The sequence below is a fragment of the Schistocerca serialis genome, chromosome 5, assembly GCF_023864345.2.
Source record: "Schistocerca serialis cubense isolate TAMUIC-IGC-003099 chromosome 5, iqSchSeri2.2, whole genome shotgun sequence".
In the NCBI taxonomy this organism is placed as follows: domain Eukaryota; kingdom Metazoa; phylum Arthropoda; class Insecta; order Orthoptera; family Acrididae; genus Schistocerca; species Schistocerca serialis.
This window is the reverse complement of record NC_064642.1, coordinates 235,124,541-235,268,719: the sequence shown is the minus strand read 5'-3', so window position 1 is coordinate 235,268,719 and position 144,179 is coordinate 235,124,541. Positions and strand designations below refer to the sequence as shown.

The 144,179-nt window shown below is 39.1% G+C and overlaps 2 protein-coding genes across 2 annotated transcripts; both read right to left on the bottom strand.

Annotated features, from left to right (window-relative positions):
* Positions 1–25,057: 25,057 nt before the first annotated feature.
* LOC126480790 (solute carrier family 35 member C2) lies at positions 25,058–112,195 on the bottom strand. The gene is made up of 7 exons (XM_050104101.1): positions 111,393–112,195; positions 105,131–105,345; positions 84,434–84,506; positions 61,959–62,077; positions 56,342–56,475; positions 43,825–44,000; positions 25,058–25,706 (listed from the first exon to the last, which is right to left on the bottom strand). The coding sequence occupies exons 1-7, from the start codon at positions 111,537–111,539 to the stop codon at positions 25,392–25,394; spliced, it is 1,179 nt and encodes a 392-aa protein (XP_049960058.1). The 5' UTR covers positions 111,540–112,195; the 3' UTR covers positions 25,058–25,391.
* Positions 112,196–112,346: 151 nt separating this feature from the next.
* On the bottom strand, positions 112,347–113,634 carry LOC126480791 (SOSS complex subunit B homolog). The gene is made up of 2 exons (XM_050104102.1): positions 113,523–113,634; positions 112,347–113,328 (listed from the first exon to the last, which is right to left on the bottom strand). The coding sequence occupies exon 2, from the start codon at positions 113,158–113,160 to the stop codon at positions 112,543–112,545; it is 618 nt and encodes a 205-aa protein (XP_049960059.1). The 5' UTR covers positions 113,161–113,328; positions 113,523–113,634; the 3' UTR covers positions 112,347–112,542.
* Positions 113,635–144,179: the final 30,545 nt, after the last annotated feature.

The following is a 144,179-nucleotide window of genomic DNA, read 5'->3' as shown; positions in this document are numbered from 1 at the left end:
CACCGCCAAACAAGACACCACAGGATTTACGCCATTTTTCCTGGTGCATGGGCGTAAGGAGACTACGACGATGGGCACTGTGTTTCCCTTACATCCTGATGACGTGGACGATGACTACATCGGCCAGAAGTTAACCAGAGCTGAGGAAGCTCAGCAGTTAGCTCAGCTCCGCACGCGGCAGGCTCAAGAAAACGATCGCCGAAGGTATGACGCGAGCCACTGCCCTGTTTTCTACCACCCTGGTGATCTTCTCCAGATATTCACTCCTGTTCGGGAGGTTGGTCTCTCTGAGAAGCTCCTCAGGTGATACTTTGGACCTTATAAGGTTGTAAGGCAGTTGTGGGATGTTACTTATGAAGTTGAAGATTTTGACCTCGACACAAGACAATGAAAGATCAGAGATACGGTCTATGTCCTTCGAATGAATCCCTATAAGGATCTTGCAACCCAGAGTAAATTTAAAGCTCCAGCGACAGGCAATAAGTGGAAAGGTGACAAAGAGTGTAGCGGCAAAAGAAGATCGAAGAAGATCACCGCCAGGGCAAGAATCAGTCATCAGGAGTCGGAGTGTGCATGACCGATGACTCGTTCCCGGACTAGGAGGACATATCATCAAGACGCTGTTCTCTTAAGGAGAGAGCAATGTTGCAGAAGAAGCTGAGTAGCACCATGGTGTAGTGGTTATGATACTAATGTGTTGCCTGGAGGGTCGTGAGTTCAAAACTCACCTGGACTATCCAATTTTAATTTCTATATTCGGTTCGAGTACATTCTAGAAGTATCCACAAATGTCAAGAATCATTGTACTGGAATGTTCTGTAGCTGTATATATACTGAATGTGTTCTGGCCAGAGGCAGTTCGCTCTGCGCTCTTGTATGTGCAAGTGCTGAATAAACCTTTGTTACGTGAAGTTAGTGTTCGTCATTCATCTAATTACACCTTCTTCTACATGACAATATGAATGTTTTCTACAATAGAATAATAGATTAAATAAGGTGCAGTACACTACTGAATGTAGTATTAGAAGTTCTGAATTTTTTTAAATTCTTGGAAAAATTCTTGCATTATTGAACAGTGGAAAATCCAGGATGAAATGTAAACAATGTTATGAAAAGGGTACTTGCTACTCACCACATAGTGGAGATGCTGATCACAGATAGGCACAACAAAAAGACTGTCACAAAATGAGCTTTCAGTCAAAAAAGCCTTTGTCGAAAGTAGACAACAGACACACACACACACACACACACACAAACAAACAAACGCAATTCACACACACTTGACCACAGTCTCTGGTAGCTAAAGCCAGACTCATGCATTATTTGAGATTTTTGTTTTATGGGCATTAGAGAATGGTCCAAGGCATATTTCTTTTCCTAATGTTCTCTCCTTCAATGCAGTAGACATCATCAGAGGCTATAATGATACAGAAAGCAAGTTATGTCAAACAAGCTCAGCAAGCCAAACTGTTTATACATATCCAGGCATTGGTCAGTTCATGACTTCATCTGATGGCTGCCTAATGAACTTGGAGTCACACTAACATGTACTATGGAGCTTGTAGCAGGGAAGAACTAGTGCTGTTTGTTTTATTTAGCATAAAGGCCAGCAATTTGTCTAATTTCAGTCTTTCAGTTACAGTTGTGTTTGTTCTTTTGAATTTATTTACTATTCCAAAAGGAATCACCATAGCTGTTAACACAGTTATCCCATTGTGAAACAAGAGGGTCAGTCCGTTCTGGGAAAAATGTTTATGGTTGACTATGAAACACTGATTGTGCTGAAGAGTGCACCTTTTTGCTAGAACAAAACAGATGGCCATAAATATCTCTCTTCAGTATATCAAAGATATGGAAATCATATGGAGACAGATCAAGACTGTGTGGACGATATGTAAGGGCTTCCCAGCAAAACTTCTGCAGTGTAATCAAAACAACATTGCCAGCATGTGGGTCCTGTCTTGTTTTCATTTGACTGCCACCTTACATAATTGAGTAAATGTGTCATTTATTAATGTTTTGTTAAAAGATATGTTTTAAATACAGCTCAGGTCTGGATTTTGGCATATGATGATGTTGCCGTTGTTGTTGTTGTTGTTGTTGTTGTGGTCTTCAGTACTGTGACTGGTTTGATGCAGCTCTCCATGCTACTCTATCCTGTGCAAGCTTCTTCATCTCCCAGTACTTACTGCAAACCACATTCTCCTGAATCTGTTTAGTGTACTCATCTCTTGGTCTCCCTCTACGATTTTTACCCTACACACTGCCCTGTAATGCTAAATTTGTGATCCCCTGATGCCTCAGAACATGTCCTACCAATCGGTCTCTTCTTCTTGTCAAGTTGTGCCACAAACTCCTCTTCTCCCCAATTCTATTCAATACCTCCTCATTAGTTATGTGATATACCCATCTAATCTTCAGCATTCTTCTGTAGCACCACATTTCAAAAGCTTCTATTCTCTTCTTGTCCAAACTATTTATCGTCCATGTTTCACTTCCATACATGGCCACACTCTGTACAAATACTTTCAGAAATGACTTCCTGACACTTAATTTATACTCGATGTTAGCAAATTTCTCTTCTTCAGAAATGCTTTCCTTGGCATTGCCAGACTACATTTTATACCCTCTCTACTTCGACCATCATCAGTCATTTTGCTCCCCAAATAGCAAAAATCCTTCACTACTTCAAGTGTCTCATTTCCTAATCTAATTCCCTCAGCATCACCCGACTTAATTTGACTACATTCCATTATCCTCATTTTGCTTTTGTTGATGTTCATCTTATATCCTCCTTTCAAGACACTGTCCATTCCGTTCAACTGCTCTACCAAGTCCTTTGCTGTCTCTGACAGAATTACAATGTCATCAGCGAACCTCAAAGTTTTTATTTCTTCTCCATGGATTTTAATTCCTACTCCGAATTTTTCTTTTGTTTCCTTTACTGCTTGCTCAATATACAGATTGAATAACATCGGGGAGAGGCTACAACCCTGTCTCACTCCCTTCCCAACCACTGCTTCCCTTTCGTGCCCCTCAACTATTATAACTGCCATCTGGTTTCTGTACAAATTGTAAATAGCCTTTCACTCCCTGTATTTTACCCCTGCCACCTTTAGAATGTGAAAGAGAGTATTCCAGGCAACATTGTCAAAAGTTTTCTCTAAGTCTACAAATGTTAGAAACGTAGGTTTGCCTTTCCTTAATCTTTCTTCTAAGATAAGTCATAAGGTCAGTATTGCCTCACGTGTTCCAACATTTCTATGGAATCCAAACTGATCTTCCCCAAGGTCGGCTTCTACCAGTTTTTCCATTCGTGTGTAAAGAATTCGTGTTAGTATTTTGCAGCTGTGAGTTATTAAACTGATAGTTTGGTAATTTTCACATCTGTCAACACCTGCTTTCTTTGGGATTGGAATTATTATATTCTTCTTGAAATCTGAGGGTATTTCGTCTGTCTCATACATCTTGCTCACCAGATGGTAGAGTTTTGTCAGGATTGGCTCTCCCAAGGCTGTCAGTACATCTAATGGAATGTTGTCTACTCCTGGGGCCTTGTTTCGACTCACGTCTTTCAATGCTCTGTCAAACACTTCACGCAGTATCATATCTCCCATTTCATCTTCATCTACATCCTCTTGCATTTCCATAATATTGTCCTCAAGTACATCACCCTTGTATTGACCCTCTATATACTCCTTCCACCTTTCTGCTTTCCCTTCTTTGCTTAGAGCTGGGTTTCCATCAAAGCTCTTGATATTCATGCACGTGGTTCTCCTTTCTCCAAAGGTCTCTTTAATTTTCCTGTAGGCAGTCTCTATCTTACCCCTAGTGAGATAAGCCTCTACATCCTTACATTTGTCCTCTAGCCATCCCTGCTTAGCCATTTTGCACTTCCTGTCGATCTCATTTTTGAGACGTTTGTATTCCTTTTTGCCTGCTTCATTTACTGCATTTTTATATTTTCTCCTTTCATCAATTAAATTCAATATTTCTTCTGTTACCCAAGGATTTCTACTAGCCCTCGATGAGATGTGTTAGTAAAAACATTTGTACTGAATTATCGTTTTGTTTGAGGTACTTATTGAGCGGCACACAGCAGTTGGCGTTCGTTAGCAGATGCCTTTAGTGACTTAGTTTCATGTTCCACAAATCATTTGTACGGTGTATCATAATGATGTAGAATGAGTCTTTTATATTCACATTGCAAATTATTTTGTAAATATGAATACTTGCTGAGCATTTACAAGTGTTTTATTTATCTTCTTCTTCTTTTCTCTCTCTCTCTTTTTTACATGATTTAGTAATTCCTACCCACTACCTTTTACACATTATAATAACAGAAATTCTTCTATGGATTAGAAGGAATTCTCAAGGAGAAACATTTTCAGTTTATTTTCGAATTTTATTCTGCTATCTCTCAGACACTTTACATCACAGGGTAAGTGATAAAAAATTTTGGTTGCAGGATTGTGCATTCCTTTTTGTGTTAAAGACAACCTTAATGTGGAGTAATGAATATCAAGTTTTCTTCTGGTATTGTAATTATGTACATCATTGTTCCATTTGAACTGTAGTCGATTATTTGCAACAAACTTCATGAGGGGATAAATATTCTGTGACGCAGTATTCGAAATGCCTAACTCCTTAAACAGATATCTAAAAGATGACAATGGGTGAGCATCACATATTATTCTTACAGTGTGTTTTCGAGCAATGAAGACTTTCTTGCTTAAAAATGAGTTACCCCAGAACATTATTCCATATGACATTATTGAATGAAAATATGTAAAACATGTCAACTTATGATTTGTCTTTCCCCTAGGTTTGCAACGATTGTAAGTGCCAATGTCACTTAACCAAGTTGTTTTATGAGTTCCAAAATGTGCTTTTCCTGTTTAAACTCTCATCAATATGAATACCTAAGAATTTTGAGATTTCCGCCATATTTATTATTTCCTCATGATGTACCACATTTATCTCCTGTTATAGTACTTCTCTATGTGCAGAACCGAATATGTCATGTCTTTTTAAAATTGAAAATGAGATCATTCACAGCAAACCAGGCAATGATACATTTAAGAACACTGTTTCCCATTTCTTCAGTTGCTGCAAGTAGACTTGGACTGATTACAATACTAGAGTCATTCACAAAAAGAACTAATTTAGCTTGTTGTATATTAGGTGGAAGATCATTCACATATATGAGGAATAACAGCAGACCAAAGATGGAGCTTTTGGGGAACCCCACAAGTCATTTCCCCCCAAAGTCAGAACAACAAGTATGTCAAGAAGCTTCCGACACCACACAAACTGCTGAAGGGACCTCCTGGAACAGGCGACATCGAGAATCATGATGAAAGATTGTATATTCATGAACGGATGGATCAAATCACATAGCTGTAGCTGTTATTTCATTTCAGTTGAATTCTGATATTATCCACACTGATAACATATTGCATATGTTCACATAATAAATGTACATGGACCTACAGTCCAATGATGAATTTGCCACCCAGAACCCATTCAGTACTCTGTTGATGCAATCTGTAACAGTTTTTATGAACGGGAGGCAAACTTTACCATTAGTTGGTTCTTTTTTTGTTATACACTCCAGATCTTTTAGGGTGCAGTGCCCTATCTATCTCTCTGTCAGAGTAGCCGTTTTCCCTGAAGACAAAATGTTAGGCAGCAAAATATGTCTTGGACTGGGGCATTATGACCATAAAATAAAAATCACCAATAATGCAAATATGAACTGCGAAAGCCTGTATTATATAACTGAATTTCCTGCATGTTTTCAACGAAACTTTCCCTCTTATTTACTGCCATAGATTGTGCTTAAATATCACAACTGTGAAATAAAGCCTTAATAACTGTAAATAAATCAAACACTGATGTGGAAAATTACCAGCTAAGGTAAATTTTTTAGCACTAAGCAATTTGAAGGTAATCCTTTCAACAAATTCAACAAAACTACAGCAAAAGATATAGAAAATGCAACACTGTCACTGAATTATTATATAAAACCAGCACCATGGGATGGAATACCAACAAAAATATTAAAAGCAGTCTAAATAATTGTGCAGCAACTATTCACAATAGTTAATCAGACCTTTGAAGAAGTTTGTTTTCTGGATACCCTTAAATATGCAGTAGTTTAAACCATTACTCAAAAAAGGCAAAAAACTTCTTATGGGAAACTGTTTCCAATCTTACATCACTCTCAAAAACATCTTGCGAGGTTTTCGCAATACAAATTCAAAATTTCATTCCCTGCAACCTGCAAGAATTTTTTGTGGCCTATTATGGGCATTTGATGATAGTGTGAACTACTGCTTACTGCTTTCTAAGCTGAAAAAAATGTGGAATTAGGGGCACTATATTAGAATGGTTTGTGTCCTATGAAACCACCTGAAAGCAAAGAGTGATTATAACATCAGCTACAAGGAATTATCTACATCTATACTCTGAAAACCACTGTGAGGTGCATGGCAGAGGGTATGTCCCATTGTATCAGGGTTTCATCCTGTTCCATTCACATATGGAGCATGGGAAGAATGGCTGTTTGAATGCCTCTGTGCGTGCAGTTATTATTCCATCTTATTGTCATGATCCTCGTATGAGTGATATATAGGGGGCTGTAGTGCATCTCTACAGTAATCATTTAAAGCTGGTTCTTGAAACTTTGTTAACAGACTTTCTCAGGATAGTTTCTGTCTCCAAGAGTCTGCCATTTAAGTCCCTTCAGTATCTCTGTGACACTCTCCCATGGATTAAACAAATCTGTGATCATTTGTGCTGCCCTTCTCTGTACATGTTCAATATCGCCCGCTAGTCCTGTCTGGTACAGGTCCCACACACTTGAGCAATATTCTACGATGGACGCATGAGTGATTTGTAAGCAATCTCTTTTGTAGACTGATTGCACTTCCCCAGTATTCTACCAATAAACCAAAGTCTACCATCTGCTTTTCCCACAACTGTGATCATTCCATTTCATATCCCTACAAAGCATTACAGCCGGATATTTGTGTGAGCTGGCCGATTCCAACAATGACTCACTGATGTTATACTCATAGGATACTATGTTTTTTCATTTTGTGGAGTGAAAATTTTTACATTTCTGAACATTTAGAGCAAGTTGCCAGTCTCTGCACCATGTTGAAATCTTATCAACATCTGACTAAATATTTATGCAGCTTCTCTCAGATAATACTTCATTACAGATAACTGCATCATCTGCAAAAAGTCTGATTTTACTATTAATATTGTCTGTGAGGTCATTAATATACAACATGAGCAGCAAGAGTTCCAAAACATTTCCCTGGGGCACACTCAAAGTTACTTCTACCTTTGATTATGACTCTCCATCCAAGGTAACATGTTGTGTCCTCCCTACCAAAGAGTTCTCAGTCTAGTCTAAATTTCATTTGATACCCCACATGCTCATACTTTTGACAATAGGTGCAGGTGCAGTGCTGAGTCAAATGGTTCTCAAAAATCAAGAATTATGCTTCAGAAAGGATAACCATTTCACAATGAGTCCACTAAGGTTCAAGTCTTAGACCCCAACATAAACGATCTATCACTAAATATTGAGTGTCACTCAGTTTTATTTGCATATGACACAACTGTCATCACTGAAACCAACAGCACTGACTACATTCCTCAATCTATCATAAATACCCTAGAAAATTGGATAACTGATTCACTCCAAATAGGCTGAAATTACACATGGAAATAGCTCCATTACTGCAGTTTAAAACAAAGCAAGCAAAGTTAAATGATGTTCAAATCTGTCGCAAAAATCAAGATTTGCAAGGAGTTATCTGCTTGAAATTCCTAGGCATGTATTTGGATAAAAATTCACCATCGGCCTCACATACACCATGCCTTACAAATAAACTAAATAGTCTGCCATTTGCAACATTGATATTATACAATGCAACCAACGTGGACACAAGGAGAGTACTATACCACAGACACTTAAAATGAATAGTAAGATATGGAATTATATTTTGGGGCAACTCAAATAACATATCATGAATATTAATACTCCAAAGTACCATCATTACAAACATGCTCAATGCAAATGGAGCACAATGTCATCCACCTCTAATACACAAGTATACCAAGCGTTCCTTCATTGTACATCTATGAACTGGTTACCTTTGCCCACAGCCATCCTGATTTATTTACAACAAAGTCATTTCAACATGATTACAATGACAAGAATCAAAATAATCTTACGCCTCCTATCCACTGATTGAAACTTCATGCCCAAACTCTGCAATGTATAAGTATGAACATTTATAACAAAATAAAAGGAAAAGATTTGCTGAATATTAATCCAGAAACATTGAAAACAAACTGAAATGACAAACTGGCGCAGAAAAGTTATTATTCAGTTTCATGTGATAAACAGAATATTAACTTTAACACCACACATTTGTTTCCATAATTTGTTACCAATTAACAAAGGTAAGATGTTGACAGGGGATACTTCTAAAAAGCAACTCAAGGATGGCTTATCCAAAAATGCTCACATAACTTGGATTTAACAAGAATAATACTGTAAGAAACATTCCTATTCTAGAAATAAGTATATTAATTGTGGCATATCGTAAAATATTTGTAATTGTAAAACATTTATATGTTCTTAACAATACCATGTACGTAAGATTATGGGTTACGAGCAGGTGTTAAAGAAATAATTGATTACATTTATTTTCAGAAAAGGTGTAAAATAATTTTTGTGTTTTTTTCTCTCCTGAACATTAATTCAGTTATTCAAAATTGCATGTCGTGAAACAATAAATTTCTAATCGACTGTAGAGCTAAGGACCATAATGGAGAAGTCAGATATGGCCTTTACTTTATACAGCAGTGGATGTCGAATGGCTGCAGCTGATGCTTCTTTATTTGGTTGGTCCAGTGCATAATTTTTAAATCACTGTTCGTACGTATGAGATAGGACGAATCACAGGCACCATAGTTAATTTATAATTACAGTAGTTAATAGCTGAAACCACGAGCTCAACACAAATAAAGTAAATACTAATATAAAATTCCGTAACAATTAATGATACAATTAATATTGGTATATCAGATTAACTTCTTGTGATCATTCACAAATTCAAACACGCAGTAGAAGTAGTGGTGAAGCAAATACACAAACAAGGTAGTGGCAGTACGTTCAGACTTTTAAAAAGTGGTCTACAGGAATTCCTGCATTTAGCTTGATTTATCATTCCGATGATCTTTTGCCTTTATTTTAATTTTTGGTTTTAATTATGAATTCCCCTCAAAATATTTCCTTACATCAGTAATGACTGTATATTGCCATGATACATTGTCAACACTGATGAACAGCTTGTATTTTGAGCGATAATTACAACAGCATAATAAATGTATTCAACTTTTCATTTAGATTTTTCAGGTGTGTTTTCCACTTCAAATCCTCCTGGATACATGTACCTAAAATTTTTTAAATTTCATTTGAGACTTTTTTCCCGCAATGTTGAGAACAAGGTTTGTGGGATGAACATTCTGTATGATGTAGAAGTTAACTTATATAGTTTTCTCCGCAATTTATGATGAACCTGCCAGTTTTGAACCATTGAGCTAAACTTTGGATTACTGATGTTGCAGTTTCCTACATATTTTCTTTACTGTGGTTCCATTATTCAACTTTTTGAGCAAAGTCATTTACATACAGCAGAAATACGATGGGTCCAAGATCCCAGACTTCACACTTTATATTTTGGTCATTCCTGTAAAAAACCAGAAATTGTGTGTGTTTCATGGTCTTTCTATTTTATTTCTGCACTCCGATTGTGATAATGAACAAGAAGAAGAAGAAGAAGAAGAGAAACTGATTAACATTTCTGGATCTGCAAACAAGAGCTCTATGCTGTGAATACACTGGCTACCAGTAGAATTTTCTTGGGGTAACGTCTCTTCATATTATTACAAAATGTGAAATATTTGGACTGTTTTTCTCCAAACCTTTGGCAAAGATCACTGCAGATTTGTTTGTTACAAGGGCGTAATACTGCTTATTTTCTCAGACACTTCATATTGGTATTCTCATTCAAAAAGCATACAAAATAATATACAATTAGGATGTCTTTAATAAAATAGGCACTTGTAATTTTGTTTATAAAAATTGACATGTCTTCCCAATAAGCTTTCCAAACAGGTTCATGTAACTCCCTTTTTCTTTTCCTTTGTGAAAAAGTTTCCTGTGTCTTAAATTTGTTGTCTGTGCACAAACTATCCATACACAGTACAGGAAAATGAACAGAAGTTCCATAGTTGAATTCTCTCTTTCAGTGGCAATGACTCCTTATATTTTTGTCAGATCTTTTTTGTGTCTTCCGATTTTAAAGTTGACAAAGTCAAAGCATATTACCCAAGCAAAGATTTCCTCATCTCTTTATTTACTTTCCGAATTTATTTTCACTAACTTTATTTTTATTATATAATGCTGACTCAGAACACTTCAGGGACCTGGCATACATATACAGTATCTTCAATATAAAAGTGACCTTGTAACAATAAAATGCACATTCGGCCATTGAAAATCATCATTTTATTTAAAATCAGGAAATAATTTTAAGAATTACAGCATACACTCAGGACAGAAGAAAACGACATACCACAAACAAAATGTCTGAATGGGAAAGATATCAGTATATGTGATGTACACGTACAAACAAAGAAACCATTACAATTTCAGAAAAATTAGATGATTTATTCAAGAGAAATACCTTCACAAACTGAGAAAGTCAATAACACATTGGCCACCTCTGGCCCTTATGCAGGCAGTTATTCAGCTTCGAACTGATTGACAGAGCTGTTTGATATCCTTCAAAGGGATATCGAGCCAAATTCTGTCCAATTGGAGTGTTAGAACTGCAAAATCCCAAGCTGGTTGAAGGCCTCTACTCATAGTGCTCCAAAGTTCTCAGTTGTGAAGAGATCTGGCCGCCTTGCTGGCCAAGATACGGTTTGGCAAGCATGACGACAAGCAGTACAAACTCTTTTCGTGTGCTGGTGGACATTATCTTGCTGAAATATAAGCCCATGATGGCTTGCCTTGAAGGGCAATAACACAGAGTGTAGAATATCATTGACATAGCACTGTGCTGTAAGGTTCCTGCGGTTGACAACCAAAGGGGTCCGGCTTTGAAATGAAATGGCATCCCAGACCATCGTTCCTGGTTGTGGGACCGTATGGCGAATGACTATCAGGTTGGTATCTCGCCACTGTCCAGGTTATCTCCATAGACGTCTCCATTGGTCATCGGGGCTCATTTAAAGCAGGTCTCATGACTGCAGACAATTCTACTCCAGTCAGTAAGATTTCAGGGGAAAGACATGTCTGGAGATGCCTGCCACCACTGTGGCATACCAACCTGACAGTTGCCTCCCATGTGGCCTGACAACCAGTAGTGATGGTGTGCAGTACCATTTTATTTCCCTCTGAAAGCCATCTGTGGCACCCACACAGCACAGTGTTACATCAACGATATTTTATGCTCCATTTTGTTGCCCTTCATGGCAAGCCAACCTGGGCTTACGCTTCAGCAACACAATGCCCACCTGCACATGACAGGGGTTTCTATTGCTTGTCTTCAGGCTTATCAAACTCTGCCTTAGCCAGTAAGGTCACTGTATGTCTACCCAGTTGAGAACATTTGGAGCATTATGGCCAGGCATCTCCAACCGTCTCTTGATTTTGACAACCTATCGTGCCAACTGGAGAGAATTCGGTACGATATCCCTCAGAACATCCAACAACTCAATCAAAGTCAACCCGAATAACTGGTTGCATAAGGGCCAGAGATGGACCAACACATTAATGACTTTCTTAATTTGTGAAGTTCTTTTTCTTGACTAAGTCATCCTTTTTTTCTGAAGCTGTAATCATTTGTTTGTCTGTACAGCTATTGATATCCATCCCATTTGGATAATTCCTTCATGTTGCATCTTTTTTTTTTTTTTTTTTTTTTTTGCCTTAGAGTTTATATTCAAAATGGTCATCCTGTACTTCTATAAATTTTTGTGCTCGAGAAATCACATTCAAACATATTTTATGCACACCTGTACCACTTTTTACACATCTCCATGGATAAATTTAACATGTAGGCAGGTCCAGCGAATGAAGCAAACAAATCTTTTCTTATTGTATGTTCTTTTATAAAGGCTTCATGAATGTGAGACAGCATTTGATGTGCGGCATGTTGCTCCACCTTGCTGGAAAAGCAGTACTGCCTTTCACATTCCTTTAAATGGGGGTAGAGGTCGTCAAAAATTTGAAGACAAATGTATTGACAGTGGTTTCAAAGAACATTTTGCTAATAAAAAAGTACCAGAACCTTTGTACCAGACGACAATATTTTATTCATGAAGTGGAGTTTGATGCACAGTGTAAAGGCTTCTGGTGGATCAGTAGTGATTAATTTCAAAGTTTTATCACTCACAGGTCAACTTGATCATCCACAACCTTTCTAAGCAACCACCTGCAATACTTCGTCCTATTTTCTTTGTAAGCTGGAGGTAATGCCTTAACATATGAAACATGGTAACATTTCAGGTGTAAGGACTTATGAGCAGAATGACAACAGATGTATTTCAACTTGCCTGATGTGAAAGCTCTCGCGTCCGTCGGCCGTCGTAATTTAATAAATTATTATTGGTATTATTATTTTTTGATTGTTGCCGACTTACGTGGCGGGCCTTCATAAAAATGATATTTAAGTTGAACAATGTAATAAACTTTTCATATAAATTTCCTCGGCTAGTCAGTTGACGTTAAAGCAAAAGATCTTTAGTTATTAATTACAATTGCGGCCCACACACGCGCGAGAGTATTTTTCTTACCTCCGTTGACCATTGTATTGTAGTCGGAGTCCTGGCTCTGGCTCTCAGCTATGGTACTGAAAATAAGAATCTTAAAGCTAAGTATTTCTGCAACTTCGTGCGGCTGTGGAGAAAAATTAATATTATGCTAATAGCGGGCGAGTTTTCCGCTTCCGCTAATTTTTCATAAGTTAATATCGCCACGTAATGGCGTCGTTGGCTGCATCGGCCGCTGCGATTGTTGAGCTGTAAATTACTTGAATGCAGGTTAATTCAAGGAAGGCGGACATGAAATCGGGATCACCTCTTACAAATTAAAAGTGCACAATAATATTGAATAGTTATATTATATGTTTAACTCATACAAATATGCTTACATTTGTCAGCACACGCAAGATGTCCCTCTAGACACATTCAAGACAAGCGAAGAAGTAAGGTCGACTAAAAAATTAACAAAAAAGTGTAACTGGGCGTCTCTTTAGATCATTCTGTCATAAATTATTTCTTTGCAATCTAAACCTACACAGAGAAATTATTATTTTACGGCTACATGAAAAAAAAAAAAATCTCTTACAAATTATGAATGTCTTCTTTATAAATATTGTCTTTTCGTAATATGGCACTGGGGACGCTATATTGCCCCCCGAAATGTTTATGTCATAAAAAATGTTCGTGTTTTTTTGACATAAATATTTCCACTTTCATGTCCACAGTGTCCACACGCAGAGTTTTCTTTCATAGTCTATATATGTCACATCGTATGTTGTAATTACTGAGGTGTGTTGCACACAAAGTGTAATACAGATGAAGTTATCTACATAACAATATAATATACAATTGGTTACGTATGCAGTCATGTACAAAAGGACATAGAATACAACTAGTTTTATTTTGGTTGCTTCTTCTTAGGGTTGCAACTTTTGCAGTGTTCAAAGGTATACAATCACGAGTTAGTCCATAAACTTGAAGTCCCAGGGGTGTCAACTATTCGCTCCCCATTTGGCGCGGCCGTAGGGAAACCTGGGGAAAACCTCGGCGGAGCGACAGACTAACTGCTTTGGTCACTTTCACTTAATTGTTTCTGGAATGTCATTGGAGTACAGGATGTGCATACAAATATTTTTGTTGCACTATGCAAAAAATGAGGTCATTATAACAATTGATTGCGGTGTCGTTGATGATCTACGCCTCGACGTCTGGCTCGCGACGGCGTCGGTTGGTGTGTTCGGTGCTCGGCGTTCGCGGCGGCTGCGGAGAGGTCAACGCCCGCTCGACGTCAGCGTGTGTCTCGCCGTCGCGGAACGTCAGAATCAGCTGATCGGCTGCACCGTTGGCGATGCGCTTCTGTCTCGGCCGGGCGTGGCGGAGTGGGATGATATCCGCCCCCCGCTCTTGTTGGCAGGAGTCAGCTCTGCTACGCATCTCCGACGTAGTACATGAAACACACACACAACCAACGTAATATTTGTTTCCCGCTTCAGATGGTTACGCTAGTGGGAAAGGAGCATTTATTAGTGCGGCAGTTGTTGTTAAGTTTTCGCCAGTTTCCGAGTGTCAAGCTAGCACTGTCTTGCAGAAAACATGACATGGACCTTCTCCCGTGAATGCAGTTTTGATGCAATACTGTTTCCATTACACGTCAGTTTTTGTCTTGATAAAATTATTTATGTTTTCGCCGCACTCGCAGGCACTGGTGAGTGTCCCAATACGAGCTTAGCACAAACATTCGCCGTTTCTGCGGTCGCTGTTTTGCAACAGTCCACGCATCGCATTCCAATCTCGCATTATTGTGCTCACTGAAACTACAGTCTGTCCCAAAAATATTGACTGTGGGTTCACTTCACGCTAACAGTTCACATTTATAGTAAATTCACAGTTTTTCGTGCGTAATATTGGCGTTTGGCGTCCTCACCGCTGTTGAACGTTCAATACTAGCACTTCACTGTCCATATCACAGTTTTTCACACTGCTTAAAGTAACTGTTTCGATTAGTTCACAAACACTAATGTATTTCATTCAGTCTGAACTGGATTTTGGCTAGTGCTGGATTTTACCAGTCTCTCGCACTAATTATCTCTTTTTATTTTCCACTTAGAGTCGTACTTGCCTTCAGATTTTTTGACTATACAATTGTATTTCCGTCTCATCTGAGGTAAGTCCCCATGTCATGTCTGCCCACTCATTGCGTACTTGCTCTCCAGAGCCAGGCTCGACTTTACAAAACTTTGCCTCTCGCATTATTGTACACATTTTATAATCTAGGCCTAGCGTGCAAGTTCCTAGATTAGTGTTTGATTCGTGTAAATCTCTGCCTTAGCAGATGGCAATATATTTTAACAGTGCTTAGCGGTAGTCGCGTTTACTGATTTGCTTTGTACTTTGTCCACAACACATGAGGTACCTTGGGTGATGTACACCCTGCACTCAAGGTGTTTAGTAAATTATGATTGAGCATATTTCAAGATCGGTATAGACATAAATACATGGAACAACATATACACTATAATATTAAATTTCATAAGTTGCGTTACTACTACAGTTCAAAAATATTCATGACACACTAATGAAAAATTCTTTCATCATTACATGTTATTGATTTTTTTTTTTAAATATTTTTAAAGCATTTTTCAACATAAAATTTTTAACATATTCTTAGACCTACGTTCATTTTTTTTTTCTTCAAAATGCAATTGCTTAAAAATACTATTATTCCTTAACATCTACAAAATTGAATCGCACTAATCTTGTGTGCCTCATTGTCTTTAAATATTACACTAAAATCGGAACATTTACACACAGAAAAAATACACTATAAACTTAACCTACTACACACAAATGTAAACGTTGCTCTACTGAGCGAACTCCTTTAAGTCTTTGTAAGTATTTTTCTTATTTCCCTCGTAATTGCCTCCTCCTTTGACCACGGGATGGTGTAGTTTGCGTGACAGAAAGTATCGTGAGGTACCACTTCGATGTTATAGGTGTAGCCCTCGATAACACCGGGTTTTTCCGAAAACACATTCTCATAATCTGTAAGTAGCTGAGTCAATTCGTTTTGTTGTGCTTCAGTCAAATGTTCTGACTCCCTAACTTTCATGGCTATCAGTTTCCTTTTTTCCTCTCTGTCTTCAGTAATAAACTCCTTATAACATGCTTGTCTTGTACTTAAGTCAGAATATAAATTCATTACCTGTATTCCTTCGAATCTCGACTGAAAGCTCCGGCAATATTTACCGTGCACTTCCCGTGTCCTCAACAACGGCAAAACTACACGTCTATCCTCATTCATAAGGCTTACTTCCCCGCACAAGAGGTCGATTTTTGCGTCCCTCTGGCGTAAAAATTCCATCCCCAGGATGCAAGCAACACCTAATCCCTTAACTACTAGGAACGAGCTTTTCATTGCTTCATTCCCTACCGTAAACTCGACTTGCACCTGGTGCTTTATGATATGAGATTGTGCACCTATTGCACCTGTAACACGACAATTCTTCACTGGCAATACTGGTATTCTATTATTTTGACTCAAGTACTTGTAAAAATTTGCGCTCATGACACTGGTTGACGCACCGGTATCGACTATTATGTGTATGGGTGCTCCATACATATCTGCTTGCAATATAGCCTGCACAACACTTTTGTCGGTTCGGTTACATGTCTGCGGTATGTCTACAAGTTCCTTTTCTATTTTTGTTCCTTCATTGTATCTCAGCATACAAAGTTTATGGCTGTCATCCGTGAATGTGCCCTCACTACACCATCCTGCAGCCAACAACGGAGAGCGTATTGTGGCTGTCTTTAGTTTAACGGATGAGCATTAGTGGGTTGACAGTTGTCTGTCACTTCCACTAACCTCACATTGTGGTTCTGGTTGTTGTTGTTGCTACTGTTGGGTTGGCCGCCCTGCCTCCCCGATGGTGTATTTTGATATTGTGTATGGCTCTGGTTTTGCGGTGGTCGGTTGTAACTTCCTGACATGTTCTGTGACGGACCTGGGTTGGCGTTCCATTGTGGCGCTGTGTTTTGTTGCCACTGTGGTGTCGGTTCGTTACGACCACGCCACTGGTTTCGGTTTTTCCGCCATTGCGGATTGCCGTTACCATTATATCCATTACTCATGCGCCCATCATGATGTCTCTTTCGATTTTGACGATTATAACCGTTGCCGTTATAACCATTGCCATTGTTTGTGCCTTGATTCTGTTGCCGGTGCTCTTGCCTACTCCCGTTACCATTTGGTACTAAGTTACTACTGTTACTGTGGCTGCTATTGTAATCGGCTTTGTGTTGATTATAGCCTGCATGGTTCCACTTGTTTTCGGTTTTCATATCTTCGATCAATAGGTCAACAGAATCCACTATTTCCATGAATTGTTCTATATCGTATTCCGGCACATTGATGAAATATCTTTTAATTTCACTGGGCAACTTCATTTTTATTAATCTGATTATGTCACGATCGGACATTGGCTCGTCCCAGTACCTGGTTTTGTTTATATACTTTTCGAAATATTTGCGTAACGTTCCCATCTTAGGATTGTACATTTCTGGACTGTACAACTCCTTTCGTAGTCTTTCTTGGACGCTATCGGACCAGAATTTTTGCAAAAATGCACCTTCAAACTGTTGCATCGTTAGACATTTTTCGGACACGTCGGTGGCCCACAGTGCCGCGTCACCTTGAATAAAGGAGACCACGAACTGTATTCTTTGTCTTTCCGTCCATGTCCTGGGAAACACATTCCTGAAGCTCTTAATAAATACAACAGGGTGGACATTTCGTTTTTCGCTATTGAAGGGTTGGAATGTCCTGTGTTTTATTACATTGTCCTCTTTTTTGCACATCTGATTGCTACATTCTGGGACATTCATCACTTCGTGATGTGCGCTGCACGGTATCGCGTGTTGTTCGTGCTCATAATTCGCATTAGGTTGCGGTTGCGCACTCGCACCCTGCCCACCATCAGCGGTATTATAGAAATCAGTACGCGGAGTCGGATTCATGATCTGTCCGCCACTGTTTACATTGCTTTCCGACGCAGACAGTCTCCGCGCGACCTCCTGTTGCCAATTTGGCAACTCCGCAGTCACACGGGACTTAATCTGTGTTAATTCGGCATGTAGTGCGGCAGCGCTGGCGTCAATATTTACACTCGCGGCCGCAGTCGCTTGTTCTACAGCTGTTTTTACGTCGCTTTCAATCTTTGCAGATATCTCGCGATCCTTTACTTCTAGCCATTCATTTAATTCTTTTTCTACTTTTTGAGCTTGCACTTCCAAATATGCGTCAATACTTTTCCGTGCATCTATCTCCACATTATCCACGCGGTTGGTTAAAGCCTGGACATTATCTTCAAGCCTAGCCTGCGATATCTGTAATTTTTGCATTTCGCCGGCTAAGCTTTGCAAAAGATCGGGTATTTCTTTGCACGCGTCCCGCATCTCGGCTAGTTCGCTTTGGATACTATCTAGCTTTGCTTCACTGCGCTGCTCTTGCTCAATGAGCTTTTGCGTTAATTTTTTCTCCTGCTCATGCAGCATCTGAGCCAGTTTTTCGTCTCTTTCCCTATCTCTTTCTTCTAACCTGCGCAGAAATTCAGCAAAAGGGTCTGCAATCGGTGAGCATACTGGTGCCCCGCTTAATCTAGCACTCGATTGGCCCCCCTGCCCAGGCAGTGGAGTTGTTACTCTATTCCCATTCTGCTGTGGAGCGTCATTCACCGTCCACAGATCCTCGCCCCCCGCTCCGGAAATTATGTTATCCGAGGCGGTGGCTTGGGACTCGTTTACATATTGCAAATGATCCTCACTTTCCATATTAACAGAATTTTGTTCTTCTGGTACGGATGCTTTAGGTTGTCCTATCTTACCCATACTAAATTCACTTTAAGCCACTGACGAATCTTTAACACTGATACACACACGATTAATTATCCCCTCCAAAAATAAACACATAAATACACAAAACGAATAATTATCCCCTCCAAAAATAAACACATAAATACACAAAACACCGAAGGTATCTCATGTGCACCTGGGTTCGATATTCCGCACAGAGCTACACAGGATACTTGCACAATAGGCCTTACCTTACTTATTTTTCTTTCTCGCAATCCTCTTTCTTTTCTACACTTTTTCCTCTCCAGATCTCCTCAGGGTGTGGTTTTGTTGTTGTACATGTAAAAGAATTCATACAAGCATTAATATTTTACAACAATTATACACATACATAATTACATTCATTACAATAGAATCATATTAATCGGGCCCCACGTTGGGCGCCAATCTCGCGTCCGTCGGCCGTCGTAATTTAATAAATTATTATTGGTATTATTATTTTTTGATTGTTGCCGACTTACGTGGCGGGCCTTCATAAAAATGATATTTAAGTTGAACAATGTAATAAACTTTTCATATAAATTTCCTCGGCTAGTCAGTTGACGTTAAAGCAAAAGATCTTTAGTTATTAATTACAATTGCGGCCCACACACGCGCGAGAGTATTTTTCTTACCTCCGTTGACCATTGTATTGTAGTCGGAGTCCTGGCTCTGGCTCTCAGCTATGGTACTGAAAATAAGAATCTTAAAGCTAAGTATTTCTGCAACTTCGTGCGGCTGTGGAGAAAAATTAATATTATGCTAATAGCGGGCGAGTTTTCCGCTTCCGCTAATTTTTCATAAGTTAATATCGCCACGTAATGGCGTCGTTGGCTGCATCGGCCGCTGCGATTGTTGAGCTGTAAATTACTTGAATGCAGGTTAATTCAAGGAAGGCGGACATGAAATCGGGATCACCTCTTACAAATTAAAAGTGCACAATAATATTGAATAGTTATATTATATGTTTAACTCATACAAATATGCTTACATTTGTCAGCACACGCAAGATGTCCCTCTAGACACATTCAAGACAAGCGAAGAAGTAAGGTCGACTAAAAAATTAACAAAAAAGTGTAACTGGGCGTCTCTTTAGATCATTCTGTCATAAATTATTTCTTTGCAATCTAAACCTACACAGAGAAATTATTATTTTACGGCTACATGAAAAAAAAAAAAAATCTCTTACAAATTATGAATGTCTTCTTTATAAATATTGTCTTTTCGTAATATGGCACTGGGGACGCTATAAAGCCACCTAACAGACTTTTTGGGCTAATGTAAATTTTCTGGAAAATGTTTGCAATTGTCTCTGCAGTTTGATCTTAAGGCTTACGGTTACACTTAGACACATTGCCACTGGACTGCCATTTTGTTATCACATTCTGAACGACAGTTTTTGCACAAATACTGGAGTTCAGGAACTGTTCATGAAAAATTTCATAAGACTTCTAAACGAACCAGAATGGAAGTAAACTTTAACTACACATCCACTTTCATCCACAGAATACAATATATTTTACTTGAATAAGTGAGAGGAAGACACCAAGTGAGGTCGTGCAGGTTAGCATATTGGTCTTGCATTCGGGAGAATGTTGTTTCGAATCTACATCCAACCATCCTGATTTAGGTTTGATGCGATTTCCCTAAATCACTCCAGGCAAATGCCAGGATGGTTTCTTTGAAAGGGAGTGACCGATTTCCTTCCCCACCCTTGAAACAATCTGAGCTTCTGCCCTGTCTCTAATGACATAGATGATGACAGAACATTAAACCCTAATCTTCCTTTTTCACAGAATGACAAACAGATGCCAAGACCACTTTCAAGCAACAAGTAACAACTATAGTTGTGAATTTAATGAGATACGTCATGTGATCAGAAGATTTGGTGCTGTGTTTTTTACAGAATGGGACTGCTTTTATCTATTACATACTGCACTTAAGTAATGAATCATTTACTCCCTAAGGGTATTTGTGGTTAATAACAGATTATATATCCAAGTCTATGGATCAAATAGGAGTTTTATATAGAAGTGCAAAGATTTTTAAAAGAATCATGAATACTTTACTCCCTGACAAATTCTTCATATCAGCATCATCATTATCAAACAGTTCTAGTTCCCCAGGAGTTGTGAAAAGGCCTCTTCTGTATCTTCCTAAAACGCAGAAACTGATTTACTGGTATTTATCAACAGATGTAGCCCTCATAATGTCATCCCTTATGGATGAAATATTCACTCAAGATAAATCTACATCTACATCTACATTGATACTCTGAAAATCACATTTAAGTGCCTCCTGGCAGAGGGTTCATCAAACCACCTTCACAACAACTCTCTATTATTCCAATCTCATACAGCGTGTGGAAAAAACAAACAGCTGTATCTTTCTGTGCAAGCTCTGATTCCCTTATTTTATTACAATGATCGTTTCTCTCTATGTAGGTCAGTATCAACGAAATATTTTTACATTCGGAGGAGAAAGGTGATGACACAAATTTCGTGAGAATATTCCGCCACAATGAAAAATGCCTTTTCTTTTTTTTTTTTTTTTTTCTTTTTTCTTTTTTTTTTTTTAACAATGTCCACCCCAAATCATGTATCATTTCAGTGACACACTCTCCCCTATTTCGCGATAATACAAAATGTGCTGCCCTTCTTTGAGCTTTTTCAATGTACTCCATCGGTCCTATCTGGTAAAGATCCCACATTGAGCAGCAGTATTCTAAAAGAGGGCGGACAAGCATAGTGTAGGCAGTCTCTTTGGTAGATCTTCTACATTTACTAAGTATTCTGCCAACAGAACGCAACCTTTGGTTAGTGTCCCCCCACAACATTTTCTGATGTTCCTTCCAATTTAAGTTGTTCGTAATTGTAATTCCGAGGTATTTAGTTGAATTTACTGCCTTTAGATTTGACAGATTTTTCATGTAATTGAGGTTTACCAATTTCTTTTGGCACTCATGTGGATGACCTCACACTTTTCAATTTTTAGGGTCAATTGCCTTTTTTTGCACCATACAGATATCTTTTCTAAATCATTTTGCAATTTATTTTGATCTTCTGATGACTTTACTAGTTGATATGTGACAGCATCACCTGCAAACAACTTAAGCTCAGATTGTCTCCTAAATCGTTTATGAAGATGAGGAACAGCAAAGGGCCAATAACACTACCTTGGGGAAGCCAGAAATCACTTCTGTTTTACTCTATGACTTTTTGTCAATTATTACGAAATGTGACCTCTCTGACAGGAAATCACGAATCTAGCCACATAACTGAGATGATATTCCATAAGCATGCAATTTCACTACAAGCCGCTTGTGTGATACAGTGTCAAAAGCCTTCTGGAAATCTAGAAATATGGAATCAATTTGAAATCCCTTGTCAATAGCACAAAACATTTCGTGTGAGTAAAGAGCTAGTTGTGTTTCATAAGAACGATGTTTTCTAAATCCATGCTGACTGTGTGTCAATAGACCATTCTCTTCAAGGTAATGCATAATGTTCGAATACATGTTAAAAAATCCTGCTGCATATTGATGTTAATGATATGGGTCTGTAATTTAGTGGAATACTACTAACTTCCTTGAATACTGGTGTGACCTGTGAAACTTTCCAGTCGTTGGGTACAGATCTTTAGTCGAGCGAATGGTTGCATATGATTGTCAAGTATGGAGCTATTGTATCAGCATACTCTGGTGTAGAGTCTGGACCAAAAGACTTGCTTTTGTTAAGTTAGTTAAGTTGCTTCACAACTCTGGGGATACCTATTTCTATGTTACTCATGTTCGCAGCTGTTCTCGATTCAAATTCTGGAATATTTACTTCATCTTCTTTTGTGAAGGCATTTCGGAAGGCTGTGTTTAGTAACTCTGCTTTGGCAGCACTGTCTTCGATAGTATCTCCATTGCTATCACACAGAGAAGGTATTGATTGTTTCTTGTCACTAACATACTTCACATACAACCAGAATCACTTTGGATTTTCAACCAGGTTTTGAGACAAAGTTTTGTTGTGGAAACTATTTCAAGCATCTCGCTTTGAAGTCCTTGCTAAATTTTGAGCTTCTGTAAAAGAGTGCCAATCTTGTAAATTTTGCGTCTGTTTAAATTTGGCATGTTTTTTTCATTGTTTCTGCAAGAGTGTTCTGACCTGTTTTGTGTACCAAGGAGGATCAGCTCCGTTGTTTATTAATTTATTTGGTATAAATCTCTCAATTGCTCCCAATACTTTTTGTTTGAATTCAAGCCACATCTGGTATAAACTTACAATGTTAATTTGGAAGGAGTGTAGATTCTCTCTAAGGAAGGCATTAAGTGAACTTCTGTCCGCTTTTTGAATAGGTATATTTTTTATTTACTTTTGGAGGATTGGAGGTTTCAGTATTCAATCTCGCTACTAAAACCCTGTGTTCACTAATCCCTGTATTCATTTTGATGCTTATTATTGGCTCAGAGTTAGTTTTTGTTACGAGGTCAAGTGCGTTTTCACTACCATTTGTGTGGGCTCATGAACAAACTGCTTGAAATAATTTTCAGAGAATGCATTTATCACAATTTCGGATGAAGTTTTATGCATACCTTCGGATTTAGACACGTATTTTCGCTAACATATCAAGGGTAAATTAAAGTCACTACCAACTACAATTGTATGAGTTGGGTGCTGGTTTGAGATTAAACTCAAGTTTTCTTTGAACCTTTCAGCAACTGTATCATCTGAATTGGGAGGTCATTAAAAGGACCCAATTATTATTTTATTCCAGTTGCCACGAATGACCTCTACCCATATCTCACAGGAACTATCTACTTCAATTCTGCGACAAGATAAATTATTTCTAACAGCAACAAACACGCCACCGCCAACTGTGTTTAGCCTATCCGTTCGGAACACTGTTAGGTTTCTCGCAAAAATTACAGCTGAACTTATCTCCGGCTTTAGACAGCTTTCAGTGTCATCAACACGGTTCACATCTGCAACAACAGTCACAGTCACTATCCATACTAAAGACAAGACAAACGGACTACTGACATGTGCTACGGAACTCTACTGTAGACCTTGACGAAAATGCAAGAACTGTATGTAATAAATTAGATTAATATGCAGAGATTCAAAAACCGAACTACCAAAGCATTCAGATGAAATTAAATAATTCATCCGATTAGAAACTTGTAACATGTCACAAAATCAGTTTACTTTCTGATGCAAACGAAAATGTGAGAACTGTGTCTATCAGATATTAAATTAACACACAGAAACTCAAGAAACTAAACTATCAAAGCACACAGACAAAATTATACAATTCACTCCTGGTTAGGAACTCATAAAAGTCACAAAAATCTACTGTTCATGACATCGTCCAGCATTCTTTTTCTAAATGCAGTGTCCATTTCATGCTGTCCACCCAGCATGTACTTGGACTTCTTACATGCCGAGTTCCTTCAACTTCTATCACCAATTTTACTCCAGCTTTCCGTGTTCGTTCCACCCTGGACATGTACCCCAGCCATTCAAGTTTTGATATTCTGACTTGCTCTAGTAGTGTTGTCTTAATCCCAACCATATCTCTGACCTCCCCACTTCTTTATTTGTCCACTTTGGTTAAGACCAGCTGGTGCTCTTAAGCGCCAAAATACAGGGTGGTTATAATTAAATTTTCACTATTTGAGTGAATGAAGAAGAAAAACTATTTACCACATTTTGTAGGAATGGGACTGTGTGCTGCAGGATTCACATTGTTAGTTGTGTTAGTGTCATGACTTGCTTTTAGGTGCCAGTACTGGTCCAGTGACATAGAGTTGAAACACGAGTATAAGTGTGTGTTACAGTTGCAGGTAGTCAACATGGGTGCGGACAAGAGGAGGAGGGCTTTATTCATAAAGCTGTTTTATCAAAACTACACTAATAGTGCTGCTGATCTTTGCAAGTATCGATGTATTAAAGGTATACAGAGAGGTCCTCTTCCTGCACCAGGATTGAAGAACATTATTCGGAAGTTCGAGTTGAGAATTGTTCCTGTAAGAGGCTGAGGGCCAATCACATCACAAACTGTTGAAGAAATTACTGTTGCCATGGCTGAGAATGCTAGATGCAACATGCGATCTTCATGCATTTCACAAGCTGAGTCATGACAACTAAACATTCCATGGTCCACTGTCTGAAAAATACTTTGAACAATTTTGAAGTGGTATTTCTAGTGAGGTTACAGGTAGTTGTGGATGGTCATCATATTGGGCAACATTTGTAACCTGGAATGTAAACAAGGTACACAATTAACAATTGCCACCCTCTCATTTGAAAAGTAAAATGTGTTTGTTTCAATGGTTTATTTATTATTTCTCTTTCATATGTCCTTACAAATGTTTCCACAAAGTTTCATTGTCCTATGATCGTTGATTTTTCACGAGCGCCCTCTCAAGTAGCAAAATTTGTTACATGCCCTGTATATAACAGATGTAAGCCCAAGTTCAGTAAAGTAGAAATTTGTTTACTTACTTTGTATATAAACTCTTTATTCCAACTAAAAAGAATGTACACTTGGTATAAAAGAGAGATCATGTCTTTTTAAATGCAAACAATACTCATATAAAATCACATGTCTGTAAAATACAGACAGACGTACTGCTGCACCAGCAGCAGAAATGGTTATCTCACAGGGTTGTCCCTCCTCTGCTTTATACTGAAGAGCACTTGGTTTGAGTCATCACCACTCTCATCTTCACTGCTACTGGTTTCATGGACCAGGAATTTTACATGGGTCTCACCCTCTGCAGACAGCAGGGGCAGCTTGTCAGTAAGTTGGTATTCATCCTGCCTGTTACCACTGGAGTGTAGAGCCGCCGAGGTGCGGCCCAAAGTGTGGACCATTATACCTGCCATGCACAACAGCAGGCCGACAAAGTTCACAGGACTCATGCGGTCACCAACCAACAATATGGCCAGCAACAGCGTCATCGCTTCCTGAAAAGTGTGAAATGAGTTGTAGACAAATAAAAAATATGAAAAACCAACCACTTTGCATGAAAGCATGACACCATCTTAAATCCCATATCATAACAAGTGCTACTTTTTCACAGTAAAGTCTGTATACTTAAAATGTGCAAAGCAATTACAAAACCAGCTTTTCTGGGAGCAGAGGTTTCATGGGAACATGTATCTTGTGTAATAAAATGTCACTTTTAGGTCTGGAGTTATTTCAGAAAACTCTTATTATTTTTGACTAATACAGAATATTAAGTCTTGGAAAGTCACTTCTAAAAAAAAGAAATGTGTGTGAAATCTTACAGGACTTAACTGCTAAGGTCATCAGTCCCTAAGCTTACACACTACTTAACCTAAATTATCCTAAGGACAAACACACACACCCATGCCCGAGGGAGGACTCGAACCTCACTACCGAAAGTGTTTGGAGTGTTGCCTTGCCTGCAAGTGACATGTGGAGAGTGTCGTTCAACAAATAATGTGCCACAATTTTTTTCTCCGAATATATTTACTCTTAGGAGTTAGAATTTGGTGACAATATCAGTCAACATTCCTTTTACATGTACTGTTTGTCAACATATTCACCATCACGTTTTATAGCATTCTGCAAGCATTGTGTAAGAGCATGTATTCCCTGGCAGTAAAAGCTTGTCCTGTGTCCTTACCCATTGTTTCACTTCATGAATAATGGCCTCACCACCTTGAAAGAGAAAGCATAAGTAGCCCAAACAGATGGAAGCCTGAGGGTCTGGGCTACCATGTAGATGAGATAATGTCTGACCCAATCTGGCGATATGTGCCTGGCCGGCCGGGGTGGCTGAGCGGTTCCAGGCGCTACAGTCTGGAACCGCGCGACCGCTACGGTCGCAGGTTCAAATCCTGCCTCGGGCATGGCTGTGTGTGATGTCCTTAGGTTACTTAGGTTTAAGTAGTTCTAAGTTCTAGGGGACTGGTGACCTCAGATGTTAAGTCCCATAGTGCTCAGAGCCATTTGATATGTGCCTGGATTGTGAGAGTTGCATGTGGACATGCATTGTCATGTTGAAACACAATTTCTTTTTGATTCTTGTCAGATCAAACATGGAAACATGTTCCAATGCTCACAAACAGCTGTAGAGCCAACTGTCAAGTTGTGATTTGCCAGTCTACACAAATAATGGCATTCTTGTAATTCACCAAGTCGTGAGAGCTGGATGTGAGGCTGTGACAAGCCGTCCTTAACATGGCTGATCATGCAGCTCAGTTTCTGCATTTCATGATACATGAGATCTCTGTACCCATCATTCATCAGTACTCCTACAACTACATCATTATCATACACCACATTCAAATATTTCATACACTACATGCAAATGTTTACAGATGCTCCCCAGGCTTCTTTTTTTGCAACTAACTGTTCAATTACATCATATTTGCTTGTAAAGAGTGTCTCGAGTAGATGACATTTTGACAGTACAGCTCTGACACTGATTGTAACTGAAAAAGGTGCAGAAATTTGCAGCATCTCAAAAGATGTTTCCCTATGTATGCTAATGGGTGTAATTTTTTTTTTTTTTTTTTTTTTTTTTTTTTTTTTTTTTTTTTTTTTCAAAATCACTATTTATTGGACGACCCTTGTAGGACAACCAAGAAGAGTACAAATGCTTTTGAAATGTGGTGTTGCAGAGGAATGGTGAAGAATAGATGATTAGAACTGATAACCAATGAAAAAGGTAAGAAACTGAGTTGAGTAGGGTAGGTCTTTATGGCACATCCTGACTAAATGAGGAGATACATGGTGTGTTCAAAAAGAAACTGAACTTTTGCTGTATATGATTTATTGTTTATTGTACAACATTTTAAGAACAAAATAGTACCCTCTATTTTGGCAATATTCCATTCCCATCATTTCTTCCAGTTTTGGAACACCTCTTGGAACACATTTTGTGGGATGGCGCACAAGTTTCCCATCTCATTGTCCTGTATCTCCTCTATGGTTTGGAAACAATGTCCTTTCAATGTGTTTTTCAGTTTGGGAAACAGGAAAAAGCCTGCTAGGGCTAGATCTGGAGAATACGGTGGATGGGGCACTACGGAATGTGGTACTTTTCTACATAGCTGCAGACAAGGAGTGATGCGTGAGTGGGCACATTGTCATGATGCAACATCCAACTCTGGTCTTCCCACAAGTCACGCCTCTTCCTGGGCACAGGATTCCCTGGTAGACTTCCTTGTTTAGCATCTGACCATGTGGCTCAAATTCATGATGGATAATGTCTTTGTAGTCAAAAAACACAGCCAACATCACTTTGCTCTCTGACCGACTCGTGTGCTTTTTTTGGACGAGGTGACCCCTTGTCCACCCACTGTGACGACTACATCTTTGTTTCAGCATCATAGCCATACATCCACGTCTGATCGCCTTTTATGATGTTCTTAAGAAAGTTTTCATTTACACTAACAGTGGCAAGCAGTTCCTCACACATTTCAACATGGGTCTGGTTCTGATCTTCAGTCAACATTGCATTCAAGTTTTTCACTCAAACTTTGATGGCATGACCCTACACTGATGCCCACCTCCTCAGCAACTTCCCAGACACTTAAACGACAATTTCTGCGAGTCACAGCACAAATGAAATATACATGGCCATCATTTATTGATGTGCTAGGACATTCAGACTTAGAATCGTCACAGGCCGACATTCTGCCTGGTTCAAAACGTTTAAACCACTCATAGCACTGTGTGCGAATCGTACAGTCCTTCCAATATGTCTTGGCTAAGCATTTGAAATGTCTCTGCGAAAGTTTTGCCAAGTTTGTAGCAGAATTTCACACATACATGTTGTTCTTCAAGCTCCTTCACTGAAATAATCCAATAAGCAGACTGTACAATTGCTTACTTCAGCGGCTGTGGTTAGCTTGCTAACTGCCCGAGAGACATGAGGCAAATGACAGGCTGTTGTCTAAGCCTGTTGCTTGCTGCCCTCAGTACCCACACCGCACTCTCTCTGCTGGTTGGTGCGCTATTTCAAAATGTCAATTTCTTTTTGAACACACCCCTTATGTTGATGGGACACATACATTGGCACAAAGGAATAGTGTGAAGCGAGACCATGGCTCAACAACAGTATGCAGGTTGAAATGGATGTAGGTTGGAGTAGTTACACAGAGGTGAAGAGGCTTGCACAGGACAGATTGGCATTATGACCTTTATCACACTGAAGACCATCACCCACAACAACAACATAAAATATCTATGCATGTTGGTTCAACTAAGAGTTGTGAAGCTTGTCCCAGATCTTCAGATGCAGCAGTTAACTATAGTAAAGCTTGATGCTAACCTGCAATGTTAACCTCCTAAACCATAACACAGTTCTAATTTGGGAAATTTAATCTGAAGATCAGGTATACCACGCCAACATTATTCGCCAAACAACACTAATGGATAGCTAAGCTAATGGTGAACACTTTCACATGCTTATTTACAGTCAAAACAAGAATGGGGCCTGTTCATTATTGTGAGTTTACCTTCACTCAAAATGTTTCTATGGGCAAACAGACAACAACATTAGTTTGTCCAAGTCTGCAAAATTCTGTAAGTATTTATAATTACAAAGACTATTTGGAAGCATAATGATATTGTTCATTACAAGTTACAATTTCACCAAATGAATGACTCATTAAGGACAATAAATTTCAGACTTAAGTCCATCTTCAAGCAGGAGCCTACATTTCCTTTCAAACTGCATTTTGTTTCAGGTGAGGAAGTATGTTATTTTCCTAAAATAAAACATAATCAGTCTGTATTTAGTTTGAACATGAAATGTAAATTACTGACTGAAGATGGAGTCAAGCTTAAAAATAGTTGTGGTTATTTAGTTGGTTAGTCACTTATTTGCATGTTCCATGGAGCCAATTGCGATTATTGTTGTTTTATCGAATGTGTTAGTTACTTTCCAATTACAGTGTGAGCAGGAAGGATACAGTTTTAATTATCACCTCCAAAATAGTTATGTAAGTAATTTCTTTGTTTGTTTCTTTGCAGGTACACTTTACATGTCTGTAGTCATGGTACACATTGAAATCCCTGTGCTACAGAAACAGTACACTTCCAGATAAGTTAAAACATGGAGCAGACTACTGATACAGTGGAGTATTGTGCGGCAATTAGTGTCCAGTATTTTAAGGTGGGCAACATAGCAACAGGTCATGCTGAGTTGGTGGAAGTGTATGGCAGCAATGCATCATCACATGACACAGTGGTTAACAGGTGCAGGCATTTCCAGTGTAGAAACTAAGCCTGAATGAAGAAAAACAAAGTGGCAGACCATTTCACTGTGGAGGACCAGGTTTCACAAGAGATGTGGAGGCCCTGGTGGCCAAAGACTGGCAATAGAAGAAAAAGTTAAAATCAGCCATGGACCAGTTTTCAACATCTTGCATGACATTATGAATATGGAAAAAATCACCAGCTAGTGGGTTTCGTGATTGCACAGATCCATCCAGAAAGCCCAACAAATCCAAGCAGCAGCAGAAATATTGCAGCTGTATGGGCCAATCCATATGTCTTAATTTTTCTGCCAGCTCACTAAAGGTGAGTGCTGGGTGTATTACTGTTCCAAGACAAAGGAGCAAAGCAGTCAGTGGAAACTTGAATTTACCACCACTAGAAAAGACGAAGTCCAACCACTGTTACAGTAGGAGATGCTGAGTGGTTTTTTTTTTTTTTTGGGTGGGTGGGGCTTATAGTGTGGTGGCAACAGATTATGCTCTTAAGGGGGCTAACTGTCACTGGAACCTCCTGGTGAGATTACAAGACGCTGTCATGGCAAAGAAGTGTCACAGGAAGCTGTCCCATGTGACATTTTCCTCCGTATCAGTGCAACTCGTTCTGCACGGGACACAGTCACACACACTGCTTCTTTGGACTATAAATTTTGCTTAATTTCCTATTCTCCTGACACGGAGCCCAGTGACTTCTACCTCACTGCTCAGCTGAAGAAACCATCATGTAGCAGGCATTTGCAGAATGATGACGAGGTGACTTTCAATTTGGAATGTTTCCCAAACAGTCAAAATGCAGGTTTCCACAATGAAGGTCTCTGCCAAGTCATCCATTGTCAGGGAAAATGTGTTGTGCTGAATGGTGGATGTGTAGAGGAGGATCAGCAGGCATCACCAAGTTTAATGTTCACAACTTTATTTTTTTCAGAATGGTTATTGAAACTTTCTGACTACCACTTGTACTGACTCTCAGTGAAAAATATGGTAAATGTCTTTTATAAATATCTTAAGCTACCTGATTTCAGATTGTGTTTGAAGTTGAGTTTATTACATGGGGGTGAACATTAATAAAACCAACAAACTGCAGGGTTGCACTCCTCAATAGAAACAGAGGAAAAAGGGTCCAATGAACACATGTCCGGAAATGCATCGTTGCCACGGTAGATCACACTGAAGGATGAAAGTTTCTCTGATCATGTGCCATTTGTTCCTTGTGTGTTGCAAGTTGTGTGATTGAGGCAGCGCACTGTAAGCAGCAGAATGGTCCAGTACTTATGTCGAGAACAAACCGAGATGTTGTTTGTATATGGCCAGGCAGATGGAAACAGTTGAAAGGCCGCACAGCTACACCAAAACAAGTACCCTCACAAATACCAACCACATCACACAACATTTCAAGCACTTTTTGGACATTTGTATGATCATGGTTCCTTTCAGGCAGACGAACAGGCAGAGGGGTGGTGGACTGAGAGTACACCAGTTCTGAAGGACTGGGTTCTACAGGATATTGAGACAAACCCTAGTACAAGCTCCAGGCAAGTGGTCTACCAACAAGGTGCAAGCTGAAGTACAATTATGTGTATCTTGCATGACAACTGCTCTTATCCCATCACCTGCAATGAGAACAAGGATTATCAGCAGTGGACTTCCATCTATGGAAAGGTTTTTGTCGATGGTATTGGGACCAGACCATTATGATTATGGAATTTCTGTCATCTGTCCTCTTTATCGACAAAGCAGCCTTTACCAGAACTGGCACTATCAATCTGCATAATCATCTTCTGTGGGCTACAGACAATCTTCATGAGGTATCTCATAAGTACCAGTTCAGAATCAATGTGTGGGCAAGGATTCTTGGTGACCACATACCTGGACTGGTTTATTATTCCACAACCCCATGACGGAGGAATGTGCCTGAACTTTCTGCAGAATACTCTACCTGAGCTGCTTGAGTACATTCCTTTGGCATTGCGACAGGTTATACATGATGGAGCACCACCCTACTTCTGGATTATAGTTTGCCGACATCTCAACAACATTTTCCCCAGACGTTGGATAGGACACAGAGACCCTGTAGCAAGGCCTGCTAGAAAACCGGACTTAAACTTCCTGTATTTTTACCTCTACGGGCATCTGATGTGCAGACCCTTCAACGACATGTTCATGACACTTGTGATTCTATTCGGAGAGAGGTTGGAACGAGCGAAAGAGTGCAGCAATCCACGATGCAATATGTGAATGCACGCACTGCATCCCTTGGAGGCCACATTGAAGACCTGTTGTGATGTGGTTCGATGCACCTCTGTACTATGTTCTGGGATGACTTGGTGTCATTGCACGTTCACCCTCCATTTCTGGACCCATGTTCATAGGATCTCTTTTCCTCCATTTCTGGTTGGAATCCATCACTGCAGTTTGTCAGTTTTTTTAATGTTCACCCTATGTATTAGACTCTTCCCATCACTGGGTAAATGGACAAGATTTTTTTAGCTGAATACCTCACCCTCCTTTATTTTTGGTCACACTACAGATGAGTCATTTCTTGGTCTAGTATAACAATTATGAATGTTAAAGTTGTTTTCAGACTGCAACTGACTGTTGGTAACGAACTTCACAATGGAATAAACATACTGTGAGGCCACTGTCCGTAAGTCAAACTGTTTAAAGAACTGTCTGCAAGAGGATCTTGAGGGCACACATAATCCTTATTATATGCTTTGGTGCAACAAATGTGTTCTTCCTCAATGAAAAGTTGTCCCAGGATATGATGCAATTAGACATTCGTTCAACAAAATAGGATCATTTAAGATCTATAAAATGTTACTTTCAGTTCAGCTCCTTATCAACATAAAAAGGTCAAGAATTCACACTATTCTGTTTCATTTGTCATTTGCCTTCATACTAAATAAATCACTCTTTTGAGGGAACAGTGACAGGTTGCAGTTTCTATATAAAATAGTAACGTAACGCTGAAGAAAGTCATGGGAGAATTACACTGATGAACCAAAACATTATGACCACTTGTTTGTCCATCTTTAGAATGAAATACATCATTGATTCTGCGTACCAGGGTCCAACAGTTTGTTGGTAGGTTTGTGGAGGTATGTGGCATTAGATGTCTACGCACAGGTCATGTAATTGGCTTACATAACTGGCTGCCGATTTGTGTATGCGGTAATGGAGCCTTAAGCCATCGGCACACAGACCGTGCTATTGAACGTCAACATTGAGCATACAGAGTTCAATGTGCTGCTGAACACTCAGGAACGATGCGACTTGTGCATACGGTACATGGGCCCAAACGTGCCATACCCGATAACAACGCACTCCAGCGGCACTTGCAGGATGTTTCTAACTCGTAAATCACACTGTTTACTAAACGGGTGCATGTAAAATTCCCACATTAACTCTATCAAAATGCACATTTCCTCCATTGCCCATAGGCTAGTCACTTTGTTCTATATGTAATATACACAAATAAAAACTTCAATTACCCACGTACATGTTTCAAGATGGAAAGAAATGTACCATGTCCAATAAGTAAGGACACAGGCTTATAAAAGTTATATTACAAACAGTGCGATATAAATTTTTCAATAGTTCCCCACATAAGATAAGCATTATTTCACCATTCCCACATTTTAGTAAAACCCTAAGGCCATTCTTACTTGATCAATGTTCCTACCCAGTAGCAGAATTTTTGCAACATGTGAATTATGAAACGTAAAAGAAAAGGAAGCAAAATATCGTTATACAAGTAGCGCAAGCTGTCCTGTAGATCAAGCCAATCAAACAAACTCACAACTCAAAAAAGGGTAAACTCACATTTACATAACATCAAATACTATAGTATGTGTCAGAACCTATTACGTGCATGTCAGGGAAAAAAAAAAAAAAATGTTTTAGACGTGAACAATCGGCACTTCATGCATTTTGATAAAAGTCTGTAACGCTACTCGCTATGCTAAACTGACAACAAATCTCATAAAGCCAATTCTAATATATTGCCACTTGCTAAAAGCTTTAATTGTAGCTATGTTACTAATTGAAATTTAATTATAGCAAATTGTAGCAAGAAAAATGCATTTTTGGTGGGTCCTCAGTGTGTCATTGCCTTCAAATGGCATACTCTCATAACACGCAAGTTACAATAATACTTTTGCCACGAATAACATGTTTCTCATTTTTTTTTTCCCAACGAATCACACAGTTAACAATGGGTTTTTGAGTGATTCGGTGGCGTTCAGAAACGTCATATATATGTGTAGGCTTGAAATGAATGCCAATATGGCACCTCAAAACTCTGTGCTGAAGGGAGATGGCATGCATGTGACGTAGGTGGTGTTGTGCCAACTCATTGGTCAACGCTCAGACGCACGCTCTGAATATCTGACCTGCCAGATATTGCCCTGCACGTTCGGGAAGACTCCCAAACATGCTATTCTATGCTATGACTTCAGAAACTGGGCACTCTCAATGCTCAACATTCTGCTGTACAGTCCGTTTGTCAACAGCTTTATAGCGACCCATATGGGCTCCATAAGCTTTACATCAGGTGAATTTGGTAGTCGAGACATCAACGTGAGTTCACTATAATGCTCCTCCAGCCACAGTTTTGGCTCAGAGACACGGAAAATTATACTGCTGAAAGATGGCAGCACTGTCAGGGATGACATCAGGAATGAAGGGATGCAGTTGGTTCGCAGCTGTCAGTGTGTCTTTGACTACTACCACAGGTCCCATGCTAGCACAGGAGAATGTCTCCCATAGCATAGTACTGCTCCCAGCAGCCTGCGTCCTTGGCACACTGCACATTTCACGCTGCTGTTCATCTTGATGATGGCATTTCTGGAGATGACCAGTGACCTAATGTAGCAAAAGTGTGATTCACTCAAGGAGTCAACACATTTCCATTGATCAATGGTCAAATCTCGATAGTTCCATGCCCACTGCAATTATAAATGATAATGTCGTCGTGTCAACGTGTGAACTCACAGGTGTGGTCTGCTGCGGAGCTCCATATTCACAATGTACGATGAACAGTGTACTCCAAAAACACTTGTGTGTGCATCGGCATTGTGCTTTTTTGGCAGACATGCCTCAGATCACTATTATCCTACTTTACAGAGCAGATGAGCCTGCAAACTCCACGTTCTGTGAAGAGTCGTAGATGTCCAGCCATTCAGTGCCTAGTGGTAGTTTCACTGTCCTACTTATTTCTGTAGATGCTCATGACAGGAGCACATGAATATTCAATCAGCTTCACTGCTTTCAAGATACTCATTCGCAGGCTGTGCATAATAATAATAATAATAATAATAATAATAATAATCAAACCTTTGTCAAAGCCATTTATTTCAAAAGATTTCCCCATTTGCACCCCATACCATCACTAGGGTGACTCCCCCATCTGTCTCTGCTCTGCTTACATACTTTTGTTACCACATCTTGTGCCCACAACGCCACCAGACAGCATCCAACGTTGCAGTGGACAGTGTCATGATGTTGTGGCTGATCAGTGTAATATTTACTATGAGGATTATCTGTTGTTGTTGTGGTCTTCAGTCCTGAGACTGGCTTGATGCAGCTCTCCATGCTACTCTATCCTGTGCAAGCTTCTTCTACTCCCAGTACCTACTGCAGCCTACATCCTTCTGAATCTGCTTAGTGTATTCATCTCTTGGTCTCCTTCTACAATTTTTACCCTCCACGCTGCCCTCCAATACTAAATTGGTGATCCCTTGATGTCTCAGAACATGTCCTACCAACCGATCCCTTCTTCTAGTCAAGTTGTGCCACAAGCTCCTCTTCTCCCAAATTCTATTCAATACCTCCTTATTAGTTATGTGATCTACCCATCTAATCTTCAGCACTCTTCTGTAGCACCACATTTGGAAAGCTTCTATTCTCTTCTTGTCCAAACTATTTATCGTCCACGTTTCACTTCCATACATGGCTACACACCATACAAATACTTTCAGAAACGACTTCCTAACATTTATATCTATACTTGAAGTTAACATATTTTCCTTCTTCAGAAATGCTTTCTTTGCCATTGCCAGTATACATTTTATATCCTCTCTACTTAGACCATCATCAGTTATTTTGCTCCCCAAATAGCAAAACTCCTTCACTACTATAAGTGTCTCATTTCCTAATCTAATTCCCTCAGCATCACCCAACTTAATTCGACTACATTCCATTATCCTCGTTTTGCTTTTGTTGATGTTCATCTTATACCCTCCATTCAAGACACTATCCATTCCGTTCAACTGCTCTTCCAAGTCCTTTGCTGTCTCTGACAGAATTACAATGTCATCGGCGAACCTCAAAGTTTTTATTTCTTCTTCATGGATTTTAATACCTACTCAGAACTTTTCTTTTGTTTCCTTTACTGCTTACTCAATATACAGATTGAATAACATTGGGGAGAGGCTACAACCCTGTATCACTCCCTTCCCAACCACTGCTTCCCTTTCATACCCCTTGACTCTTTATAACTGCCATCTGGTTTCTGTACAAATTGTAAATACCCTTTCGCTCCCTGTATTTTACCCCTGCCACCTTCATAATTTGAAAGAGAGTATTCCAATCAACGTTGTCAAAAGCTTTCTCTAAATCTACAAATGCTAGAAACATAGGTTTGCCTTTCCTTAATCTTTCTTCTAAGATAAGTCTTAGGGTCAGTATTGCCTCACGTGTTTCAACATTTCTACGGAATCCAAACTGATCTTCCCCAAGGTCGGCTTCTATCAGTTTTTCCATTTGTCTGTAAAGAATTTGCGTTAGTATTTTGCAGCTGTGAGTTATTAAACTGATAGTTAGATAATTTTCACATCTGTCAACACCTGCTTTCTTTGGGATTGGAATTATTATATTCTTCTTGAAGTCTGAGGGTATTTCGCCTGTCTCATACATCTTGCTCACCAGATGGTTAAGTTTTGTTAGGACTGGCTGTCCCAAGGCTGTCAGTAGTTCTAATGGAATGTTGTCTATTCTGGGGGCCTTGTTTCGACTCAGGTCTTTCAGTGCTCTGTCAAACTCTACACGCAGTATCATATCTCCCATTGCATCTTCATCTACATCCACTTCCATTTCCTTAATATTGTCTTCAAGTACATCGCCCTTGTATAGACCCTCTATATACTCCTTCCACCTTTCTGCTTTCCCTTCTTTGCTTAGCACTGGATTTCCATCAAAGCTCTTGATATTCATGCAAGTGGTTCTCCTTTATCCAAAGGTCTCTTTAACTTTCCTGTAGGCAGTATCTATCTTACCCCTAGTGAGATAAGCCTCTACATCCTTGCATCTGTCCTCTAGCCATCCCTGCTTAGCCATTTTGCACTTCCTGTCGATCTCATTTTTGAGACGTTTGTATTCCTTTTTGCCTGCTTCATTTACTGCATTTTTATATTTCCTCCTTTCATCAATTAAATTCAATATTTCTTCAGTTACCCAAGGGTTTCTACTAGCCGTCGTCTTTTTACCTATCTGATCCTCTGCTGCCTTCACTATTTCATCCCTCAAAAGCTACCCATTCTTCTTCTACTGTATTTCTTTCCCCCATTCCTGTCAATTGTTCCCTTATGCTCTCCCTGAAACCCTGTACAACCTCTGGTTCTTTCAGTTTATCCAGGTGCCATCTCTTTAAATTCCCACCTTTTTGCAGTTTCTTCAGTTTTAATCTACAGTTCATAACCAATAGATTGTAGTCAGAGTCCACATCTGCCCCTGGAAATGTCTTACAATTTAGAACCTGGTTCCTAAATCTCTGTCTTTCCATTATATAATCTATCTGATATCTTCTAGTATCTCCAGGGTTCTTCCATGTATACAACCTTCTTTCGTGATTCTTGAACCAAATGTTAGCTATGATTAAGTTGTGCTCTGCGCAAAATTCTACCAGGCGGCTTCCTCTTTCATTTTCTTAGCCCAGTCCATATTCACCTACTATGTTTCCTTTTCTCCCTTTTCCTACTGTCGCATTCCAGTAACCCATGACTATTAAATTTTTGTCTCCCTTCACTACCGAATAATTTCTTTTATCTCATCATACATTTCATCAATTTCTTCGTCATCTGCAGATCTAGTTGGCATACAAACTTGTACTACTGTAGTAGGCATGGGCTTCGTGTCTATCTTGGCCACAATAATGCGTTCACTACGCTGTTTATAGTAGCTTACCCATACTCCTATTTCTTTATTCATTATTAAATCTACTCCTGCATTACCCCTATTTGATTTTGTATTTATAACCCTGTATTCACCTGACCAAAAGTCTTGTTCCTCCTGCCACTGAACTTCACTAATTCCCACTATATCTAACTTTAACCTATCCATTTCCCTTTTTAAATTTTCTAACCTACCTGCCCGATTAAGCAATCTGACATTCCACGCTCCGATCCATAAAACGCCAGTTTTCTTTCTCCTGATAACGACGTCCTCTTGAGTAGACCCCACCCGGAGATCCGAATGGGGGACTATTTTACCTCCAGAATATTTTACCCAAGAGGATGCCATCATCATTTAATCATACAGTAAAGCTGCATGCCCTCGGGAAAAATTACGGCTGTAGTTTCCCCTTGCTTTCAGCTGTTTACAGTACCAGAACAGCAAGAGCATTCTGGTTAGTGTTACAAGGCAAGATCAGTCAATCATCCAGACTGTTGCCCCTGCAACTACTGAAAAGGCTGCTGCCCCTCTTCAAGACCCACACGTTTGTCTGGCCTCTCAATAGATACCCCTCCGCTGTGGTTGCACCTACGGTACAGCTATCTGTATCGTTGAGGCACGCAAGCCTCCCCACCAATGGCAAGGTCCATGGTTCATGGGGGGGGAGGATTATCTATAACATGTAAATACAAATCTGAAAGAAGGTAACACTATTAAGATAGAAAAAAGTTAGTATAAAACTGTTGCATTCATTCCACACCCTCTTTGAGTATGAACTTTATGTTGCGATTCCTTTCCTGCACATAACATGTTCCCATGTCCTGTGGAAAGCAACTGGTATCTCATTCAGTTTATGGTAAAAATATAACTAACACGCGTGCTCAATTGAGTGCGCATGTGCGTGCCAGCCCCCCCCCCCCCACCCCCCCCACACACACACACACACAATTTACATGGAACTCAGCAACGCAGCTGCTGCAATAGCCAGTATGATCTTCAAAATGTGTGGTATCACTGCATACATAACACTTAAGGGAGAATGCAAATCAAATAGAAAAATGCCTCAAAAATAAATGAGCAGAGCCGATGAATTGTACGAATCAGCTTATGGAATACTGCCATTCACAAACTCGTAAAGCTGTTTTGTGTGTATGTGGCTTGTGATATCAAGAATGCAGTGCAATTACAACCTTTGCAAGAGTAGGCATTGCCTGCAAGGCGAGCGACTGTTAAAACTAAGCTTGTGCGACTTGTGGCTGTTTTCAAAAAATTTCAATTACAACAGAACTGAGGAGGCGGGAGGGTTGCAGTGTGTTGAGAGGTTTATTCCTATCGAAGTTGATAGTCAGTTGCAATGGACCTTCCTAATTGGCCGTCAATACGCCAGTGGTACATCAATTTCATGCCTACAAGTTTAGTGAATGTGAAGGATCACTCTGGCCACCCCACCACAAGAGAAAATGGCATAGAATGCATGCAGGTAGTGGAATCAGTAGAAACCGAAATGCAACGACTATTATTGAACAGATTCTGGTCATTACCCCTCTGGCTAGCAGGTGACAGAGTGTGTAATGCTTCTAAAATGTGCCAACCTGATGTGCGCTACATTTCAGTGATTGTTAATTGTGCATGTTACTTCAGGTTTTGTAGAAATAAACACCACAAAAACAGTGTTCGTCTGCCAGCTAACATTGGCAGCAACCAGAAAACAATCAATACCACTCAGTATCATCTAATTTCTATTGATTCAGCTACTCCTAGCAGTCGTTACATCAGGAGCTTCCTACAAATGTGCAAACAATCTACACAACTTACTGCAAGTGTTGAAACTTGATGACAAGCCACAATTAATCCAACTTTCCATGGGTATTCCTGAGTGTTCAACTAAAGCTGCACAACAGTTAGTAATGTACAAATGGGACTCTATGTTTACACATGTAGGCAATTATTTTTTTAAAACATTCGAATGTAATCAAGAAAATATTAAGTTACCATTAGAGTAAAACATCAGCTACACACTATCTGACCAAAAGTATACAGATGCCCCACATAATGCAAAATTAACCACAATATGTCATGAGAGGTGGACCCACGTCAGAATGGATCAGCCAGGAGAGCTCATTAACTTCAAATGTGGATTGGTCTTAAAATGTCACCTGAGTAACAGATCCACCAGTGATGTTTCAACCATTATAATGCAGCCCACATCGTCTGTTGGTGATGTGACTGTTAAGTGAAAATGTGAAGGAACAACCACAGCTAAGCCAAGACTGGGCAGACCTCATGCACGATGGACATGGACCATCATGCACAGCGAAGGTGGAATGCCAATAGTGAATTATAGAGGGTGTGGTGTACGGTATGGGGATGTTTTTTGTGGTTAAGGTGCGATTCCCTAACTGCGTTCAAGAAAATACTACATGCAGAAGGATATGAACACATTATACAGCAATGAGTACTGTGTACAGTACAAGAACAGTTCAGAGGCAATGCTTGTTTGCATTAATGTGACAATGCATTCTGTCATAAAGCAACATCTGTGACACACCACTTGATGGATATTAATATTCCTGAAATGAACTTGTCCACTCACAGTCCCACCGTGAACCCCATGGAACACCTTTGGGGTAAGTTAGAACAGTGTCTTGAACCCAGGCTCCAGTGTCTGACATCACTGCTTCTCTAGTTTCAGCTCTTGAGGAAGCATGGGCTGCCATTCCTCCCTGGACATTCAAGACACCTCACTGGAAGTGCTCCCTGGCAGAGTTCAAGCCATCATGAGGGCAAAGGATTGAGACACACACTACACTGATATCCACTAATGAGTGCCTGGAATTTTGATCATACAGTGTAAGTCAGGAAGCAGCAGATCACTTTACTTACAATTTAGCTACAATTGCAGAAGTCATTCCAAATTTTCATCAAACTTTGCTGGGCTCTTGGACTGACTCAGAGTGACCACATAAGAAAAGAGGATGTTTGACAAAGATTTGGTGCTACTCTAATTAGGGATGAAGTTAGGGAAGGTTTGCTTTCCTGTCACAATTACGTAATGAGAAGGCAAGACAACTTTGTAGAAAACTTACTAATCAAATGTGCCTGGTGTCTTTACAGTAGCGCTTTTACTATGCCAATACATATTTTGAAACACAGCTTCATCATCAAAGCTTCAGTTTTTATTGAACAACTTTTATTGTGAAGTCAACACAAGAAATGAATACCTGAACAGTTTGTTGTTTTCTGTTGTATCACAATGAAGTAACCTTCACATGTTGCTTCACTGCAGAAGCCATTTCACTGTGATGGCACATACAATAGGAATCAGAAAAATTTGCAGATATGCATTCTTGATATGTCGACATTGCAACGAATGTCCTTAGGTAATAACTGAAAACCTGATGATGAAATTGCTTGGAAATACACAATGGCGAATTAAAAATGTTATTGGAAAGAAACTAGATGGATTTCATTGTTAAGATTTCAATTCATTTCACAGTATTGGTTTCGCTAACAAAAGCCTCTATGGTTATCATGAAACAAGACAATTCTGTTGCAAAAACAGCTCTCCTGTTTGAATCAGGTGACATATGACCACATTAAAGACCAACTAAGCAGTGGACCAACAAGTCTTACATGCACAACAGTCAACTTAGTCAATAGTAGAGGAATATAGAGGAGATGCAGTAAGAGAGACAGAGAGAGAGTATTAAGGAGAATAATGATTGTTTATTGTTAATACAAAGTACATATTAAGTTTCTACGATTTGCATGTTTTTTGTTGCTGTGTACCATGACTCAAGTGTGTTATAAGAATTGTGACTGGTGTTAGTTCTACAGCATCTCGTAGACGCCTCTTCAAAAACTTGTATTTTGGCAGCAGGTTTCAGAATACATATATTTATTTATGTCATTTGTAACTAACAATATTTCTAATAAATGAAAAGCATCAGTTTGCTTTTGTTCTACAGTATTACTTTTATTGTGTTAACCAGTTTTTGGCTTACAAGACCATCTTCAGACATTTACTAAGTATTTTCACCAAAGAAGTTACAATGTTTGTAAACAACATTGGAATAGAAGTTACACGTCTAGATTGAAGCAGAGACATACAGTAAGTAACATCTTTGACTGTGGTGGCAATGCATTCAAAAAGTAAAAAATTGAACAGTAAATAAATAAAAATGGAGTAGACAGGAAAAATCTTTAACACAAAATAGGAACAGCATGCCTTCATAACAGTTTCTATTAATAAACAAAAATAATAAAATAAAATGAAATTAGTGCTTGGCAAGGCTGCTTCAGGAGGTATAAAACATGGAGAGTGATACATAAACCAATTAAAACAAGAAACAATTATCAATGTAACTACAGAATACATAAGGAACTTAAGCAATATCAATAAGATAAACAGAAACATAAATAAATAAATGCAGGAAAATGGAGTTTGAGGGAACATACAGTAAATGCAATCTTTGAGAGTGTGGCGCTACTGCACTTTTAAAAGGTAAAAAGGCTGAACAATATACAAATACAAAAGGATCAAACAGGAAACACTGACATTATATTCAAAACTGTGGCTATGTAACAGTTTGCATTAAATAAATGAACAAAGTAAAATAAAATAAAAAAAACAATATTTGATGAGACAACTACAAGAGGTATTAAACATGGGCAGTAATACAAGTACCGGTTAAAAGAAAGCCTTAACAATTGAAACTAGTCTATATGGAGTAAATAGACAACTTCAATAAATCAAAAGAACTTAATGAATACAGGAAAATGGGAATATGTAGGAACAGGCAGTGTGGGAAGTAATGAACAATAGAGATGATTATATGAAGTTTAGGAGAGGGGAAATGGTGAGCTGTGCCTGGTCATTTAGGACCAAACAACAATCTAAACAATGGGTTACCAAGGGAGAACCTGCGCCAAAAAAGGCGAAGACCGTTCCTTCGGCCGAAAAGGTTATGGCGACTGTCTTTTGGGATTCGCAAGGGATAATCCTCATCGACTATCTGGAAAAGGGTAAAACTATTACATGTGCATATTATTCATCATTATTGGACCATTTGAAAACCAATCTGCAAGAAAAACTCCAGCGATTGGACCTCAAAAAAGTCTTTTTCTATCACCACAATGCAACAGCACACACCTCAGCAGTTGTTGCAATATTAATGGAAATAGTATTCCAACTCGTTTCACATTCCCCCTATTCTCCAGACTTGGCTCCCTCGGACTACTATTTGTTCCCAAATTTGAAGAAATGGCTGGCAGGACAAAGATTTTATTCAAATGAGGAGGCGATTGCAGCAACTAATATCTGTTTCGCAGACTTGGACATTTCCTGTTATTCGGAAGGGATCAACAAATTATTAGAACAGTGTTGGATGAAGCGTATAAGTCTAAAAGGAGACTACGTCGAAAAATAAAAAAGGTTTACCCCAAAAACGTAAGTAGTTTTTATTTTTGCACAGACTTTTCAAACACCCCTCATATTTCACTCTTCAAAAATTTGGAGAACTTAATTTAGTTTTACATCCAATTTGCCCAACTCTGAGGTGTAATTTAAGTACATGCTTGGTAAAAACAGTACACAGATATACAGTAAACTTTCACACAGCCATCACTGAAACAAGCAGAACAGAAAAAGGGGCCAACTTACCTTGACAATCCCAGCAATAGATAAAGTAAGACTTGATGTTTGGCAAACTACTAAAAATTCTGCAATTTCCATCAGATACCCAAGGATTGCTCCAAACAGAACAACACCTGCAGAATGAAGAATTTGGCTGGCACTATGATATCGGAATGTGTGACAGCTGCTTGCTATGCTATGACCTGCAGAAAATAAAAACACTACATAATAAGCTAATAAAGAATGTAAAATGCAAGATCACATCTGATATCACTGCACCAGCTTCATAACCAAATAAGAAGTACTGTTTATAAAATATAATGTTTTTCTAGGTTTTAGTGCGAATATTCATAGTAAAGTTTCAAACAAGCAAAAATAAATTATGAGTACAATATCAAGGCAGTTGAGTATGCATCGAATAGATATAAAAGATTTGTTACCTCAAAAGTAGTTCACACAATCATCAAAACATTTATGCTTTGGAAGCAGAACAATTAAGCTTCTCCTTGAAAAAATTCTTGAAGCACTAACAAAAGTCACAAACCCAGTCACACACATCTTTGCACATTCGAAGCTCTGTGTGTGTGTGTGTGTGTGTGTGTGTGTGTGTGTGTTTTATGGGGGAGGGGGGGGGGTGTTATTTGAAAGTTGTAAAATAATAGACCTGGATTGTAAAGAGGATGCAGTAGTCAGGATGATCTGTAATGCTACTAAATAGCGACATGCTTGAAACTGGCCTTGGCAAGAAGTTTTTGTCAGGTATTCAGTTGGAAAATATTTCAGCATCAGCCCTCCAGTTTTAAATTTTTCAGATTTTATGCTGTATGAAATACATTAAAATAATTTTGCAAACAGTAAGATGAACAATGCGTGCAACTGCCTATACATGTGGATTTGTTAATGGTGTAAGACTAAAGTCCATATTTACCCCAACTTTTCAGGGACATATAACTCCTGTGAATTTAAACACAAATAGTATTGATGTTCTTGTGTTCTGGCACTGTGTCATTATTTCAGTATGTAGGTATCCAACATTTCAGACTTTTTTCTGAGGCCTTCCTCCAAAAACTGAGTGCATACTACGACGCAAATTTAAGAATAGGAAGATGAGATAGATGAAGATGAGGTGGCAGATGTGAGAAGAATTGGACAGAACACTGAAAGACCTAAGTGGTAACAATGCCCCTGGAACTATCAGTTTAACAAAACATAGTTGCAAAATCCTTACACAAATGTTTACAGAATAATGGAAATGATAAAACCCAACCTTGGTGAAGGGCAGTCTGGGTTCTGGAGAAATATAGGAACATGTGACACAATTCTCACCTTTTGACTTACCTTAGAACATAGGTTACAAAAGATCCAAACCCGTATTTATAGCATTTGTAGACTTACAACAAGCTTCTGGCACTGTTGACTGGAATACATTCTTTCAAATTCTGTAGGTAGCAGGGTTAATTGTACAGAAACCAGACGGCAGTTATAAGAGTTGACGGACATGAAAGGAAAGCAGTGGTTGAGAAGAGTGTGAGGTAGGGTTGTAATCTTTCCCTGATGTTATTCAACCTGCACACTTGATCAAGCAGTAAAGGGAACCAAGGAAGGATTTGGAAAGAGAATTAAAGATCAGAGAGAAGAAATAATTGTGTCAAAGATGGCAAAAGATTTGGATGAACAGTTGAATGGTACGGATAGTGCCTCAAAAAGAGATTATAAGGTGAATATCAAGAAAAGTAAAACACAGGTAATGGAGTACATGCAAATTATATCAGGTGATGCTGAGGGAAACCAAAAGTAGTAGATGAGGTTTGTTATTTGGGCAGTAAAATAACAAAGGATGCCCAAAGTAGAGAGGATATAAAATGCAGACTGACTACAGCATGGAAAGCATTCCTGAAAAAGAGGAATTTGTTAACAGTGGATAAAAACATAAGTGTTAGGAAGTCTTTTCTAAAGGTATTTGTCAGGAATGTAGATTTGTCTGGAATGTAGCCTTTTACGGAACTGAAACATGAACGATAAGCAGTCTAGAAAAGAAGAGAATAGAAGCATTCGAAATGTGGTGGTCCAGAAGATCAGATGGGTAGATTGCATAACTAATAAAGAGGTGCTGAATAGAATTGGGGAGAAAAGAAATCTGTGGTACAGTTTTTCTAATAGAAGGGATTGTTTGACAGGAGACATTCTGAGACATCAAGAAATCGTCAACTTAGTATTAGAGCAAAGTTTGGTAGGAAAAAATGACAGAGACAAATACAGTAAGCAGGTTCAAATTGGTGTGGTTTGCAGCAGTTATTTGGAGATGAAGAGGCTTGCACAGGATAGAGTAGTGTGGAGAGCTGCAACAAACTAGTCTTTCAACAGAAGAGCTAACTAAAACGTTTACCATATGTATCACAGTAAATGTTAATCATAGGCTGTTCACTCAAATTAGAGAGTGAAGAAGTAAGTGGTGGGGTGTGAGTGGCACTTTGTTTGTGTTTGAGTAAGCAAGCATAAACATATGCAAGGTGCCATTTACACCCCATCTTTTAGCACTTGTATCCATGAGAACACTTTCTCCAATCATGGCAATGATATCGAACAGCCAATAATGCCCTTAAATTTGCAAACATTTGACACTGGGCCCTTGTGTGTAGCCAGTTCATGGATTTTAACTGGGCCCTGGATGTTTTCCTCTATTTGTCTTTCAGATGATCTGCCTACATACAACTGTCACATTTTTGGATGATCTGGACTGACTGGATTCACTTCACCTTCAATCTTCCATACAAGTTTCTCTGTAACATTTTCCCATTAGGGAAATCCAGTTTAAACAGCAGTAAACATATTTTCTGTTGCATACTTGAAGTACTCATTACCAGTCTTCCATACTGTTAATACACTATGTGATCAAAAGTATCTGGACAGCTGGCTGAAAATGACTTACAAGTTCATCACGCCCTCCATCAGCAATGCTGAAATTCAATATGGTGCTGGCCCACCTTTTGCCTTCATGACAGCCTCCACTCTCACAGGCATATGTTCAATCAGGTGATGGAAGGTTTCTTGGGGAATGGCAGCCCATTCTTCATGGAGTGCTGCACTGAGAAGAGGTACCAATGTCGGTTGGTGAGGCCTGGCCTAAAGCTGACGTTCCAAAACATCCCAAAGGTGTCCTATAGGATTCAGGTCAGGACTCTGTGCAGGCCACTCCATTACAGGAATGTTACTGTCATGTAACCACTCCACCACAAGCCGTGCATTATGAATAGGTGCTTGATTGTGTTGAAAGATGCAATCACCACCCGCGAATTGTTCTTCAATAGTGGGAAGCAAGAAGGTGCTTAAAACATCAATGTAGGACTGTGCTGTGATAGTGTCACGCAAAACAACAAGGGGTGCAAGCCCCCTCCATGAAAAACACGACCACACCATAACACCACCGCCTCCGAATTTTACTGTTGGCACTACACACGCTGGCAGATGACATTCACCGGGCATTCGCCGTACACACACCCTGCCACTGGATCGCCACATTGTGTACCGTGATTTGTCACTCCACACAATGTTTTCCCACTGTTCAATCATCCAATCTTTACACTAACAGCAAGCGAGGCGTCATTTGGCATTTACCGGCATGACGTCTGGCTTATGAGCAGCCACTTGACCATGAAAACCAAGTTTTCTCACCTTCCACCAAACTGTCATAGTACTTGCCATCAATCCTGATGCAGTTTGGAATTCCTGTGTGACGGTCTGGTTAGATGTGTGCCTATTACACATTATGACCCCCTTCAACTGTCGGCGGTCTCTGTGAGTCAACACACAAGGTCAGCCTGTACGCTTTTGTGCTGTACGTGTCCCTTCGCATTTCCACTTCACTATCACATCGGAAACGGTGGACCTAGGGATGTTTAGGAGTGTGGAAATCTTGCGTACAGACGTATGACACAAGTGACACCCAATCATCTGACCACGTTAGAAGTCCTTGAGTTCTGCGGAGCTCTCTCACAATGTCTAATGACTACTGAGGTTGCTGATATGGAGTACGTGGCAGTAGGTGGCAGCGCAATGCACCTAATATGAAAAACGTATGTTTTTGGGGGTGTCCGGGTACTTTTGATGACATAGTGTATGTTGTTTCAGGACTCACCAACGATAACTTAATAGTGAGCGTTGGACAATAGATTTGAAAGTTACAAGGTTGAATTCTCAGTCAACCCTGCAATTTTTTTTTGCCTGTTATTGGTTCTGATGATGATTTGTTAAAATGAAAAATGACGAATTTCATCCTGGCTCAGAGTCCATCTTAAACTCTGTGTTACCTTACAACTGGCTGGAGAAGATGGTTCTCAAATTCTGAAAGAAGGTATGAGTAGACATCGGATAGTGACATTGTGATGAAATCTCAAATAAACCACTGGAAGCAATTTCCGTTTCTCCTTATATCTGGGACATTTTGAATGGCTCTTCCTGACCAACACCTTCTATAACTTTCCGGTATCTTGACCATACTTTTTATTATTTCCAAAATCGCCTTACATGTTTTGACATTCCATCATTTTCACAAGCTATAAGTACAACACACAAGATATGAAAATAGGTCACATTTCATCAAGGCATCATACACTGTTATATTTTGACTAAAGTTCAGTCTTGATCACGTCATGTATGTTTTAATGATACAGGTGACCGGTTTCGGTTCTTTCTACAAAACCATCATCAGACCTGTGGATAAATTTTAAGAAATACTAGATACCAATCTTTAAATAAGATGAAAGTGTCTAATGATGTCAAACTTTAACAAGATAAAATAAAATTAATTATACCCTGGCTCCTTTATGATGGTACGTTTCTTTTGCCATGGGTATAACTAGTCTTATATTTTAAAAAACAAAAGAGTAGATGCTTTTATTATAAAATTTCGTCAAAAAGGTCGTAATAATATTTTTCACGAAAATCTAATTGTTCATTGAGCAGCTTTGATGATTTGGTTTTCAAATGAGCATATATCTCGATTTCTTCTAGGATATTCATAAGTAAGCCTTTATTTGCATAATGAAGAACTTGTAAATTCTGTTGTACTGTCCCCTCAGCATGATTATTGAATGCTACATGATGACCAAATACGGACTTTGTTCGTGAGGTACCCGACGTATGTTCTTTGTACCTTACTGCAAAATTTCGACCTGTTTGGCCGATATATATTTTCTCACAGTCTCTACATTGGATCTTGTACACTCCTGATCTGGTAGATTTTCCATTATCTTTACTTACAGTATGTCTTAATTTTTGTTGTAAAGTATTGTTAGTTGTAAATGCTATTGTTATTCCAGAATTTTTGAATAAATTAGTAATTCTATCTGATATGTTTGTTTCCCATATATGTCATCTTCATATATTTTGGAATACCTATTAGTGGAGTACTTTGTGATTGTTGTACTTTATTAAAAATGATATCTACCTGTCGTGTGTCAAAAGAGTTTGTTTTTGCAATTTGTTTTAAGATGGTCATTTCCTTTTTGATTTCATTAGTTTCTAGTGGTAATTTTAGTATTCGGTGTATCACAGACTTAAAAAATCCGTTCCGTGATCCGAGGCATGTTCCCTTTTTGAAAGCAGTTGATTTATCCACTACTGGCTTGCTAGGCCTATCGCAGCTTCACCAGAGCCCCGTTAGCCGTCACGTTTCAGGGTTCCCATAGGGCCTTCTCAGCTACCGTAGCGGTCCTGGGGCACATGAAGTCCCCGCTGTACATCGCCCCTAAAGGCAATCCCCTACTTTGTGCCGTTGCCCATCTCCCACGACTTGGACGAGGGGTTGGACTTATGGGTGAACTTCAAGTACCTGGGAAGCGTGATTGAAAGTAAGGGGGGAAACGCAATGGAAATAAATGAAAGGTGCAGAAAAGCAGGGCAGTTCTACAAATGCATTAGGGGGCTTATTTGGAGCAAGGAGGTGCCACAGAAATCCAAGGGAATTATATACCGAACCTACTTTGTCCCCATATTGACATACGGAAGTGAGACATGGGTAATGCACAAAAGCGACAAAAGTAGAATACAGGCTAGTGAAATGAAGTTCCAGAGGAGCAGGTTGGGTGTAACAAGACGAGACAGATTGCGAAATTTGTATGTGAGGGAAAGACTAAAGGAGGAACCAGTACAGGACAGGATAGAAAAATCAAGACTGCAGTGGTATGGACACATGAAGAGAATGGATGAGGGAAGAATTCCAAAGAGGATGTTTGATCTGCAACTGGAGGGGAAGAGGCCCAGAGGAAGACCAAGAGATAGATGGGTGAAGGGAGTGAAGGAATGTGTGATGAGAAGAGGAGAGAACTGGACGAAGGTGGAAGAGGGGGAATGGTGGAAAGACAGAACACGATGGAGAGGCTTGTGTTCCCGACAGACCCAGCCAGTGGCTGGAAACTGTCCAAGATGATGATGATGACAGACTTAAAAAATGCTTTTTTATACTTGTCAGGATGACATGATGTGGCATTAATAATAACATCAGTGGTTGTAGGTTTCCTGTATATGGTGAATAAATGTTTCCCATTGTTATTAGTTATAGTGAGATCTAGGTAGTTAATAGATTTTCGATTTTCATGCTCAGCTGTAAATTGTAACTTTGGATGCATAGAGTTTAATTTTATAACAAGTTTCTCAATTTCATCTTTTGAACCATTATAAAGCAATAATGTATCGTCTACATATCGCTTGTAATATATGATTTTATTTGCGATATCAGGGTTATTTTTCAGGAATTGCATCTCAATGTGGTTCACGAAAATGTCTGCAACTGTCCCAGCTAAAGAATTACCCATTGCTAAGCCATCTTTCTGACAATAGATTTTAGTATTAAAAGAGAAATAATTGTAATCTAAAGTGCATTCAAGCAGTTCTATAAATTCGATTATTTCTTCTTTAGTCATATTTTTGTATTGTATTAAGTTATCCCTAATTATATTAATCGTCTCATTAATGGGTATATTTGTATATAAATTTTTAATATCTAATGAGGCGAAACTTGCACTAGTTGGAATGTCTATGTTGTGGATTTGTTGTGCTAGTTCATAACTGTTTTTGATACTGAAATTGCTGTCATATGTATAGAATGCTTTCAAAATTTTATTAAGTTTCATATTTAGTTTATATGAAGGACTTCTTTTGTAGTTGACAATAGGTCGTATAGATTTCTCTTTTTTATGCACTTTAATCTGTGATCTTAATTTAGGTATTTGGGGATTCATATTTTTCATCATATTCTTTTCTTCAGGGGTCAAGAGGTGATTATTTTCATCGATCAATTTCTTGATCTTTAGCTGGAACTTTGGAGTGGGATCTTTAGTTACTTCAACGATCCCATTTTCATTAAAAAATGAGAGTGTTTTAAATATATAATCGTCTTCTTTAATAATAACAAGGGTATTTCCTTTATCGGCCTTTACCACAATTGCTTTCTCTGCTAGTAGTTTATTATTGATATTTTTAAGTGTTTTATGTTCAGTTTTTTTATGCAGTTTATTTTTCTCTTTTAAAATTAAATCCTTCGTTTTTAGGGCTATCTTGCATGCTTTGGGTTTATTTACTTTCGATATTTTGCTTGTTGCTATAACATCAGCAATTATGTGTTTAACATTCGTATTATTTAGTGGGGGAGTTAAGTTATATTTTAAGCCTTTGTCAAGAAGTGATATTTCGGACTTTGTGAACTGAATATCTGTAAGATTCATTGTCCTCGGATAAAATTGATGTATATTGTTGACCTTTTCTAAAAGCTCATTGAACAATTAAATTTTCGCGAAAAATATTATTACGACCTTTTTGACGAAATTTTATAATAAAAGCATCTACTCTTTTGTTTTTTAAAATATAAGACTAGTTATACCCATGGAAAAAAAAACGTATCATCATAAAGGAGCCAGGGTATGATTAATTTTATTTTATCTTATTAAAGTTTGACATCATTAGACACTTTCATCTTATTTAAAGATTGGTATCTAGTATTTCTTAAAATTTATCCACAGGTCTGATGATGGTTTTGTAGAAAGAACTGAAACTGGTCACCTGTATCATTAAAATATACATGACGTGATCAAGACTGAACTTTAGTCAAAATATAACAATTTATTGATCACTGCTTTCCAAAAATGTCTACCAAAATTGTACAAAATTTGTCTAGTCAGGCAATTGGAAATTACAAAAGGTTTAGAAATATTAGAACCAAAATTATGAAACTTGGTATGAAAATCAAATTTAATAAAACTTGCCTCATGGAACATATCATACCAAAATATGCTAGAATCAATATCCAATCCAAATCTAGTAATGTAACATATGTACAACAAAAGAGTAGTATTTTATGGATTAAATCTGAAATTAGAGAAGCTTTTAAGATAAAAGATCTTTTAAGTAATGAACTCTCACCCTTGATTTTTTCTATTTTACTAAGCAGCATTGATGAGAAAATAGACTTTTTACGTAAAGCGATTACCCAAAGACATAAGAGAAAAACTGATTTACTCGTAGCTAAACAACAAAATAAGCTTTTAGAAAAGGTCAACAATATACATCAATTTTATCCAAGGACAATGAATCTTACAGACATTCAGTTCACAAAGTCCGAAATATCACTACTTGACAAAGGCTTAAAATATAACTTAACTCCCCCACTAAATAATACGAATGTTAAACACATAATTGCTGATGTTATAGCAACAAGCAAAATATCGAAAGTAAATAAACCCAAAGCATGCAAGATAGCCCTAAAAACGAAGGATTTAATTTTAAAAGAGAAAAATAAACTGCATAAAAAAACTGAACATAAAACACTTAAAAATATCAATAATAAACTACTAGCAGAGAAAGCAATTGTGGTAAAGGCCGATAAAGGAAATACCCTTGTTATTATTAAAGAAGACGATTATATATTTAAAACACTCTCATTTTTTAATGAAAATGGGATCGTTGAAGTAACTAAAGATCCCACTCCAAAGTTCCAGCTAAAGATCAAGAAATTGATCGATGAAAATAATCACCTCTTGACCCCTGAAGAAAAGAATATGATGAAAAATATGAATCCCCAAATACCTAAATTATGATCACAGATTAAACTGCATAAAAAAGAGAAATCTATACGACCTATTGTCAACTACAAAAGAAGTCCTTCATATAAACTAAATATGAAACTTAATAAAATTTTGAAAGCATTCTATACATATGACAGCAATTTCAGTATCAAAAACAGTTATGAACTAGCACAACAAATCCACAATATAGACATTCCAACTAGTGCAAGTTTCGCCTCATTAGATATTAAAAATTTATATACAAATATACCCATTAATGAGACGATTAATATAATTAGGGATAACTTAATACAATACAAAAATATGACTAAAGAAGAAATAATCGAATTTATAGAACTGCTTGAATGCACTTTAGATTACAATTATTTCTCTTTTAATACTAAAATCTATTGTCAGAAAGATGGCTTAGCAATGGGTAATTCTTTAGCTGGGACAGTTGCAGACATTTTCGTGAACCACATTGAGATGCAATTCCTGAAAAATAACCCTGATATCGCAAATAAAATCATATATTACAAGCGATATGTAGACGATACATTATTGCTTTATAATGGTTCAAAAGATGAAATTGAGAAACTTGCTATAAAATTAAACTCTATGCATCCAAAGTTACAATTTACAGTTGAGCATGAAAATCGAAAATCTATTAACTACCTAGATCTCACTATAACTAATAACAATGGGAAACATTTATTCACCATATACAGGAAACCTACAACCACTGATGTTATTATTAATGCCACATCATGTCATCCTGACAAGTATAAAAAAGCATTTTTTAAGTCTGTGATACACCGAATACTAAAATTACCACTAGAAACTAATGAAATCAAAAAGGAAATGACCATCTTAAAACAAATTGCAAAAACAAACTCTTTTGACACACGACAGGTAGATATCATTTATAATAAAGTACAACAATCACAAAGTACTCCACTAATAGGTAATCCAAAATATATGAAGATGACATATATGGGAAACATATCAGATAGAATTACTAATTTATTCAAAAATTCTGGAATAACAATAGCATTTACAACTAACAATACTTTACAACAAAAATTAAGACATACTGTAAGTAAAGATAATGGAAAATCTACCAGATCAGGAGTGTACAAGATCCAATGTAGAGACTGTGAGAAAATATATATCGGCCAAACAGGTCGAAATTTTGCAGTAAGGTACAAAGAACATACGTCGGGTACCTCACGAACAAAGTCCGTATTTGGTCATCATGTAGCATTCAATAATCAGGCGGAGGGGACAGTACAACAGAATTTACAAGTTCTTCATTATGCAAATAAAGGCTTAGTTATGAATATCCTAGAAGAAATCGAGATATATGCTCATTTGAAAACCAAATCATCAATGCTGCTCAATGAACAATTAGATTTTCGTGAAAAATATTATTACGACCTTTTTGACGAAATTTTATAATACAAGCATCTACTCTTTTGTTTTTTAAAATATAAGACTAGTTATACCCATGGCAAAAGAAATGTACCATCATAAAGGAGCCAGGGTATAATTAATTTTATTTTATCTTGTTAAAGTTTGACATCATTAGACACTTTCATCTTATTTAAAGATTGGTATCTAGTATTTCTTAAAATTTATCCACAGGTCTGATGATGGTTTTGTAGAAAGAACCGAAACCGGTCACCTGTATCATTAAAACATACATGACGTGATCAAGACTGAACTTTAGTCAAAATATAACAATTTATTGATCACTGCTTTCCAAAAATGTCTACCAAAATTGTACATCATACACTGAGCAGAATATGGTTTTGTAGCTAAATGAACTAGTTCTCTCCTATACATGTCCCTTAGTCTACATGCAACTGTTATTTCAATTCTAACCCTTGTTACTTTGTAGACTATTTAATCCTGGCTGCTATCGTGGATGTTGCATATTTTGGTAGAATTCTCTGGAATAAATGTGTTTTGTTGAAGTATATTTTCGTCCTGTACTTCAGCTAAAAGAGCATATTCCACTCACTATATTGTGTCTCTAACCAATGGCAAACTGTAACATACTTCCATATCTTTTGAAATCATTTTTGTATTGTATGAGGGTTGCCCAGAAAGTAATGCACAGAATTTTTTTTCTTAGCCAAAAACAATGCTACAAATACGAAACATTACTTATGTATTATTTGAAGTCTCCTGAGACAGCCAAGTATCCGTCACTTCCGACTAATAGTGTAGCTGCAGGACAGCTCCAAAAAGGTGTGTGTAAGGGTTGTATGTTACAAGCAACGTGCCATCATTGAATTTCTCACTGCAGAGAAAGAAAGTGGGGGAATATTCACAAATGCTTGTGCAAAGTCTAGGGACATCTGCTGTCGACAGAAGTACAGTTAGTCACTGGGCATGGAGGGTGAGATCATCAGAAGGCGGTTCGGTGGATCTCCACAATTTGCAGTCGTCAGGGACACCACCTACAGTGAACACACCTGAGCTAGCCCCTTCGGACTTCCACTTGTTTGGGCTATGAAAGGATGCCATTCGTGGAAGACATTTTAAGGAGGATGAGGATGTGATTCACACAGTGAAGCACTGGCTCCACAAGCCAGGATTCGTACTGACAGGGCATACATACCCTTGTTTCGCGCTGGAGGAAGGCCATAGAACAGGATGGAGATTACGTGGAAAAATAGGGTGTGTAGATAGAACACCATTCTTTCGTGAGTGTAATTATCATTACGTTCAAGAAGGAATTGTTGAAGAAAAAATGTGGTTGATTACTTTCTGGGCAACTCTCATATTTTATAGTCTTTGAAAATGGCTGAATGTCAAAACGCAAAGGAAATTTTGGAAATTATAAAAAGTGTGGCCAAGACATTTGAAAGTTATTAAAGTGCATCCAAATGGCTGCTTTGCCTCATAGAGTTTCATGCAAATTGCAGCAACAACCTTTTGATAAGCATCCCATTTTAACAAGTTTAAACCTGTGTCTTAGAATGGGACACAAATGTGGACAGCTGCCTTTGTGGACTACATGACCTCATCTCACTTGCTGAAAGCTTTCAGTAAAGGTCATTTCAGCCCATGCAGAAAGAAAATGGCATCACCTTGACAAGGCATGAACTTGTGTGTCAAGTTGCTATTACAGTATCTATGGGTTTCCAGATGGCTGTCCTCCCCCCTCCCGCTACTTCTTCCTGGCTCTATAGAAAAGACAGTAAGAATATGAAAGAATGACATTTTGGGACAGGTGAAGTAAAGTTTTTACATGTAATTGGAATGACTGAAGCCCACAAAAACAAATATATCTGAGAACATCATTACAAATTGGGTAGAGAGTTATTCTCAAAAGTGACTGTAATGAAGGAAAAAGACTTAATTTTATACGACTTTTTGCTGATACATTTTTATAGCAGCTACCTTTACGTTCACAAGAAAACTCATAAAATTAACAAGTAGTATCATAATGGTAGTTTTTTTATGCATTTGTGAATTACCTTCAAAAGCCACTGCAAATGGTAGAACAGACACAATCATCCAAGGCTGTACATGGTATACCATGTCCACTGGATTTGACAGACCTAATTCTGATTTCTGCATGATAAGCTGAGCTAATGTCCAGCGAAGGCCACTGAAAGATTAAATAATACACTTTGAAGTAACTTATCTTTATTGACAGTTATGTAATACAAATGAGGCATTCCTGAGTTACTGTTTAGCATGTGATTTCAGTCTTGAAATAATCATTCCAAATTTCTTTGCCTCTTACTGCACAGAAGGAGTAAACACAAAAAACAAATAAGTACTTGCAGGCAAGAAAACATTTGTGGTTGCCAACGACACACACTGAAGCAGGTCTGGCTGAGACAATCAAAAATACTAAAATCATACATATTTCATTTTTGAAAAGGTAGATCATGACTCAGCACATAGCGGAAGCATCGAGTTGCAGACAGGCACAATGAAAAAGAATGTTAGAACTATTTCAGTTTTTGGGCAAAGTCATACTTCAGTAGTAGGAAACTCATACAAATATGCACAAGTGTGTGCCAGTTTGGTAGTGCAGTCAGGTCTTAGCAACCAGAGACAGTGGTCATTTCGGTGTGTGAGTTGTTCTTATGGGAGTTTTCTATTTCTGAAGAAGGACTTTGTCTGAAAGGTGAACTATTTATAGCATTGTTTTTCACTGTGTCTGTCTGCAACACACGGACTTCTCTATGTGGTGAGTGGTAACCTATTCTTTCCATAATGTTGTTATTCCAACAGGGACTTTCCATTGTTTGATATTATATTTTTGGTTTGATTTCTGTTTCTTGTCCAAGCGTTTTATATCCTCACAGAACTTTACTGTGCATGATTTATACGAGGGCTATCCACATGGTACATTACGTTTTGGAATTAAAAATAAATAAAGAATTGGAATTTTTTTTTTATTATATACAGATGGAAGCCACACTTAAATACTACTTTTCTACATAGTTGTCATTTAAATTAAGGCACTTATCATAGCGATGGACGAGCTTGGAAATTCCTTCGTCGTAAAATTCGGCCGCTTGCGCCTTCAACCACGTAATGACTGTCTTTTGGGACAGAAAAGGTGTGATTTTCGTGGATTTCCTGGAAAGAGGCACTACAATAAACTCTCAAAGGTATTGCCAAACTCTGCACAACCTCAGAAGAGCAATACAAAACAAGCACAGGGGAAAGTTGGGCTCAAAGATCTTGCTGATTCACGACAACGCCCGGGCCCACACGGCAAATGCACTCGTGAAGTTCTCGAATCTTTCAAGTGGGAGTTGTTTCCTCATCCGCATACAGTCCCGACCTGGCACCGAGCGACTTCCACTTATTCCCAGCAATGAAGAAGTGGTTGGCTATGCAGCGTTTTGATGACGATGCACAGCTTCAAGAAGAGGTAACCACGAGGTTGAAGGCGCAGGCGGCCGAATTTTACGACGAAGGAATTTCCAAGCTCGTCCATCGCTACGATAAGTGCCTTAATTTAAATGGCAACTATGTAGAAAAGTAGTATTGAAGTGTGGCTTTCATCTGTATATAATAAAAAAAATTTCCAATTCTTTATTTATTTTTAATTCCAAAACGTAATGTACTTTGTGGATATCCCTCGTACTTTACACTAGAATGTCATACAGTTTTGTTCATTTTTTTACACTTTTCCTGTCTACTTCTGTTTCTTTCTCTCTTTAAAGAGCCTTTGAAGGAGCCTACATTCTAGAGACTGTACACTATTTCATTTTATTACTAGCTATGCACTACTTTCTACAACTGATTCATAAGGGCTATTTCAATGTGCTTTTAGATCTCATTTATTAGACTGATTTTTTTTTTTAATTTTATGTTTTCGCTTTAGAATTGCAGAAAAAGCTACATTAAATACAAGAGTGTATCACTACATTAGTGTATAAATAAAATAATTTATGTTACAAATGTAACATAAATTTAACATTGATAATACACATAGAAAGTGCCAAATTTGATGAAAGGCAAAATGTGCAGCAAATCGATGATCAGAACCATTAAAAATGTCTTGTTTTAATAAATTACATCCACACACTTAATTACTTTGTGCAAATTGACACATCATAATTAATGTAACTAAAAAAACTGTCATTAAAAGCACTGAATGAAGAACCAAAAATTCATTATGAAAGTAAGTATTTAGTTGACTAAATGTGAAGCCAACGCCACTCTTCTTATAGCAAAAATTGTGATGTACCTAAAATAAAAGTGGCGAGAACCATTGCCTCTCAAAAAGTGGAAAAACTTACAGTCTAGAACCTGCTGGCAGAAAGTGCAGAGCTGTCAAATATTTATAGATAAAAAATTCTACATGAGGCACAGTATGAGTTTAGAAAGTGCAGATTTCCCAGCACAGCAACAGTGAGGTTTGTAGCTCCAGTAACAACAACACTAGCAGACTAGGATTTGTTGTTGACATTACGAAGGCATTTCAGTGTGATTGTCACAACAAATTAATAGAAAGAATTTTGTTGCTAATGTGTAACAGGTAAAATGGCTGAAATTATAAAAGCATTTGAGACAGATGAGACACAGTAGAAGTTTATGCAGGTAAAACACATGACAAGCTAATAGCACGTTCAAATAATGTATGGCCTAAGTTATTCCATTATCATTCCCAGAGTTTCATAATGAAAAATCATTATCTAGTCTGTCCTAAACTTGCATTAAAGTCTCCCATTATCACCGTGTAGTGGTATTTGCTGTAATTTATCTAGTTCTGTAACTCTCCACATATGTCTTCCAGCTAATGATCAGAATTCAGCTTGTTTACTTTCAAAACCAGGATTGCTATTCTACCTAAAGTTCTTGTTTACAATGAAATTTACATCTGACTACAACACCCCCCCCCCCCCCTCACACACACACACACACACACACACACACACACACACACACACACACACACACACACACGAAAGGAATAATAATTGTGTTCCTCTCTAATAAAAATATATGTCTTGATTTTAATTTTTAATTTTAGTTCATCTTGTTTTTCTCAATGCACATGTAATAACATTACTATATTCAATTTGATCTTACTTGTTTTCTTTCTCAAATTTACTGACCTATCTTCAGATCCCGATGTTCACCAAATAACTAGTTGGTTTCCAGAGCCCATACTATACTGTATTTAATTAAACTTTGAGACATTAGGTGCAAGTGCAGAGAGAGATTGGTATGCCCTGTGGCATGAAGCTATTGCCTGAGTTTCCTCAGTACACTACTGCCAACATTCTCTCTGCTGGCTCATACACCAATCTCTTATGAACTCATACATCATTAGGGCATCCAGCCAACATTCCAACCTGTGATACACCAGCCTTTCATGGCCTGAAGTTCCATGATCACCTGCACTGTGCTAAGCCCTGACAGAGCAGTGCTCCTAGCAACCTCAGCCCAGACATGAGTGCTTCTGAATGTGAACAGTTCTTATGCTGCATTTTTATGTACATTACATCCTTGTCCCTTTGATGTGGAAGTAAATAGTGCCCTCACAGCTTCAATCTCCTGCAAAAGGCAAGGTTCGGAGTTCAGGCATGGCCTGGTACATAGTGGCAATAAGGTCATTAGAGAGGAACACAAGCTCAGAGAAGGGGATAGGAAAGAAAGTGGGTGTGCCTTTTCACAGCAAACATCTCAGAATTTGCATTAAATGCTTTTGGAAACTCATGAAAAATTTAAATCGAGATGACTGTGTGAGGAATTAGCTCCATTCTGTGTTAACCACTACGCCACCTTTCTCAGTTCAAAATCAACATAATAACTGCCGTAATGGTGCAAAAATGCAATTAATAGGTACTTACAATAATAATAATAATAACAACAACAACAGTAGTAGAAGTAGAAGTAGTAGTAGTAGTAGTAGTAGTAGAAATTGATAAGTGTTGGTAAAGAAAAGGATCTCCAAATTGAAATTACAATCACATAAAAATTAAAAAACTTCCACTTACCAGAGAGTAATAGATACAGACAACAACAGAAGACAACACAAACACAACCATCTGAAACCACATGTCCTTGTCGTCTAGCAAAAGAGAGGAAAAGTTTGGAGGAACTGCGGCCATTTAGGAATTAAGTGGGAGAGCTATCTCATCTACAATTCAGGTGCAGGGGGACACAGTATAATAGAATGAAAAGGAGATCTACAATCATTGTTTCTGCAAAGAAATGAGAACAATTAAAATCATTTTAGAACCTCATCAAAATTGGGGAGCATATCAATGGTACTTGCACACATGGTAACTTGGATACATCTTCCTCCAAAGTTGAAAGTGGTAAATTTTCTGCTTTTCTTGAACTTCATGGATTATCTCCATACCTGCTATTAACTCTTTTGTGGCCATCTTTGATATTAATAATGTGCTATAAAATTATGAGACTGAATTTTTGGCCAATATGTACCTCCAAGAGGTGAAATTTTTAGTCCTGCTGAAAACTTTAGTAGTTTTCATAGCCGAGAGAGAGAGAGAGAGAGAGAGAGAGAGAGAGAGAGAGAGAGAAAGAGAGAGAGAGAGAGAGAATGTTCTACAGCATCGCAGGAGAGCCTCTGTGAAGTTTGGAAGGTAGGAGACGAGGTACTGGCAGAAGTAAAGCTGTGAGGGCAGGGTGTGAGTCGTGCTTGGGTAGCTCAGATGAGCACTTGCCCCCGAGAGGCAGAGGTCCCCAGTTAGAGTCTCGGTCTGGCACACAGTTTTAACCTGCCAGAAAGTTTCATTTCAGTGCACACTCCACTGCAGAGTGAAAATTTCATTACTAAAGAGGATGTCACTCAGGTCACAGGATGAGAGGGACCCACTTGTTGTCTGAGTGGCCCGCTCCTCCTCTTTCGCCTTAGCCAGCACGTCCTCCTTTCCCCCTGCGGAAGGAACTAATAGGAACAAAAGTTAGAATAGTTCCTTTTATTTTTATATGTGTATACTGGTATTATTCCAGGTAGGAATATCAACATTGTAGGAAAAGATATATTACTACTTACCGTAAAGATAACATGCTATGTTGTAAATAGGCACTATTAAAAGACACTTCCACGCAAGCTTTTGGAAACAGCTTTCATCAGAAAAAGGGAAACACACACATGGCATTCTAAACTATGGTGCCGGAGTTGGTGGTCATGTGTGTGTGAGGTATGCTTGCTTGTGTGAATGAAGGCTTTGGCTGAAAGTTTATGTGTAAGTGTCTTTTAATTGTGCCTGTCTGAAACTTACCATGTTATCTTTACTGTAAGTAGCAATCTATCTTTTCTTACATTATTGGTAGTGCTAAAATTTTTGCCTCCTGAAGTAATGGCCAACAACTATGTCTCATAATTTTGTTTTTCTCAAGTGAAATTTTCTATACAATCACTGATGTGCTACTTGTTTTATGAAAATATTACCAACAAACTGTTATATTTATGTTGAGAGCAGGGTCTCCAGCTGAAATTAATTTCGATTACCATTTTCTATGTATATATTTTTTTAAAAAGATGTTTTTAACAGGTGACAAAAGAATAGCACCAAGACTGTTGCAAAAATGCATCCAAAGCTACTGTAAGAATCATTTATAAGATAGAAAAATCTGTTTTTTACGAACCTCATGAATGAAGCAAGCAAAGTGATCATGAAACCTTCCAAGCTGAACTGAGTGGCTTTATATGTAAAAAGAAATAAACCACTTGATATCATCAAAACTATTGCAACCAAAGACCAAGACTGAAACATAAAGAACAATGTTTGCATTAGAGGAGTGAGAAGTACACACGCGTTCTTAAGAGTCATCATTTTATAGTGAATATACTTTTTTCCGTTCCTTTTTCTTGCCATTAATAATAGAAAAGCCTCATCATTTAGGAAAAGAAAAAAAAATAAACTACAAAATTCTGATACACAGTAATTAAGAAGTATCAAAATTCAGATCATCACAGCCAGATTTTTAATTATGATTTCTTTACTGGAAAATTACTCATAACATCTGTATACTGTCATTAAATTGGATCATTTTAGCCAATGTAGATATCAAAACACAACTCTATCTTCAGGGCTGCAAATGACTTCTGAGGGGCCTTCATTGTAATGTCAACATGATGAAAATGCATGAATGTAACCCCTTGCTTGCAAATGACATTTGAGGTGACATTGAGGTGACACACACACACACACACACACACACACACACACACACACACACACACACAAATTCATTCACCCAAGCAAGTATAGTCAGTCTGTAAACTCAAGGGCAAGCAGTGCTTTTGGTGGGGAAAGTGGCCTTTCCTGGAAAAACCCTGTCACTGGCCTACAGGGGCACCCAAAATCAGTTGCCCATTACCTGTTTTCTGGTGTAGATCAGCATGCAATGATATGCGTCGATTCTGTTAGTGTGATCTTATTTGCCAGCATCAGTCAGTTAACTTTGTGTACATACTGATATATTTCGATATCCGGAAGCTATGGATAATCGTCCTGCTTTGCAACAAAATGTGCAGAATACGAAGAAGAGGAGCTGTGTGTGGAGTAACGAGCGTTCGATCGCCTCTAATGTTATTACAGTGTGTGTTAAAGATGTGCCACAAAAAGAATTGTTGACTAATATTACCTGCCCAATTAAAGGGCTGCAATTTATGCAGATATCAGCCTCACCACTATAATACAAAGCATAAGAAAGGAACACGAAAATAAATCACAAAGGAAAACTAGTAATTTTGGGACAAAACCCATCTTTATAGGCAGTTTCACAAAATTTGTCATTCGACAAATGATGGAGGACTTTAACATAAATCAAAAAATAGTGCCAACATTACGAAAATTGCTTACTGCCATAAAACAAAAAATCCATTTTTTTTCAGCAGAAGGATGTTTTACACAACACTGCTTGAAATGGAATTTACCTGGAAAAAATCTGTAAGTAAACAAAAGATTCTGGTAGAGAGAAAGGATATAATTGACTGGCGATATACGTGCTGATCCAAGTGAGAAAATTAAGGGGGCGAGGCAGAAATTTCTTTTATATCAATGAAACTTAGGCGGACAACAACATTACTTACAGCAAATGTTAGCAGGGTCCTGACATTGATGGCTTTATGGACACTGTTAGCAGATGCAATAGGATTATTGTGGTCAATACTGGATCGACAGATGGGCTTTTATCCAACGCACTGTTAATTTATAAAGCGGGATATGCAACAAGGGTCTACCATGGGCAAATAAACTACAAAAATTTTTCAAATTCAGTATTGACTAATTCCACATCAGCCACCTGACTGTGTTACTGTTATGGACAACATTTGACATCACAAGAACAAGCATAACAAAGCTGCAAATAGGTTCTCGAATAAAAGGGAAATGATTGATTGGTTATTAAAAAGTAAGGTGGAAGCTGATTTGTCAGTGAGAAAACCAAATTATTTGATTTACTGAAACAACATAAGCCGGAAGACAAAGTATTTGAAACTAATAAAATACCTGAAGCTCATGGACACACGGTGCTGTAGCTTCCACCATGTAACTGTGACTTAAATCCAATTGAATTGGCATGGGAAAAACTTAAATATTTCATCAGAGGAAGAAATATTCTTGAAGATATTTGTATGACGAAGTTATTGCAGTTGGTGAAAGAAGGTATGTAGCAATTTTCTGAGTTTTCGTTTCTGATTGCAAACTAAATTTTACAGTAACCAAAAAAATGCATATAGAAACACTAGTCCCAATTGTTACAGGTTTTGAAACTATAAGTCAAGATGACTGGAGTGCATACTGCCTCTACATAGAGAAACTTGAAAGAAAGTACTGGGATAAGGATGGGATTACTGATGACATAGGCCTACTAGACGCCCTAGTTATTAATTTAAATAGTGACAATGTTGACAATAATGACAGTGACACTGTTGATGATGACCTCTACAATATGATGTATGTAAACAGGCAATGAATAATTTCTTAAAAAAATACCGTATGTATGCTTTCAAACCATGACCATGAATCATTTCTTAAAAAATGTGATATGTATGCTTTCAAACCTTTGTCCATACACTACAAATTTTCTCTTGGTAGGAATGTACTACATGGTAGTAAAAGTGATAAACAGTTTTCGAAGATAAATGCAGTCAAATATGGTCCAAAGCAATAAATATCTTTATCACTAGTTGTACAAAAACAGCAATAATTTAAGAACTTCATGCAAAAATTAATTAACTTTTTGCTAATAGAATGTGCTTATGGGACAGTAGCATTTGAATATATTCTATCACTAAATCTCTATCTTGGTTACTATTTAAAACATTCCCAATTACAGACTACACATTTATGCCAGTGTTTTTCCAATTCACGAAACACTTATGGAACTGTTTCCCTGGGATAGTTTAATGCTATCTTAAGGACACATTTTTAATCTCATCTATGTTTGTAAAGCCACTGCCCTTTAAGGTCTGTTTTGCAATGTTTCCACCACTTGTAACCTGTTGTTTTACTCATAGCAGACTCACCACAAGCAATGTTTAATGTTTCTAAGAATTTGATGCACTTTATTCTGTTCTTATAAGAAAATTTAATACAGATTCTCTAATCTATACAGGGTGTTACAAAAAGGTACGGCAAAACTTTCAGGAAACATTCCTCACACACAAAGAAAGAAAATATGTTATGTGGACATGTGTCCGGAAACGCTTACTTTCCATGTTAGAGCTCATTTTATTACTTCTCTTCAAATCACATTAATCATGGAATGGAAACACACAACAACAGAACATACCAGCGTGACTTCTAACACTTTGTTACAGGAAATGTTCAAAATGTCCTCCGTTAGCGAGGCTACATGCAACCACCCTCCATCGCATGGAATCCCTGATGCGCTGCTGCAGCCCTGGAGAATGGCGTATTGTAACACAGTCGTCCACAATACGAGCACGAAGAGTCTCTACATTTGGTACCGGGGTTGCGTAGACAAGAGCTTTCAAATGCCCCCATAAATGAAAGTCAAGAGGGTTGAGGTCAGGAGAGTGTGGAGGCCATGGAATTGGTCCGCCTCTACCAATCCATTGGTCACCAATCTGTTGTTGAGAAGCGTACAAACACTTCAACTGAAATGTGCAAGAGCTCCATCGTGCATGAACCACATGTTGTGTCGTACTTGTAAAGGCACATGTTCTAGCAGCACAGGTAGAGTATCCCATATGAAATCATGATAACGTGCTCCATTGAGCGTAGGTGGGCCCAATCAAGACATCACCAACAATGCCTGCCCAAACATTCACAGAAAATCTGTGTTGATGACGTGATTACACAATTGCGTGCGGATTCTCGTCAGCCCACACATGTTGATTGTGAAAATTTACAATTTGATCACATTGGAATGACGAAACTAAAATGAGCTGTAACATGGAAATTAAGCGTTTCCGGACACATGTCCATGTAACATATTTTCTTTATTTGTGTGAGAGGAATGTTTCCTGAAAGTTTGGCTGTACCTTTTTGTAACACCCTGTATACAAAAAAAATAATCATTGATATTACCAAAACACATGTAACAATTTTGACAGCCGACAATAGACTAAATACCCAATATGCTTCACATTGTACAGATACTTTTCAGACATGTTTACGAAGAGAGTGACAAACAAAGTAGTGCGAACTGGACTAATACAACAAGCGAAATTATTAATTTCTCGTTACTTTTTAAAAACTCTTCGTGTTGCAAGAATTCTTCTGTTTCAACACAGCCCTTCAAAGAAAACTCCTACCTTTAAGTAGTAATAAAAAGTAATAACAAACCTTAAATTCTATAGGTTGATTGCACTATATGGGGTTCATTTTACGAACAGCAGTAGAGGAACATACATTCACATGAACAGGTTTTCGGTTCTTCGTTTGTAGCAGAATCCTGACTTCTGTTCCTATGTTAATATTATTTACTCTATAATGTTGTGTTTCCGAAGAAGCTACCAGTCTATTGTATTCCTTATGGCCTTAACGCATTTATCTGAAATAAACGCTGCTGGGACGAATCTGTACATGGCATCGCCACAGATTTAAAGCATGCGCCATGGCAGGACCAGTACCACATTGTGAAACAGCCTGCAGAAGCACCTTCTGACGTAGAGGGGTAGGCAGAGTGGGGACTCGCTCGCTCACTCTTCAGTTTACCGACACACTAGACACCTCAAAAATCACAACTCCAGCTCCAGCAGCTCAGAATGGAATGTGCTTGAAGCATGCTTGCTTTTGTGTGTGTGTGTGTGTGTGTGTGTGTGTGTGTGTGTGTGTGTGTGTGTTTTGTTGATATTCCAACCTGGGCTTCCTTATGTTACTTATGCAGCAGACATGTTGGTTTTCAATGGCCACCTGAAGTCCTGAAAATGAAGCTGTGATGCAAAATGTGGATTCACCGTCTCAGTGACCAAGAAAAGCTACTATGGCTAACATAAAAAAGAGGTTAATTTTACTCTTACGGTCAAACTGGAACTATGAAAAGTTGATTTTATATAGCAACCAACAAAATAAAAGCTGCCATTTTGAACCTTTTACTGCTTTATGTCTCGTGGACTGGCATAAAATTAAAAACACACTGAAACAACTAAAAGTATAACAACTGTTAAGAAGTTCATTATCAGGCATGCATCCAGGAAGGAAAATGTACATACAGTATCATTTATTAAGGAATAAAAATTTTTAAGACACTATGTGATTACTGCCAAGACTTAAATCATTGCATTACCGGGGGCATTTTGTGAGCAGGACACCAAATGTCAACATTTTCCCTGCAGAATATTGACATAATGTCAGATTTTAGCAAACAAAAGTACATTGAAACTTCCTGGCGGATTAAAACTGTGTGCCCGACTGAGACTCGAACTCGGGACCTTTGCCATTCGCGGGCAAGTGCTCTACCATCTGAGCTACCGAAGCACGACTCACGCCCGGTACTCACAGCTTTACTTCTGCCAGTATCTCGTCTCCTACCTTCCAAACTTTACAGAAGCTCTCCTCCGAACCTTGCAGAACTAGCACTCCTGAAAGAAAGGATATTGCGGAGACATGGCTTAGCCACAGCCTGGGGGATGTTTCCAGAATGAGATTTTCACTCTGCAGCGGAGTGTACGCTGATATGAAACTTCCTGGCAGATTAAAACTGTGTGCCCGACCAAGACTCGAACTCGGGACCTTTGCCTTCTGCGGGCAAGTGCTCTACCATCTGAGCTACCGAAGCACGACTCACGCCCGGTACTCACAGCTTTACTTCTGCCAGTATCTCGTCTCCTACCTTCCAAACTTTACAGAAGCTCTCCTGCGAACCTTGCAGAACTAGCACTCCGCTGCAGAGTGAAAATCTCATTCTGGAAACATCCCCCAGGCTGTGGCTAAGCCATGTCTCCACAATATCCTTTCTTTCAGGAGTGCTAGTTCTGCAAGGTTCGCAGGAGAGCTTCTGTAAAGTTTGGAAGGTAGGAGACGAGATACTGGCAGAAGTAAAGCTGTGAGTACCGGGCGTGAGTCGTGCTTCGGTGGCTCAGATGGTAGAGCACTTGCCCGCAAAAGGCAAAGGTCCCGAGTTCAAGTCTCGGTCGGGCACACAGTTTTAATCTGCCAGGAAGTTTCATATCAGCACACACTCCGCTGCAGAGTGAAAATCTCATTCTGAAAAGTACATTATTTATAAAAGTTTATGATCAAAGTAAATACGAAAACAGATTATTTCACAAAAGGATCATAAGTGGTATGATAAAAGACTTTCAAAAATACTGAATTCATCAACGCATAATACAATCATTCTAAACTGTAATTATGCAGCTCTGAACTAAGCCACAGGCACAGCAAAATCAGTTATACGAGGATGAAGTGAGAATCACATAAATGATAAGCTGCCAGAGGCAATAAAAAATAAACAATTATTCTCCGGCTTTAGAAAATTGTTGCTCTGTTATCTCCTCAATTTACCAAAGAAAGAAGTAACTCCATGTAGGAAAAGATAGATTGCTACTTACCACAAAGGTAACATGCTAAGTTGCAGACAGACACAATTAAAAGAAACTTACACAGAAGCCTTCACGGGAAAAAGAGAAACACACAATGCACATTCACACAAGCAAGCACACTTGACACACACATGACCACCAATTCCGGCAACTTGGACCAGACTGCAACTACCATGTGGGATGGAAGCAGTAATCTGGATGGGATGGGGAAGGGGAAAAGATGGCAGTGTACGGGTGGGGAACAAGAGGATTGCTGTCTGAGGTAGTGTGCAGCAACTAGAATGCCATCATATGCATCATGAGATTGTGGGGTAGGGAGCTGGGAAAATTGAGTGAAACGAGAGAGGAACAGAGAAAGATGGGTGGGTGTGTTGACAGAGGGTGGCAACCAAAGGGAGTGGTAAACAAGACTGGGGAGGAGGTGATAGGACACATGGCATGGAAACTGTTCTGTGGAGGGTGTGGGGAAAGCATGTTAGTGCAGATTGAGGCTGGGATAATTATAGGAGGAGACAGTATGTTGTAAGGATGACTCCCATCTGCACAGTTTAAAAAAGTTGATGGTGGAGGAGAGGATCCAGATGGCTCGGGTAGTGAAGCAGCCATTGACATCAAGCATGTTATGTTCAGCTGCATGTTGTGCCACATGGTAGTTTACGTTGAACTTGCCACAGTTTGGCGGTGGCCATTCACCCTAGTGGATAGCTGGTTGGTAATCATACCAATATGAAAAGCAGTACAATGATTGGAGCAGAGCTGTTAAATGACATAGCTACTTTCATCCCTGATGGGGTAAGATAAACCTGTGACAGGACTGGGGTACGAAGTGCTGGGTGTGTAGATTAGGCAGGTCTTGCACCTGGGCCTTCGACAGGTTTATGATGCTTGTGGCAAGGGGTTAGGTTTTGAAATGGCATAGGGATGGACTAGGATGTTGTGGAGGTTGGGTGGGTGACCAAAAACCACTTTAAGAAGAGTGAGGAGGATCTTGGGTAAGATGTCCCTCATTTCAGGACATGACGATAGGTAATCAAAGCCCTGGTGAAGGATGTGGTTCAGTTGCTCCAGTCCGGTGTGATATTGGGTGATGGCTGGTTCTTGGGGTTGGTGAGATGACTAGGGTTGTCAGCAGAGATGGCACAGGAGATGTGTTTGCAGACTAGTTCTGGAGGATAGCGCCTGTCTGTGAAGGTGTTGGTTACGCCCTCAGCTTGATGGACAAAGGAGTTCTTGTCATTACAGGTAACAAAATGTAGGCACTGTTGGTGGTTGATGGGTTTAATGTGGACAGAGATGCAGATGGAGCCATCAAAGTGGAAGAGGTCAACATCTAGAAAGGTAGCACATTGGGTTGAGGAGGACCACGTGAAGCAGATGGAGAGAAGATGTTCAGTTTCTGAAGGAATGAAGATAGGGTGGCTTGCCCTTGAGTCCACATCAGGAAGGTATCATCAATGAACCTGAACTAGGCTGGGGGTTTGGGAGGCAAGGAATGTCTCCTCACACAGCTTATTAGCAGGCTGGCAAAAGATGGTGCCACACCCATCAATCCTGGACGCCCCATTGTGGCTGCTTATTGTGCCCCCATTGAAAGAATTTCCGCACTCATTGACCAACACCTCCAACCAATTGCTCATAATATACCTTCCCACCTCAAAGATACCAACCACTTCCTTCACTGACTCTCCACCATCCCCACCCCTTTATCTCCCGGATACCACTCAGTACTGTTGATGCCACCTCCCTATACACCAACACCTCTCATGCCCAAGGTCTTATTGCTGCTGAACACTACCTTTCCCAATGTCCTTCAGGCCACCACTACATCATTCCTCATAGACCTTACTACCTTTATCCTAACCCACAACTACTTCTCCTTTGATAGGAAGGTATACTAATAAATCTGCTGCACAGCCATGGGCACTCTGATGTTTCCATCTGCACCTCTGTCCACATTAAACCATCAACCACCAACAGTACCAGGATTTCGACAGCTGCCATCCCTTTCACACCAAAAAATCCCTCCCATACAGCCTAGCCACCCAGGGGTGGCACCTGACAAGAACTCTTTTTCGCAGTATGCTGAAGGTCTCAAGAAGGCCTTCACAGACAGTCACTATCTCCCAGACATATATCCTGTGCCATTCCCCCTCACAACCTCAATCCTCCCACCATCCCCTAGAACTAGCCACAAAGGAGTGCCCTCTTCATCACCCATTACCACCTCAGACTGGAACAACTGAACCACATCCTTCGCTAGGGCTTTGATTACCTATCATCACGCCCTGCAATGAGGGGCAACCTACCTGAGATCTTTCCCACTCCTCCTAAAGTTGTATTCCAGCACTCACCCAACTTCCACAACATCCTTGTCCATCCCTCTGCCACTCTCAATCCCAACCCCTTCCCATAAGGATCACATTCCTGTCAAAGACTGAGGTACAAGTCCTGCCCAACACACCCACCTAGCACTTACTACTCCAGTACTGTCACAGGTTTATCCTGTCTCATCACGGGCCAGGCCACCTGTGAAAGCAGCCACGTCATTTACCAGCTCTGCTGCAATCACTGCACCGGTTTTTATATTAGTATGACTACCAACTAGCTGTACATTAGGATGAATGGCCACCACCAAACTGTGGCCACGAGAAGATTAGACTACCATGTGGCACAACATGCAGCTGAATATAACATTCTTGATGTCAATGGCCGCTTCACTATCTGAGCCATCTGGATCCTCTCTCCACCATCAACTTTTCTGAACTGCACATATGGGAAATATCCTTACAACACATTCTCCGCTCCCGTAATTATTCCAGCCTCAACCTACAGTAACATACTGCCCCCACACCCTCCACCTTACAGTTTCCACACCCTCTGTCCTATCACATCCTCCTCAGTCTTGTCTCCCACCCTCTTTGCTTACCACTCTCTGCTAATGCACCTACCCATCTTTCCCCACTCCTCTCCTTTTCCATCCAATTTTCCTCACCTCCCTGCCCCACAATCTCCTGACACTGCATCTCTTGACATTCTAGTTGCTGCACATTCTGCCTGATGGCACTCATCTCTTCCCCAATACGTACATTGCTATCCCTATCCCTATCCCTTTCCCTTCCCCTTCTCCTTCCACGCCACCTCCAGATTGCTGGTTGCATCCCATGTATAGTTACATTCTGGCCTACTTGCTGGAATTGGCAGTCGTGTGCGTATGGTGTGCTTGCTTGTGTGAATGAATGGTGTGTGTTTCTCTTTCTCAGATAAAGGCTGAGGCCAAAAGCTAATGTGCAAGTGTCGCAACTGTGCCTATCTGCAACTTTGCATGTTATATTTATGGCAAGTAGTAATCTATTTTTCCCTATATTCTTGTTCGATTTAGTTTTTTGTTTCAGAATACATCCATTAGTGGGATGGCAGCAATCTATGTCTGATAAGAAAAGGTTTTTAGTTTATGTATGAAGCAACATGCAAATCAGGATCAAAACACACTGCTCAACAATTGCTACAGAACAACTGACCAGTGTTGAAAGGAAATATAAAGGGCAGCAAGTGTTACCTGCAGAGAAGCCTGTGCATAAATGCTCTATAAGCGTTCAACAGTTCATGCAGTACAGTGTTTGATGAAGGTTGTCATGGAAGTGATTAGTGTGACTTCTTGTGTGGTACGGCACCATGGCTGTAATACATAATATGAGTGCTTACAATTGTGGACGAACAGTTGGAGGGCTTGAAGCCAATCAAAGTGTCCCTATTGTAGCTACAGTAATGGGTTCGTCCAAAAGCATCATCTCATGATTAAAAAAGGTTGCAGAAAATGAAATGCTATGTGAAAGCATGCCAGTGGTCACAGATGGACCACCACACTGCAAGAAGATCGATACTTTAAGGAACACACATCTCACTCCTAGGCAGATCACTGCAGACCTCACGACTGCTACCAGTGCAAGTGTCTTTACCAGAACCATTACACGGCAATTAAATCAGGCTGGTTTGTATGCTCAGAAGCCTGTTAAATGCATTCCACTTAACCCATGACATAGTTAAGAAAGAGTTCACTGGCAAAGGGCGCATACTGGCTGGGGTCAGCAACAGTGGTCCAAAGTGATGTTCTCTGATAAGTCCCACTTCACCCTGGCAAGTGATTCTGGCTTATAGTCAGTGTGAAGAGCGAGGGTAACATGTCACATGCCACAGAATGATTGTAAATGTCATCTGTATGGCGTGGGCAGGCATTATGCACAATGGCCGAACACCACTGTGTATCTTTGCGTGATGCACCATTACAGCACAGCGGTACTGCAGGATGATAATCTATGCCAGTTTCACGTTAATCCCACTGATAGTTCTTTGCTTATTCACGAGTGTTACTTAATATTGATTTCTTATTGTAGGTATTACTTTCCAAGAATTCCTGATGAACTGCTATGGATAAGAAATCCATTTGAAGAGGACAACCTGCCTACCACAGCAGTACAAGTTTATATGCCAACTAGCTCTGCAGATGATGAAGAGCTAGAAGAAATGTACGATGCGATAAAAGAAATAATTCAGATAGTGAAGGGAGACAAAAATTTAATAGTCATGGGATTTGATAGTAGGAGAAGGAAGAGAAGGAAAAGTAGTATGTGAATATGGAATGGGGGTAAGGAATGAAAGAGGAATCCATCTGGCAGAATTTTGCACAGAGCACAACATAACCATAGCTAACACTTGGTTTAAGAATCAGGAAAAAAGGTTGTATACGTGGAAGAGGCCTGGAGACACTGGAAGGTTTCAGATAGATTATACAATGGTAAGACAGAGATTTAGGGACCAGGTTTTAAGTTGCAAGACATTTCCAGGGGCAGAAGCAGACTCTGACCACAATTTATTGGTTATGAACTGAGATTAAAACTGAAAAAACTGCAAAAAGGTGCCAATTTAAGGAGATGACACCTGGATAAACTGAAAAAACCGGAGGTTGTGGAGGTTTTCAGAGGGAGCATTAGGGAACAATTGACAAGAATGGAGGAAAGAAATACAGTAGAAGGAGAATGAGTAGCTTTGAGAGATGAAATAGTGAAGGCAGCAGAGGATCAAGTAGGTAAAAAGATGAGGGCTAGTAGAAATCCTTGGGTAACAGAAGAGATATTGAATTTAATTGATGAATGGAGAAAATATAATAAATAAAAACGTCTCAAAAATGAGATCGAAGGAAAGTGCAAAATGGCTAAGCAGGGACGGTTAGAGGACAAATGTAAGGATGTAGAGGCATATATCACTAGGGGCAAGATAGATACTGCCTACAGGAAAATTAGAGAGATCTTTGGAGAAAATAGAACCATCTGTATGAATATCAAGAGATGAGATGGAAAACCAGTTCTAAGCAAAGAAGAGAAACCAGAAAGGTGGAAGGAGTATATAGAGGGTCTATACAAGGGCAATGTACTTGAGGACAATATTATGGAAATGGAAGAGGATGTACAGGAAGATGAAATGGGAGATATGATACTGCATGAGGAATTCAACAGAGAGCTGAAAGATCTAAGTCAAAACAAGGTCCCGGGAGTAGACAATATTCCATAAGAACTGCTGATAGCCTTGGGAGAACCAGCCATGACAAAACTCTACCACCTGGTGAACAAGATGTATGAGACACGTGAAATACCCTCAGACTCAAAGAAGAATGTAATAATTCCAATCCCAAAGAAAGCAGGTGTTGACAGATGTGAAAATTACCAAACTATCAGTTTAATAAGTCATTGTTGCAAAATAATAATGTGAATATTTTACAGATGAATGGAAACACTGGTAAAGCTGACCTCGTGGAAGATCCATTTGGATTCCGTAGAAATGTTGGAACACGCGAGGCATTACTAACCCTACGACTTATCTTACAAGATAGGTTACGGAAAAGCAAACCTCCATTTCTAGCATTTGTAGACTTAGAAAAAGCTTTTGACAATGTTGATTGGAAACTCTCTTTCAAATTCTGAAGGTGGCAGGGATCAAGTACAGGGAGCGGAAGGCTATTTACAATTTGTACAGAAACCAGATGGCAGTTGTAAGAGTTGAGGGGCATGAAAAAGAAACAGTGGCTGGGAAGGGAGTGAGGCAGGGTTGTAGCCTGTTCCTGACGTTATTCAATCTGTATACTGAGCAAGCAGTAAAGAAAACAAAAGAAAAATTTGGAGTAGGTATTAAAGTCCATGGTGAAGAAATAAAAACTTTGAGGTTTGCTGATGGCATTGTAATTCTGTCAGAGACAGCAAAGGACCTGGAACAGCAGTTGAACAGAATGGACAATGTCTTGAAAGGAGGATATAAGATGAACATCAACAAAAGCAAAACAAGGATAATGGACTATATTCAAATCAAATCAGGTGATGCTGAGGGAATTGAATTGGGAAATGAAAGACTTAAATTAGTAGATGAGTTTTGTTATTTGGACAGCAAAATAACTGATGATGGCTGAAGTAGAGAGGATATAAAACGTAAACTGGCAATGGCAAGGAAAGTGTTTCAGAAGAAGAGAAATTTGATAACATCGAGTATAGATTTAAGTGTCAGGAAGACGATTCTGAAAGTGTTTGTGTGGAATGTAGCCATGTATGGAAGTGAAACAGGGACCATAAATAGTTTAGATAAGAAGAGAATAGAAGCTTTTGAAATGTAGTGCAACAGAAGAATGCTGAAGATTAGATGGGTAGACCATGTAACTAATGAGGAGGTACTGAATAGAATTGGGGAGAAGAGGAATTTAGGGGCACAACTTGACTAAAAGAAGGGACCGCTTCGTAGGACATGTTCTGAGGCATCAAGGGATCACCAATTTAGTACTGGAGGGAAGTGTGGGGGGGTAAAAATTGTAGAGGGAGACCTGGGGATGAATACACTAAGCAGATTCAGGAGGTCGTGGGTTGCAGCAATTACTAGGAGATGAAGAGGCTTGCACAGGATAGAGCAGAGTGGAGAGCTGCATCAAACCAGTCTCTGGACTGAAGACCACAACAACAACAACAACAACAACAACAACATAATTTATTAGCACTACACCAGACAAGTTGTCTGGCAGTAAATACTTACTGCTACAAGTGCAAGCTGGAGTGAGGTGCTAGTTAGAATAGTGTAAATTTGCTAATTTTTTGAACATGGGCCTGTTCCGCAGGAGAGATAAGGTTTGAAGGAAAAGATAATGGTAAAGACTTAGCAAAGCAGAAAAAATCACTCAGATTACCGGGAAAAGAGAACTCACCAGAGAAGGTGGGTAGGAGAACAGAATTGTCTGTACTGGCTGAGATTTGAAAAACCAGTGAATATTGAACCAACATACATAGTATTGTGCAAATCAGGCAAACCATAGACGTGTGGCAATGTGCTGTAAACAAGACAAGAGGAGGGGAGGTAGACCAAGCACAAGCAAAATGGTAGAAAAACATAAAACAAAGAAATGAAATGGAAAGACAAACAAGAAGAACAGGACAGGAAAAATTACCACAATTTGAGGCTAGGTGATTGATAAGACCTATACACACTGTATGTTACAAATTTCTGGGAAACCAGTCTTGGGAAAGAGTATCCAGATGGCATGCATAGTAAAACAGACCCCAAGTTCATGACTTCTGTGTTGCAGAACTATGTCAATGTTGATTATACAACAAAAAGCATCAGAAAAGCGTGAGATGTAACAAATGGAGGAAAAAGGATATAGGCAATTAATTATGCAGATAATCAAGCCATGTTGGTAGAATTAGTGTAAGAACTACAATTTATGGAGGAGAGGATAATAAAACTAGGGAAAAAGAGTAGGGAACAAGAACAAACACATTAAATATCAAAGTCTCGAGAATTGGAAAACATGAATGATTCATAACACTAGCATTGGAAGAAAAGACCTTGGAACTAATAAAGTCCTAGTACTTGGAAAGTTTGGAGAAAAAAATGGACGCTGCCTGGAGTAAATAAAGAGCAGAATATCTATGGTTACACGAGTTTCTGAAAAGGTGAAATGTTTGATGACAAAACAACGAGTACCAAAAACACTATGACACAGGATTGGTAAGTGTTTCATCAGGAGTGTAATATTGTATGGCAGCAAATCACTGACAGTCAAAAAGAAAGAAGACATTTTTGAAAAATGGTTATATAGAAACATATTGTAAGCTAAAATGGACAGACAGAATAGGTGAGGAAAGAAAGCTAGGGGTGAAACAAACCTGAAGACAATACTATAAAAACAAAAGAGGAAGTAAATAAGATGAGACGGTAGATGTGATTTTATAAGCCAAATTTGACAGAGCATTGGAAGACATAAGTGGAAAGAATGTGCCTGGAGTAGATGATATTCCTTCAGAATTATTTAGATTCTTGGGAGAGCCCGCCATATCAGAACTATCTAACCTGATGTCCAGGATATATGAGACAGGCAAAATATTTTCAGACTTCAGGAAGAATGTAATAATTCCAGCTGCTGACAGTTGTGAATATTAATGAACCATCAGATTAATAAGTCATGGTTGCAAAATACTGACAAGAGTTATTTACAGAAGAAAGGAAAGACTGATGGAAGCCCACTTTGGAAAATATCTGTTTGGGTTCTGGAGAAATACATGAACAAGTGAGGCAATACCAACTCTACAACTTATCTTAGAAGGTAGGTTTAAGAAGGACAAAACTAAGTTTAAGTTATAGCATTTGTAGATTTTGAGAAAGCTTTTGACAGTGTTAACTGGGACACACTGTTTGAAATTCTGAACGTAGCACAAGTAAATATAGGGAGCAAACGGTTTCCTGTTACTTGTACAGAAAATAGACTGCAATTATACAGGACTATTGAAAAATTGAAATTTTGCTGTCATAAGCTAACCAAACAGTCAGTAAATTCAACCATTTCAAATTCTCAGAACTAAGAATGGATAGAAGACTTTTTAAGCTTTCAGCCAAAAGGCCTTCTTCTGAGGTAGACAACACACACACATTAAAGCAATTACACACAACCAGCCACCGAAGCGTGCGCGTGCATGTGTATGTGTGTGTGTGTTTTGTCTACATCAGGAGGAGGCCATTTGGTCAAAAGTTTACTTGCTTAGCAGTCTTTTTGTTGTGTCTGTCTGTAACGCAACACCTCCACTATAAGGTGAGTAGCAGTCTATCCTTTTTCATAATATGTCATTACTCTATCCTACATTTTTCTTGGAAGTATCACAGTCAAGATCATGTGCAGAAACTAAATGTTGTCTTCAAAATATGAACGATCTCCTCTGTCTCTGATGCTGAAATGTGAAGGCTTGTTCACTCTGCTTACTTTCACTTTATTCTCTCATATGGTGCTATATTCTTTGGCAACTCTGTGCACTTACCAAAAATTTTTCTGCCCCAAAAAAGGGCAGTCAGACTAATATGCAGTGTCAATTCGCAAACTTCAGTTGACTTTGAATTTTAACTCTGCCACATATTCCATCATAGGATTTGTTACTGACAATACTGATTCATTCACAAAAAACAGATACATTCACTCAGTGAATACAAGACAGACAAAATATTAATTTGGATAACAGTTCCTTAAGGATGGCACAGAATGTTTTTAACTATCCAGCAAGTTGAAATTTCAATAGGCTTCAATCATAACTGAAAAATTGAGCGATAAATCCCAAAACTCAAAACAAAGTCAGAAATCTTCCTTACAACATACTCCTATTTCTCGCAGTATATGAGAACTTTTGTTTGTAATGTGTTTCTTATTTGTATAATCTCTTACTTTTCTTTCATGATTCATTAATTCTTTCATTTACAGTTTTCTAATCAGTATTCTGTAAACAACATACTGATTCATTCCTTGACCAAGCAGCTATGGTTCGCATGGTCCCATGGAACCTGCTAAATAAATAAATGAACAAACAAATAAATACAAGCATCGAATAACGTGAAAGGGAAGCACTAGCTGAGTAGAAAGTAAAGCAAGGTCGTACAATACCCTTCATGTTATTCCATCTGTATGCTGAGCAAGCAGTAAAATAAACCAAGGATATATTTGGAAAGGGAATAAAAGCTCAGACAGAAGAAATAAAATCTGTAAGGTTTACTGATAACACTGCCTGCAATTCTGTCACACACAATAAAGGTCTCTGAAGATAAGCTGAACAGAATGGATAGTACCTCAAAAAGATGTTATAAGATGAAAATCAACATAAGTAAAACAAGGGTAATGGAACATAGTCGTATTAAATCAGACAAGCTGAGGGAATTACATTACAAACTGAGACACTAGAAGTAGTGGCTGAATTTTGTTATTGCAGAAACAAAATGACTGATGATGGTTCAAGCAAAATAATTGATGATGGCACACAAAATGCAGACTGCAAATAGCAAGAAAAGCCATTGCTGAAAAAGAAAATTCGTTAATTTCAAATATAAAATGAAATGTAAAGAAGTCTTTTTCCAATGTATTTGTCTGGAGTGTAAAATGGGTGGCAGTAAAATGTGGCCAATAAATAGAAGAAGAGAAAAGAGACTTCTGAAATGTGGTGTTATAGAAAAACACTGGAGAGTAGAACAAATAACTAATGAGGTGGTACAAAACCGAACTGGGGAGGGGGGAATTTTGGTACAACAGGACTAAAAGAAGGGATCAGTGATAGGATACATAATTTGTATCTCTGTTATTTCAAAACAATGAAGTACTACAACAGTGCCAAGCTGAAAGGTGAAAGAGGTACTGAAGTCATCCTACTACTCTCCATAACTACCACACTGAATGCAGCTCACTACACAATTGTGAATAGTACCTGTACCAACATTGCAAAAACAGGATACCCCTGTACATATTCAGATTAAGTGAAAATCACCTACAGGGATTTTCATTACTACTACTACTTGAATCTCCGTAGGCAGAAGTTCTCTGTTTATGGAGTTTCTATTACCATATCTGCAGTAAGAAACATTGTGTTGATGACCAATGTGTGAACAATTATAGAAAATAGGAATTCCATCACAGAAGAGACAGAATCTGATACCTGTGTATTGAGCAAATATACAACTAAGTGGGTGAAACATAAGACATGGAAATCTGTTGACTTTGTATGAAAAGGTAAATTCACTTAAAAAACTATAACATTACAAGGAGACAGAAGAGCTGGCTACTATTTACCTTTAAGGGGTCAAAGTCCAATACTGTCAATAAATGCCCAGTTATTTCTACTTTCAATTTGCCTATCAAGACCACTGGAAGTTTGTCTCCCACAGGTGATTACATGCCATTAATTCTGTCCCCTTGTAATTTAACAATCTGTGGACTTTGTGATAAGTACAATAGTGTACTTGTTCAGTTTGTGATGTGATGCAAATACATTCCTTCAGCATTTCACATAAAAGTAAAAATCTTGCGCAGTAACTACCTTTTTCCTGACTTAAAGATATTCCATAATATCTCCCCAAAGCAAGATGCTTTTGGCTGAATTCAGCACAATAGTGTCTCAAATGCTGCCTGTTTAGTACCAAGATACCACGGCACTAGACTGTACAAGGACCTGCTATACAAGCAATCTGAACATACATCACATACACTCTAACGTTTTAACTTGATATGTATACCTACTCCACCATTCTCCATACAGGTTCATTTGTTAACCACATAGTATAAGATTTAAACTAAGCGATTTAATGAAATACACCAATTAACCACAAAATATAAGGTTCAAACTAAGAGATTTAATTAAACTGACTGGCCATAATCCTACGGTTACATAGATGTGTATCAATGTAGAAACATGATCAAATTACAGACATGGGAAACTGTTTCATATTTTAAACAATCACATACTATTAACAGCAGAAATGTGGAAAACTTTGACAACTACATGACTGGAATCAACACAACAGTATTTATTACTGCATACTTCTTTCTGCAAGCAATGTTTCTATTCATCCTTTTCTCATAATAGTACTGTCAACTAATACCTCTCTCTCTCTCTCTCTCTCTCTCTCTCTCTCTCTCTCTCTCCATTCCCTTATGCTTTGCTGATTATTTATCTTATATGTTCTACTAAAAGTATTTCTTTTCATTCAACTGTTATTCATTTCTCTTTGTTGTAGCTCATTTCCCCACTTCAGAGATACCCTTGGACTATCTGATTTGCAAATATTCATTCTTCCCAATCATTTTCACTTTTTGTAGGTACCTTCAAGTATAATCTCATCATCTTTGGCAAATAATTTTGAAGGGCTGAACACCACAATCTATATAATATTTTTTTAAGTTTGTCTTTATCTTTCCTTCTTTTGAGTAGTTGAAAAGAAATCAGTGGTTGTAAAACTCAGTTCATCTATCCTCTTGTTTCAGTCTGATCTTTCTCTATTTCAGAATAAAATTCATTTGTACTGATATTTTTATTTAGCTGTACCGGTTTCAACAAATTGTCTTTTCAGAAGCCTTAAAAAATAGGGATATTATAATATCATTAAACTCCGGCCCTACAGTTTTCTGTATTACAGAAACTTACTTAATATTGGTTTAGCAGATGTCAATATCTTCTTTACAGAAGCAGAATGCCATGTCATGTTAATCTGTACATATTTTATATGATTACTGTAAACACAGATCGACATACTGGTAATTTACAATAGATAAATCATAAATCTATGTACATGTCAAGTAGTTGTGTCAGCAGCAAAGAACATATATAAAAGCATATAAAAAGTATATGCTAAAGGCCCCTACGCGCGCACACACACACACACACACACACACACACACACACACACACACACACCAATTTATCAACTGACCAATTTCATGGCAGCCTACACACGTCCCGACCGACTGAATTCAGTGATTACATCATCGTCCTGTTCCTACCACTGGTGGCAAATTGTTTATAGGAAGTTCATGAGGTTGTGTTGAATGAGATGCCACTTGGCTTTACACAGAAACAAAAACTGGAGTTTGCCAAACTAGAAGAAGAAATACTACAAATGGTGGTGGCACACATCATCTAATAAATAAGACAACACATACAAAGAAAATTAAGCGTATATCAGCTGCCACAACTGCAAAAAATACATAAATAAATAAAATAATTAATTAATTAATTCTGTACTATGCTATTCACAGCAGAAGGCTTGGATAATGGCTGGATTTCTTCAACATTTTTGAAAATGAGGCTAATAGATTGCATGAATAAAAGTAAATAGACTGTCTATATTTTGGTTTTCACATTTTATTCCCGATATGCATCAGAAATGAAATCTAAAATCTAATCTATCTGACTCTCCATTTTTAGATTTAATTTCAGTTAAGTATTGGAAATAAAACCTAAAAATCGAATTACCGAAGTGCAATGGACTTTTACTAGTAAAATATATAACTTTTACTCTCTCTACGTGGTATATGAAATCATAATGGATTTGTTTAAAAAAATGGTTTCATGCACCACACAGGAGAGTAAAAGTCATATAATTTATGAATAAAAGTCCATTGACCTTCTGTTCCCCTCACGCAATGTGTCATACAAACATCTGCAGTCTTTAAATTTCTCCAAAAACTGCCATTAAAGTTTTGTTCACTTCACACTCAGTCATGCATATTAGAACAGCATTAAATCTCATGCGCTGTGACAAAAGATGAACTTTTTCTGGAAAGCTGGCATGAAAGTGCTACACTCGGCACAACTTATCATGTGAAGTGGTAGGTGTGAGGTCGGTTGCCGGGTGGTCATACCCAATCAACAGCCAGACACAAAAAGTCAGTCAGTAGGCAGGCCAAAATACCTATGCACATCCAATTTGTTGGACGGTTGGTCGCTCGATCCATGCCCTTAAGGTATATAAGGAAATTATACATAACCTAAAAGGTATGGGTAATTTCCACATTTTATAAGAGATGCTGTACAATCAAAATCGTGTCCTTTTTCCAATGCAAGCTGATCATTCAACTAATCTTTTTAATTTAGGTAGGAATGTTTATACAATTCAAATTATTTTGAAAGATTCATTTTGAGCCCTTGTCAACTAAATGCACAATTTCCATGTTAAACAGGGTTGGAAGGAGAAGGGTGTTTCTTGATGTTGAGATGTTATGCAAAAGTTGATATACATTATTCTCGCTACCTTTGTTGAGCAACTGCTCATGAAACTGGCTCCTAAAAAATGTCCTCCCTGTCTGTCCTATATAAAGACTTTGACATATATTACATTATATTTTATATACCACAGGTTTGAGAAATTTGTCAACTGGAGGTTTCTCTACATCTACATCTACATTTATACTCCGCAAGCCACCCAACGGTGTGTGGCAGAGGGCACTTTACGTGCCACTGTCATTACCTCCCTTTTCTGTTCCAGTTGTGTATGGTTCGCGGGAAGAACGACTGTCTGAAAGCCTCCGTGCACACTCGAATATCTCTAATTTTACATTCGCGATCTCCTCAGGAGGTATAAGTAGGGGGAAGCAATATATTCGATACCTCATCCAGAAACGCACCCTCTCGAAACGTGGTGAGCAAGCTACACTGCGATGCAGAGCGCCTCTCTTGCAGAGTCTGCCACTTGAGTTTGCTAAACATATCCGTAACGCTATCACAGTTACCAAATAACCCTGCGACGAAACATGCCGCTCTTCTTTGGATCTTCTCTATCTCCTCCGTCAACCCGATCTGGTACAGATCCCACACTGATGAGCAATACTCAAGTATAGGTCGAACGAGTGTTTTGTAAGCCACCTCATTTGTTGATGGACTACATTTTCTAAGGACTCTCCCAATGAATCTCAACCTGGTACCCGCCTTACCAACAATTAATTTTTTATATGATCATTCCACTTCAAATCGTTCTGCACTGATACTCCCAGATATTTTACAGAAGTAACTGCTACCAGTGTTTGTTCCGCTATCATATAATCATACAATAAAGGATCCTTCTTTCTATGTATTCGCAATACATTACATTTGTCTATGTTAAGGGTCAGTTGCCACTCCCTGCATCAAGTGCCTATCCGCTGCAGATCTTCCTGCATTTAGCTACAATTTTCTAATGCTGCAACTTCTCTGTATACTACAGCATCATCCGCGAAAAGCCGCATGGAACTTCTGACACTATCTACTAGGTCATTTATATATATTGTGAAAAGCAATGGTCCCATAACACTCCCCTGTGGCACGCCAGAGGTTACTTTAACGTCTGTAGACGTCTCTCCATTGATAACAACATGCTGTGTTCTGTTTGCATTACGTATAAAGAGCAACTTGGTGACATTGGACTTGTCATGCTCCTGTGAAGAAGATACTGACATCTGCTAAACTAACACTAAGTAAGTTTCTGTAATACACTTCTTAGTCTTTACATAAATGTATGGCCACGGTCCAATGATTTATAATATCCCTAATTTTGTAGGCTTCTGAAGATGACAATTTGTTGAGAAATGTAAGGCAAAACAAAAATATCTGTGCAACTGACTGAATTTTATTCTGAAATATATGCTGCATATTACAGTTGCTTAAAAAATTAGCAGCTATTAATAAAATAATAAATGTTTCCCTTTTGTTATAGTCGATGATAAGGTTGTGCATTGTCTTGTTAATACTGTTTAGTCTTCAGTTTCGACTAAATATCTATTGAAAATAGCCTGATCAGTAATGAAAGGAGGATAATTATTTTCAAAATTACATGCCACTATCAAGTATTAAAACTTTTAACAGGAATATTATTTTGAAATCACAAGATAAATTCTGTAAGGAACAAGATGCATAAAAATCCATAAGTTCTTTTTGAGAGCAAAAGTAATATGTTTACTCTTGGGGCAAACATAACTTACTTTCTTCTTTATAGAAGTGCTTACACAATCACAGATATGCCAACTTCATTCTTCAGTAAATGGATAAATAAGAAAGTGAAAGATCGAATAAGCTGAATATGCTTTCCATGATATAAAAAAAAGTATCGGCAGTCTCAGAAACTCAAACAGCATCAGAAGTTGCATGTAGGAACATTACCACAAGAGAAATACTATGTGAAGAATTTGTTTCAAGTCATTACATAAGCAAACACCAAATCTAAACTATTTGTATGAAATAATTTCCCTTAGTCTTATTTGTAATTTTCATCATGTTTCAATTATTATAAAGATAATTACCTTACTCTCTAATCGGAAGAGGAGTGCAAATCCTAAAATAAAAAGTATAGTGGTTGACTTTGTCATTGTATACCTGCAAAAAAGGAAAAGCAATAGTATTACCACCACTGCATAGAAGATAACAATGGACAAATACATAAAAACAGTATAATGAGGTTACACATGTAACTGAAGTTTCAGTAGCAGTGATATCAAGCATCCCATGAAGGCTATACAATATGTGCTGAATGCATGAAATCTGCAAGCATTTTGAAGTTTTGTTTAATGTAACAAATGAAATGAAGCATTTCTAATTGGTAAACTAAAAAATAAATAAAAAAAAGATTATTAAATCTTTATCTGAAATGCAGTAGGCCAGAATAGCACAAACAGAGATTGGCAGCGGCACATAGGAAAGACTGAGTATATGAAAAGTTAAATAGGGAAAGTGTCACAAGAATGACTGTTCTAAGACACATGCTTACTTTCTTTTTGGGCTGCTCCAACTTTTTTAAGCAAGAATCACTCAACTCATCTATCAGCTTCCATGACCTAAGATACTACAGTACATGTGAAATATGCCATCCACAGAGAAATGGAGGGCCTGTATATAACAAGAAATGTGTTCAAAAAGCAATGCAGCCTTGTGGAAGAATCTTTCTTTTTTTATTGCATGTATATTCCTTGTTTAATTGAGGAAGAAACATGATGCATTAGAGCAGAGCATATTCGTTACCACATGTTAGATAAGCCGGGACTCAGAACATCTTCACAAGGAAAAAAGTATGGTAAATATCTACCAAACAAATCCACCATCAAGCAGCTGTATGGCAAGTTACAGGAGACAGTAAATGTGGGAACTGCAGCCAAAGGTGCCAACATCGAAAATGTTGATACAGGTGCAAGCCACAGAAAATGAATGTGAGACGTCTGCCTAGCCAGCCTGGTCTCTCCATCTATGGTGCCCACACATCATTGTGGAAGTGTATCTCTACAGGATTTGTGCTCTTCATGAGTTGTTTTCTAAAGACAATGGAAAACATGTAACTTTCTTCAATAGTTTATGTCATCTTTAACTCAACATTGGGAAAAACTTAATGATTGGTTGGGTCAGAAGGTTCCACCTTGATCGATATGTGTATGCAAAGAACTGATGCATCTGAATTATGGGGAACCCCCATCTGCTGCACGAGTTCCCTCTGCTTCCACAACAAGTGGGTGCTTGGTATTCAATGTCACTTTGGCATATCTTCATCACATTCTCTAATGGCTCAGTGAACAGTGAGCACTACATACAGATGGTGTAAACACTGTATATACTGTATTTCAAAATCAGTAACAGCACACGTTATTTCCGCAGGACAGTGCTTTGGCACATAGAGCCAACAATACCACCATGACTGTCTTGGATCAGTGTTTTCACAGACAAGTGATTTCGAAGGCATTGTGGGGCACCTTTATTTATCTCCATGTGACAGTTTCTTATGAAACTTTTCTTTAATGATGCTGATTACAGAACTGACACTCTCACAATTTTCAAATTTCAGATAGAAATTTAACAATGTATTGCTCTAGTTTCTCAGCTAGGGTTACAATTTGTGTTTGAGCACATGCATCAGTAATTAATATTATATGGCCACTTTTAATAACATCTGTAACATAGTCATTTTCCCATAAAATTGTGTTATTCTTCAAACATTCTCATCAGGTTTACAAGCAAAGAGAACAAGACAAAATGATAGGTCAAAAAAATTTCTAACTACTTTCACATTATAAGATGTAATCTCTTATTCATATTGCCAATAAACATGTCTAGACAATATGGGGAAAAAATGTGATGAATTTATATGCTTCACTTGTTACTAAGTAAGTAGTGAGCTAATTTGAAACTGGTGCTAAGAAACAGTACACACCAAAAATTCAATGTAACTGGACAGAAAAAGAAAGTCTATTTACCAAGTGGTGCTGGAACACACACCTTTCATGAAGTTTATACTTATGCAAACTTGGAGCCAGGAGAGGGTTAGGAGAAGGGGTAGATTTCTGAAGTCACCCACAATCGTGGGTCAGGGGAGACTTACCAGATGGGATGAAATTGAAAGACTCAATCAGTTGGAAAAGTCTTTCCTTCTCATCCTGTCTGGTAAGTCTCCCATGACCTGCGGTTCTGGGTAACTTTTCCAAAACCTACCCCCTTTCCTAAACCTCTTGTCATTTTCCTTCACACCTCTCCTTGCCCCTTTTCTACCTTTCTGCTGGCTCCAAAAGCTTGCACAAGAATAACTATCTTTTATATGCATTCTATGTCGCCACTTCGTGTATAGATTTCTTCCTATCCATTGACATTATTTTGTCAAAAATTGATTATGTTTGTTGTTGCATCAAAAATTCAGTATGCCATATAATGAATTCAAACATACATAAGTATAATTGAGCTGAGCATCCACACACAAGAAGAAATACCCATGCATTCAGTTATAATAGAACAAGAACACAATGTGACAAGTAACAGCAGTATAACACAAATAAATATTTCATAAGTCATAAGTCATGCTCTTTAGACTTAGCTACTATGGACACAACTAAATAAGTAAAGGCTAGTAATAGTTGCTATTGTCTACAATACAAACATTATTAAAATTATATTTGCCTGACAACTCCTACCCAACAAACAGTTTTTCAATCAGTATTGTGTGTGCGTGTGTGTGTGTGTGTGTGTATAAAACACATGGTAACTATTGTGTACTTATATTTTTAAGTTGTTTATGTGAACACTTAGCAGGCAGTCATATATTGATGACAATCAATACAAATGAAAGATTTCACTCTGAAGCAGAATGTGCACTGTTTTGAAACTTCCGACTAATGAAAACTGCTTGGAACCTTGAATTTTTTAGGCACTTCTATTATGGACTAAGCCATCCAGGCATGACTTACAACCCACTCTCAGAGGTTTTTAGTACTATCTGTAGCTCTCCCACTTTCAAAACTTTTTACATCATAGAATTTTATCATGGACATCATCCACCAAAAATGAAAACTTATAACAAACAATGGAGCAGAAAAAAAAGAAAGAAAAAGAATGGCAATTTTTCAACAAGAAGTGAAGAGTCCTCAACAGACATGAAATATGTCGTCTCCTTCATCCTCCTGCAAAACTGAGGAATTTGTTGGGTCATCTCATAGATGATCTCAGGATTAGGAAATATGGCAATTACAACATTTCATGTAAGTGTTCAATGATTTACATTTGGCCACATGTCGTGCAGTTTAAGATCCATGTGATGAAAATCACTGTCATACTCGCCTGGGCCAACCAGATAAATTGTGCAAAGGAAACCAAATAATATATGAGAAGACAAAAATTATAGCCTGACTTTCACCCTTCTGGGACTATGTAACACAGGAGGCAATACACATTCGCATGGCAAATAACTCTGTAGAAAGGGACTTGGGATCCGACTAAGTACCACATGGAATCCTATGCTTCTTGCAATTTGATAAAGAGGAAACAAAAATTTTGAACTGTAGCTTCACCACAGAACAACAAAGGATTTATATAACAATCAATTTTGGTTTGGTTCCCAGCTACGGTGTTGCTCAGCAGCAGCAAAACCATCATTATCTCTGCCCACACATACAGCAGGAAACATTTCAGCTCCTGGTTTTCCATATTCATGCAACTCAGTAGTGCATGCGCCACTTCTGGATGAGGCTGACATAAAAAGAGCATCACCGTGTGGATACCGACAGTTTCTGTTCACCAGAAACTGCTACCTGACAATCTCAAGCATTGGTCTCAATGAAGTGTTGTAGAATTTCTCCCAAGGCCATCAGTAGTTCTAATGGAATGTTGTCTACTCCTGGGGCCTTGTTTCGATTAAGGTCTTTCAGTGCTCTGTCAAACTCTTCACGCGGTATTGTATTTCCCATTTCGTCTTCATCTACATTCTCTTCCATTTCCAGAATATTGTCCTCAAGTACGTCGCCCTTGTATAGACCCTCTATATACTCCTTCCACTTTTCTGCTTTCTCTTCTTTGCCTAGAACTGGGTTTCCATCTGAGCTCTTGACATTCATATGAGTGGTTCTCTTTTCTCCAAAGGTCTCTTTAATTTTCCTGTAGGCAGTATCTATCTTACCCCTAGTGAGATAAGCCTCTACATCCTTACGTTTGTCCTCTAACCATCCCTGATTAGCCATTTTGCACTTCCTGTCAATCTCACTTTTGAGACGTTTGTATTCCTTTTTGCCTGCTTCATTTACCACATTTTAACTTTTCTCCTTTCATCAATTAAATTCAATATTTCTTCTGTTACCCAAGGATTTCTACTAGCCCTCGTCTTTTTACCTACTTGATCCTCTGCTGCCTTCACTACTTCATCCCTCAGAGCTACCCATTCTTCTTCTACTGTATTTCTTTCCCCCCTTTGTGACAATTGTTCCCTTATGCTCTCCCTGAAGCTCTGTACAACCTCTGGTTTAATCAGTTTGTCCAGATACCACCTCCTTAAATTCCCACCTTTTTGCAGTTTCTTCAGTTTTAATCTACACATCTATACATTGTGGTCAGAGTCCACATCTGCCCCTGGAAATGTGTTACAATTTAATACCTGGTTCCTAAATCTCTGTTTTACCATTATATAATCTATCTGATACCTTCTAGTATTTCCAGGATTCTTCCATGTGTACAACTTTACTAAAGAAAGGTATAGTTGATAAGACACAAGATGATACACAACTTTTATTTATGCTGTTTCATATGTTCTCCAGATTAGATTAGATTAGATTATTTTTTCGTTCCATAGATCCGTGCTGCGGAGATCCTCGTGGATGTGGAACATGTCAACCGAGTAAGTTTCATCACATTCAACACACAATTGTTTTGAGTTACTGACACCACTGTAACTTGTAACCATACCACAAATTTCCAGAGTGACTCCTCTAAAACGTAATACACCTTATGAACATTCCATCTTCACAGCTTGTTTATGAACAAAACAAAAAAACACTTTTTCATAGTTGTGTTACTGTGTGAAAAACTTGCACACTGGTGGGAAAAAATTCCTTAGAATGTTTTAAGTGCTCGAATACAGATGCTTGTGTTGGTGGAAGCTGCATCAAACCAATGGAAAGAGTAGATCAAAGAACTTCATTTCAGTAACCACTTTAAAAAAATAAGATCCTTCCACTTCCATATTACAGAACATAATTAATATAAAGAAGAAACTAGACAATAACACAACTTGCACCACCTCAAATGAATCTGTACCTAGCAGATATACAACATAAAAAATTCAAGTACTTGTACAACAGACACAAACAACATTATTTCTGAAACTATCAAACTATATAATGCACAATTAAAATCTGCAGAGAGAGAGAGAGAGAGAGAGAGAGAGAGAGAGAGAGAGAGAGAGAGCGGTTATGGACACTGAACAAATTTAACAATAGGTATAGGAATACTTGGTAATGCAACAAAGTTAGGGAGACCTTGGAAGGAAAAAACATAACATTATTTTGTAATAATAGATTATTATGCATTTTTTAGCATATCAGAACTACAGAGGGTAAAAGCTGTAAAGGAAGACACAGACTGGAATACATCCAGCAGATAACTGATCATGTAAGTTGCAATTGCTACTCTGAGGTGGAAAGGTTGACACAGGAGAGGAATTCGTTGCACGCTGCACCAAACGAGTCAGAAACTGATGACTCAAAAAAAGAAATGTATGGCACATGAGCATGCCCTCAGTAAATCATATGTTGGAATTCAGAAGAGTTGCTCAACTGAGAACACTATTTACATGTTCACTTCATGAAATTTTACAAGCATTAAATAACAAAAAACCACTGGTTGCTATTTTATGTGACTTATCTAAGATATTTGACTGTGTGAACACTGCATTCCCTAGATAAATCGGAGATTTATGGGATTGATGGTACAGCCAACCAATGGAAATGTCATATCTAACCAAAAGAATGCAGAAAGTTTTACATAGTAGTTCAACAAATGTAATCAGAGGAGTGTCTTCTTCTTAGGGAGAAATCCCCAGGGCTCAGTCTTAAGTCCGCTATTGTTCTTAATATATGTAAAAAAAGCTTCTGGCTAGTATATAACAAAGGGAATTAGTTGATTTTGCAGATGACACTAGTACTGTTATCAATCCAAGCATACACACAGCAACAGAAGACATGGTAAAAATGTTCTTACAAGTATCACTGACTGGTTTTCTGTGAATGACCTCACTCTCATTTTCAAAAAGATGCAACATATTCAGTACTGTACATCTGAGGTACTACACCAATGATAAGTGTACCACACTGTGAAGAAATAATAACGTTGTTGTTGTGGTCTTCAGTCCAGAGACTGGTTTGATGCAGCTCTCCATGCTCCTCCATCCTGTGCAAGCTTCTTCATCTCCCAGTACCTACTGCAGCCTACATCCTTCTGAATCTGCTTAGTGCATTCATCTTTTGGTCTCCCTCTACAGTTTTTACCCTACACACTGCCCTCCAATACTAAATTGGTGATCCCTTGATGCCTCAGAACATGTCCTACCAACCGATCCCTTCTTCTAGTCAGGTTATGCCACAAATTTCTCTTCTCCCCAATTCTACTCAATATCTCCTCATTACTTATGTGATCTACCCTTATAATCTTCCTCATTCTTCTGTAGCACCACATTTCGAAAGCTTCTATTCTCTTCTTGTCCAAAGTATTTATCGTCCATGTTCCACTTCCATACATGGCTAACTCCACACAAATACTTTCAAAAATGACTTTCTGGCACTTAAATCTATACTCGATGTTACCAAATTTCTCTTCTTCAGAAACCCTTTCCTTGCCGCTGGATCAGGATATAATAATAAGGGTGGAAATTTTGAAATTTTTAGATGTCCATACTGATGAGAATTTAAACTGGAAGAACAGCTTTTTGGAACTTCTAAAACAACTTAGTTCCGCTACATTGCAAATCTGGGGAGAGGCAAATCAGTTTGTTGAATGAAAATATGCAGAATATATCAACTATGTCATACGGAATGATGTTCCGCAGTAACTCCTCTTTAAGCAAGAAAGTCTTCACTGCTCAAAAACATGCTGTAAGAATAACATGTGTGCTCACCCACTATCATCTTGCAGACATCTGTTTGAGTAGTTGGGCACTGTGACTACTGCTTCACAGTATATTTATTCCCTTATGAAGTTTGTTGCAAACAATCAATTGAAGTTAAAAAAAAAAAATGGTGAACATTATTAGAACACCAGAAGAAAAAATAGTATTTATAGAATATGTAACTAATTAATTATTCTTGTTGAAAAATTTAGTGTAAAAGAAATGTGTGTAGCTTTTGAGAATTGGCCCAATATTTTTTGTATGCTGTATAATCCTGCAAATATAGAGCCAAATAAATAATTAATATAACGTTTTGTGTCCTATCTGCAAGCACACACGGATTAACTATCATGATGTTGAAACAGTGACAACAGTGTCAGTATAATGGCAGAAGTCCTCAATCCAAAGCTTAGTTTGAACACCATGGTGTTTTACCAGACACATTCTTTGTTGGGGATGGTATGCCCCTGCCTCCCCACAACCTCTGAACTGACTAACCCAGTCAGTTATAGAGGGACCAGCAGTTTAATGCGAACTCAAAAATGTAACTTGTCATTTTCCACTTTAAAAAAATCACTTATCTTTACAAACAGAAACTGTATTCATTCATTGGTGGTGGTGTGCTTCTGGGTGGTGTTACAATTTATGCACAATATTTCGAGGGGTAAATCGTTCATCTTCTTCTGGTTGGAGCCTAGGTAGCAAGTATGCATAAAAGTGTTACTTGCAACACCTGAAGAAGACAACTGGTTGTTCACCAAAATATTGTGCACATGATTAATCACACTGAGAAAACCTATATATACACTGACAAATAAGATTGGCAACATGTTGCAAAGTTTCTGCCAGAAAAATTCACAGTACAACAGAAAGAAATGATACACATACATGGTGCACACACAAAAAAGTAGAGAAGCAGAGAATATGTTATATGGAAATGGGTTTGGAAACATTTCATTTCTGTGGAGTATTGCATACTGTTCTGCAGTTAACGTAACACCCAACTTATCCAGATATGAGTTGGGTGTGGTTTGCTTTCACCTTCTCTCCCTGTGTGTTTGCCATGATAGACACACTACATATAGTTGTACGAAATGAGTTCTAAAATGCATCTAAAGTGTTTCCATAGCCTTGTTCAACATACATTCCAAGACACAAAAAAAAGACACAACAAGGACAAGTTATTCAAATGGGATGGAAATCAGAACGTTAAAAAAAACCACACAAATTGAGAATAAATTGATGATTTATTTCAAGAGAAGAAGCTTCATAAATTGAGCAAGCCGATAACGCATTGTCCACCATTGGTCCTTATACAAGCAGTTGTTCGGCTTGGCGTTCATTGACAGTTGTTGGACGTCCTCCTGATGGATACTGTGCCATATTCAGTCCAATTGGTGCACTGGATCGTCAAAATCCCAAGCTGGTTGAGTTCCCCGCCCACAATGTTCAAAACATACTCAGCTGGGGAGAGATATGGAGATGATGCTGGCTTAGGTAGTATTTGGCAAGTAGCACGAACTGTCACCATATTTGGCGGGCATTATCTAGCTGAAATACAAGCCCAAGACAGCTAGCCGTGAAGAGCAACAAAATGGTGTATAGAAAATCATCAACGTACCGTTGTGCTGTTAAAGAGTGCTGTGGATGACAACCAAAGGGGTCCTAGGTCCAGCTATGAAAAGAAATGGCACCTTAGATGACCACTTCTGGTTGTCGGGTTGTGTGGCCTACGACAGTCAGGTGGGTATCCCATCATTGCTCAGGGAGTCTCCAGACATGCCTATGGTCTGGAATCTCACTGACTGGAGTAGAATTGTCTTCAGTGATGAGTTGCGCTACGAATTGAGACCTGATGAGCAGCAAAGGTATGTCTGGAGAAACCCGGACGGTTGTGGGATACCAACTTGACCGTCACCAGTCATACAGCATGACAACCATTACTCATGAACTGGGTTGTTATCTTTTTTCACAGCAGGACCCCTGTGGTTGTTGTCTGTGGCACGCTACAGCACAGCAGTACTTTGACGATACTCTACATCACATTTTGTTGCCCTTCACCATCAGCCATCCTGGGCTTACATTTAAGCAAGATAATGACTGCCTGAACATGGCTTAGTATGTAACGCTTGCCTTTGTGTTTGGTAAACCGTATCTTGGTTAGCAAGGTTGCCAGAGCTCTCCCCAACTGAGAACATTTGGAGCATTATGGTCAGGGTGCTCCAACCAGCTCTGGATTTTGACAATCTAATGTACCAATTGGGCAAAACTTGGCATATTATCTGTCAGGGTGCTATCCAATAACTCTATCAATGAATGCCAAGCTGAATAACTGCTTGCATAAGGGCAAGAGATGGACCAACGCGTTACTGACTTGCTCACTTTTTCGCCATCAACCCTACCAATCAGACTCAACCAAAGATCAATGTTGAACTGTGTCAGACTGAGTTCACTCCTCCAGAGAAATGTGATCCACCCCTACTGCCTCCAAATCATCCACTGTTAACTTTCCAGAATTTCTTAACCGTGAACTCTGCCGCTTCATCATTCCCAAAATCCCTCAGCATGCAAACTAACCTTACATCCGCAAAAAGAACTGCACTCCACCAACTACAAACTGATCCTGAACTTATAATCTGACCTGCCGTCAAAGGCTCCAGCGCTGTTGTCTTGAACTGCAACAATTAGCTGGCAGAAGGACTCCACCAGCTGTCAGATTCATTCACCGACAAACCCTTCCACAGGGACCCAGTTCCAATAATCCAGCAGTATCTCCAGTCTCTCCTCGAGTCTTCAGGCCCATCCCAAAACCTCTCCCCAGAGTCCATCTCCCTTCTCACCGCTACCTGCACTCATACCTTCTCACGCTTCATAAAGCCCATAAATCCAACTACCCAAGGATGCCCCATTGTGGCCAGTTCCTGTGCCCCCACTGAGAGAAGCTTTGCTCCTGTAAACCAACACCTCCAGTCTATTACCTGTAACCTCCCTTCTATATAAATATAAAAGATACCAACAATTTCCTCCATCGACTCCCCACAGTTCCTGTTCCTTTTTCACATGGTGCCTTGCTCATCACTATTGATGCCATCTCCCTTTACACTAACATCCCTAATGCCCATGGCCTTACTGTTATTGAACACTACCTTTCCCAACATCCGACAGATTCCAAACCAACAACCTACTTCCTAGTCACCATGACCAACTATATCCTCACCCACAATTACTCCTCCTTTGAGGGCATTACCAACAACCAAATCCAGGACAGGACTATGGGCACCCGCATGGCACCAGCCTATGCCAACCTGTTTGCGGGGCATCTACAGGAATCCTTCCTTAAACACCCAGAAACCTAAACCCCTCACCTGGTTCAGATTCAGTGATGACATCTCCATGATTTGGATCAAGGGTGAGGACACCCTATCCACATCCCTCCAGAACCTCAACACCTTCTCCCCCCTTCGCTTTACTTGGTCCTAGACAAACCAATGAGCCACCTTCCTAGATGTTGACCTCCACCTCAAGGATGACTACATCCGTTCCTCTGTCCGGATCAAACCTACCAATCACCCAGCAATAACTCCTCCACTTCAACAGTTGCCACCCATTCCATACCAAAAAGTCCCTTACATACAGCCTAGCCACTTAAGACTGTTGCATCTGCAGTGAGGATCAATCCCTCTCGAAATATACTGAGGGTCTCACTGAGGCCTTTACAGACTGTAATTATCCTCCCAGCCTTGTACAAAAACGGATCTGCTGTGCCCTATCTATCCAGTCACCCAACACTTCCCAAAGTCCAACTATTCGCCCACACAAGAGCATTCCGTCATGGCTTAGTACCACCAAGGACTTTAGCAATTGAATTACATTCTTCGCCAGGGTTTCAACTACTTCTCGTCATGCCCTGAAATGAGAAATGTGCTAACCACTATCCCCCCCCCCCCCCCCCAGTGGTAGACTGGCGTCCACCAAACCTACACAATATCCTTGTGAATTTCTGCTCCCTACCCCTTGTCTCATTGCTCATATCCTTGTAACAGACCTATATGCAACACCTGTCTCATACATCCTCCCACCACCACCACCTAATACAGTCCATTCACAAACATCCCCTATCCCATCAAGGGCGGGGCTAAGGGCTACCTGTGAACCCAGTCGGTGTGTGATCTACAAGCTAAGCTGCAACCACTGTGCTGCATTCTACATGGGCATGACAACCAACAAGCCGTCTATCTGTATGAATGGCCACCAACAAACTGTGACCAAGAAACAATGGGACCAACCTCTTGCTGAGCACACCACCCTACATGACATTCTTCATTTCAATGACTGCTTCACAGCCTGTGGAATCTGAATTCTTTCAACCAACAATAGCTTTTCTGAATTGCACAGGTGGGATCTCTCCCTGCAATATATCCTACTTTCCGGTAACCCTCCTGGCCTTAATCTCTGTTAGTCATTGTCTTTACTCATCTATCACCTTCACTGTTCCCATTCCACCACTACATAGCCCTCAGTCTTTTTACTTCTCTCCTTTTCCACTTACCCCCTCCTCTCCCACCCTCTGCCTAACCTCCCATCTACACTTAGCTGCCCTACACTCTCTCCACCTTGTCCCTGCACACTACCACTAGCAGCACTTTACCATTCCCCACCCCTACCCTGCTATCCTTCCCTCTCCCCGTCACAATCTCCTCCTTACCCCCACCCGGTTGCCTCTCCGTGTGTGTGTGTGTGTGTGTGTGTGTGTGTGTGTGTGTGTGTTTTGTCAATTTTTGACAAAGGCCTTACTGGCCGAAAGCTCATTTTGTGACAGTCTTTTTGCTGTCTCTTATCTGCAATTCACCATTCCGCTTTATGGTGAGTAACGACTATACTCTTCATAATATAGTTAATATATTGCTGTTAAGTACACCACAATGTATGTTAATGGTTTCCCATTGTGCACGATGTCAGCCTTATTATGTATCTTGGACACTCCTCTGTAAGACCAAAAATATGTTTTTTCAACCATGAAATGTCACAGACAGTTCAGTTCAGATATATTTTAACATTTTAACATGCACTTGAGAATGGCAAAAAGCCTGAAAACATGATTGTGTACAATAAATGAACAATTAACTGTCAAATGGTGGAAATTTCCTTCCAAAAATTGAAGAATTATACAAATATAACTAGTTTTTGCAACACATTGCATAAAGATGGTGGGGCTCCTATTTTCTACAGCTATGAATCAACTTAAGCCATCCAAAATATCACAAAATATTCTGGAGAAATGAGCTCCAAAATAATGGAAATAAAAATTGCAGGGAAGACATGTTGTTTACTAGAACTGTACCAATATTCTTTGAATAGCTGGGTGGTACAACACAAAGAGTTTTCAAAGAAATATGTTTATTAAATAATTATTGGGGATTTGAACATAGAGACGAGAAAAAAAGCAGACAACCCTGGACTTACAGCATACTTACAAAAAACGATAAAACCACTGTTCAAATGGCTCTGAGCACTATGGGATAAAACCACTGTAGTAACTAAGCACAGTGAAATTCTATTGATCACATATAACAAATAGATCTTCATGCTACTATGACACCCGGATAATAAACCCCACACAAGCAGACCATTTTGCAATCATGATAGAAATTAACATAAAGACTGATGGGACTGAACACAAGGTATGGGAGCAGAAAGGACAGGTTAACTAACAAAACATTATTCTATTAAAAAGATGTTAAGAGAGGAAACAGTATATGTGGACAATGATGCAGACACTAAATGGGACTAGGTTTTTAATTTATTTAATTATTATTATTATGTTACATGTTCTGCCAACAAATGGCTACTGATATTTTGAAATTGTTGAAGATGAAATAAGAACAATGCTACCAATTTCACATATAAACCATATCATTATATTCATCCCAGCAACTGATAAAGAAGTTTCATACCTAATAAACCAAATAAAAGTCAAACATTTATCTGGCTTGGATGGTGTTACATCACATCTCATAAAGGAACGTGGGGAAAGTCTACAAAAACCAGTAGCACTTGTGTTTATGCTGCAGTAGGGGAAGGTAATTTTCCACATTTGTTAAAAGTAGGCAAATTAAAGCCACTATTTAAGAAACGAAATAGAGGTGAATTAGAAAACTACAAGCCAATAGCTTTGATCTCCGCCCTTGAAAAAAATCTATGAAATGAAGAAACTGTAAATATTACAACCAAATTTAAAATACTACAAGTGTCACAACATGACATCAACAGATTTAACTGGTCATATTCTCAATTCACATGACAGGGAACAGAAGACCTGTGGGATCTTCACGGAATGTCTAAAGTACTGAATCATTCACAGATAATTGAGAAACTATATCAGTATGGGATTCTGGGGAAATGTTATGACTCAGTCAAATCATACATTAGGAATATGAAACATTGCACAGATATCAGATTTAATAGTGTGGGGGGGGGGGGGGGGGAATATAATAAAGTACATATCTGAGTTACATACAAACTGTCAGACACTTTGTGCCCCAAGGTTCCGTATTCATACTTGGACAAATACTATTTATCGCCAACAAAACTGATTTCCCAGACTATATAAATCAGAAACTTACAATGTATGCTGATGACATAATAATTATCTGTGTTGCTAAAACAAATAATGAGATTTGAAAGGAAGCACTCCTGAACACTGAAAACAAAATCAGAATCTAATACAAAACAATATTTTTATAAATCATTCTAAAACAATGTACGTAATGTTTCAGATCAAACAAAGTGAAATGTATAATTTAAGTATTCAAATAAATAGAGAGGCAAATAAGGGACTAAGCACCATGAACATTTTAAGAACCATTATAGATAAGCATTTAACTTAGGGGGATGGGGGAACACACAGATGCACTATGTGAAAAAATAAACAGAGAGCAGAGTGTTCTTCCTTATACACAAAACCGTAAAAGTTGTGAATGATAAAGTTCTCAGAACAATGTATTATGGATTCAAGTTCCCATAACCATCCCACTCATCGAACATACGGGGAAGTGCACAAGCTAGCTTCTTAAAAAGATTATTTTTAATCCCGAAAAAAGAAGTGAGATGTATAGCAAAAATACCACCCAAATAGTTCAGCAGACAAGTTCTTGTATGGCACAACCTTATGATAATATACTCTCTCTCTCTCTCAACAAGCTACCAAACCCAATCAAGGAATAAGTGGAATTAAAATTTAAAAATTGGTCAAGACTACAAGAAAAGTTCCCTTAATGATTCATCGCAAAACCTATGTGTGCTGAAGTGTAGGCCAATTTGTCGTCTCATTCCCATCTGCCTGTTTTGTAGAAGTAGACCCTACAGGCAGTGCTGCATTTGGTTATCTAGTATCCTGACATATCCTTCAGCAGTTCTTTGCAGTATATTCAGTGCAGTGCAATGATTAATACATGTGCATAATCAAGCAAAGAATGAAGGGAAGTGCAAGTACCCTGAAAGGCGTATCAGTGATGAAGGTGTTACTCTTGCCGATGGATTGGCCAAACAGAAATGGCTTTAAATGTCCCCATAGCCAGAAATCCAGGGACTCAGGTCTGGTTAATGGTGCGGCCCTGCTATCATATTTCCTCATATGAAATGTTGTGGCGAGGTACTGTTGCACAGTCCAGAAAATGGATTGGCGCCCGATTGTGCATAAACTTTCTGTACAGACATGAGTAAGTTGTCAACAATTTCTGTCCCTACATTGGTAATGAAGCAATGCTGATGCCTCTCTTCCAGGATTTCTCAAGAATTTGCATCTGTCCATATATGCGTATTGTGGTAATTTGTTATGCCATCTCTCACAATCCTTGTCATCTGTGCTATCAAATATAACACACTACTTGCCACAGCTAAAAAAAGCCCATATCTAAGCAGGTATTGGTTTCCAGACATTTAATTATGCGACCTTTTCTTCTAGTGCCGACCAATACTACCTCCTGGAGGAATGAGTGTCACTTTTTTAAACACCCTGTACACTGTATTTAAGCCTTGGTGTAATGTAACATGGTAAATGTAGTATGAACGCAGATGTAATATGTTTCTCAGTCAGTCAGTCTGTCTGTCTATAAAATACTCTCTGCTGAAAATTATCAGCCAGTCATGAGCAATGAGTGAATGAATGAAAATCCACTACACAACGGCCTACATCTGTTTTGATAATTTTCACAGTATTTACAGATAATGTGTTCAACACAAATTATACAGGTATAACTAAATCCCCTTTATAGACTTTGAAGATAGGTTCCTCAACACCTCATGTATTGTGCAGTTGTACAATATGTAAATAAATTCCGTTTACAGACTTAGTGGACAGGACCTTACACCAAAACAAGAAATATAGTCTACTAAACACTGGTTCTAGAGTGCATGTCTTCTTCAATATTGTAAAACATCTCTTCTACTGCAAGCTCTTTGCTGTTCTTATTTTGGAGATAGTATGGACCAAAACAAGAAAAAACAATGTCTAGTAAACATGTATGATATTATAGTTGTAAAATGCCACAGCTGTGTTGCAAAAGAACCAAAGCTAAAGTCACTAAAACACTGAAGCTCAAATCATTATCTACATCTACATCTACATCCATACTCCGCAAGCCACCTGACGGTGTGTGGCGGAGGGTACCCTGAGTACCTCTATCGGTTCTCCCTTCTATTCCAGTCTCGTATTGTTCGTGGAAAGAAGGATTGTCGGTATGCCTGTGTGTGGGCTCTAATCTCTCTATCGGTGCGGACAGCTGGCTAAAGCCAGAGATAAGCTAAGCCAAAATTTTTCCAAATGACTTAATGGTGTTCAGAAAGGATAGATTAAATACAGTTGGTGGTAGCGTTTCTGTTGCTCTTAGAAGTAGTTTATCTTGAAGTGAGATTTGAAGTAAGTACTTCCTATGAATTACTATTGGTAGAAGTTATACTTGACAATAGGAATAAATTAATAATTGGTTCATTTTTGTACTCAGATGATATAGTTACTATCTCACGAAATAAGCATCAAACGAAAAAACTACAAAGAATGAAAACTCGTCTAGCTTGAAGGGGGAAATCAGATGGCACTATGGTTGGCCTATCAGATGGCGCTGCCATAGGCCAAACGGATATCAACTGCGTTTTTTAAAATAGGAACCCCCATTTTTTATTACGTATTCGTGTAGTACGTAAAGAAATATGAATGTTTTAGTTGGATCACTTTTTTCGCTTTGTGATAGATGGCGCTGTATTAGTCACAAACATTTAAGTATATGATACCACGTAACATTCCGCCAGTGCGGACAGTATTTGCTTCATGATACATTATCCATGTTAAAATTGACCGTTTACCAATTGCGGAAAAGGTCGATATAATGTTGATGTATGGCTATTGTGATCAAAATGCCCAACGGGCATGTGCTATGTATGCTGCTCGGTATCCTGGACGACATCATCCACGTGTCCGAACCGTTCGCCAGATAGTTACATTATTTAAGGAAACAGGAAGTGTTCAGCCACATGAGAAACATCAACCACAACCAGCAACAAATGATGCTGCCCAAGTAGGTGTTTTAGCTGTCGCGGCTAATCCGCACATCAGTAGCAGACAAATTGGGAATCTCAAAAACATTGGTGTTGAGAATGCTACACCAACATCGATTGCACCTGTACCATATTTCTATGCACCAGGAATTGCATGGTGACGACTATGAACGTCATGTACAGTTCTGCCACTAGGCACAAGAGAAATTACGGGATGATGACAGATTTTTTGCACACGTTCTATTTAGCGCGAAAGCGTCATTCACCAACAGCAGTAACGTAAACTGGCATAATATGCACTATTGGACAAAGGAAAATATATGATGGCTGCGACAAGTGGAATATCAGAGACCTTGGAGGGTTAATGTATGGTGTGGCATTAGGGGGGGAAGGATAATTGGCCCCCATTTTATTGATGGCAATCTAAATGTTGCAATGTATGCTGATTTCCTATGTAATGTTCTACCAATGTTACTACAAGATGTTTCACTGTAACACGATGGATGTCCGGAACATAGCTCGCGTGCGGTTGAAGGGGTATTGAATAGCATATTTCATGACAGGTGGATTGGTCGTCGAAGCACCATACCATGGCCCGCACGTTCACCGGATCTGACGTCCCCGGATTTCTTTCTGTGGGGAAAGTTGAAGGATATTTGCTATAGTGATCCACCGAAAGCGCCTGACAACATGCGTCAGCGCATTGTCAATGCATGTGCGAACATTACGGAAGGCAAACTACTCGCTGTTGAGAGGAATGTCGTTACACGTATTGCCAAATTCACTGAAGTTGACAGACATCACTTTGAGGCTTCATTGCATTAATGTGGCATTTACAGGTAATCACGTTGCAACAGCATGCATTCTCAGAAATGATACGTTCACAAAGCTACATGTATCACATTGGAACAACTGAAATAAAATGTTCAAACGTACCTATGTTCTGTATTTTAATTTAAAAAACCTACCTGTTACCAACCGTTCATCTAAAATTGTGGGCCATATGTTTGTGACTATTACAGTGCCATCTATCACAAAGCGAAAAAAGTGGTCCAACTAAAACATTCATATTTCTTTACATACTACACGAATAAGCTGGTGGTAAGCATAAAATGTCTGAAATTGTACTAAATGCTTTCTCTGACAATTATTTTTAGCAATTAGTCCAGGAGTCCACTCAAAGTGTAAATGGTTGCAAAAACACACCTGACCTCTTTGCAAAAAATTATCCTGTGCAAATAGGGAGCATCATGATGCGTACAGAAATTAGTGACTAGAAGTTCATTGTAGCGACGCTGCATACCAGAACATCCAAACCCACCAAAAATAAATGCAAAATATATATATTTCAAAAATTATATAAAAATGCAACTGATGCCTTCCTAAGAGACAGTCTCCATTCCTTATGAACTGACTATGTAAGCACAGACCAGATGTGGACTGAATTCAAAGAAATACTATCAACAGCAATTGTGAGTTTTATACCAAATCAATTACTAAGAGATGGAACTGATTTACTGTGGTACACAAAATAGGTCAGAACATTGTTACAGAAGCAACAAAAGCAGCATGCCAAATTAAAAAAAAAAAAAAAAAAATTCAAAATCCCAAAGACTGGCAAAGTTTTAAGGTAGCTGGAAATTTAGTACAGATTTAAATGTGATGTGCTTTTAATAGTTTCTACAATGAAACTCTGTTTAGAAATCAGACAGAAAATCCAAAGAGATTCCAGCTGCATGTAAAGGGCATCTGTAGCAAATGACAATTAATACCTTCAATGTGCCATAGTGATGATAATGAGAGGTACGGCCTCCTGTCCAGAGCGTATACCAGTCAGGTTCCTTTCAGAGTATGCTGATATAATAGCTCCATAGTTAGCAGTCACTCATCTGATGAAAGATCAGTACCTAAAGACTGGAAAGTTGAACAGGTCACACAAATGCTTAGACCACTATCTCTGATGTTAATTTTCAGTAGAATTCTGGGACATAACACAATGTTTGAACGTTATCCACTACCTCAAAGAAAATGATCTGTTTACATATAGTCAGACAGTTTCAGAAAAAACCGCTCTTGTGAAACACAACTATCTATATATTCTCATGAAGTAATGAGTGCTATTGATCTCAAACTGGTTCCATATTTTTAGATTTCCAGAATGCTTTTGAAACTGTTCCTCACAAGTAGTTTCTAATCAAATTGTGTGCCTATGGAGTATCATCTAAGTTGGGCGACTAGATTAATCATTTCCTGTCACGAAAGTCACAGTTTGTAGCAACTGATGGAAAGACAATGAGTAAAACAGAAGTGATATCTGGTGTTCCCCAATGAAGTACTATAGCCCTAGTTCCTAATCTATATAAACAATTTTGGAGAAAATCCAAGCAGCCCTCTTAGATTGTTTGCAGATTATGCTGTCTTATACCTTCTAACAATGTGATCAGAATATCAAAACCAACTGCAAAAGTACATACACACGATATCCGTGTGGTGCAAAAAGTGGCAATGTACTCTGACTAGGGAAAAGTGTGATGTCATCCACATGAGTAACAAAAGAAATCTGTTAAAATTTTGTTTACACGATAAATCACACAAATCTAAAGGCTGCCAATTCAATTAAATACCCAGGAATTACAATTACAATAAACTTAAATTGGGACACTCCCATGGATAATGTCATGGGAAAGGCGAACCAAAGGGTGTGTTTCATAGGCAGAACACTTAGGAAGATGCAACAAGTCTGCTAAAGAGACTGCCTACACTGTTTGCCCATTCTCTGCTAGAGTAATGCTGTGCAGTATTGGATCCTTGCCAGACTGCATTGACAGAGGACATCTTAAAAGTTTGAAGAAAGGCAGTTTGTTTTGTATTACTGCAAAACAGGGACAAGCATGTCGAAATTTCAATCATCAACTTTCTCCTCCAAATGAAAAATTATCACTGTAATAAAGTAAGTGAAATTAGAGCTTGCACAGAGAGATTTAAGTTTTGTTTTCCCTGCGCACTGTTAGAGTGTGGAACAGAACAGAATAAAAAAGTCATTCAATGAACTCTCTGTCAGGCATTTAAGTGTGAATTGCACAGTCGTCATGCAGATATAGATGAAGAGCTACACAGAACTGCTACTGAATGGCCCAACACATTTTCCTTAATTACCCCTTCTGGATACTACCAAAATGGCTAAGAGAAACCAAGTTGATCTCCCCCCTACCACCACACACTTATATAATGCCTACCCAAAACTCCAGCCTTAAATATTGTGGGCATTACACTGAATTACTGAAACAACCTTTACTCTCTGCTGTGTAGCAAATAGCATCCCATTATCAATGTTGTATTGTGAGAAAGTCTATATTCCCCCTGTAAATATGTAATATATTAGACAGTACTCCAACATCTCATAAAAGTTTGTTTTTTTCTTTGTTGTGTATTATAAGAGCTTGGTGTATTTAGAGATACCTCTTAATTTCTATGGAAGTTGTAGATTGTTGATTCATAGTACACCAGAAGATGTTAACAAATTAGTTGAAGGAGTAAGACTAGAAAATGGGCTTTTAATCTAAAACCAACAACATGTAGAATAAAATAACATTTTGTGAAACACATGTGTTTCTTGAGTAATTATTTACAACATCCCATCATGAATCCACAGCCAAGTCAAAATGATAAAATGTACTATTAAACATCTAAACAGTTAACAAACAAGGTACTCACCAACTGAATGAAGAATGAATTTTACGACAACTTAATAGCAGAGGTCAACATACGAAAAAGAAAAGATGAAAATGATTATGCCTGTTGGCACAACCTCAAATATAACAACCTCCTTTAGTCTAATTAATTTTTTAAAGTGTGTACTGGAGTAAATGTGTGTCTAAAAATACAGAAGTTTCGACATGTGCACCATATTTCCTACAAACAATTATCAACCTTTCCCACACATCTCAATATCAATAAAATGTGTTCGTGTACATACATGAAAGTTTTGTTCCACTGCATAAAGTAAAAATACGATACAGTAATAGTGCATGCTAAGAACTACACTTACAAAGACACAGTAATTAGGGACAGACCCCAGTTTGAAAATGCTATATCCAGTCCACTTGCAACTCCAGTAGGGCATAATTTTGTTATATATAAAGTCCAGTTAAGTGTAATCCTTGGCCGTGATGTGTAACACTGCCATAAATACCGTGAAATCCATGCCAAAAGGAATTTTATTACCAGATGGCTTACAACCACTGACAGGGGAAAGTTGAGCACCTGCAATAATTTTTATTTAATATAAGGTCAAAATTAATTTTTGCTGCAATCAAAACAACACAGATTATGGTATACTACATGGCAAAACATACAGTAAAAAACATTTTTTATAAGTGGAAAGTAAAGCAATTGTCCTGTCCTTTTCCATAATTTAGTCTTTTACTGCCATGTGGCAGTTTGGTGCATTCTTCAAACAAAATGTTTCTCTGGTGCACCCACGAACAGTGATCGGCAAAAATATCAAAAGCCTGAATTTTACTTAAGGAATTGCCTGTATGCAAAAAAATCTGGCAGTAAGAATATTAAAATGCAAGCAACTACATACCAAACTCATTTAAAAAGCTATTACAAGACTAATTTCAAACTTTTCAACACACATATCACAGACATGCATGATGCACTTGTAACTGATTTTTATTATTTACAGAAAGGAAGTTACACAAGAGTATGTGGGTGTTTACACAACATATCAAAATAGCACATTATCTTCCTTTAAAATGTACAAAGAAATGCAGAGAAAGTACTCTCAACATAAAAATTTCTTGGAAAACTGAGTCACAGTTTGTGTCAGACAGGAATTGTTGAGGTAAAGGTCTCACAAGATTGCCTGTCATCTAATACAGTGTGCAAAGCTAGAGAAAAATCACAATGTTTGTACAAAATGCCACATAACTTTGGTGCTAAAATTCAGTTTTTGTGAAGTAGTTTGGTATGGCCTCTTCTGAGCAGCCTACAAATGGTGAAGAGGAATGCTACACTACTGAGCAGGTATGTACCTCTGCCATCAGTAAATGTTCCATGACATAATGAAAAACTACTTAGGATATTACAAAATTCTATTATTACTTTTTCTTCTCACATTGCTATTGCACATCTAAACAAAAGTAAAATTCATGTCATATGATTTCCAGAGATTGCAAATCTTGTTCAGTCTACAAATTTCACTTTGTGCCTGAGTTTACACAGGAAACCACATGTGAAAATCTGACCAGGGTGGGTGGGTGTGAATGAGCCATAGGTTTACAGGAAATAAATTGGATGAGGGAGATATAATCCCTGATACTACCTAATGTAATAACCAAAGCAAGTTGTGGCAATGTAATTCAAAGTAAATACCTAGTTCTATCCATTCCACATGCGACATATATCTAAAATATTTTATGTAGTAACTTGAAACAGCAAGTAAAATTGCTTGAAATTGCCAAATTATTTTCAACTGTTGGAACTTTTCTACCTTTTCCTTTCCTGCAAAGTTTCATTTGTTTTATTCCACATAAAAACTGTTTGAAAAACTTTTGAAGTGGATGAAAAAATGTATGTGCCTGGTGGTGGGGTTAGTCTTCCTTGAAGACATGTTTATTTAAAATCTACAAATAATATTTCACCTTAAGTTAAATACTGAAGAGACAGCCACAGATAAATATTACACTACAAGAAAATGTACAGCTCTGACTAAACTTTTATTTGCTTATCAGACTTTGATTCTGTGCACATTAGAATACTTAGTTTAATCTGCAACAATCCACACTTTTACTCCTTTTTGTGTTTAGCCCACTGACTAATTATGAAGTTTCTTGTATTTAAGGTTATTTCTGAGAGCAGTCAGATGAATATACCTTTGTCTAGACTTCTTGTATGAAAGGCAATTATTTAATAAACTTATTGGGTGCAATAGGTTTGCAGTTTACAGTGATACAAATTTTTAAAAATGTGGGAGTCATTTCTTTACCATCCAACCTTTCTTTCCTTCTTTTTTTTTTCTTTTTCAGGAGAAAGAATTATGCTTTGTGCTCTATACTGGAGCATAAAGCGGCTAATGGATGAATCCTATGACAAGCACATCGACAGTTATGTCAGAAATGAATAACTCTTCATGTGCACTTCCTTCTGATAATTTGTTACCTGAAATAGTTCCATACCATGCATGAAATACTGTCACCCAAGAATGATAATTATAAACTTGTTTGTGTGTTATCAATGTTGAATGCTCCAAAATTGCATTAAACCTATGTTTTAATGGCTTTACAGCATAAAAATGTGGCACTACAGTTACATAACTGGTTGTGATAATTGGCATTAAGATGATGCCAGCAAAACAATGAAGCTGTCATTGTTGCCATTTCTATGTGATGCATTAGTCATGATAATGCGTTAGCCACCTGTTTAACGTGTGCATCTCAAGACAAAACAATCATACAGTTATAGATTATATGCCAACAGTTCAATACGCATTTGATGTTATTGTTTTCTAAAGGTATGCATGTCAGTATTTATTGTAGTACTACCACAGGTAGCATTTCCTTATCAGTGAGTGTTCTTGTAGTAATCAAAATGAGAATCATTAAAATATACTTTACACTGAACTGATTACATTCATGTAACTGAAAATGTACCCTTAATTTATGTAGTGCTTCATGAAGAATGTCCGGGATTCTGGTGCAACAAGAAAGTAATTTGTTCGCAACTTTCATGTTTCTGAGGCAACAAACTCCGTAATCATACCACACTGTTAAATTAAACCACCAATTCTATGGACAGATGTTCAAATTACAGAACATTAAGCGATGGAAAAAAAAGGTACAGCTGCTCAATTGCAGGGGGCTTAAGTGACTGGGTGATAGCAACAATCTCAAAAATAGTTGCTCAGACTGCTGAAGTCCATATGGATGTAATCAATCAAATATGATACTTTTAGTGGTAAAGTAATCATTTTAAATCAGTTACTTTTCCAGCACACATGAAACAAGAAGAAGAAATGAGAAACTGTTGAATGATGATCAAAAGATGATAACTTTGGCCACCAGGCAATGACAGCCACAACCAGATGAAGCCTAACAAAGAGTTGTGTTGTGGGATCACGGGAAAGTCAGTAAACACAGTAAATAAACTCAGAAATTATCACAATAATGCATATTTCCATCATGCTTCATTTGTCCTTCTTCCCTATTTTTGCTCTACTTTTATCTACCTGCTTTCCTTTCCAAAATAACAGTAAACAATCTTGTTTCATAGAACAGTCTTAGCTACCTGAATCGATAATATTCAGAACACTAATCTTCATTCATCTCTGGCTTGTGCACTGCCTTCAACGAGCCAGTTTTTCTGCAAGATTTGTCCTCCAAACTGTAGCCTTTGCCAGCACTCCCCTTTCTCCAGTTCCTGTTGGTCCCAGATGAAAGACCTGTTAAGACGTGATGTTTTTGGTTCACAGCTGTTTCACTCTGGATACCATCACCTCAGCTGAGAGTACAATATAAACAAGTTTCACACTAACCATGAAAAGTAGAAATAATTGACTTTACAATGTGTGGACAACATTGAAGCATTCCTAAGTAGGGCAGTTTCAAAGAAAACATGATGCACTTAGTTTTCCCAAAGAACACAGTGACTCATATTGATTACATTCTAGCTGTTGTGGAAGATTCTTATGAGTTGATTGAAGTTATCAAAATTTCATAAAATACAAAGAAAAAACACCTGCCTCCAGTAAAGCTTTTTCTTTCATTAGAAAGTGCAATGCTTTCAACCCCAAACACCCACAGAGCAAAATATGCCTTTATAGAAGGTAAATCATCCATGCATCAAGCCTGTACAAATGAGTATGAAGCAGTAACTTTTTGTATAAATTTTCATTTTCGTCAGAACTGTTTCACCACCTAACTAAATTATTTGTATAAGAGGACCACTGGGAACTGAAGCACAAGGAATGATGAAATTATATGCCAATCATCTGAAAACAAGATGGATCTTCAGGGCCTGCAATGCTTAATGTCTTGTGACACAGCAGGTGTTTTTCCTTCAAATTTTTTGAGTGTAAATCAGTCACATTTCCAGCAATAGCCACAGTACATAAAATTTCATTTTTTTTTTTTTTGTGTCCAAATATTCTGTTTGTTTCTGAAGAACTCATCTTCATAAAATCAGAATCTGTGAAAATAATGTTAGCCACAATATCTGCGTAAAAGGAAATTTGTCGAGAAAACTAATGAAAAAGATGCAGAATTGCAAGCCAATATCTACCTTCAGATGGTGAATTGTTTACTAATGCTGGCATGCATGCACACACACACACACACACACACACACACACACACACACACACACACACACACACACTTAAGTAAAAGTGATGACAATATCCTAGCTTTGCTTTGACTATAGGTGGGTCCTTCTCATCCTGGGGTATCGGTGACCATCTTCCCATTCTACCCCTCTCCTCTCCCCGAGAAAGAAGTTAACAGTTCCAAGAGCTAGGACGATGTCGTCACTTACGTGTCTCTATTGGTAGTATTAAACATTTTCAGCTTCTAAAGGTAAGTTATCACATCAAAGTCTTCTTGAATCTGTTAGGCAAGGCAACAGGCTCTGGTGCTTCTGATGGATTTAAGCATCTTAAAGATACAATAACAGACTTTTTTGGAACAAGAAGTTGCAACTATTCTGCCTGTAAAACTTACCACAGACCAACGACAGTATAACATCAGGGAAGGTGCAAATACATGTGTCATTAAACTCATTAACAATCTGTCTTAGATTTCCTGCCGTACAGAATTGCTTTGATGGAGAGGGTAAGTGCATAGCTCACATAGTAAAAGGTTATAAACATGGCTGCTGACCTCTGGAGTAATTTTTCAGCCAATTCAAGTAATCCAAGCAAGAATTCATTAAAGAAGATCTAACATTATGCCTACTGATAACAAAGCAATCCTCCCACATGTCCCATGTGAGTACAAAACAAACACACACACACACACACACACACACACAGTTCCACCTTTCGGGTCTAGTGCAGCAGGGGATACAACCCGTCGGCTTTGGACAATGACGTCACAAGTCGCCAGAGAGCAGTTTACCATTTTCGCTTTTGCTGTTATGTTTCAGTTTCGTTTTTTTACTGATTGCTTAGTAAAGTGGATCTGTTTATTCTATCTCGTGAGATTTTTTTTAAAAAAAGCCAAAAAACACTTATCAGCCACTGAAGGAAGCTACAACACTAAGAAGAATCACTTCTCGATTGGCCACTTGTGACGTCATTGTCCAAAGCCGACGGGTTGTATCCCCTGCTACACTAGTCCCCACCTTTCAAAACCTACTGATAACAAAGCAACCGTCCCACATGTCCCATGTGAGTACAACACACACACACACACACACACACACACACACACACACACACACAGAGTTCCACCTTTCAAAAATTTAAAATTAGCAGACCCGCGAAAATGCACGATCACAAAAAAATATGCCATGATAAACAACTGAAACATATCTTAAGCCTCCCACCTTTTCTCCAAAAGCCATTAAATTGTAACTCATTATCACCAAGCTTATAGCACCAATAAAAGAAAATCTTGTTATTCTAGTAACTAAAAGGCATCACTCCCACCTATGACTATTTATTTGTGTAAAAAGTCTTGTGTTACAACAGCACTAATTTCAGGTCCAATAGCACATTTCAAGATAGTAGATCTTTTTTACAGACATTTTCTTTAATATGGAGGACATGGAAAGAGGGCTGAAGCAAAACTAAAGATCCAGGTGCATTCATTTATGAATGAAGTGTAATTGACAAAGTTTTTATCTGAATCACAAGATGGCATAAAAATAGCTTTATTAATACTATAATCACAAGTCATTTCTTAATGTACAATGGTTCAGTTATTACAAAATAGTCAAACATTTGTACTAACAATACATAAGCGTATGAAAATTCCACAGAATTATTTTTCAATCACGCAGTTCTGAAAATGTTACTTCCACATTTTCTCGAAGATGGTGTGACAGTTTCACACATGGTCCCTTTTAACAAAAGCTATGAGGAAATATCACATTTTAACAAATAAATGTGTGTCATTATACTTGGTGTCATCTGGTAAATAATATTCGGCAAACATATGACATCGCTGGAGCAATCTGACACTTGTTTGAGTAAACGGAACTATTACTATAAATCTTATGAATAGCGATCGTTACTACCTGCTCAAATGATCCAACAAACTTTAAATGAGATAGTAACAAAACCTACAGGAAATGCTTAACATCTTTACCTGTAAAATAGATCGCTGATAAAACGTTAGCCCAATGGAAAATGCGAAATACACAGAAATAAGTAACAGTGTTTTACAGGCAACCCAGCAGCAACCAGCATTAAAAAACTTTGCACTATGTCCCTCGTACACGTTAAACATCATCATTTCCTGGTTATTCTCTCATACAGCTTCAACAGCCAACTTGGGCATAACCAACTTTCGTAAACAGCCTAATTTTCATGCTCTTAAGACAGCGTGACAGATAGAAAGTGATTTAACGACGCTTTAAAAAAACCTTCTCCTAAAATAAATCTTGCAATACAGAAATCACCTCGCTGCAAATAAAACATACGAACCAAGCATGTCTTTGCGGACAGGTCCGCCTATCTATCACCTTGCTTTCTGCAAGCATTATCGCGTACGTCACAACACACTGACAGCCATACTGTTAACCGGAAGTAGTACAAACAAATTAATGACTTCTTTCACACGAGTATCGACCAACTGAGCTTCTGAAAATGTTTAAAAAATATAAAGTAAATATTTTTCTGGTAACTGTTTCACATCTGTATCCTCTTTCTTATTTAAGAATTCTCATCATCGGTACAGCACTATGGCGGTCGTATGTGGAGCGTGGGACGTGTTGCGCACGGTACAACGTCGATTAAAAGCACAATGCTCTATAATAGAAACCTTTCACTGCTAGTAAAATATTTCGCGTATCTCAAGTTTTAAGTATTAATAATCGTGAAAGTTTTTGATGGCAAACAAGTGGTTCTTCATCCTGCTATCAACATGGCGGAAAACTGCGTAAATTGCAATGTGCCTTTCAAGCTATTCGTCAGGAACATGATACGTATGTGACACACACAACATAAAGAGCTACATTTAATTACGAGTTTACATGTTGAAGGTGACGTAGGTAAATAAAAGGACAGGGGAAACAAAATGAAATGGTTGTGAACGTAAAAGTTTCGTTTAGCTAAATATATTGAATTTTTTTCGATTAATGTACAATTAATTTGCGAAATTATTACTACAGTAGTAGATGCATTTATCATCTACCTGTACACTGAAGGCAATTTACAATTCATGTTAATGATTTCACAGTTACAAATGGTTTGTCAGTCTATTGTCAGGCAAAGGTCCAGGAATTCTGTGGTCTGTATTATCTTCTTTCCCCTCGAGAACCGTTTCTGTGGCTCCCCTTCCCTCTCTGATTGCCCTTGCCCTGAGATTTGTTATTGCTAGTCTGCTCGTTTGAAAACCTTGAACTGGATGAGGTGCTTTTAGCAGGGGCCACTGAGTTCATCTGAGGTGTAGGTTGTGCCTGAGCAGATGCAGAATGCCTGTTTATTAACCCGCCATTACTGCTGTTTGCACTATTCGAGTTGTTCATGTTGTTATTCTGAGATGCAGAATTTTGATTTACCAGCTGTGAGGTCAATGCTGGATTTGGTTCGCTCATATTTAGCTGTTCATTAAACACCATACAAAACTCACCTATTTTCTGCACCTCCCCATTCTTTCCTGAGTACAGGGTTAAACAATTACGCCACACCGAGGCATAACCTTTTATCAGTCGAATAATGTCTCCAGCAGCGATCAGCTGTCCAGGCTCATCCCACACGGATACGTTAACACAGGCAGTGGCATCCGCAACTTTGAATGTTCGCACTTCACGATTCTCCTTTGTGACGGTAGTATGACCAACTTCGAGGACAATAAACACAACGTTTAAATTTTTCATACCTGGCCTTATGTCTTTAATCTGTATAAATTCCATTGTCACTAGTTCAGCATAACACTTGTTCCCTATGAAACTCAAACACGCTAATCCGTACACCAGTCACCACACGTAGCAGTTTTGTTCCACAGGTTTTTCTCCGATTTGCAACACGTTTACAACGAGAAGCACATGGCTGTTACTGGAAATCTCCTCTGGGGGCACGGGCTGAAACAAGTACAGAAAGTATTCAGTTTTATCGAAGCCACAAAAGGGGGAAAATTTAGACTTGTGTACACTGTTTATCACATTTTAAAATCAACCCGCGTAAAAACGTGTTTTTACTGTACATTAGTTTTTTTAATATCAGTAAGAACTTCTAAAAATGCACTACGACACTGTGATAGAGCGATCGTAATCACCTAAATGTCCGATGTCACTTCATTTTCAAGTCTTATCTTAGAGCCACAAGTTTCGCGTCTTCCCTGCCTTTTCACATGCCGCGCTATCCGAACTCCACGACGGTCAGCAACGAACTGGCGCATGATTGGCTGCTCCGTGCAATACAGCAGTAAGTTCGGAAAAGGTCGGCAGCGTTCGTGTGTTGTCCTCGTGCGGAACGTCGCAAGCGCACGCACTGCTGCACGCTCATTAGTCGCCGGGCAGTTGAGTACTTCGTAGTGTGGGAATTTCCACTTAAATAACGGAACTGAATTAAACTAAAAATTTTAAGCTCGGCACTACATGTTTCATTGCAATCAAAAACAGAATTTAACGACTGTGTGAGCATATTGCTTACGTCTTGTTAAAAAACTACTTACAGTAACTTGAAAAAGCAAATGCTTTTCTTTGTTACGTGTACGTATTTGACGATTAAAACTGACTCGTTCGCTCTATTCTCAACCACACGTAGAGTGATTTGCTTGGAGGGTAGTTAAGTCCCATAGTGCTCAGAGCCATTTGAACCCACCACCGAGACCGTTTTTGCGATGCATTGAAATAATTTTTTAATCTCGTTATTGCTGTATTTCCATTACCGCAATACTTTAGACTTCCTGTGTATCTTGTAAGCTCAGTGAAACACAGGAAATGTTAAACATTTTGAGCTAAAGTACCGCATTAATCTCCGCTTCTGCGTGAAGAATGCTGAACTTTCAAGGCGCCGTGTTGTATCTGACCAATCAGCTTACGAAGCCACATACAGAGAGAGAGAGACGATGAGGGAACACTGATGTTATTGGATCAAACAGTATACATGATGAAAGTATAAGACTTTTTTAAATTCATAAAATTCTAGAACTAGAGAAAAGGACCACAGCGATGTCTGATTAAGCAAAAGGACTATCGGTCAAGTGTACCAATATTTTCTCCAAAATAGAAAGGCTCTGATACAGCGTGGCGCACGGAAAAGCGGCCCCGAGTATTAGACTGCTAATTGTCGCCCGCCAATTATCATCAATTCAATAAATTTCAGACCTTTGCTTTAGTTTATTTGTTATTTCTTCATTATCTAATTATTACATGTTTATGTATTTGTTATTGTATCTGCTCATGGTGGGCGACAATTCGTTGGTAATTGACGAGCAGTATGCACCCGGGGCCGGTTTTTCGTGCGCCTCCCGTTATTACCGAACCCTCATACAACACTGTCAGTCAAAAGACATATACCACCATTAAGACATCTTTCCAGGCCGTCCAATAGCTGCAGCCGTTCATGCCTCAGTGCATCTTATAGCACCAAATGCTAATAAGATAACAAGAAATTCTTTTTTTTTTTTAATTTAATTTCAAAGTCACATTAAGTATTATAGATAGCTGGGACAATGGTTAGAGCAGCTTAACATTTCGGTTAAAACTATTTTCATTTGATGTACCCTGTAAAGGGGTGAGTACATTGATAGAGTAGCACAACGCCCAACTACACAACACATTAATCCGAATGAGCAAGTAAACATTATAGATGCTGTAAACCTGCTTTTACAGCAGAACTGCTCTATTTTTCAAAACATATGCAACCTGTCAAACAGATGGTCTAACAATGGATTCCTACTGTCTTCACTGTTGTCAGAAATCTATATGGAGAGATCTGAAACAGAATTCTTTAAATTTGAGCCTTTGGCAAATTATGTAGTGTTGTACTAGGTATGTGGACTATGTGATTTGTATCACGCCAGCTCCACAATCTCTATATATAAAAGACAATGTCCCGACTGACTGACTCGTTCACTGACATTGCCGCCCAGCCCAAACCACTAAGGACAGACACGAGCAATTTGCAGTAGGTGTTGATCCTATAGTGTACGCGTCGTTTAAGAAGGGATTTTTCGAAATTCCACCCGTAAGGGAATGTAATAGGGGATGAAAGGATTTTTAAAAATACGTCGCTATTACACCAATTTTGAATCTAGATCTACGAAAATTGGTACAGTAAAACTTGCTCAGAACGGAATCGCCTGGGACTAAAATAATTTTCCAGATTGTATAAGTTTCCGGATTACACAAAACCTACTGGGCTAAGTAAAGTTTGCCAGGAATCACGCACAAAAGTACGGTAAAATTTTTTAAATGTACCTTCACTTCAGTACAGTAGATGTTCATTTACTGCATATTGAACAATGGAACACTGGACTACTACACAAATTGATGACTAACACGACATTTCTATATTTTTCTTCGAACTTAAAATTCGTTTATTATTGTATGTACATGCATACTATTCCCATGTTCATATTCTTTACATTTCACTTTTTTTTGCCTCATGTCAAGGAAGGAAATGGTTCCAAGTTTGGAGAATTTATGTGTGCTGCAAATTGCACAACATCGTTTATGCATGCAATGGCTTCTACAGGCGTATTAATTTTTCTAGTGACATCATTTTGATCCTCTTCTTCTTCCTTTGTTTCTTATTCGTCATCCTCTGTGATACAGATTTCTATTAAATCTGTTGCTGAAGTGAAAGTGGAGTGAACTGATTGAAAGTCATCACTTCGAATGCACTCATCTGCACTATATGAAATATTTCGAATTTTCGTTAATTCAGCAACTGCTGCTGCATTTTCTTGAACTTCGACGGCCACAGAAGCGTCTTCTTCTTGGCCCCCAAACCCCGCTTTGTTGAAGCACTTGGTGACAGTTTCGGGTTTTATTTCCTTTACTGCCAAGCCAATCCAATTTACTGCATCTGCGACAGAAACTGACCGTGTAAGAGCAAACGCACTTTCGGCTTCTTCAACACTAAGAGTAAGAGACTGCATCAGTAATCGCCTATAATGACACTTGAATGTGTAAATAACCCCCTAGTCCACGGGTTGTGTGAGGCTGGTTGAACCTGGATAGAACCAAGCCAATTTCACGTTTGATAACGTTACTTTCGGATATCAGGTTGCATTGTCTAGGAAAAGGAGAACTGGGCGATTTCCTTTTTTCATTTTGGCATTGAAAGCGCCCAGCCTTTCTTCCATAAGACTACTCACCATCCGCCCCTTTTTATTGCTTCGCCATGTGACTGGAAGCTTACTGACGTCTATGGTTTAAAACAAAGCGGGTTTGCCGCCCTTACAATCACCAGTGGCTTCTCCATTTCGCCTAACATGTTTCCACACAGCACTACAGTGAGTCTTTCCTTGGACATTTTTCCACCGGTGCACTTTTCACCTCGAATTGCTAGCGATTTTGAAGGCAGCCCGCGATAAAATAGTCCACTTTCATCTTCACTGAACACGTCTTTCGGGTCATAATTCACAATTAAGTTGGACAGTACTGTCTTCCATTCTGTTGCAACACTTTCCTGTACATCTTTAGCTTCCCCACACACTTCATCCCACACAATGTTGTGCCTAGCTTTGAAACTGTAGACCCATCCTGTGAATGCCTTGAACTCCGTAATTCCACGCTCTTTAGCGACTTTCTGAGCCTCACTCTGCAAACATGGGTCAAGATAAAGGTAAGTTGTTTGTCCGCCCACATACAAACCATTCCCACACTATTTCGTTAATTTCTTCATTTCCGGGCTTCTTCGCCTTTCTTTTGATCTGCCAGTTCCTTTCATACACTCGTTCCAAATCTTATCCTTATTTTCTAACCCTCCGTTGCTCGCGCAGATGACACTCGTCATCCACATGACTTTCCCGTGCAATTATCAACGACAGGGCTGGATTGAGTTCGTGCCATTTTCAGTGCCTTTCTGTTAACTCTCCGGCTGTTAGCTCCAATCATTGTTGGCTTTCAGCTACGAAAGATACATTGTTTATGAAATATTATTATAGTCTGGAGGACACTTGTCATCTGCGCGAGCTCTGCTGCCACAATCTGAAGCAAATTAAGTCTGTATTACTTTATTGCTTTCCTAGATTCAATCGATCTTTCATATGCGTAAATTTAGACGCATTGAAACTGATTGGAGTTACCTTCCATGTTACCTAGTATTCTCTTTATTTTTAAATCGTGGAAGAAATGTCAAATGCAAAAAACCTCGGACAGAGTTTAGCTGTTGTTGTTGTGGTCTTCAGTCCTGAGACTGGTTTGATGCAGCTCCCCATGCTACTCTATCCTGTGCAAGCTTCTTCATCTTCCAGTACGTACTGCAACCTACATCCTTCTGAATCTGCTTAGTGTAGTCATCTCTTGGTCTCCCTCTACGATTTTTACCCTCCACGCTGCCCTCCAATGATAAATTTGTGATCCCTTGATGCCTCAAAACATGTCCTACTAACCGATCCCTTCTTCTAGCCAAGTTGTGCCACAAACTTCTCTTCTCCCCAATCCTATTCAATACCTCCTCATTAGTTACGTGATCTACCCACCTTATCTTCAGCATTCTTCTGTAGCACCACATTTCGAAAGCTTCTATCCTCTTCTTGTCCAAACTGGTTATCGTCCATGTTTCACTTCCATACATGGCTACACTCCATACAAATACTTTCAGAAACGACTTCCTGACACTTAAATCTATACTCGATGTTAACAAATTTCTCTTCTTCAGAAACGATTTCCTTGCCATTGCCTGTCTACATTTTATATCCTCTCTACTTCGACCATCATCAGTTATTTTACTCCCTAAATAGCAAAACTCCTTTACTACTTTAAGTGTCTCATTTCCTAATCTAATCCCCTCAGCATCACCCGATTTAATTTGACTACATTCCATTATCCTCGTTTTGCTTTTGTTGGTGTTCATCTTATATCCTCCTTTCAAGACACTATCCATTCCGTTCAACTGCTCTTCCAAGTCCTTTGCTGTCTCTGACAGAATTACAATGTCATCGGCGAATCTTAAAGTTTTTATTTCTTCTCCATGGATTTTAATACCTACTCCGAATTTTTCTTTTGTTTCCTTTACTGCTTGCTCAATATACAGATTGAATAACATCGGGGAGAGGCTACAACCGTGTCTCACTCCTTTCCCAACCACTGCTTCCCTTTCATGCCCCTCGACTCTTATAACTGCCATCTGGTCTCTGTACAAATTGTAAATAGCCTTTCGCTCCCTGTATTTTACCCCTGCCTCCTTCAGAATTTGAAAGAGAGTATTCCAGTCAACATTGTCAAAAGCTTTCTCTAAGTCTACAAATGCTAGAAACGTAGGTTTGCCTTTTCTTAATCTTTCTTCTAAGATAAGTCGTAAGGTTAGTATTGCCTTACGTGTTCCAACATTTCTACGGAATCCAAACTGATCTTCCCCGAGGTCCGCTTCTACCAGTTTTTCCATTCGTCTGTAAAGAATTCGCGTTAGTATTTTGCAGCTGTGACTTATTAAACTGAAAGTTCGGTAATTTTCACATCTGTCAACACCTGCTTTCTTTGGGATTGGAATTATTATATTCTTCTTGAAGTCTGTGGGTCTTTCGCCTGTCTCATACATCTTGCTCACCAGATGGTAGAGTTTTGTCATGACTGGCTCTCCCAAGGCCATCAGTAGTTCTAATGGAATGTTGTCTACTCCCGGGGCCTTGTTTCGACTCAGGTCTTTCAGTGCTCTGTCAAACTCTTCACGCAGTATCTTATCTCCCATTTCATCTTCATCTACATCCTCTTCCATTTCCATAATATTGTCCTCAAGTACATCGCCCTTGTATAAACCCTCTATATACTCCTTCCACCTTTCTGCCTTCCCTTCTTTGCTTAGAACTGGGTTGCCATCTGAGCTCTTGATATTCATACAAGTGGTTCTCTTCTCTCCAAAGGTCTCTTTAATTTTCCTGTAGGCAGTATCTATCTTACCCCTAGTGAGACAAGCCTCTACATCCTTACATTTGTCCTCTAGCCATCCCTGCTTAGCCATTTTGCACTTCCTGTCGATCTCATTTTTGAGACGTTTGTATTCCTTTTTGCCTGCTTCATTTACTGCATTTTTATATTTTCTCCTTTCATCAATTAAATTCAATATTTCTTCTGTTACCCAAGGATTTCTATGAGCCCTCGTCTTTTTACCTACTTGATCCTCTGCTGCCTTCACTACTTCATCCCTCAGAGCTACCAATTCTTCTTCTACTGTATTTCTTTTCCCCATTCCTGTCAATTGTTCCCTTATGCTCTCCCTGAAACTCTCTACAACCTCTGGTTCTTTAAGTTTATCCAGGTCCCATCTCCTTAAATTCCCACCTTTATGCAGTTTCTTCAGTTTCAATCTGCAGTTCATAACCAATAGATTGTGGTCAGAATCCACATCTGCCCCTGGAAATGTCTTACAATTTAAAACCTGGTTTCTAAATCTCTGTCTTAATTCTAAATCTCTGTCTTACCATAATCTATCTGATACCTTTTAGTATCTCCAGGATTCTTCCAGGTATACAACCTTCTTTTATGATTCTTGAACCAAGTGTTAGCTGTGATTAAGTTATGCTCTGTGCAAAATTCTACAAGGTGGCTTCCTCTTTCATTTCTTCCCCCCAATCCATATTCACCTACTATGTTTCCTTCTCTCCCTTTTCCTACTGACGAATTCCAGTCACCCATGACTATTAAATTTTCGTCTCCCTTCACTACCTGAATAATTTCTTTTATCTCGTCATACATTTCATCAATTTCTTCATCATCTGCAGAGCTAGTTGGCATATAAACTTGTACTACTGTAGTAGGCATGGGCTTTGTGTCTATCTTGGCCACAATAATTCGTTCACTATGCTGTTTGTAGTAGCTAACCCGCACTCCTATTTTTTATTCATTATTAAACCTACTCCTGCATTACCCCTATTTGATTTTGTATTTATAACCCTGTAATCACCTGACCAAAAGTCTTGTTCCTCCTGCCACCGAACTTCACTAATTCCCACTATATCTAACTTTAACCTATCCATTTCCCTTTTTAAGTTTTCTAACCTACCTGCCCGATTAAGGGATCTGACATTCCACGCTCCGATCCGTAGAATGCCAGTTTTCTTTCTCCTGATAACGATGTCCTCTTGAGTAGTCCCCGCCCGGAGATCCGAATGGGGGACTATTTTACCTCCGGAATATTTTACCCAAGAGGACGCCATCATCATTTAATCATACAGTAAAGCTGCATGTCCTCGGGAAAAATTACGGCTGTAGTTTCCCCTTGCTTTCAGCCGTTCGCAGTACCAGCACAGCAAGGCCGTTTTGGTTAATGTTACAAGGCCAGATCAGTCAATCATCCAGACCGTTGCCCCTGCAACTACTGAAAAGGCTGCTGCCCCTCTTCAGGAACCACATGTTTGTCTGGCCTCTCAACAGATACCCCTCTGTAGAGACCCTAATGTATGGTTGGAATGGTTCAATGAGCTGAGTGATGAAGATGCTCACAGTAATAGTGCTGACTCAGAGACTGAGGATTCTGTTCATGAAAACAGTCATGATTCAGGAACAGAACAAGAAGTGTCAGAAAATGAGAATATGAATCACAGGAAGAAGTAACTCAAGAGGATGCTGTTTTTAGGGAAAGATGGAATAACTAAACGGAGGAAAAGTGAATATCCTACCAGTGTTAAAAGGAGATCTAGTAATTTTGTTACGCGTTTTCCTGGACCAAAAAGTCAAGCTCGTATAAAAACACAGAAATAGAAATTCTGAATTTGTTCTTCGATGAAAACATAATAAGCATTATCGCAACATGCCCTAATATATACATCAATTAAGTTCGTGGTAACTTCTCTAGGGAAACGGACGCTAAAGAAACAGATGCGATAGAGATTAGAGCTATCATTGCTTTGTTATATTTATGAGGATCTTTCAGATGTTCTAGGAAGAGTATATCGAAATTGTGGGAGAACTCAAAGGGAAACGGACTTGAATCGTGTTATTTATGCATAAGTGGAAACCGATTAAGGTTTCTGTTGAGATGTCTGAGGTTTGATAATATCCGTGGTAGAGGTGTTGGCAGAGAGATTGACAAGTTGGCTGCTATCAGAGCTATCAGAGTGGTACTTGAACTATTCACGAACAATGGCCAAAAATATTTTTCATCTAGTTAATATCTTACTGTTGACGAACAGCTTTTGGCATTTAGAGGAAACGGCCCGTTCAGGAAATATATTCCTAGCAAACCAGCAAAGTATGGGTTAAAAGTGTTTGCTTTAGTTGGTGTAAAAACAGCTTACACTTTGAATTTAGAACAGCAACAAGAGGGGCCATGTAATGCCAATAATTCTGCTGAAGATATTGTTCTTCGAATGGTCAAATTGTTTCAAACGTTAGAATATATTATACTATGTACAAATATTAAATGTATTATATTTAGATTTAATAAAAAATCATAATACCAGTCATAAAGACCGTTCAAAGTATACAAATAGAGACTGATGACCATAGATGTTGAGTCCCATAGTGCTCAGAGCCATTTGAACCATATACAAATAGACCGCTTGCTTTGTGGATGACACCAGTCATGCGCGCGAGTGACGGTCACGAATTTTCGCGCGACTAACGAGGGGTTACAGTCTTATAAATTTGTGTTTTACCGCATTTGAGACGCAACATAATTTTGCTCACAGAGAGTTTGTATTTCACACTCGTCTTGATTACTTTAATCTTTTCGTTAAGAATTGACGACACATACCGTTTGTTTGACATCATGTTACTGTCTCTCTTAAAGTGCTACTAGTCAACTGAAACTGGCAGAAAATAATGACCTTGCCGGGCAAAACCGTTGTTTAACAGAACAATACCCACCTCTTTCACTGTGCACATTGCAGCAGACTGTTGGTAGATGCGCAACAATGTTCCTATATGCGCCGCCGTGCGTCAACAGTGAGGAGAAAGACAAAGCCAACAAGCAGAGTGCCGACGAACGAACTGTTTCCTTTGTTGTACTGTGCCGACACTGAGCGTAACTTATTCGTTGTTGCGCAGAGCTCAGTCCACACCATCAGCGCCGCGCTGGACCTCTTTTCTTGGTTTTGCGCCGCGTAACAGATGTGTTAAAAGTAACGTCCTTGTAGAGTCGTGAATAACTAATGAACTGTAACACAGCAGTACTGTATAAGCTCTTTTCCGCATTATACAGTGAATTATTAAGTATGGCCGGCCTTGGTGGCCGAGCGGTTCTAGGCGCTACAGCCTGGTAATAGTGCTGACTCAGAGACTGAGGATTCTGTTCATGAAAACGGTCATGATTCAGGAACAGAACAAGAAGTGTGAGAAAATGACAGGCGCTACAATCTGGAACCGCGCGACCGCTAAGGTCGCAGGTTCGAGTCCTGCCTCGGGCATGGCTGTGTGTGATGTCCTTAGGTTAGTTAGGTTTATGTAGTTCTAGGAGACATGACCTCAGAAGTTAAGTCCCACAGTGCTCAGAGCCATTTTTATTAAGTATGTTCTAAGGTTTGCTTTCAGTTTCCGCGTTAGGCAAAAAAATCAGCGTATAAAAGTGCACTGAATGCGTCGGAACTGAAATACTTGTATGGTTTGGGCAGATTTCCGAGTTGTACACGTACAGATCTGAGCAAATTTTACTGTAGTTTCTCGGACAGAAGTAAATAAATACATGTTTCAGCATTTCTGGAAATTTAACCCCTATGGGGGTGAAATAGTGAGTCAAATTTTTTTAAAAAAATAAATCATTATTAAAGAACTAATGAAGAATTTTAAGCTACATCTATGAAAATTGGCACTTGACATCTTGGTTTCAAATTAGAAAATGCGTGTTTCCATGCTTTTGGAAATTCATCCCGCAAGAGAGTAAAATAGGGGATGAAATGTTTTGTGAACATATTTCATTATGCAAGCATTTTTGAAGCTAAACCTATGAAAATTTTATACTTGGTTCCTTTGTTAGAAATTTAAAAAAAGGTATTTCTCTGTTTTTGTAAATTCAACCTCTTAACGGAATGAAATAGAGGGTGAAATGTTTCACAAAAATAATTTATTTTGAAAGCATTTTTAAAGTTAGATCTTTGAAAATTGGTATTTGGCTCTCGGTTAGAAATGAAAATATACGCGTTTCACTGTTTTTAGAAATTCAGCCGCTGAGGATGTGAAATATGCCCAGACTGAACTGACTCTTCATCGCCCAGTCCAAACCGCCAAGGATAGAAACTTGAAATTTCGAGAGAGTGTGGATCTTACACTGTAGGTATCGTTAGGAAGGGATTGTTCGAAATACCACTCCTAAGGCGATGAATTAGGAGATGAAAGACTTTTTGAAGATATGTGGCGTTAAGGCAACTTTGAAGCTAGAACTACAGAAATTGGTATTTGGGTTCTCAGTCAGAAATAAAAAAAGTGAGTTCCCGCACGTTTGGAAATTCAACTACTAAGGGGGTAAAATAGTGGGTGAAAGTTTTTTTTTTTGGAGACACATCATTATTAAAGTACTACTGAAGCATTTTTAAAGCTTCATATATTAAAACTGGTATTTGTCTTCTCCGTTAGAAATAAAAAATACTTGGAAAATGAACCCCTACTAAGGGATGAAATTTTCTATGGAAATATCATCATAACAACTCAAATGCCGCGTGGGATTAGCCGAGCGGTCTAGGCGCTGCAGTCATGGACTGTGCGGCTGGTCCCGGCGGAGGTTCGAGTCCTCCCTCGGGCATGGGTGTGTGTGTTTGTTCTTAGAATAATTTAGGTTAAGTAGTGTGTAAGCTTAGGGGCTGATGACCTTAGCAGTTAAGTTCCATAAGATTTCACATACATTTGAACATTTTTTTGAACAACTCAAAAGGCAGGATTAACGAAGACCTCTGACTCCAGCTACCAGATGCGCTTTTCTGTCAGAAGTGGATAAGAAAAAGCCCATGCTTCTATGGCCTTAATTAGTGTTAAAAGTTTAGACGATACTGCAATTTGTGAACACACAAAAAATCGATTAAAGAAAAACAAAACAAACAAAAAATGCGCATACTATACAGTCTACGCGAGCGAAGCAACGAGCGCTAAGCTAGTTTCGAATAAAAATTCAACAAGCTGCATGAAAAAATACACAGTTCAATGTGGAACTGAGGTGCAGTTGGTCAAAACAGACTCTTGAAAGCTTTCAACTATGAAGCGCAATTGGTTGCAAGCGAAAACAATATCGTCTACAGAGCTGCAACAACATAGTGGCGTTATCATAGAGACTTATTCAAAATCACGTTACATGATTGGCAGAGGCACACGCACGAAGCAGCCGTGCCAAGATCATTGCTACTGTTGGGGATCTGCTTGTGCCGACGCTACTTTATGTGGTATGGCCGTCAAATTCCTGTAAATTAGTATACTGTAAATATATAGACAGGAAGACCCCTGTTTAAAATATATAAGGGAATGAAACATCCATAGGCTTCTCTAATGGTTCAAATGGTCCTGAGCACTATGAGATTTAACATCTGAGGTCATCAGTCCCCTAGAACTTCGAACTACTTAAATCTAACTAACCTAACGACGTTACACATATCCATGCCCGAGGCAGGATTCGAACCTACGAGCGTAGCGGTCGCGCGGTTCCAGACTGAAGGGCCTAGAACCGCTCGGCCACAACGGCCGGCAGACTTTTCTAATCCAGCTACCTCAGAGTACCCAGATCCTTATAAACTTGTTGGATTCCACTTTCTGGTAAACTGTTTGTTCTGTCAAAGTCTGATTAGCCAGTATAGTTTGGTTTCATAGGCTTACAAGAGGCGAATGCCATATATGGTAGCAGTTGGTAGATCCGATGTTGGTCAACAATAAGTTACGTTCATTACATCTACATGCATAATCCACAAACCATTGTAAAGTGAACTACAATTCACACCAATATTAGCTATTATTTTATTCTCATGATCCCAAGAGAATATAAAGTGCAATGTGGACAAATGTTTATGATTATTTTATTATCATTATCCCAAAATGAGATAAACGATTATCGCTACATAACTGTCGCTCATAGTTCTTTGAATTTTTTTATTTAGTTTTATTTTATTTATTCTATTTTTTGCATGGACCACCACTCATGACTTTTGTAGGCGTCATAGCAATTTATTACAAGTTCCGCACAAACAGAGCAGATGCAGTTTATATATGTATAAGTGACTGCATGCAGGCCTGCACGATACATATAGAGGATGTTACAAAAGGGTACGGCCAAACTTTCAGGAAACATTCCTCACACACAAATAAAGAAAAGATGTTATGTGGACATGTGTCCGGAAACGCTTAATTTCCATGTTAGAGCTCATTTTAGTTTCGTCAGTATGTACTGTATTTCCTAGATTCACCGCCAGTTGGCCCAATTGAAGGAAGGTAATGTTGACTTCGGTGCTTGTGTTGACCTGCGACTCATTGCTCTACAGTATTAGCATCAAGCACATCAGTACGTAGCATCAACAGGTTAGTGTTCATCACGAACGTGGTTTTGCAGTCAGTGCAATGTTTACAAATGCGGAGTTGACAGATGCCCATTTGATGTATGGATTAGCACGGGGCAATAGCCGTGGCGCGGTACGTTTGTATCGAGACAGATTTCCAGAACGAAGGTGTCGCGACGTTCGAAGCAATTGATCGGCGTGTTAGGGAGCGCGGAACATTCCAGCCTATGACTCGCGACTAGGGAAAACCTAGAACGACGAGGGCACCTGCAATGGACGAGGCAATTCTTCGTGCAGTTGACGAAAACCTTAATGTCAGCGTCAGAGAAGTTGCTGCTGTACAAGGTAACGTTGACCACGTCACTGTATGGAGAGTGCTACGGGAGAACCAGTTGTTCCCGTATCATGTACAGCGTGTGCAGGCACTATCAGCAGCTGATTGGCCTCCACGGGTACACTTCTGCGAATGGTTCATCCAACAATTTGTCAATCCTCATTTCAGTGCAAATTTTCTCTTTACGGATGAGGCTTCATTCCAACGTGATCAAATTGTAAATTTTCACAGTCAACATGTATGGGCTGACGAGAATCCGCACGCAATTGTGCAATCACGTCATCAACACAGATTTTCTGTGAACGTTTGGGCAGGCATTGGTGAGTCTTGATTGGGCCCCATGTTCTTCCACCTACGCTCAATGGAGCACGTTATCATGATTTCATACGGGATACTCTACCTGAGCTGCTAGAACATGTGCCTTTACAAGTACGACACAACATGTGGTTCATGCACGATGGAGCTCCTGCACATTTCAGTCGAAGTGTTCGTACGCTTCTCAACAACAGATTCGGTGACCGATGGATTGGTAGAGGCGGACCAATTCCATGGCCTCTACGCTCTCCTGACCTCAACCCTCTTGACTTTCATTTATGGGGGCATTTGAAAGCTCTTGTCTACGCAACCCCGGTACCAAATGTAGACTCTTCGTGCTCGTATTGTGGACGGCTGTGATACACTACGCCATTCTCCAGGGCTGCATCAGCGCATCAGGGATTCCATGCTACGGAGGGTGGATGCATGTATCCTCGCTAACGGAGGACATTTTGGTCATTTCCTGTAACAAAGTGTTAGAAGTCACGCTGGTACGTTCTGTTGCTGTGTGTTTCCATTCCATGATTAATGTGATTTGAAGAGAAGTAATAAAATGAGCTCCAACATGGAAAGTAAGCGTTTCCGGACACATGTCCATATAACACATTTTCTTTCTTTGTGTGTGAGGAATGTTTCCTGAAAGTTTGGCCGTACCTTTTTGTAACACCCTGTGGAGGGAGGCGCAGACAGAAGTAGCCCGTGTAAGGAAATGCAATGAAATTGCGGAAACGAAGAGTTAAAATGAACATATCATTTATTTAGAATGAAAAATACATTTATAGATGATATTTAAAGTGATCCCCTGCAACATCAATACACAGCTGCGCACATCTAAGCATATTCAGATAGACCCGCCGCAAAGTTCGGAAATTGATAGTGGCTACTTTAGGGCTGATGTTGTCTTTCAGTTCCACTATTGTGGTGGATTTGTTTCCTAGACCTTCCTCTTCAAGAGTCTCCGCAAGAAGATCACATTTTGTTAGATCCGGTGAACGTGGTGGCCATAAATGTTTCACCCCTCAGTGAAGACACCATAGACTCGTTCTAGGATCGTACTTTAGACATGTGGCATACTGCCCCATCTTACTGGAGGAAGCAGAATTATCTTTCATATTCAATGAGTTGAGCACAAAATAAGTCAAAAATCTCTATAAATGCAGCAGTGTTGAGGGCAAGGTAAAATACTGTTGGTACAATGATGTGCGTTTCTGTTACACCGCACCAAACGCCGATTTGTCCATCATGGAGTGGTCGCTGACACACAGTGTTAAAGTTTCCGTTGCCTAGTACCTCGTGTTCTGTGAATTCACATGACCGGAAAAACGAAACCATGCTTCAACACTCATAACGTAATGGAAAGGGTCTAACAAAGCATCGTTGGTGTTATTCAAAAGCCACGTGACCTGCACGAATCTGACTGTCCTTCAGTAATACAAGAGCTGCACAACCGTGACACGATATGGCTTCGTATTAAGACATTTCAATATCCGCTTGCAACTTCCCCTACTTACATTCGCCTGTAGGGCCAATTCAGGAGTAGACTTCTTTTGGCTCCGAATAATTTTTCGGTGAATGTCTGTAATAATTTTGGTGTGCGAGTTGAAGGAATTCTTCGTCGTTTTTCATTTTGCACAGATCTATCTATAGGTACTCTAATTTTTATACAGACTCTATATTGTTCTCTCTGCTGGTAGTCCTCTATTCGGATACTTGACCCCAAAAAAATTCGCGAGTTTCCTCAATCGAACTAGTTTTTAATATGCTTCCACAATTTCAGTTCTTTCTTCTATCGAGAAGGTCATTTTGCAGACCACAAAGAGTAACGTCTAACTTCACACATGAAATAAACTGAAATACTGACAGAATAATGCTAACAATTGATTACTGCATAAAACTGTCCCCTGTTGTAGCTGTTTACTCCATTTCAGAAATCGAAATATGACATTCCCAATCAGAGGGTAGGCAGGCTACTTTTAACTACGCCACCCTGTGTATGTGTACTTAATAAGACGACAGAGTTTACAAGTTGTGTACAAACAGAGAGCAAATACATTTTATGTATGCATAAGTGATACCATATACATGGTACAAATATCAGCGCACCTAGTAGAGACAACAGAATTGGATAGAACGACATAATTATTACATATGTTCCGATTTTAAATGACTAAATGTACAGACATTTCGATTTAGTTTAATATTAATATTCACTCAAAGAGTATAAGCACTGATCAGTCAAGAATAACTTCAATTTCGCTTTAAATAAGTTACCTTTGTGACACCTAATAGAGCTTGGCAGTTTATTATACCACATATGGGCATTAATGCATGGAGTATGGTCTGTTGTTTTTAGCACAGTTATTTCTCTGTAGTAGCAGTCTTCCTTATATTATAGACATGCATATCACAGCACTTGGCCGATTTGTTTCTATGTGTCGCAAAAAGTATAATAATCTGTAAAGATACAGTGAGTTGACGGTGAGGTATTTATGATTTACAATTATTTCCCTGCAGGAGTCTCTGTATGCTTTTGAAAAGATAATTCTGACTCCTATTTTCTACAGGGTTAATATTCTGTTAAAATGTTTGTTAGCAGCACTCCCCCCATATCTCTGCCCCATTACTAATTTGTGCAAAAATTATCCCGTAATAAACTGTTTTTAATGTCTGATCAGAAAGTGTTTTTAATTGCTGGCTGATTAGATGTAGTAAATTACTTATTTTATTCCACTGGGTTTCGCGAGTATTTTCTCAAGTTCCCAGAGCATGTCTGTTACGTACTTTCGTACTTTCAGTACCGACCTGTTAACAATCATAGCAGCATGGTTCTGAGTTCGTTGCCTACTTTGTACACATTACCTGGAGCAGCATTCTGGAATCGATCCCACAAGCTTATTCTCTGTAGTACTATTTACATGTGCAACGTACTTCTCCAGAATCCTTCCAACAAATCTTAGTCCTTCATTTGTTTCCCGTGCGTCTGATTCTAGGTGTTTGTCTCATTTCATTTTGCTTCGTGGTATTATTCCCTAAACATTTAAACTACTCTAGTGTCCAAAATTAAAGCAACAAACGGAAATTTTACAAGGTTGCGTTTATTTTGCCACAAAACAGTGTGAACAGGTGATACTAAATTAGAAACAATGTAACGAATACAGAACGTAAACAACCGCAACATGCATAACGGTAGACAAAAATGTTCTTCGTTTCTTCCAACATAACGGATTTGCACAAGAATTCCGACAACTGGTTAATTGTGCTCAGTGTGGGGTGTGACCACCTCTGGTAGCAATATAGGCCTGACAACAATGGGGCATGTTGTGAATGATGTAATCAAACAACGCCCATTGTTCGTGCAGAGCTGTTCACAGTCTTGGAGAGTGGCTGGTGGATGATGCCGTGGTGCAAGCCGTGTCCCTGGTGCTCCCCAGACATGCTCTGTGGGATTCAAATCAGGAGAGCGAGCATACCACACCATGCGTGCAACGTTTACCATTTCCGAGAAAACATCAGCCACCTGTGCTCTATGAGGTCGAGCATTATCGTCCATCAGTACGACATCTGGGCCCACAGCACCTCGCAGCAACCGTAGATGAGGTCCCAAGATCTTGTCACGATACCTGACAGCAGTTAAACCCTGCCGATTCACCTGTACAATTTCGTGAAGAGGACTTCGAGTGGTAAACATAATTTCTGCCCACACCATTAGGGATCCTCCTCAATATCGGTCTCTTTCCACAATGTTTGGGTCCCGAAATCGTGTTCCACGTTCCCTTCAGATGCGAATCCATCGAGAATCACGCTCCGGACTAAATCGGGACTCATCTATGAAAACAACATTGGTCCACTGTCCGACCGTCCGGGTGGAATGTTGATGACTCCACCCTAGGCGTTCCCTTCTGTGAAGACGCGTCAGCTGTAGACATACAGCAAGTCACCGGCAACAAAGGCCATTCTGCCAAGTCTTCTGCACACCGTTTTGCCTCGGTACAACACGTCCAGTGGATGCTGGCAGCTCACACGCCAGTTGCTGTGCATTACTAAGGCAGTACTGTCGTGCTCTTAGAGCCAAGTAATTGTCCTCTCTTCTGAAGTCACACGTAGTCGGTCCTACCCTGGTCTTCGGGATACAGTTTCGGCCTCTATAAACTGCCGTCACATCCGAGAAACAACAGAACGATTCACAGTAAGCCGTCGTGTCACATCAGTTTGCGACTGTCCTGCTTCCTTTCTTTCCATGGCCCTCCATCGCAGAAAGTCTGGTAGGTATCTTCTCTGTGCCCTACTGCACTGTCTGCGAATGTACACAGCGATCGTAGATGTGGGGCAACCCGGCAAACACTACCTCCTTTCACAGCTACCCTGACATCAGCGTTGGCATGGTTGCCCGTTGATTGGAATGCCATCTTCCGTGCAGAAGACGATAGTACGGACATCTGATTGACAATTTGTATGAAATAACGGTTTGTTGCTTTAATTTTGGAGACCAAAGTATGTTACTTGTTCTAAAAGTTCCTTGACCGGCCGGGGTGGCAGAGTTCTAGGCGCTACAGTCTGGAACCGCGCGACCGCTACGGTCGCAGGTTCGAATCCTGCCCCGGGAATGGATGTGTGTGATGTCCTTAGGTTAGTTAGGTTTAAGTAGTTCTAAGTTCTAGGGGACTGATGACCTTAGCAGTTAAGTCCCATAGTGCTCAGAGCCACTTGAACCATTTTGAACAAATTCCTTGCTAATTCTGTAATCGGACGACAACGATATCTTCATCTTTGTTATGGGTATCATTTCACGTTTACCAACGACAGAGCACAGGGATTTTGCCTATCCGAGCGAAAAATTCAAGCAGCGACCCGCCCACACCCCTCCTTGTCTTTTCAGATACAGTCAACCTCTTTCACAACGTCCTTCATCCATGATTTTCACACATCACACTTACTTCACCCACTTGTAAGTCTTTTTGACGTGAATATGTCTTTAGGACCAGAGCCAGGTATCACTAATCAGCGAAACAGAAATGAAACGTTTACTGTGTAATACATTTTGAGTTATAAATCCAAAATTAATCACATCAACCAGAATTAATTTTTGTCACTCGCAGAATATGTAGCTAAAGTGTGTTCACTTTTTCTCTTTCCCTGAGCAGGAGGGGGCGTGCGGCGTGAGACCTTTTGCAGTCACCACAGCTGAGTACTGCAAAGTCTTTGATATCGGTGGTACTTCCGCTGACCAAAGCGGAACCTAGCAGGACAATGAATGACATATATATAAATCTGTTGAAAGAAGTGTATAGATCGCCATTGCCTGTTTAGTGTGTCCGAAGTACATAAAGGAAAAACGGCGTGGCCTCTGACATGCCACGAGCTCTATTTATGGCTCAAAAGAAGCAGGCTTGAAAGCATTTATATTTGTTGCAGAGAAAATTAAGAGTTAAAAGTTAAATAAAGTTGTTGGGACACGTCGGTACCTGATAACGTTCGTGCAGTGCAGTTGAGCTACTTCAGTTCCAAAATGAGCTTTGATACGTTTCTCCCATATGAGCTTATTATTAATATCTGCTGATTACGGTTCCAACAACGATAAAGAAAGGGGAATGCGGGAAAACTTAAAAAGAAGTTATAGACAATACAGAAAAAATTAATTTACAGGAGCGTGGCAAGAGGAAGAGCAGTGTAAATGGTATTAATGGTAGATCCAATGGAGAGGGAGTGATAGGGGAAGGATTGCGCGCATCTTTCCACGTGTAAACGCCGGCCAGTCTCCATGTCTGGTTTGAAAAAACAATGGTGTGTGACAGCCAGTGCATATTTTGCTTATTGGCTCTGAGCTCTATGGGACTTAACATCTGAGGTCATCAGTCCCCTAGAACTTAGAACTACTTAAACCTAACTAACCTAAGGACATCACACACATCCATGCCCGAGGGATGATTAGAACCTGCGACCGTAGCGGTCGCGCGGTTCCTGACTGTAGCGCCTAGAACCGCTCGGCCACTTTACTTATTCTTTACTTATTTATCACAAAGTATTTTTCTCAGCGATACTGCTGTAGGTGTTTAAGGTTGCTGTAGAGGAACTGTTAGAGGAACTGTTAGGTCATCATAGTCTGACATTTATCTTTATTTCTTTATTATAAGTTTCTCGGTTCTGTAGGACCTTTCAAGTTGACATAGGTACATTTCTGTTCAGTTGGCAACGCTGCCACTAGCACGCTTTAGTGTTTTGAAAGACGTACCCAAACTTGAGCCAGCGCTTCATTTCTCATCTGTTCCACAATACCGTAGATAATTTCCAAAAAGACACAAGATTTTATTCATGATTTGTACTTCCAGCTTATTCTCACACTTCTTCATTTAACCAAAACATCCACTGTCTTGTTTAATTTATCTTTTTGGACCATATTAAAGTATAATATATTGCCGCCCCCAGAAAACTGCCACTTTGTGAGGTGGCATAGTTGCCCCCCCCCCTCCTGAATGGGGATTCACCGAGCCTGCATTGCATCTACACCACATTAAAGGGAGTTAACACTCATTACACGAAGTGGGGAGGTTGTCCAAATCTCTGCGTATTTCCTTACGACCGTCTAACGATGATTTATTCCTGTGCACAACTGAATTATCAGCAACAAATCTGATAGCGCTGCTGACTGTCAGATAGTACGGTATGTTTATTTATATTAAGATCACTATGCTATTACGTTGACTTCGAAGATACCAAATGTTACTTTCGCACCTGTTGCAGATTCGTCGTCGAGCGTAACGTAGGCTACTGGGTTCTATGAGTCTAAAAATCCTCGAGACAATCACGTATCTGCGAAGATATTTTGCAGAGATACTTCGCATAATCGTATCTTAGTTATTAGTTGACGATATAGTACACTGATGAAATCTTTTCTGAAGTCTAGCAAGACTAAGTCTATCTGTTCACCGACATCAATTGTGGGGGACAGTATTGCCGACACGGGGATAGCCACGCTTGACAAGGGTTGCATGCTCCTACAAAACAGAACAAGAAACACAGTGGGGATGTCGCACTCAAGAAACAACTGTCAGTGGCTGGCAGTTGGCCACTACTGCACGACTCAGTAAAGTGTAAGTCACGTGGTTGCTTTAAGTGGCTTGTCAGTGGCCCATGTTCAGCTGTGGCACGTCCTAAAAACACCGTACTTATGTATCGTGTGAGTAGGTACAGTAGTTTGTGAGCTTTTTATTATCTTTCGGCAATTGCTTAGAGACAAGTGTATTTGATATTTTTAATAGAGATTGATATCTACCTAAGTTTATCCTCTGGCATTTAATCGAGCCCCCATTCTTAGATACCAATTCCACACCTACTCTGGATGTTCTTAGCTGACATGGTCCCATCACATTAATGTGACCACCATCGATGTTCAACGTCAACGTGCAATAACCACTCATAGACGGCAGGTGGTAGCATTAGCAGTGGAGGGTATACAAAGCATGCCAGGAGGACGTGGAAAAAAGTACGTTTGTTGTAATGCGGAAACGGAGCTATTTATCTGATGTCCAAAAGGGTATGATCATTGGCTTTCTGGCCAAGTGTGGAAGCAGTTCCGAAACGGCCAAGTTCCTTAACTGTTTGCGTGACACCAGGGTTAAAATATACCGTGCATGGCAAAACAGCGCTATCCAAAAACGGCGCCGAGGCAATTGTGGTAGGCCATAGATGACAGTGGTGACCGTCAGCTGTGGAGATGTGTAAGAGTGAACAGATGTGCAACTGTTGAGCAACTGAGCTCCCAGGGGCTACGAACAGTCTCCTCAACGATCGTTCAGCGAATGTTGCTGCGTATGGGATTCGAAGCTGGCGACTCTCGTTCCAGTAATGAAGGCTGGAATTTGCAGTCCAGTACCGCAACTGGACGTCGACTGAGTGGCGAAATGCGGCCTTCCCAGATGAATTACATTTCATGCTTCATGAGACAGACGACCGTTGCCGTGTACCGGTGAAACGACTGAAAGAAAATACCCTGCTTGAGTTATGGTCTGGGGAAAGTTTTCGTGGCACTCCTTGGGTAATCTCGTCATTATGGAAGGTACAATGGATCAACACAAACATGTATCTATCTTTGGGGATCACGCCCATCCTTGAATGAAATTTGCTTTTCCGCAGCACAATGGCCTCTACCAGCGAACAATGCAACATATCACGCAGCTTGCAGTGTATAGGGTGTGATTCAAAAGTTTCAACACTTAACTCAGAGCTAGGAATTTATTTCTTCCACTGTTCGTAGCCCTTCTGGAAGGCCTCGGGCGTCATGCTGTCAAGGGCTGTCGTCGAAGCCTGCTGGATGGCGTCGATGGAGTCGAATCGCTCCCTTTTAGGCGTGTCTTGATTCAGGGGAAGAGGAAAAAGTCACTTGAAGCCAAGTCGGGGCTGTAGGGTGGCTGCGGCAGTTTAGTCACGTTGAACTTGACCAGAACTTCAGCGGCGGCGCTCGACGTGTGAGAGGGCCCGTTGTCGTGGTGGAGGATCCAATCGCCCTTGATCGCCGGGCGGATGCGGCGAACTCGATCCCTCAGGCGGCGGAGCACTCACACTAAGACGACGGTCATTGTTTAAAAGTTCCCGTACTCTCTCCACATTGTGGTCCGTTCGGCTTGGTGATGGCCTACCAGAGTGGTCGTGTGCCACGTGAAAACCATTGCACGGGACATGGCTTCTTCCTTAAAGGCCTCTTGAATCATACCGAGTCTCTGTGGCGGTTTTGTTCAGTATGTGCGTGGTTCGACGATGACCGCATTGTGTCTACCATATCCGCTGACCATCAAACTCTCCGGATGTAAGTCCAATCAGAATCTGTGAGCCCACCTCAGTGGGGCTTTTCGTGCTATGTATCCTCAACCGAGAAACCTATTGCAGTTGCCGACAGCACTGGAGTCAGCATGCCTCCATATCCCTGTTGGTACCTTCCATAACCTCACTGACCCCCTTCCTGTACGTCTCGCAGCAAAAGGTGGTTATTCAGGCTCGTGACAGGTGGTCGTATTAATGAGACTGTCCAATTTGGTTGATGTCGTTTTGTCCTGAATTACACTTCTACTGCTCTATTATGTGTGAGGGTATATTGAGCTTTCCCAGGAATCATTTATCCATTGTTTCGGTTTCCCGAGGATTTGGGACCCTCTTCTCTAACTTCGGGAGCGATACTTGCCGAAATTCCCCGCAATGCCATCGTCGCTGGTCCAGAGCACGATGAAGGCAACACGGACGCCTCTGAGCTCAGGAAACGACCGAATACGCAGATGACTTACAGGATCTCTCCCACTCAACGGCCTCCCAGTAGCTTGGATTACAGGAGCACGCCACGACTCACAGCCTATAGCAAAGCATTTGACGCTATTGGAAGAAAAACACTCAGACTGTTTATTAGTGATACACACCAAATTAAAAAAAGTACTTTTAGACAGCCTGCGATACAACCACATCCAAGTACCTTATGAGTCCGCCGTACCAAGGAACTTATCAAATAAAAAAAAAGGAATACTACAATGAGTTCCAAACACTCCAACACTTCCACAGCATGACAGCAGATATCACAAAAATCATTACGAACAACTCAGCAAGAGTCGTACTTAATGCGGATGACATGGTAATAGGTACAGAAAACAAAGAAGAGCTACAAAAGGTACTAAAGACACTCACGTCACGGACTCTGGAAAATAATCTACAAATAAGCCACAGCAAAACCAAAAAGATGATTTTCAAAAGACGTGGTAGACTCTCACCGAAAGACACAGTGGCCCTTTAAAATAAACCACTAGAAGTGGTACCAGTGTACAAATATCTCGGAGTTGTTCCGCAAACAACACTGACCTCATTCAACACCCGTGTAACAGAAAGACTAGCAGTATCAATAAAAGCATTTCACAAGACCCAACAGCCTCAAAAACTCTGAATAAAACGGCAGTGACACTATTTAAAACGGCCGTATTTACGGGGTTCTCATAATCTGGGACAAACTAAAAGTCAGTGAGCTCATAGCATTAGAGAAAGAGAAGTTCTTCTATATGAAACAAGTCCTTGGCATCGGGAAGACAGCTCCTTCTAGAGTGGCTTACGTTTTAACGAAAGAAAACGTCTGCACAGAAGGCATCAGAATGAAGGTTCTCCTGCCAAACACCAAAGTCTGCGAAAGCACACGCCAAATACTCACAAAAAAACACAACTCTATCTGGAACGGCTTCTAGTTCAAAATGGTTCAAATGGCTCTGAGCACTATGGGACTTAACATCTGAGGTCATCAGTCCCCTAGAACTTAGAACTACTTAAACCTAACTAACCTAAGGACATCACACACATCCATGCCCGAGGCAGGATTCGAACCTGCGACCGTAGCGGTCACGCGGTTCCAAACTGACGCGCTTAGAACCGCACGGCCACACCGGCCGGCAGGCTTCTAGTCAACCGACGCCATAATGAGAGTAGAAAGGAAGCAGGCAAACTACGAACTGCAACATGCAGTAACACGATACGCAATACACTGTTTTCACCTAAAGTTATGCCAACAAAGTGATTCCACTAGCCGAATGAAGGCTGAATGTGTGAACAATGGAACGAGCACTGTGAAAGATACCACGCAAAAAACTCTAGAAAAAGAGGAATGTCAATAATCAAATTAGGACTAGAGTAATATAACCCAGTTTTGTATTTGTATTTGAATATGTTTATTTTTTATTTGCACGTTTTGCCCACTTTCATTAATAATTTAATAATACTAAGGTTTGAATAACAAACTATAAATTTATAGAATGTTTGTTTATTGTTAATTTCCAGCAAAAATAAAACAATTATCTGAATCAATCAAATATGGCTGCTAGTGCTGCCAACATTCCATTACTCACAATTAAAACAATGTGCCATCTACTGTCAGATCAACCACTAATGCCTGTCACTTCTGATACTCCCAGCCCACCTTCATCTGAGGCAGCTACTTTTCAACGATAGCTCACGATTTCGTTGTTACGGCGTCAACCAAGCTAGTTGTCCTAGTATATGTCTTTTACTTCGAAGTATCTTTTACGGAATTCTGTATTACTTTGAAGACTATTTTTATCTAAAATTCAGTGCATGAAAAGAAAACCTGGGTTCCTCATTGATGGCCAGTTTTGTTCCCATGCAAACTGTGTATATAAATGTTGATTCAACCAGGTTGACTTGAGGGTAGAAGGGCTAAAAATATACAGAAACAAGGGACACTAAAAATGGCACAAATAAGAATTACACTGAATGATGTTATACAAATTAAATAGTTGCGTTTGATCAGGGGAGTAGAAATCAGAAATTGGACTTTGCTAGAGCAAAGCTTTTTGGAAGTAATATTGATGCTTTAATGAGTTAAAATTAATTACAAAATCATCATTTAGGTGAAAGTATACTTCACAACACAATTGTAGGATCGCTTTTTCAAAACCCTGTAATTGTCTCCCACTGAGAGCAAAAGTTTGGAATTTGGTTCAAAAAAAGGTGCCTACAACGCTCCTCTGTAGTAGTGTAAAAACGTGGCGCCCTGAGACGTCACCCTCGGGCTCAGTGACTCTTCAAATGGCTCTGAGCACTATGGGACTTAACTTCTGAGGGCATCAGTCCCCTAGAACTTAGAACTACTTATACCTAACTGACCTAAGGACATCAGACGCGTCCGTGCCCGAGGCAGGATTCGAACCTGCGACCGTAGCGGTCGCGCGGTTCCAGACTGTAGCGCCTAGAACCGCTCGGCCATCCCGGCCGGCAGTGACACTTCAAACAGCAAGGTGTCGAAACATGCGAAAAAAAAGAACACTATCAGAAGTTCATGTGAGCTGTAATGTGGGTTAATGATGTCACATTGGCACCAAATTTCAGCATAATTCTGAACAACGCCACCGTGGACTTGTCACGCGATGGGAAGATCGCCACACCGCATCTTACACAAATTTCACCCCTTCTTTTGACGCCTCCGCGTTGGAGGTCAGAGCTGCGACGTTCAAGCGCTAAAATCACGCAGTTTTCTTATGGGTGGCCAAGGAAAACATTTCAGGCACACTGCGCCTCAAAATCGACAAGGCAAGGCCTCAAACAATGGCATAACGTGCGTCAATGAAACGGCCCCTTCCCGTGAAACGTTGATTCCCACACATTTAGCGGCCGAAAACGACAGTTCGCAGTGCTATTCATCTCTTCTAGTAGGGCATCGTGGGCCAGCAGCTGCATTGAACGAATCAAATCTCTTTTGACTGAAGAAAGAGCGAATTTTTACTCTGGTGTGCAGGGTGGAACCACTAGGGACTGTTCAAAACCATTCGATTAAATTTGACTGTGATCTGATGCAGAAAAGGGTGTTTATGCTTTTTTCAAATCTCCCGTTTCGCACCCTCTTGTGACGTGATCACGGAGTGTTCCCACATTGACACATGCGTGAACGTAACGGCAAAGGGTCCCTGTAAGACAACCTAGCGCCACAGGCTCACCTTTGTTGAGCACCTTAAAAATGTTCCTGTACAGAGACATTCATGATGAGAGTCCTAGGTGTGCGTACGCAGGCTATGCTGCAACTCTTGTACCTGTTAGTGGGTATTTGAAAATGTAGGGGTGTTGAAGGTGTTACCTATCTACAAGCGCCTGACTACCGGACAGGTTGTCTCTGTACACGTACATTTTTAAATTGTTCAACAAAGGAAGTTGGGTGTCACTGAAGGTGTTTCTATTTAGGGGGTCCTAGAGAGGACCCTTTACCGTTTTATTCAGGCTTGGGTCAATGTCCCCCTTCCCCCAGTGGTCACACCACAGGAAGGCGAGAAACAGGAGGACTGAAAAAGCATAAACACCCTTGCTGTTTCCCTTGCTGTTTCAGGGCACGTTCAATGTCGTCGAATAGTTTTGAATGGTCCCTAGTGGTTCAACGCAATACACGAGAGTAAAAGATTCGGTCGCACTGCACTCCAGAGGTGTGTTATCACGTTCAGTGAGTTTACATGACTAAGACGTCCTTAGAGAAGGGTTGGATCGTTCAAGGGCGGTGAGCAGTGTTAAAGGTGGTCAAGAACTCAAAGTTGGTGAATAGTGTCGTCCTTTTGTTACACATCGTGTCGTTTAAGACTGCGAAATGTATGGAAATCAACCTCCCAAGGGAAGGGCGTAGTTTCTCCGACGCACTTTATGCCACCCACTGTTGATTCTAAGCGGCAGAGTGTCTTACACGTTTTCCCCGCCCACCCATAAGAAAACCGCATGATTTCAACTCTGGGCGTCGCAGTTCTGACCTTCATCACGGACGTGCCAGATGAAGGGGTGAAAAGGGGAGGGGGTTTAAGAGGGGGTGCGGTGACCTTTCCATCGTGTCACGCATCCACGGAGACGCTGAGCAGAATTGTGGTGAAATTTGGTGCCAGTGTTCCATCATTAACCACAGTACACCTCACGTGAACTTCTGAGCCCTGGCTTTTTTTTTTTTTTCGCGTGTGTCGACACTTTGCTGTATGAAGTGTCACCGCCTCGAGGGGTAGCTGCGCGGTCTTGGCGCCTTGCCACGATTCGCGAGGTTTCCCCCATCGGAGGTTCGCGTCCTCCCTCGGGTCTGGGTGTGTGTTTCCTTAGCGTAAGTTAGTTTAAGTTAGATTAAATAGTGTGTAAGCCTGGGGACCAGTCACCTCAGCAGTTTAGTCCCATAGGAGCCTACCAACCACATGAAGTGTCACTGAGAAAGAGGATGACGTCGCAGGGCGCCAGTGCTTTTGAGCAGTTACAGACGGAGATAGCAGACGCCTTTCATCAAAATTTAAAACTCATGTGTCGCAATGGGAGACAATTACGGGGTTTCGAAAAAGTGGTCCTTTAACTGTTTTGCACAAAGTAGTAATTCGAATTGAGGAATTTTGATTTCGTTTTTTCATTGAGTTACCGCACTGTTAATAGGTGCTACAAGTAAGTTAAGCACATTTCTCGCATGACATTTGGTGGCATTATTAAGTGAAAGCTGTCCCATACAGAACAGTATTACGTCACTGTGAATAACACTGTTTCTGACTTTCAATAAAAGTGGATAATGCTAGATATAGTTTCTCAAAAGTAGTGGAAACTTGAATCGTGCAATGAGAGCTGTAAGGTAAACATGAGTGAAATGACTGGTATGAAAACAGACAGATTATTTCAAGTCATTTTATGTTGCAACAGACAGTGCCTTACAATACATCAAAGCCAACTTACCTTACGTGAAATTCTAGGTTATGGTGAACTAAGAGTCTTCCGTTTGAAGCGGTTGATTAAGACCACTGTGTGCCTTTTACTGATGGAATAGTCGAACCTTTTTGTTGCACCGATTCTGTTAGGGCGTACATTGTACATGTTCGTAACGACATTGGTTTCCAGCATCTGTAAAAGATCATCCCCTGCTCCTCTTTATTTTGGCTTTGACGTGTTTCGTTTACAACCTGCTGGAAGTTTCTTGTCAAAGTGCTTTACGTTTTTGATGAAATGGTAATTCATTAGTGAGCAATAAATACTAACGATGACACGTATCAAGAAATTTGTTAGAAGAAAAAGGGTACCCACTTTACAACCAAAGCAGTCCATACTGCTGAGAGGCCTTTATGTATCTGTTCTTCAACGAAGAAAGTCCCACACTGCTCACCCCCTGATGATTCAGATTTTTATGTTAACGGTCATGCTGATTTTAGTGGATTCTAAACCGTTCCTACCAAATTGTTGTTCCGTTTCTTTCAGGTAGTCAACACCATCACAGTGTTTACGTATTGCCACTTCCCTTTCTCAAAGAAGATACTTCGATAATCAGTAAAGGGTTATGAAATTATATCAAAATGTTTTCCAGAACTTTACATATAATGATGAATTAAGTATATAATTCTATTGCAAGGCAGATATAATTTATCTTAAGCAATTATATATTAATTCATGTAAAACCTCCCTAGTAACCTCATGGTACAAAAAAGGAATTTAATAGTTACTTTTCCCAAGGTACATAGACATAAAGATAAACATAAACATAATTAATATACATTTATCAAAGAAGCAGTAAGAGATAAATGAATGCAAGAGGAAGCTTGAAGGTACACAAATCCAACGGGGTAAAGACTATGATTCTGGGGTACAATTTAGTATGACTCAAATATTAATTCCCAATTTCCTGCACTTTATATTTTTCAGAATTTAGATACGCACCTCCTTAAGTTTCTAAAGTATTGTACTAATTTTTTCTGTAACTTGCACTTGTCTGTACCTTTCTAGTAGACCTAAACATTACTGCAGTTTCAACAAGATTATAGAAAACTGTATATTTTAATTAGAAAAAGTAATTTAGTAATTAAAATGTAGGTTGTAATAATGTGTTTCTGCTTTACGATGCACTTAGAGCGGAATTAAATGGATGTAGCATCGCGGCTGTCGTATCAGACATATAAGGTAAAAATTTGATCTCCTTAACATGTGTATGATAAGATTGAACTGGTACCTGAATTTGAAGAAGCGTTTTAGAAAATCTTGTGCATAAGACTTTTTATTATTCTTTTTTATAATCATCAATACACCCTAATTTGTTCAACATGATTGAAAATTGTTTAGAAAGTATTCTGCATTAACTGTGATAAACTAGAAAACAGTTACTCTTATACAAAAGAAACAGTGCATGAAAGAAACAGGAACTGATTTTCACATAATTTGAAGTCGAACAAGTACCCAGGTTTGTTGAGCGGGCTACACACGCAACTGCGTACATGATCGAATTTTTTTGCGTAAGCATGCTTGAGCAAAAAAGAAATTGCTTACGCATCAGGACTGCACAGGCTCTTGACGCTTAATCAAATTTCAGATATACGAGCTTACGCAAGCATACTAATGTGTGCATTCTTGACCCTGTGTACTAACAATAGGGAGGCTTCATTTGTGAGTTTTCGTAGCGATTATATCGAGCGATCTGGAATATATAAACCGAGAATTGCTGGAATACTATTCGCGCTTATGAAAGTCAACGTTACCCGTGGAATATCAAATCAGAGGTGTAATGCGATAAAGCGAAACGACACGCTGCATATGATTTCCATCTTGTTAAATGTTGAAAAGAAAAAAAGTAAGTGATTGTAAATTAGGGACAGCTGCATATCAGGTGTACAAAACAGTGTTGTATTTTCATTTGTATAGCTTTCTGAATGAACAGGAGACAACCAGACGCTTTGTTATTAATTTAGAGGAAAGAGACGAAAGTAATATAAGTTTTCAAGAACTCTGGTGGTTATTTACAATATGGCAGTTAAAGATATTTCGCCTTATTTGTTTGTATCAAACCTCCATATGTACACACCGAGAGAGGTTGGCACAGCGGTTAGCTCACTGGACTCGCATTCGGGAGGACGACGGTTCAAACCCGCGTCCTGCCATCCTAATTTGGGTTTTCTATGATTTCCATGATTCGCTCCAGCCAAAACCCGGGATGGTTCATTTGACAGGGCATGGCTAATTTCTTTCCTCATCCTTGAAACTATACAAGCTTGTGTTCCGTCTCTAATGACCTCGATGTTGACGGGATTTTAAATCTTAATCTTCCTCCCTCTCTTCTTAATACAAACAGTTTTATTTTACTTATTCTGATTTTATTTTGTTAATGTACGAAGTTTTGTGGCCAGTGAACTCGTCTGTTATTTATAAAGTAGTTCATGAACTTCACTAACATTTTAAACATAAATCAGAGGCAGACCAATTTTGAATTGAAAAGTAAAAACATTTTATTCAAAGTACTGACCAGTGCTTTCTATACATTTTGACCATATTTCTGGCAATTAGTGGACACTACGCCAATAGAAATGTTGGTCTTTTGAAGCAAACCAATCAGACACCCAATTTTCGACTTCTTCGTAGGAATCGAAGTGTTCCTCAGCCAGTGCGTGTCCCATTGATGAAAACAAATGGTAGTCGGAAGGGGCCAAGTCTGGTGAATACGGCGGGTGGGGTAGCAGCTCCTAGCCAAGTGTTTTGATTGTATCCTGAACCAATTTCGCTTTGTGTGCAGGTGCATTGTCGTGTAAAAAAATTACTTTGCCATGTCTTCTGGCCTATTCTGGTTTTTTTCGATCAATGCATAGTTCAAATTGATCATTTGTTGTCTGTAGCTATTAGTATTCACAGTTTCACCGGGTTTTAGAAGCTCATGATACACCACACCTTTCTGATCCCACCAAACTCAGAGCTTTGTCTTCTTGTCGAATCGATCAGGTTTTCCAGTCGATGTTGATGGTTGTCCCGGATTAACCCATGATTTTTCCCGTTTAGGATTCTTAAAATAAATCCATTTTTCATCGCCAGTAACAATTCGATGCAAAATTGATTTTCTTTCAAGTCTTTGAAGCAAAATTTAACAAATGATTTTTCGGTTTTCCATGTGTCTTTCATTCAATTCATGTGCCACCCATTTTCCACACCTTTCGATTGTTCGCATAGCTTTGAAACGGTCAGAAATTGTTTGTTGTGCAACATTTATCTTTGCTGCCATTTGCTTCTGACTCAAAGTATCATCTTCATCCAATATTGCTTGCAATTCGGCGTCTTCGAACTTTTTTGGTGGTCTTCCTCGTTCTTCATTTCTTACATCAAAATCATTATTTATGAACCGTTGAAACCATCTTTTGCATGTTGCTTCTGACAGAGCGTGATCACCATATGCCTCGACAAGCATTCGATGCGACTCTGCAGCACTTTTTTCA

Excerpts from the sequence above, each read along its gene's own strand:
- LOC126480791 (XM_050104102.1), bottom strand. The coding sequence starts at position 113,160 with ATGGAATTTATACAGATTAAAGACATAAGGCCAGGTATGAAAAATTTA.
- LOC126480790 (XM_050104101.1), bottom strand. The coding sequence starts at position 111,539 with ATGATGATGTTTAACGTGTACGAGGGACATAGTGCAAAGTTTTTTAAT. Across the intron at positions 105,346-111,392 it reads ATCAGCGATCTATTTTACAG|GTGCTCAACTTTCCCCTGTC; the intron begins GTAAAGATGTTA and ends AAATTATTGCAG. Across the intron at positions 56,476-61,958 it reads TTGCTTGCTTCATTCATGAG|TGGCCTTCGCTGGACATTAG; the intron begins GTTCGTAAAAAA and ends TTAATCTTTCAG.